This window comes from Nelumbo lutea, chromosome 3 (genome assembly GCF_056320005.1).
Source record: "Nelumbo lutea isolate HS-2025 chromosome 3, American lotus-T2T, whole genome shotgun sequence".
NCBI classification, from domain to species: Eukaryota; Viridiplantae; Streptophyta; class Magnoliopsida; order Proteales; family Nelumbonaceae; genus Nelumbo; species Nelumbo lutea.
The window spans coordinates 49612937-49746495 of record NC_142686.1 but is presented as its reverse complement, the minus strand read 5'-3'; the positions used below and the strand labels follow the sequence as shown (position 1 = coordinate 49746495).

Here is a 133559-nt window from a genome sequence, read left to right as displayed (position 1 = left end):
TGGAAGGGGAGAAAGGTATTCACATTTCCATGGTGTTTGGTATTGATATTGTATGTATGTGGCATTGATGTTGTAAATACAGCACCATTTTCTTTGTTTTCTTAGAAAACAAAGGTTTTCAGCACTTTTACATGGCAGCAAGGTTTTCTCTGTTTGAAAACCTTGCTGCCATGTAGGACATTTCCTGAGTCAACAACAACACCTTCTATTTAGTATTAGTGCTTCATATCCATTTTCAGCACTGGTACCCATTATCCAGTGCTTCTATTATGTATATATTATCTTACATCCAACAGTGGAAAAAATGCCCATTTCATCCTACGGTCCCAATTGTTGAATAAACTATTAAAAAAAGAAATTGAGAAAACCATGAGGAAAATGACAAAAAATCTAAAAATTACATGGAAGAAAACAGAAAAATTCATAAATTAATATAGAAAAATTCTAAACAAATGGAAAAATATAGAACAAAGTATGAAAATAAAAAAAAAAAAAAATTGAATGAAATTGCATGGAAAAACCAGAATAAAAAAGAAAAAAAACTGATAAAAAGCCATAGAATAGAAGAGAAGTATTTTGTGATATCAAGCATTGTGATGCACCATATCAATTCAAATATAACACAAGTTGGCAACGATGTCACTGTCACATCATGTTACTATTGGCAGCAACAAGCTCCAAATGGTAAAACATTGAATTCGGCGGTTCCCCAGACCACGCCTTCTCGATTTCCAAGGAGTGGTTTGGGACAACGTTTTTATGGAAAAAACGGTTCCAAACATGAGACCATTTTTTGGAGCATTGATTTTTCCATCGTGGCGCTGATGTGTCATCATTTTTTGGAGCAATGACATCAATGCCAAACATCACCATTGTTTTTTGAAGCATCAATGCCGGGTCAGCTCCATATAGGCATTTAACATAAAATTGCAAAAATGATGTTTAGTTTAGCTTTTTAGTTGATAAATATGTCTCTCAAATTATGTGAGAGACATTTATTAAAAAATGCCAAAAATGTTATGTTCTTTTTTCTTTTCAAGGTCTTTTTTATTATTTGGCTTATATGGTGTCAAGGCAAAAAAAAGTTTAAAGTAGATTTTGTCCCAATTCTTGAGACAAATCATACAAAACATTTATTAGATAAGCACCATCAATACAAAGCATCCTCTTAATTGGTGGTGGAATGTGACCATGGTTGTATTTTTTTATTCATTTTTCAAGGATGAAGACCAAAGAACAACAACCTTTGGCTTTCTAAGGTGAGCACCACCCAAACAGCCTATAAGGTATGTTTAGTGAATGTTTGGAGAGCACAAATAAATTGTCAAACAGTCATTTAAAGGTATGTCCTCTCAAGTCTCTTTGAATAGCTTATTTTGAGTTTTTCAAATAGTTGTATCCGTTTACCCAAGTCTTTAGTTCAACCATCCCAAACATGTCAATGATTTGTGGGATTCTATTGTGATGAGGGGTAACTTGGTCCTTCAATGATATCATCACACGTGGCATTGCAGAATAGGAGAGTGACATCTTGGCAGCAAATAAGCAGACCCTAGGAGCACTTCGAACACTTCACAATCGCCTTGACAACCTCGACACCACTCTAGCAGGCCAAACTATGAACAACCAAGCAAGACCTTAGGTTGGCATAAGAGGCGACTTGCTTCCATTGATCTAACCCAACTCCGGTTAGCAACCTGCCTAACGTGCTGGGCGACCTCCCCCTTAAGCGGGCTATCGCCTCCAACTTCCCTAGGATCAAGATGCCACATCGGAAAAGCCGATTTTCACCCCATTCACTTCGGGTGCAATTGGATAAACATTACCCTCTTACGTGGAGTCCACCTCTAGGCGTGAAACCACCTTTGAACCAGACGGACTAGAGATCTTGAATGCGCTTCATGGGGCTCACGGTAATTCGCCTATATAAAGGCCTCACCTTCAACCTCACAAGGTATGCATGATTTAGCTCTCACTTTCTTGCACTCAAACACTTAGTTCGCTGACTTAAACATTGGAGTGCCCACATTGAGTAAAGTAACCCAGATACTCTAATCATCACTTTCTTACAGCTCAACTAGGCAACCTACTCAGTCCAGCGTCCGAAATGTCTACTGGCAAGGAGCACCAGATCGCACATCTTCATATTGCATCCTCCCCCTAGCATTTGGAATAAATTCAAAACATAAACTTGTCCTTGTTTTTCCTCACCTTCCCTATATTTTATTTCAAACCAAACAACTAAAATGAATTGTCATTCCAATAGTTGGTGTGTCTGTGTATCATGGATAGGTCGTTAGCCACTAGAGAAGGGTATGTGCTCTCCTGCAACCATGTATGAATATCATATTGAACACACATATGACTTGGTAGGCCCATGACTTGATTTTTAACCAATAGGGATATTGTTATTGTTATGGTACTCAACAATCAAAATTTGTGATGCTAGTCTGACACTTTTAACACTACCTCCACCCCATACCCCATCCACAAGACACTAAAACCTTATGGGGACATGTTCCGAATGTATGCTCTAATGTCTTGTGGTAGCATTGACTTGAATCATAGATCTAGAGTCATTTTAAATTTTTAATACAATTTAAAGTCTTATCTATATCTTTGCACTGGATGTTTTCTACCTCAGTTTGTCTAAGCATACAACAGACATAAAGAGGGCATATATGTCCTTTACTCTCACTTCAGAAAATTGCCCACTTATAACCGTATAAGGAAAGGTCTATTGTTTGGAGTAGGGGTGAGACCAAAGAAATTGATATTGAGAGTCTCGGTTTACAGGAGAAGAAGATTCTATTAGAGAGGTTGTTGAGAGTTGTAGAGGAGGACAATGAGAAGCTTTTGTTGAAGCTCAAAAACCGGATTGATAGGTATTAGAGACTTCTTATTTTTTCTTCATTTCTTTTCCCTTTTTTTGTTGAACTGAACTTTTTTCCCTTGAATATACTTACCTAGTTACTTTCTCTGCATTTGGGTTGTGCTCAGAGTTGGACTTGATATTCCCAAAATCGAAGTCTGATTTGAGCATTTAAATGTTGACACAAAAACTTATGTGGGAAGCGAAGCTTTGCCAACAATTGTCAATTTCTCTATTAACGTGCTTGAGGTGAGTTAAGTGTATTCAATATTTTGGTCACCATGTATTCATGTATAGTTTATTTTTCTAGTTACTTGAAATGTGGAAGTTTGGATATACTCCCAACAAAAAACCATCCCAACAAATTTTAACATGATTAGAGTCTGCACATTTTATGCATGATGGGTCCTAATCTTGTGGTGAGATGTGAAGACAAATCATGTTAGAACATGTTGAGATGGTTTTTTGTTGCAAGGAGATCTCCAATTCACCATGTGGACAATAATGACCCATTAAAGCATTTTGGGACTATCAAATTGCATTTCACTATTAGGCAAGCACAATGTAGTCATCTCTATATATAACCTAAAAGCAAAAGGTTGTACGTGCATTTGTCAAATGGAATATTTTTTACATAACCTAAATGAAATGTTGTAATCTTATAATATTTTCCTTTTTATGCCTTTAACCTTTATCTTTACAAATTTAATTAATTACAATGATACATAAAACAAAAAAAAAAATTATAACTTATCCTTTCTCCTTTTCCTCTTTCATATTTGATACTAAATATGTAATTATTTACAATGATGACACTAAACTTCTAGAGGGTCAGCTTGGTCGGGTCGTGCTTCCCTCCCCTGGGATACTTTAGGGGGACAGCATGGCCCGAGCTTGTGCAGGCCTGTGTTGTGTTGCAGGTCAGGCTAGTTTGCGTGTCAAGTCTTGGGCCAGAGGCTAGGCCACGAACTAAGTGAATCCTTATTTTTAAAAATTTTTGAAAAAAAATGAAAATTTTAACATATAACCTAAATGCAAAAAGCTATAAGGCCATTTGTCAAATGGAATCTTTTTTTATATAACCTAAATGAAATCTTATAATCTTATAATCTTTTCCTTTTCATGCTTTTAACCTTTATCTTGACAAATTTAATTAATTATAGTGATGACATTGAATAATAATAATAAAAAAAAAAAACAATCATAACTTGTCCTTTCTCCTTTTCCTCTTTCATATTTGATACTAAAATGTAATTATTGACAATGATACCACTACTAACTATTTACAATGATGCCACTAAACTTCTACCTTTTTTATATTTGTTAAAAATTGTTTTTATCTCTCATTTTATTTACAATCAGGCTATGTTGGGCCATGTTGTGCAAGATGTGCTAAGCCGGGCAGTGCTTTCCTCTCTTGGGATACTTTAAGGGGTTAGCTCGACACAGCCCTCAGCCTGAGCTCACGCATGCCTATGTTGTGTTGAGGGCCAAGCTGGTTCACGTGTCAAGTCTTAGGCCAGGCCAGGCCATGAATTGAGCGAATCCATGTTATTAAAAAATTTGAAAAAAAATAATGAAAATTTCAACAAAAATTAAAATAAATAGACAAAAATTTTAAAAAGTTCTTAAAATTTTATTTTATATGAATTTTGATGTATAGAATTGAAAATAAATTATATATATTAATATATTATATAATTATTATCAGGTCACAAATCAAGTTAAGCCATGTTTTTTTTTATTTAAAAAATAATAATGAAAATTTTAACATAAATTAAAAAAATAGACAAAAAATATCTTAAAATTTTATTTTAGCTCGAGCTTTCTTGGCCTCATGTCATGACATGGGCTGGGTTGGTCCACGGGCCAAGTCTTAGGCCAAGCTAGGCCACGAATCGGACTAAACCTATTCATGGGCTCGGTAGCTCGATAGTTCAGCCTAACCCATTAACAATGATATATTAATTAATTAAATAATTTGAGATAGCCATTACCAATCTTGTGTTGATAATACATAAAGTTTTATTTATTTATTTACTTATTTTACTAAATTATTTAATTAGTTAATAATTTAATAATCTAACAAATTATTATTGGTAGCAAAGTAAGACATTGAATGTGTATATATTTATATATATTTACTCTCTCACTTGATTGTCTATTTATCTCATTTATTTTACTAAATTTATTTATTTATTTATTAAATTAAATTAATTATTATTTAAGTATTTATAATTATTCCACTATAAAAACAAAAATGCAATGACAAAAGTCATCTCTCCCTCTTTCACTCTATTGTCCGATGGTCATGATTATTTATTTATTATTTTATTTTATAAAACTAAATATACTATTAAAAAAAATTACCTTTCACAATTTTTTCCTATATAATAATTTACCTTTGACAAGCCATTTACCATCATGTTTTCCCCTACAACGCAAGGCCCCTCCGCTAGTTTAAGTAAAATTAAGAATAAATCTTGGGACTGTTTGGAACCATGGTAATTGTTACATTCTTGTTTAAAAATTATGCAAGTGTCACATAGGCATTTAACTTCATAATACCAAAATCATATTTGATAAGGTCAAATTTAACTTCTAGGCCCTACTTATTTACTGGTAAGCTACTTTCTCAGGTATTTACCCAAATTTAACTTCAAGTAAGTGTATTTACCTGCATTCTTTTTTGTTGTATTTATCAAATTTCTTTTTTTTTTTTTTTGTCATCATATTCACTCATAGACTTTTGTTTTTAAAATCTTGTTTAATAGACATTTTTGTCTCATCAAATTTTCTCCTAAGGCTGTATTTGGTTGCAGTGCATATTTATTTATACTAATACATATGCAAAAAATGCAAATTCTTGTTTAATTGTGTTTTGGATTTTATTTTTATTCTGCTTTATGTCTTACTTTATTTCATTTATACTGCAATCAAACAAAATAAATTAAAATTTGAAATAGATTAGAATTTACACTAAAATCATTTGCATTGTCATGATTTTGCATCAATGCAAATTTTTTTGCATTGCAACTAAACACAGCCTAACGTAAAAGTAATTTACCCACTAAGATAAATAATAAGACTTTATGGGATAAATTAAGGCTTAATTTAGAAAGAATACAAATACAAATATGTATAGTGTAAATACATACAACATCCAAGGTTTTACACTATATATTTATATTTATACCCCTTCCAAACTGAACCTAAAAGAAAAACACGGGGAGAATTGAGTTTTCATGGATCCCATATTTATTGATAAAATAACAAGCCTATAAATTTATATTCATAGTGAGGGAAACATGTTTTTGACATATAATAATTAATCAAAGTTTTTTATATTCTAAATAATAATAAATAATTATGCATTGTATTATGTGCCACAATACGTTAATTTTCAAATTCCAAAATACCTACCACGTTTGGTAGAGATGATTAAAGTAGAACCAAAGGTGCAATGCTTTGGGAAGAGGGATGATCCTTCAATCACAATATTTGATGCTCCTTAGACCACCATTTGACGTGGTATATTGAAAGTCGAAAAATCTGACAACTTTTGTATAACATCAACCTAGGCTTGCAAAAGTCAACCGTGTTTTAGTTTCATTTCATTTTTTATCCGTTTAAGGGTGATTCGGATCAGCGGCATCAGCCTACAATTCAGGAGAATATGTATCTACCAATGTAATCCGATGAAGCAAAATATAAATAAATAAAACTCCAATTTGATCCAAATCATTGATCTGGAATATCAGTTCAAATATTCTTCCACTTAAGTTTTAGGAGTCGTTTGGAAAGTTTTTTTTTTTTTAAGGAAGATTTTCTGATAGTTTTTTTTAAGGAAGATCTTCTAACGGTCAAAAGATGTATTAAACTTTTGTATAAAAATCTAAGTAGCCCGCAGTTACTTTGGGTATTGTGTCTTTTCATGCATTTTTTTTTCTTTTTTTTTTTGTACAAAACTAAAGTAAGAAAGATATGAAAAATTCCACTTAGAGCTTCACGATATTAATTCAAAATGGGTTTTTTGCATCTTTTTGGCGCATCAACTTTTTAGCGATTAAATCTTTTATGAACCAAACAGAAAAAGACTATGGTACAGTCTGCCCGACTTGTAAACAACGGAAAGACCACACAGAAAGACGCGCCAATTGGGGCCTTAATTAACATAATTCAATTTTTAGCTCAAATATACTGCGATAATTTGTGCCATTGAATTTTTTCAAAAAAATAAAAAATTACAAGGGACTTGTTCAAAAAACAAATATTAATTAGCATTCACAATTTTGTAACCATTTTTTATGATGCTATATTTATAGATTAAATAAATCATGGATAATTTTATAAGAGAAAAATGGTGCTTTTTCAATAGAATTTGATAAGTGAGATTTTAATATTTTGAGGCTATTATGTGACACTTAATTATAATTTTTCATTGGTTTTGTGGGCTCTTTCACCTAAAAAAAAAGAAAGGTTCTATGGGTCACCTTGCGTAATACATCCCCCAATTATAGTGAAAGCGAAATTCAATCTCAAGTCTCCATTACAACCAATCAAAGCCTTACCAACTAATTAAGCCAATTGGTGCCAACCAAACATATCCAACTCACCTCTTAATATTGAATATGTGTGAATGATTTATGTGTCTGCCATCCTTCCAAACATGGCATAAATTGATGAATGGTGGAGCTGGAATCTCCTAGAAGCAAAAGTCATGCTCACACCTTTAGATCATGACATCCAGTTACACATCAAGAATATCTCCCATACTTATACATTATAAATTCCTGAGATAATATTCTAGATATACGACTAGATGCCAAACTCTTAATCTGGGGGTGTGTATGGAGGTGTACTTGATTTTTGCTTTCAAGATATCCTGTCTCAAAGTGGTAGGTGGTTGCTTGAATATTACACTTTACCTAAACTCAATATGAAAAAGGTTGACCCAATCTACACATTTTTTGACCATATTAACCATAATGATTAATTTAAACTAAATACTCTTGACTTCCTATACTCATTTCAAATAGTTATAATTGGTTGGCACTTATAAATACATTAGGCTCAATTTGGAAGGAGAACAAATGCAAATATATACAGTGCAAATACATACAAAATATAAGGTTTTGCACTCTACATATTTGCGTTTGTACTTCCAAACTGAACCTTAAGGCTGAATTAGGAAGGAGTACAAACATAAATATGTAGAGTGTAGAACCTTAAATTTTGTATTATTTTATATGTATTTGTACTGTACATATTTGCATTTGTATTATTTCCAAATAAGCCTAATGAATTTAGATTTACTCCTCACAACATGTTATAATTGTACATTAAAAATATCTCATGATTTCATTAATGATAATATACAATACAAGTACCAAAGATATTTTTGATGTACAACAACAAATGGTGTAAAGTTGGTGTGATGCATGCCTCTTTAAAAAACAAATCTAGACTAAGGGCTTGTTTGTAAGTCTAGCATATGAAAGTGCAATAATTACATTAAGAGATATATTGGTATTGGTGAATTTTTTTTTTGACCCCATATATTAGAATTTTTGTTTGCTTTTTAGGGATATCATTAGAAAAACTTTAAGAGATAAGAGGAAACAAACAACCATTTTTTTCTTAAAGTTAAAAAATTCTCTTAAAAAATAAGAACTAAGAAGAAAGGAACAAACTCTAATTCTCGATATTATTAATCAGGATTTTATTCTCACAAAATTATTCCTTATATCCACCTCTCAACGCTTCAGCCGTGCATTGATAAATACAGATGTTCCACCCGATATCAGATATTACAAAACTGCAATAATCAAAGTTGGAGATCCAACAGAATTTTTTAATACCCAAATATTATTAGTTGTATTGGATTGCACATGGACTTATTCTACTGTTAATGGTAGTATTACATATGATGATGATGGTGATGATGTATCATGTATCATCAAACTCTTGGATGGGGCAAAGATTAGAGAATATTCCTTTTCCTGCTCGTTACGGCTGTCAACCGTCAAACCTCGTATTCACTCTGTCTTCTCGTGGCGGTGCGGGTTCGGAACTTTGGATCACGTTCTCTTGACTTTCGGACTTCGAGTTGTCTATATTTACAAAACTGTCCTTTTCAATTCTTCTTAATTTAAAGATTGCAATCCAACAGTCAATATCCGCTGATTTTGTCTATATCTACAAAACTGCCCATTCAATTCTTCTTCATGCAAACATTCCAATCTGACGGTGGAAATTCGCTGGTTTTGTCTATATCAACAAAACTCCTTGTTAAAAAAAGCTCGTTGCTTAGATGAAACGACACCCAAGTTGTAGCTTGGACGAATTCACTTACCAATCATTCATTATCTACTTTATATTAACTTGTTTGGATGCCATACGTGAAATTAATCTATTTTTCCAGTAGGTCAAACCATCCCTCCCCCAAAATAGAAAAGCAATAAAGAAATAAATAATTAGACCCTACATTACTATTCTGTTTGTTTGCCACAATTCTATTTGCATCAGTAGAAATGCATAGAACTGAAAATGAGAAAAATACAAATTCTGGTCTATTTTTATTATGGATTTTACTTTAGTTAACTTCAGGTTTTATTTTACTTTATCTACAATACAAACAAACAAAATAAGGCAAAATCTGGAGCAAAAATTGAATCAGGATCTGCACTCCCACACTTTTACATTAGTGTAAATGAGATTGTACTGCAACCGAAAGAGGCCCACATCTTACATTTGGATTACAAACAACCTCCTTTGTCATTAAGAAGCCACCAATTTTTCATATCATGCCTTAAATAATTTTAATTCAATTTATATTTATATTTTATTTTACTTTTAATTTTAAATTTAAATTTTCACACAGGAAATCAATTTAAATTAATTTTAATTTTAATTTTTGACATAAAATTTTTAATTTTAAAAGTTTTCAACAAATCCTTCTTAGGTGAGATGGTTATGTTTTTTTTTTTTTTCCTCAAACCATAATTTGAAGGTTCAAATCATAAGAAGATTTGAGAGAATCAGTGAAATATGACTGGAGAGAAAAAGAAAGGCACTATTTATCCTCTTGTTAAACTACAATATCACAGAAGTATATTACTTCTTATCAATGTATCCACTCTATTTATCCACTGTTTGGTTGGTAGGAGAAATTTAAGAAAGTGAAGGAAACTAAATGAAAAGAGCTAGAGTTGTCTTAGGCTAATCAAATGCTTATTTTAGAAATTCCTTGGGAAATTTTCAGAATTGTCTTATTCTCTTTTTCTTTAATCGAAGAGAAACAGAGGAAATGGGGGAACCGGGTGCAATAATCCAAGGGCTAGAGTTGGTTTTTGGACCCAGTTATACCCCTAACCATCATCAATCACATCCCTCTCTGGCAGTTGCTATCCTAAATCTTTTCTTGTGGGGAATTCTCATTTTGAAATAATACGATAAACTTGCCTGAATTTGGAAAAACTCAATAAAAGGCAAAGTGAATGGATTGACGATCTAAAGTTTAAGTTTTATTCCAATTATATGTCATTTCTTACTACTTCAACCCATGTCCCTTTTTGTCTATCCCTACCCCTTTAATCTTTACCAAAACATTAAGGAACTTCTTAGCCCCTTTAATGAAAAATAAATTATTTCTTCTTACAAGTGTTGTTGATGGTCATTTATGCATGTGATTAGATCATTTTTATCTACTTTCTCTCATTATCATCCATGGAAGCTACGAGTTCAGATTCCCTCCTGACATTGACCTCATAGGCACATCGCACTGTATACCGGAAACATCTACTTATGTGTTATTATTCATGGGAGATGTTCCCATTGCCTGATGGGATGTGCTTGTAAGGTCGGTGTGAAGTACACTCTATGAGGTCAGTGTGATAGGATCATAAACACATCATCCATTAGATGTAAACCCTACCTACGAGAATACAGATATTTGTTATGCACCAGTGCAAGTAAAATAAAATGATAAAGACATAAGAATTGGTGATATATGATATTATATGATACTATGATTTAAGATTTATTACCTACACAGAAACCAAGGCAAGTATCCACATTATATATAATTATAGACTAGACTATAGATATATAGATAATAGCCCTTACCCATTAAATATCCTATTTGCCAAGTATTTGCGTTGTGATTTAGGGTGTGTGTGAATTGTGAAATAGCATGGCTTCATCAAAGCAACAGTGGTCTGTGGTGTTGATTCCACCACACCAAGCTTAAAAGCACCACGGTATCAAACACCTCCTTAGTCGATTTACTTGTAATATAAATCTGAACTGGATGCAAAATATTTGTTTGTTTGCATCCATGAATTGTATATCTGATGCAAAATTTACACCCATTGGCATTTTAAATCTGGCATCTGAAATACCAATACAAATGTTTGTGCCACCTTCCTCCCTCCTTTCTCTTATGGTACATTTGGTTGCTGGGATTGAGATGGGAATTTTCCCATTAGATTCTCATTTTCATGTTTTTTTTTTTTGCTGAGATGGGATGGGAAACCTGGGATGCTGGTTCTCAAAACCAAAGATGCAGGGTCGCGCTGAAATGATACAATCCTGGTGAGAAGAGAAAATTGTGATAAATGTCGAGACTTTTGACTGAAGCTCCGCAGCTGTACTCTCACTGTCTCCCTGTGTCTACAGCGACCAAGTCTCTGACAGCATTTCCGACGATATCCAGGCAAGATAAGACTAGATCTATGACCATAAAGGGGATTATCTTCTTCACGTTTTTGACATCATCAATCTCCTCATGCCGTCAGAAGACATGGTTGGTCTGGATTCTAACCCCCTTTAAGGTTTGTTAAAACTTAAAATAGATCCCAATTTTTTTTTTTTTTTTGTTTTTGGTTTTTTATTATTTTTATATGTTTTCTCGTTGGAGTGAAGATCGGAGGCAGTGAGAACAACTCCAGATCTTGCTTCACCCTTGTATCCTATAATATGAATTATCATGTCATTCATGGATCGATCATGTCATTTTGCTTTCCTATTTTACTCCTATACATCTGCCTCTGGCTTTATGAGGTGGGCCCACAAGAATAGGCTATGAGTTGTGTTTCTTGATAAATTCAGAGGACCCAAATCAGCTGTCAGTAAACTAAATTATTTGAAAGGTGGTTCGTTTCAGCCTCTTTGAATAGATCTCTAGAATAAATAGAAGTGATTCAGAAAGCACTACATCTAAGCCATTGGATTAAATCTAGGGTTTAAAAAAACTTTGTAACTTGTAAGTACTGAGGGCTAGTTAACGTATCAAAAAATGCCAAGCGTATTTTGGGATCATTTCAAAAAAATTAATTTGTTGAACTGAAAGCACCACTTATTAACATTGATTGGTATTTCTCAGTTCTTTTGTTGGTTGGTTTGTTTTCATCGAGTCTAATTTGGAAAAGAGTATAAATACAAATAAAACATGTAAAGTTTAAATATAAGGTTTAGAAATACCGTATGCAAAGTTTTGCACTCTACATATTTGTGTAATGTTTTAAAATTTGATTTGGAGGTCGAATTGTTTTTGTGTCCGGGTCGCAGGTCACTTGTTCAATTGATTGGGTCGAATATATATAACACAATATATATGTATATATGCGTGTGTGCAAATATGTATATTTTAGCAATAAATAATGTATAAATATATTTTAGAATGTTATATGTATTGTTTTATATTTAATTTATATTTTTTAATTCATTTTTTTATTTATAAAATATTAAAATTTATAATTTGAGGCTAAAAAATTTCTTTTTTCCCGCAAAAATAGCGGGGTGGCACCTTGGGACACATAGATCTCGAAAAGTTATCCAAAATAAAAAAAACACCCCAATCATAGGAGTGCAAAGTTTTGACCTCCGAAAATTTGTATGCATTAAGTATGCAACCCACGACCCGGTCACCAGGTCAAACGGTTCTTGACCAAGTCAACAGTTTTTAACTGTTTGACGGGTCTCGACTGAACCAGACCTGAAATCCTGGTTAGGTGACGATTCGACCGATTCAATGGGCTGAGTCAACCATGGGATGAAAACATTGATTTGTTGTATTTATACTGTTTGAAAAGAGTAAAAATACTGTAGAGTGCAAAGCCTTATATTTTATATTATTTTGTATATATTTATACTGTACATATTTGTATTTGTACTCTTTTCAGACTAAGCCATATGTTAAAATATGAATAAAGGGTTTAGAAATAGGGTATGCAAAATTTTTCATTCATGTGTTTTGTTTGGTCTTGCATTCGTCTTATGCGATTGGTGTGTTCACTGTTGTTGTGGTACTTCTTTCTTTGTTTAATGAATGGCTTTTATTATATTCTTTAAAAGAAGAAAACATTGAGGGTAGTTGAATTGGTCGGTTCAGTTTGCATTTTTTTATAATAAATATAATATTAGAGGTGTGGGATCAAATTCAAATATATGGATTTGCCATTCCGTGGTATAACTAGTGGTCCTCACTTGCACCGTCCTCCATCCATCCGACTACCCCTGATTCGCTTATAGTGCGAGATCTTGATAGTGACATATAAACAGTTGACATACTGCCTTCTCACTCTGCATCGTTTACATGAATGGATGTACCTAAATACTTAGGTAACGATGAAGTCGTGCTTTTTTGTTTGGTAATAAGACTTGGCCAGTTGAACCAGAATATGAGTGAAATGGGTAGAACAGTGCTTCCCTAGTCACCACTCAGCACCAGGCCTTCTACCAATAAGATATGAGTTTCAGATTGCTTCGGAACAAATACTTCTTTCTATACGCTTGTTTGTGACACTCCAAAAAAAAAAAAAAGAAAGATTAATTAGTCCATTGATATGATGGATTATATATATATATATATATCCAATTGCTTCAATTACTTTGGTGCTCCAGATAAGTATTTTAAAGCAATCCGGTTCTGGATCTGGTTCTCCTATACACACCTACCCACATAGCTCATTACTTCCTTCTCCCTCTCTGATAAATTCATAATGATACTTCATCATGCTTGGCCAACCACTCTTTCCTCCATGTTTATCCCTTTGGATATTTTTTCATAAAATTATTCTAAAAAATCTCTCTCTACCAAAATTTAATCTAATCTAGCCAAGTGACACCATTATCCCCCACTTTCTCTTAAATTATCTATTATTCTTATTTATCTCCTAAATTATCTCTAATTTAGTAAGTTTCTCTCCTAAATTATTTTTAATTCCTATTTATCCTCTCTCCCACTTTTCATTTATATCTATCAAAAGAAGGTTTGAATTAAAAAATTTAAGGATTATTTAAATATTATAATAAAATTATATAATAACTTTAAAATATTTATTAAAAACATAAAAAATATCATAGATTTAATAATATTCATATTATTAATAATTTTATAGTTTTATGAAATTCATAACGAAATTGTGTACTAATAATGTAAATTATAATTTTACAAATTATTCAATTTAAATATTATTCAAATAATAAAATAAAATAAATATTATTTAAAATTTTCAATAACTAAATATTATAAACAAAAAACATTATATAGACAACTATTTAATATTATCTAATAGCTTTAAAATAAAGAAAAATTTTAAATAGTTAAAATAACGAAATTATGTAATAAACTTACAAATTTATACATGTGATCAGATCATCTTTGTTACTTTCTCTCATTATCATTCATGGGAGCTAGGAGTCCAGATTCCCTCCTAACATTGACCTCATAGGCACATCCCACCATATATCGGGAACATCTACTTACTTATTATTATTCATGGGAGATATTCCCATTGCCTGATGGGATGTGCTTGTGAGGTCAGTGTGATAGGATCATAAACACATCATCCATTAGATGTAAACCCTACCTACGAGAATACAGATATTTGTTATGCACTAGTGCAAGTAAAATAAAATGGTAAAGACACAAGAATTGGTGATATATGATATTATATGATACTATGATTTAAGTTTTATTACCTGCACAAAAACCAAGGCAATTATCTCCATTATATACAATTATAGACTAGACTATAGATATATACATAATAGCCCTTACCCATTAAATATCCTATTTGCCCAGTATTTGCATTGTGATTTAGGGTGTGTGAATTGTGAAATAGCATGGCTTCATCCAAGCAACAGTGGTCTGTGGCGTTGATTCCACCACACCAAGCTTAAAAGCACCACGGTATCAAACACCTCCTTAGTCGATTTACTTGCAATATAAAACTGAATTGAATGCAAAATATTTGTTTGTTTGCATCCATGAATTGTATATCTGATGCAAAATTTACACCCATTGGCAGTGTAAATCGGGCATCTCAAATACTAATACAATGTTTGTGCCACCTTCCTCCCTCCTTCCTCTTATAGTACATTTAGTTGCTGCAATTGAAATGAGAAAATGGGAATATTCCCATTAGATTCCCATTTTCACGTGTTTGTTCGCTGGGATGAGATGGAAAACCGTGGGATGTTGGTTCTCAAAACCAAAGATTCTGGGTCGCGCTGAAATGATGCGACCTCGGTGAGAAGAGAAAGTTGTGAGAAAAAAAATGTTGGGACTTTTGACTGAAGTTTCGCAGCTGTCCTCTCACAGTCTCCCTCTGTCTACAACGACCAAGTCTCCCACAGCATTTCCGACGATATCCAGCCAAGATAAGATTAGATCCACGACCATAGAATAAAGGCGTTTATCTTCTTCACGTTTTGGCATCATCGATCTCCTCATGCCGTTGGAACACATGGTCGTTCTGGGTTCAAACCCCCTTCAAGATTTGTTAAAACAGATCCGGATTATTCTTTTTGCTTTTTTTTTTTTATTATTTTTATATATTTTCTCGTTGGAGTGAAAATCAGAGGCAGTGAGAACAATTCCAGATCTTGCTTCGCCCTTGTATCCTATAATATGGATCATCGTGTCATCATGGATCGATCATGTCATTCTGCTTTCCTATTTTACTCCTATACATCTGGCTTTCTGAGGTGGGCCCACATGAATAGGCTATGAATTGTGTTTCTTGATAAATTCAGAGGACCCAAATCAGCTGTCAGTAAACTAAAATTATTTGAAAGGTTGTTCGTTTCAGCCTCTTTGAATAGATCTTTAGAATAAATAGAAGTGATTCAGAAAGCACTACATCTAAGCCATTGGATTAAATCTAGGGTTTCCAAGCAAATAAATGTGCTTGAGATTCCAACACTTTTCTTCCAAAAAAAACTTTGTAACTTGTAAGTACTGAGGGCGAGTTAACGTATCAAAAATGCCAAGTATCTTTTTGGATCATTTCAAAAAAAGTAACTTGTTGAACTGAAATCACCACTTATTAACATTGATTGGTATTTCTTAGTTCTTTTGTTGGTTGGTTTGTTTTCATCGAGTCTTTTGGACTCGGTTTGGAAAGAGTATAAATACAAATTTAAATATAAGATTTAGAAATACCGTATGCAAAGTTTTGCATTCTACATATTTGTATAATGTTTTAAAAATTGACCTAGAGACCGAACTATTTTTGCCTCCGGGTCGTAGGTCACTGGTTCAATTGACCAGGTCAAATATATAGAAAACAATATATATGTATATATATGTGTATAAATATATATTTTAGCAATAAATATGTTTTAGATATGTTATATGCATTATTTTATATTTAATTTTTATTAATTTTTATTTTTTTTATTTATAAAAATATTAAAAAAATATAATTTGAGGCTAAAAAGGGTTTTTTTTTTTGCGAAAATAGCGGGGTGGCACCTTGGGATGCATAGATCTCGAAAAATTACCCAAAATAAAAAAAACCCAATCAGACATCGAAATGCAAATCTATGACCTCCAAAAGTTTGTATGCATTGAATCTGCAACCCACAACCCGGTCACTGGGTCGAACGAATCAATAGTCGAACTGGCTGGGTCAAACGGTTCTTGACCAAAGTCAACAGTTTTTAACCGTCTGATAGGTCTTGACTGAACCAGCTCAGCTTGCAAGCATCTTGGGTTGAGCTTTATTAGGCTTGAGCTTGACTCGATTAATAAGCAGGCCTATAAGTTGGGCTTGGACTTGGCTTGAAGCTCGGTTGAAACCAAGCCAAGTTGAGCTTTTAACCACCCCTAGGTATGAAGCAATGCCAAATTCAATGTTTTCTGAGAAAATGACATGTTGCTGCCAGCGGTGCAATGATATGGCATCATCTTGGACGTTGGATAAATATCGATTGATGTTGAAAGCATTGTTGCCAGAACTTGTATTAAACAAAACTAGTGTTGTTTTCTTAGAAAATGCCTATGTGGCAGCACTAGTTCCAAACAAAAAATAAGCACCATTTTCTAAAAAATGGGCCTTACAATTGCACATGCCCAACACCGTTTTTTTGAGAGATCAGTGAGATGTTCCCATTACCGATGCCAAACACCTACCCAATCAAAACGAAACTCTGGTAAATTCAAGAATCTCTGATTGGATTTGAATTTACTTTGAATTTTCTTTCTTGTATTGAATATAAAAAAAGTTTAATTTCCTCTGGAAAAAATTAAAAGTAATTATAACCAAAGTCAAAATTCAACTCCAAAATATTATCTCGCCATTAACTCCAAGCTTACATGCAAAAGAAAAAAAAAATACAAAGAGATTCTCATCAAGTAATAACTTATACAAACCGTAAATCAAAAGGACAATAATAACTAACAGGTGTAGGAGATCCCAGTTCTACTCGATAGGGTGCTTGGAACCATGATATTGCATTCTATTGGGAATCCAGATTTACTCCTCACAGTACTTGCAGCAATGCATTTTGATGTGGCAGCTATATTTTGTGTTCAAAAACAAAACCAATCATACTGTCGAATGTTGAACAATCTTTGAGCGGTTTTGGTAGGGGTGAGCATGGGCTAGTTTGGTTTGGTTCCAAGGCAAGCCTATGCCAGGTAGCTCAACATCCAGGAGCTTGCCCCGAAAAAGCAAAAATACTCGGACACTCTGTAGAGGCCAAGATGTTCACATGCCCTCGTCTTCACCGACGAGGACTTGGAGAGGGTTACTGTCCCCCACAACGATGCCCTCGAGGTCGCAATCATTATCTCCAATTTTATGGTGACAAAGATTTTAGTTGATAGCGCCTCGTCAGCCGACATCATTTTCTATGACACCTAAGAGAGAATGAAGCTCACACTAGAGAGGCTCCAGCCAGCAGACGCTTCTCTCGTCAGCTTCTCCAGAAGTGTTCCAGGCCGGAAGAAAAGATTACCCTGCCAATCACGGTAGTGACAACGCCACCTCAGGTAACTTGGATGCATGAGTTCCTAGTGGTGAAGGTTGCCTCTTCCTACAAGCAATAATGGGAAGACCAACCCTTCATGCACTAGAGGCAGCCATGTCCTCTTATCACTTGGCCCTTAAGTTTTCCACTGAGCACGGCGTCAGAGTCGTTCATGGGAACCAACTGATCACCCGCCAATGCTACATGGCAGCGCTAAAAGGAAAAAATAAGGAGGCCTTATCACTGGAGGGCCTCGACCCCTGGGAAGAACCAGCAAGTCGAGGACCTCGTGTCGGCTCACCTGGATGACTCAGCCCCAGAGAGGACAGTCCACGTCGGGTCCAACCTCCCCCTTGAATGCCTATCTGAACTAGTAACTTTCCTCAGAACTAACACTGACGTCTTTGCTTGGTCTGCCGCTGACATGCCCGGAATTGGCCCTTTGGTCATTACTCATAGGCTGAGCATGGACCCGAGCTCTGAGCCAGTTCGGCAAAAGAAGAGAAATTTTGCACCGGAATGATGGAAGGCTATAGGAGAGGAAGTTGATAAGCTACTTGACATCGGCTTCATCCATGAGGTACATTACCCTAACTAGCTGTCTAATGGGGTTTTGGTAAGGAAAGCTAATGGGAAATGGTGGATCTGTATTGACTTCACAAACCTTAACCGAGCCTGCTCGAATGATAGTTTTCCTTTGTCGAGGATAGACCTCATCGTCATTGCCACTGCAGGGTATGGACTACTCGGCTTCATGGATGCCTTCTCCGAGTAGAATCAGATCCAGATGAACCCCGATGAAGAAGAGAAGACATCTTTCATCACTGAGCATGACACATATTGCTACAAAGTGATGTCGTTCGGCCTTAAGAATGCTGGGGCCACTTACCAGCGCCTTGTCAACAAGATTTTCAAGAATCCGATGGTAGGAACGTCGAAGCCTACTTGGATGACATGGTGGTGAAGAACCTGATGGCCGAAGCATACACCTCGGACTTGGCCGAGACCTTTGATACTCTGCGTGCGTTCAACATGAAGCTCAATTCGAGCAAGTGTGCCTTCGGGGTTACCTCAGGGAAGTTCTTAGGCTTTGTTGTCACTCAAAGGGGCATCGAAGCCAACCCAAGCAAGGTACAGGCCATACTAGACATGGCACCCCCTCGGTTCGTGAAGGAGAATCAGAAGTTCACCAGCAGAATAGCCGCCCTCAACCACTTCATGTCGAAGTTGGTAGACTGTTGCCTTCCCTTCTTCCACGCCATCAAGAAGATGAAAGATTTCCAATAGACGGAGGAGTGCCAGTGTAGCCTTCGACGAGCTTAAACTTTACCTCACCTCACTCCCGCTCCTCGCTCGACCGGTGTCAGGAGAAACCCTGTATTTGTACCTATCAGCTGGAGACAAGACCGTCAGCTCGGTCCTGGTGAAAGATGACGGAGTTCAGAGACCTTCATCTCGCGCTTCCGAGTAAAAGAGTGACAACGCGAACAACAAGATGACGCCACTACATGGCATCCCTCAGCTGACAATTCCGAAGGCATTACAACCACTACTCCCAATGACCGAAGCCGAAGCATCACTTCGATGACCACCCTTATTACGGGTAGAAGCTGAGGCCTCACCTCGGTATCGAAAGTGGGGGCAAGTGATGTGGGCTAGCTTGGCCCAGCCCACATAGGGCTAGATGGCCCAACCCACTAACGCTTGCTAACGTTAGCCATAGTAGGCGAGAGCCCTGCTGCCTTTGTACGGAGCCAATCACATAACTATTTGGCGTACCGCCAGGGCCTATAGCTTGACCTCGTATGGCTCTCATCTGAAGCGTTCATCTTTACCTACCACTAGCACGCTCGAGTATAAATAAGAGGTAATTGCCCCTGAAAAGGGCTGGAACAGAGTAACTCTAACATTTACTTCCTTCACTTACATTGTGTGCCTAGATTTAATTTTAGGAGATCAGGTGCATCCGAGGACTCTCTCTAGGATCACTCTCACACTCTCCCTAGCTTCACACCTCGTACTAACTTGAGCGTCGGAGCCTCCGCCTCAGGTATCCACCCCGAGGCCTATAACACTCCCTGTCTTGTAGTATCTCAGGCCACCAGGGACGTCGCCTCAACCAGCAGTCTTTGGCTACCACAGTCATCGGAAGTAGCACTCCGCCTCAGTTTGCTGCCCTTTCTTTAGTCAATATCTTCCGAAGCCTCGGGGTCCTTGGATAACGCTTGAAACTTGAATAGTAAATTTACCTTGTTGCTCTCAGCCAAACTGCACGACAACAACAACAACTAGTAGTAGTAGTAGTAATAGTAATAATAATAATAATAATAATAATAATAATAATAATAATAATAATAATAATAATAATAATAATAATAATAATAATAATAATAACAATAACAATAACAATAACAATAACAATAATAATAATAATAACAATAATAATAATAATAATAATAATAATAATAATAATAATAATAATAATAATAATAACAATAATAATAACAATAATAATAATAATAATAATAATAATAATAATAATAATAATAATAACAATAATAATAACAATAATAATAACAATATTATTATTATTGTTTTATTATTACTATTATTATTATTATTACTATTACTGCTACTACTACTATTATTATTATTATTATTATTATTTTATTATTATATGTAGCTATTCGAGCTTGGCTTGCGAGGTTCTCGGGTTGAGCTTTATTAGGCTCGAACTCGGCTAGAAGCTCGGTTGAAACCAAGCCGAGTCGGGCTTTTAGCCACCCCTAGGTATGGAGCAATGCCAAATTCAATGTTTTCTAAGAAAATGACATATTGTTCTCAGTGGTGCAATGATGTGGCTTCATCTTGGACGTTGAATAATATAGATCAATGTTGAAAACATTGCTGCCAGAACTGATACCAAATAAAACTATTGTTGTTTTCTCAGAAAATTCCTATGTGGCAGCACTGGTTCCAAACAAAAAGCACCGTTTTTATGAGAGAACGGTGAGATGTTCCCAACACCGATGCCAAACACCTACCCAATCTAAATACAAATCTGGTAGGATTCAAGAATCTCGGATTGGATTTGAATTTACTTCGAATTTGCTTTCTTGTCTTGAATATAAAAAAGTTTAATTTCCTCTGGAAAAAAATTAAAAGTAATTATAACCAAAGTCAAAATTCAACTCTAGAATATTATCTCACCATTGACTCCAAGCTTACATGCAAAAGAAAAAAAAATACAAAGATAAATTTATAAATTTTCAAAATTTTATTTTCAATAAATACACAATTCAAGAAGTTTTCTTTTAAAAAAACATCTGTATACGTATAAAACACATCATATTATTATAGGGCATAGGATCATCTAGAAAATGATGATATACACTAGCTAATAAAAGAGATTCTCATCAAGTGATAACTTATACAAACTATCAATCGAAAGGACAATAATAACTAATAGGTGTAGGAGATCCCAGTTCTACTCAATAGGGTGCTTGGAACCATGATATTGCATTCTGTTTGGGAATCCAGATTTACTCCTCACAGTACTTGCTGCAATGCATTTTGATGTGGGAGCTGTTTTTTGTGTTCCAAAATAAAACCAATCATGCTGTCCAATGTTGAACAATCTTTGAGTGGTTTTAGTAGGGGTGAGAAAGGGCTAGTTTGGTTTGGTTCCAAGGCAAGCCTAGAAATACCTCGTAAGATTGGTTTTGGTCTTATCATTTCCAAGGTCTATCATGAAATCTATTTTTTCTTAACCCCCCTATTCTTTAAAAACATTGTTTCATAGCTATATCTGTTGTTGAATTTAATATAGTACTATATGTTATGTTTTTAACATTAAAAATTGTAAATTTGAGGTAATTATATAATCACAAATTGTATCATTGATAGTGTTATTATCAATTATATTATTGATTAGAAATCGCAGTTGTAAAATGTTGAAGCTTAATTTTCAATAATAATAACAATAATAATAATAAAGTTAAAAGCTTATGTTAACTTTATTGATTAAATTGAGTAATTTAATCTGTAGATTATATAGTTCAAAATTTATTGTCATAATTTATACTTTGTAAAAATTACATTTTATATTACTTATTATACACATTCAAATATTAAATTGAAGAAAATTATCAATTTACTTAAGTGGCTTAGATTGTGTTTGATTTGAAAGAAAAGGTAGGGATATGAAGGTAAAGATAGGGTTCAAGTGAGACCATACTCTTTGTAAACATGAGTGCTTGGATTCAAATCTTTACATACTCAAAGTATTTTTGAGATTTATTTTAAGGCAAATTTGATTCCACCAAGGGCAATCAAGGCAAATTAATGTCGATTTTTTTACACTGTTCAAGTAGGGTAAGCTTGCAAACCTTTGAATTGGGTTGGCTTGGGGTCAGTTCCTAGAATTTGGAATTAGACCATACTCGATAACAGGTTGGATAGGGCTAGTTCGAGGCTAATTCCATTCAGTTCGATTGGAATTACACCTCTTATCTAAACCCGATCAATTGTCATATCCTGAATTGGATTTACAGTAGCCGTAGTGATGAAGGCATGATGAATGGCGAATTTATGGAGATGTGCGATGTTAAGAGAGCACTATAGATAACAGAGGCAAGGGCAAGGTTCCAAAATTTGCAACGTATCGTTCCAACACAAGCATGATACGTGGAACATGTATAAATTAAATACGGGCATGAAATACAACCAAATACACTAACTACGCTTTAGGTCCTTTCTCTTTCATTATTTTTGTTAATCTATATTTAAGGTTGAATTCTCATCAATTTCATTAATTACTCCTATATTTAAGTCTAATTTCTATATCTCATCAATTAGTTAATTACTTCTATAATTTATAATTTAAGACATCATTTTAAATATGAATTTGAATTTTAGCAACTAATTCATGATCCTTTCTTATTAATTTCGTTTTATTAGTGTAAATATTACAAAGTTTAGCAATAACAAGATTTGAACCTTACTCATTAGGTTTTAACAACCATAAGTTCAACACTAGGCCAAACCCATTTGTTTGCTATGCTTATATGCATTTTGATTTTTAAGTAAATTTTCTCTTTTTTAAGGGGTGCGTTGTCAATAAATGCTAGAATTAATTATTAAAAATTATATATTAATAAAGTTTAAAATAAATTATATTGATTATTTGAAAATTAATGTATATACATACACATTTTAGTTATTCCATCATTTTTCTAATGTTACTAGTTGTGTGCCGATATCTCAAATTTTATATAAACCATTAAATCATGATTTTTTACATTTAAATAACTTATTTACAATCGTATAAAATTTATAATTATTGTTATTAATATATTTGTTTAGGATTTATTTGAGTTTCTTAACATATTTTTGCATATCTTAATTTTTCATTCATATATCTAAAGTATGTCCTAATACATCTCTTAAAATTATGTTTCCATTGGCCCATGGCCAATTGTGAGGTAAATGTGTTTAGGCTGTCAATGGTCGGGTCCAACCCGATAGACCCAAATCGATTGGGTTGGTTCTGGTTCTGGGAATTGGAATCGACGGATTGGTTCCAAGTCCTAATATAGGGTCCCAATTACTATTGGTTCAAAACTGATTCCAGCTAGTCCTGAACCCATTTAGACAAGACCCAATATATATAATGTATAATATATTAAATAAGATATATACATATAATAAACATAAATATTTATTACAATCGGGTCTGTCGGATCATACCTGATTGTCCCAAGAACCGATCGATTTGGTTATGAGTCCAAAAATTACAAACAACATCGGGTCCGGGTCGGAGTTCTAACGTTTCATGTTGGATCGGTTCCGGTTCCAGCTTGTTCCGATCCAGACCCGACCCGTTGACAGCCCTGTGTCACATTCTTCCCGAATCCGAAAGAAAGCAAAGGACATAAGTCGACCTTATTTATGTAAGAATGTGATCGAGCACATCTTAACACTTTCTAGTCTTCAGTGTTTAGACATGTGCATTGTGTGAGCTGGGACAGGGAGCATTGATGGGAACTGGCCAGAAGACACTGTACCCAGTACAGTTCTCACAGGTTAAAAGGAACAGAGTTTTAAACTTCTCATTCTGACCGTTTATTTACTTACATGCTACAGGGGCGTTACCTCCCGCGCGCCCACTAGCCATGTAACGACCTCACACAGAGCTTCCGTTCATGGTGATTTCTAGGTTTCTTTCTCCAAACTGAAGCCCTAATTTACACTTCTTTATCGCCAGAACTGAACTATATTGTTAGAACCAATGTTTGCCATATGGTATCGGATTCTCCATTGATTGTGTGAATCCTGCCTTTCGACAAAAAAAGACCCGGGGAAAGCTTGGTAGCTTTTGCCGGTTCTGGGACTTTCGTGCGAAATTCAACTAGGGTTTCTGTTCCTGGGATGTAATTTGGGATGGTTAGTGATGGCTCGAGACGGATACATCGTCCCTGCGGATCCTCAAGCGTCTCTGAAGAAGAAAACAGCCGTCTCGAGGAGCTGGATTTTGTTGGATTGTACCGGTGAAGGGACGATCTTGGATGTCGACAAGTATGCTATCATGCACCGAGTTCAGATTCATGCTAGAGATCTCCGGATCCTCGATCCTCTATTGTCATATCCTTCGACGATATTGGGTCGAGAAAAGGCAATTGTTCTCAATTTAGAGGTTGAACTTCACTTTTCTTGGGTTCTTTCTTTGGTGTCTTTTATACTGTTCAGTCACTTACTCTTTTGCTAATTTAGTTTTACTCTTTGGCTGTTTTGTCTTGGCATTTTGTATTCAGCATATTAAAGCTATAATCACTGCAGAAGAGGTGAGCTTTTCATACTTCTTTGTTCTTTCTCTTCTCCAGCATTGTGTTTAGTTGCTAATTCATGTTTTTTTGTAATATCAGTATTTTGGTGGTCTGAATTCTTAGAAGTAAAACTTAACTTAGCAACTTCAGCGGCTTACTTCAGCTGTCACTTATTCATTTAGCGGTCATGATTGATAAACTTCCTGTTTGAAAAATCTCTATAAGCTCTAAGTAACTTCAATGCTGACTGTCAAGCTTGTTTGGATAAAGTGTAAAGTAAAAGAGAAAAGCAATCTTCTCAATAGGATTTCACTATTTGTTTTGTCTCTTGCGATAGGTATTGCTTAGAGATCCTCATGATGATAATGTTATTCCTATTGTTGAAGAACTTAAAAGGCGATTACCCCCTGTAAATGCCTGCAATATCCAAGGAGATGGGAGAGAAAACCGGAGTGGGCACAATGATGTTGAAGTGAGTGAAGAAGACGGTATGTTATAGTAAATGATGCCTCTTTCTGTTTCCAATAAGGTTTTAGTTCTCTTTTGCAACTTAATGTTTGTAATCGTTTGAAGTTAAAAGAATTGATTCAGAACGACCCAAATTCGGAATGCCTATTGATTAATTATTTGTTAGACGAGGCCTCATTTTCTTGTCAGGATGTTGCCTTCCCTTTTTGATCTAAATTTTTGAACAATTCTTTGCAGTTTCCCTCTCCTTCTCTTTTAGTGTTAAATTCTATTATTGTTTGATTTCTTAACGGTGTAGAATCATGCATTGTAGAGTCTCCATTTGAGTTTCGAGCCCTAGAAGTAGCACTTGAAGCTATTTGTAGTTTCCTTGGTGCACGCACAACAGAACTGGAGACTGATGCTTACCCAGCTTTAGATGAATTGACCTCCAAGGTAAGTGACTTGTTAATTTCTGATGCTTACCCAAATCTCCTCTGGTAATCTGGTAGCTTGTAAGCTTATAATGTCCATAGTTTCCTGTTAATAAAGGTGGTTGGCTGATGCTATGGATTTTTTTAGATGATATGATGCCATAGAGGCTTTTGCATGTACTGGTTTATAAATTCAGTTTGGAGGATTTCCAACCCATATCATGGAATTCCTGTTAGAGGCTTAGCGCCAGATACTAGTAGGTTTCCATTTGTCTTGCTTGACAAAGAAATTGTTCCCTTGGCCTCTTTATGTAAAGCTGTTTTTGGGTTGGGGGGCAGAATTGAAAATACCGGACAGAATCTATTATTTTGTGGATTCAAAGATTGACTAGCCCCCTTGTCATTTTAGAATGTACCAAATAGATGGAAGATGAAGAAACACACTATGCTGTTGATCTCGTAAATGTTTTTTCTTCTTGTTATCTTAGGGGGCTTCTTCTCGGCTATCTTCTACATAAAATGGAAGCTGAAATGATGACAACCATGATAATCTATAGGTCTGCAGATCATGATGGTCTATAAGTCTGCAGGCCAAATTTCTGAGGGCCCTCCTGTTCTCTTTCTCTCTTTCTTGCTTAGAAAAAGATTCTACACTTGGATTTGGTACTTTGGTTTTTCTCCTGCAGTTTTAAACTTGTATTTCAGCATTACTAGCTTACGTTTTGTTAGGAATTGGTACTTAGAGTTAGAACATGGTGACAATTGTGTCTATCTTCATTCTTTTTAGCTTAGGAGCACTATTGCAATTGCTTGTATTTGTTAGATGTGGTATCTCACATTGAGGTTTAGTTTCTTCATTTCAAACTGTATTATGTTTTCCTCTATCACTTGTAGGGCTGTTCAGAAGATGTTGTAAACCGACCAAAGCAGACTGACTCAACCCAAGATGGTCGGTTTCTAAAATGGTTCGGTCTGTCTCGGTTTAAAAAATGACATTCAGTTGCGGTTATGCTTTTTGTAACCCAATGTGAAACTGAAACTGACCCGAGCATACATACACATATTTGCCTTTTGTAATTCATATATCTTATATATTTTTCATCTCTTTTACTTTTGATTGACAACCACTACTTTCTAATCATCTCCATCTATAATCTAACTAACAAAAACTAAATATAGGGACTGACAAAAAATGTAAAAAGTTGAATCTTCATAGGAGTGAAAACCAAAGAGACAGCTATAGGTACAGGTTGGACCTATATAGGGACTGGCTAACACTCAACTAGCCAACTGCAACTGGTCAGAAATGTAGGGAGCATATAGGTACAGGTTGGACCCATCGACCTTTTTAGGCTACGAGCATTAATTTCGGTTCGGTTTAACTAAAACCATTGTTAAACAAAATGAAATTTAAAATCGGTTTTCTCTCTTTATTGGTCGGTTTTGGTTCGCCTCAAATTCAACCTGACTTTTTCGGTTCAGTTGACAAAATCAAGTGCAACCAAACCAAACCGACCTGTGAACAGCCCTAATCACTTGTTATGTTTTGCTAGCCATACTTCTCTTTACTGTTTAAGTTGTTTGATATACAATATCGTAACATGCAGATTAGTAGCCGTAATTTGGATCGTGTTCGTAAACTGAAGAGTGCAATGACAAGGTTGACAGCTCGAGTTCAAAAGGTACAGCTTTTACTCTTTGTGGTATATACTGTAAATTAGATGGCATCAACCTCTTTTTTTATACAAATGCTTTCCATGCTGTTCACAATGTTGTGTGCTTTTTTCTGTTGGGGGTGGGGCTTGGGGAACATAATGGTACTATAACATGTATTTAGCATACTTTTTGTACTATTTTTGTCATACATTCTTTTCCCCTAATTATACACCTTGCCCTTTCTCAAAAAAAAAAAAAAAAAAAAAAGAGAAAGAGAAGTTGTTGACTTTTAAGAGCACAGTGATGTAGCTTATTGGCAATTGGCTTTTAAGAGAAGTTGTTGACTAGATGGCCAAGAATGAAGTACATCTATTTCATTCCTGACGTGCAGCTGGATAGCATGGCTAGCAATGTGTTGTGACCAGCAGATCCGGACTCGGCTATAAGAACAGCTATGTTATATTGGAACAATGTATAATTAAGAAGCAACTCATTCATGCTGGAGATGAGGATATTATGGATGAGTGAAAAGGTTTAGAATGGGTATAATAACAATAAAAGAAGACTAGAATGGATATAATTTTAAATGGTGCATCAGTGGAAATCTACAAGACGTTTAATGAGTGATAAAGTGAGGATAGTAAGATGATTTGGGAATGTGCATAGAAATCCACCTACTGCAATAATGAGTGAATTGATGCCAATTGATGGTTCTAGCAGACCTAGGGGAAGGCTGAAAATGATATGGATTGCAGTGGTAACAAAATATGAGGATTCATAATTTGACAGGGGATATGACCCTTGATAGAGTGGAACAATGAAACAGGATTTGTGTAGCCAACTCCATGTAGTTGGAGTATTGCTTTTTAAGTTCAGTTGAAACAGACATTGATCTACTGAATTATGGTCATGCATGTGTGTGCATATAGTAAAAACAAGTATGAATACTTTTTAGTACATTTTTTTTCAAATTTCATATCTCTATTTTTATCTTTATTTCTGCTTCTCCATCTGACTCTTGTCCATCAATCTAAACTGTGAAACACCTTTACCTTTGAACACTATCCTTTTGTGAAAGTATAAGGTAAATTCAATTTAGCTAGAGTGCTAGACTATGGAACACCTTTAACTAAAGGATAAAATAGCACCTTTAAGTATATTCAGTAATAACTAAATATGATTAAATAAATTTACATTTAAAAGTATTATTTACTATTTTATTTTGAGTATGACAGATATTATGTTTAAATCAAAGTTTCTTACAATTTATTTTGATATGGATGATTGCCCAGTGGCCATTCACCATGTAAACCCTAATGCCTCCAGTAAGGGGTTATTGGCTATGTGCTTCAATCTAGGTGATGCTTTACCATGCTGTCACAAACATAACACATGATACCCACACGTGAAAACTCATATCAACCTTAGTCCTAACCGAAGCAACAGGGGCCTGGTCTCATACAAGCACGGTTGAATAATCGCTATACATCCTTTTTGAGTTGATCAGTTATCCTAACACTGATTTGAGACTTAAAATCATGAATGAGCTATTGGGTTCCTTTACAATAAGCCCAAGTGGTTGCAGCAGCAACTCCTGGTGTAGCAGACCTTGAGTTTGACTCTAGACAAGTGAATGACTTCAACTATGATATCTGCTCCAAGTAATAGTGCCTTCCAAAGAGGTAATGTAACAGAACATACTGTTGACAATAGCGTCAAGGTTTTTATTTTATTTTTTGATAGCAAGGAAAAATAAGATTTTGTTAAAATAAATAAATAGAGATTACATCCTGATCTCAGCTAAGACTTAACTTAGTCAGAAGATAAAGCAGCACAAATTTACAGAACAAAACTAATTTACAATATTACAGTGATACTACATCACCTAGATCAAGTGATGACCATAAATATGAACCAAAGAAGCTCTAGACATTTCTCTAAAATTAGGATGCACAAGTAACCGGTCCATAATCAACAAAACAATATCAACCACAAATCCTCTAGTGTCTCTACTTTTGTCTTAAAAAAATCTTCCATTTCTTTCTATTAACAGGAAAAAATATAAGAAATATGGAAGAAGAAGAGGAGAGAGAGAGAGAAGAGGGAAGGGAGAAGAGAAGAGAAGAGAAGAAGTTGGGAGAGTGAATCATTTTTTTTGGTCCCGGGATTCTTTATTATATATAGGGGGCACTTAAAAAAGGAGAAAAAGACTCTTATGCCCTTGTGGCACTTACATAACATAAAACAGTATGAAATATTAGTTATTCTAACACTCCCCCTCAAGTTGGGACATAAATGTCAATCATGCCCAACTTGTCACACAAATCATTGTGCTGCAAGTGATGAAGACCCTTGGTGAAAATATTTAGAAGTTGTTTTTCTGAGCTAACATAAGGAGTGCATACTTCTCAACTCACAAGTTTTCCCAATAAAATGCTTGTCCACTTCAATATGTTTTGTTTTATCAAGGAGGACTGGGTTGGCAGCAATGTTGATAGCAACTTTGTTGTCACAATAGAGTGACATAGGGTTGTTAACTGTAAATCCCAATTCACCTGATAGGTTCTTTATCCACATGATTTCAGCAATTCCATGAGACATAGCTCCATATTCTGCTTCAGCATTGGACCTAGCCACCACACTTTGTTTTTTACTTCTCTTGGTGACTAAGTTTCGTCCCACAAAAGTATAATATCCACTTGTAGGCTTTCTATCATCAACTACCTTTGCCCAGTTAACATTTGTATACACTTCAACTTTCAAATGCCCATGTTTCTAGAATAACAAACCAGCCTTTGGGAACTTCTTGAGGTATCTGAGGATCCCTTTTGCAGCTTCAAAGTGGGAAGTCTTGGGATTATGCATGAACTAAGGACACCCACAACATAAGCAATGTCAGGTCTAGTCATAGACAGATATAAGAGTCTCCCTACAAGTCTTTGGCACTTCTTCACATCCTTCATAGCCCCCCTGATTGTCACCCAATTGATGATTAGGGTCAATGGGTGAATTAATTGGCTTCACTTCCAACTTGCCTGTGTCCTCTAATAGATCTAAGATGTATTTCCTTTAAGAAATAAAGATGCCCTTTTGAGAGCGGGCAACTTCAATCCCAAGGAAATAACGAAAGGGGCCTGGATCTTTCACCTCGAATTGAGTGGCTAAGAATTTCTTTAACTTTTGTATTTTAGTCTTCTAATCTCTTGTGACCACTATGTCATCAACATACACTATTAGAGCTACAATTTTTCCTTGACCTTTCTTCACAAAGTATGATCTGACTGACATTATTTAAATCCCACCTGTTGTACAACCAAGTGAAACTTACTAAACTAGGCCCAAGGTGACTGTTTCAACCATATAATGATTTTTTTAACCTACACACCTTTTGCTCACTACCTTTGCAACAAAAACCCAGAGGTTGAGTCATGTACGCCTCCTCTAGGTCACCATTCAAGAATGCATTTTTTTATGTCCAATTGGTGAAGTTCTTAGTCAAGATTAGCTGTTGGTGAAAGGAGGATTCTGGTAGAGTTCATCTTGGCTATTGGAGCAAGGGTTTCCGCATAGTCTACTCCATACACCTATGTAAACCCTTTTGCCACCAATCTGGCTTTGTACCTTTCTATCATACCATCAACCCTATACTTCACTGTGAACACCCACTTACATCCCAGTGGTTCTTTCCCTTTAGGAAGATCAACCAACTCCCAAGTGCCAATCAGGTATGGATAAGGCTTCTGCCACATTCTTAGGGATAGAAATGCTATTAATGAAGGAAAGAAAAGCATGATATGAAGGTGAAATATGATCATAAGACACAAAGTGAGAAATAGGATGATTAGTAGTACAAGATCTAACACACTTTCTCTTAGCAATAAGAACATCAAGATCAATAACAGGAGGATCAATATCAAGAGGATCGAGTATATCAATAGGAACAAGTGTACTTGGCTGATGAAGATTTGCCTTTGGAGAGCCTGATGATGTTGGCAGCATAGTTTCAGATTCCATGGCTCTTGAACTCTGCTAGCTCTTTTGGTGATGAAGAAAGACATGGAATGGAGGAGGATCAGGAAGAGGAGGTAATTGAACCTGAGCGTGTTTCTCCTCAACCCTACTCTCAAAGAAGGACACATCAGTGAAGACATAGTACTTGCGTAAAGCAACATCATAGCATCGGTAGCCCTTTTGAGACAAAGGGTAACCTAGAAAAATACAAGGGGTAGCACAAGGATAAAGCTTACCATGAATAGGGGACAAGTCATGAGCAAAGCAACGACATCCAAAGACACATTGGAATAGAGGACAAAGGGGCCTAAGGAAACAACGGTTGATGTTGGGCCTTAGACTCTAGCAACTAAGACAATATATGATGGTTGATGATATATGCAACATACATAACAACATCCATGTAAAAGCGTTTTGGGACATGCATATGGAGTAATAATCCATGAGCAACTTCAAGAAGATGCTTTTTCCTCTCAACAACACCATTTTGTTGAGGTGCCTTAGTATAGGAGCTTCGATGAAGGGATCCACACGAAGCAAAGAACTCTATGAGATTACCATGAAAATACTCCTTTGCATTGTCTGACTAGAAAATATGAATCTCAGTTTTGGAATTAAGTAAAAATCATGCATTGAAAATCCTTCACAATCTTCGACACTTCATCTCTAAATTGCATAGGATAAATCCAAGTATATCTAGAGTAGTCATAATCAAAGATTCAAAGTAGTGAAATACTTATAGTCAGTTTCTGAAGGTAGAGTAATAGGGCCCCAAACATTAGAATAAAACAATGTGAAAAGGAAATTCAGATTTTTTATGAAATAACTCTAGAATTATAGGCTTTAATGGCTCAAAGGAAAGATGACCAAGATGACTATGCCTAGGCGTGGCTCTCGCTAGGCAAACTCAAAGACTTTGCAGCCACAAAACCGGCTTTGTTCTCCAACACGTAGAGACCATCCACCATGCTTCCTCTACCGATCGTCCTTCCTGAGGTCAAATCCTAGAACACACGAGAAAGTGTAATTTTCCTGGATAGAGAGAACGAGAGAAAAGAGAAGAGAGAGGAGAGGAGAAGAGAAGGGATGTAAAATAAAATAAACAGCTGTCACAACAGAAAGAAAGAAGGTTACTGAGCAATTCAAAGAGTGAGTTACTGATGGAAAGTAAATTGATAGGCAATTTTGGAACATGCAACACATTAAAGAGGGTAAGGCCAAAAGGAGGGGAGATGGTTCATTGACAGGCTATTGTGGAGAATGGACCATCAGCCAGTCTCACCTTATCTCTCATAGAGAGGAGGTTATATGCCTGAAACAAATTTGACTTACCAGTCATGTGATTTGAAGCTCCAGGGTCAATTATTCAGGGGAATTCAGATGTATGAGATGACACATGGAAGACAATGGCAGAGTTACCTGATATAGATGCAAAGGAGGTAGAAGGGATAAGGCCAAAATTCACCTAATGAAGTGTCCTACCATATAACTCTAAATGGTCATGAAAACAGTTAATAATCTCTTCCTTGGGATCAGAACCAGAGGGATGTTCCTAAGGTACCATGGGACCTGTCTCTTGAGAGGCCACATTTGCTGGAGTTATATTTCTTCTGATTCTGCTGAGCTAGCTTCTTACTTTGATAAGTTGTTGGTTTCTTAATTAATTCCTAAGCCCACTTAGGCTTCCCATGGAGATCCCAATACGTGTCTCTAGTGTGCCTAGACTTTTGACAATGAGTGCACCAAAGTTTGTCTTTGTCATCCACCCTCTTCTGGACGCCACCCTTCTTAAAATGAACTCCTCCATTTCCACTTGTACCTCCTCTGACTGTCAATGCAACTGGCTTCCCCTCTGCACAATTCATCACACTTCTACTCTTTTCAAACTGAACTAAACTGATCCATAGGAGAGAGGAGGAGGAGGGAGGAAGGAGCGAGGAGGACGAGGGAAGAAGGAAGCTTGAATGACAAGACAAGGGAGAATTTGGAGAAGAAGAGGAAGCCGAAGAGATGAAGAGAAGAGGAAGAAGGTGATGAGCTAGAAATTGCCATAAAGAAAAGGCTACAGGTGGATGATGGGGATAAGATGGCAGATCGAGAAAGGGGACAGATGGAGGTCGATGGGCCCGGATCAAAAGAAGGAAGTATTTTAATAGAGGGGGGAAAAAGGAAGGGAGAGGAGAATAGGCTCCAACCGGTAGCAAAGAGTACACAACAAAAAGAGGAACCACTTAAACAGGTTAACAGTAAATTTTAAGTTAAGGTCAAGACTCCAAAAGTCAGGTTCAAAGAGGGGCGTTTTTGGGAAAAGCCACTTTCTCTCGCAGAAGGAGAGCTCTAGTCGGTTGAAAACCAATAGTTCTATTGCTAGAACACACAAAGAGGAAGAGAAGGAAAAATGGATTTGGATAGTGAACATGTATAAAAACGGAAGGAAAATAAGAACCCAGGAAAGTGAGGAAGGCAATAAGACATTGGCAAGTTTGGTGGTGGAAGATAAAACTCAGAAACAATGAACAGAGGACAAATCGACAAGGGCAGAAAGAAGCAAAAGTGGTGTTGAAGCTTAGAAAGTTGTAGGAGACCATTTCTCTCAGTCGAGTAGTTGGGAGTTTGAACTGCGCTCATAAACTAATAGCAACAAGAAAGAGGCCATCCTAGGTGGTTATGGAGAGGAGTCAAGGTCACCAAGGAGGCCTCTCAGGCTAGAGGAGGAGCAGAATCCTGCCAAACCAACTCCAACATTTAAGGAGAACACAACAGAGGAAGCGGAACCCGAAAAGATCGAAAGAAGCAAGAGAGGATTAGTGAAGAGAATTGGTTCTAATATCCTACAGCCTGCCCCCATATCTAAAGAGGTAAGTCAAGTTGTTTTGCTGAACACCCCCTCTTCGGAAGGACTGAACAGGAGGAAGGAGAGAGGATAGAAGAGGGAGTAGGGGAAAAACAAAAGAAAAAAGAAAGTAGCGGGAGGGGGAAGAAGGAGGAGAGCTGCAAAACAGGGCATATAAAAGAAAAAAGGAGGCAATCAAGCCTTCTTCAGAGACTAGAAGAGGAAAAGGAAAGGGAGGGGAACAAAGTTGGAGAAACAGGGGACAAGGTTAGAGAGGAAGAAAGAGCACAAAAATTTCAAAATGACCAAAACATCTCAGAGCTAGTACAGAATGGAGAAGTGAATATCAATAAATTGGTGGAAAGGGAGGGGAACAAAGTTGGAGAAACAGGGAACAAGGTTAGAGTGGAAGAAAGAGCACAAAAATTTCAAAATGACCAAAACATCTCAGAGCTAGTACAAAATGGAGAAGTGAATATCAATAAATTGGTGGAAAGGGAGGGGAACAAAGTTGGAGAAACATGGGACAAGGTTAGAGAGGAAGAAAGAGCACAAAAATTTCAAAATGACCAAAACATCTCAGAGCTAGTACAAAATGGAGAAGTGCATATCAATAAATTGGTGGAAAGGGATGTCGAGATAGGGAAATCCCTTGGCTTAGTGTTATGGGGAGGAGAAGGTTTTGCAAAGATGGAATTTGAGAAATTTGAAAAAAAGAAGAGAGAAGAGAAAGAGGAGGAAGAAGATTCTAGAAAAAAAAAACAAGGGGTGGGACGAGGAAGGGGGAGAAGAAGAGGGTCTAGACAAGAACGAGTGAAGGGAGTTGGGGGGTAGACAGGGGGAAGGGGAGAGGGATGACGATTCGTAGTTGGAATGAGGAGTCTGAAGGAAGGAAGAAGAAGGGGGATAGTGAGAAATCTGCTTATATCTCAAACCAGAAGTGGTGTTATTACAAGAAACAAAACTAAAACAAAACTGGGAAATTTACGACTTAAAAATGAAGAATGAAACCTTGGGAGAGGAGGGAGGAGAGAGGTGGAACTGAAAGCTTCAGGACTTTCAGGAGGAACTGTATTATTTGGAATTCAGGGGTGTTCAAAAGGTTGGGAAAGAAGTGGAACATTCTCAGTATCGGTTTGTTTGTAAGATGTAAACGAGTAGTGGAAGTGGGGTTTATTAGACTGGGTGCTTAGACTTCCAGTCTTAACCAAGTATCCAAAGATGATTTGTTGGAAAGATTCTGGAGTACCCTTGATTTACAGCCTTGTAATGAAGACTCTTCTTCAGTTTGATTTCTAGTGTGTATCTGGTGTGTCAACTTGACAACCATTGGTGTTGAGGTATACTTCCCTTTTTTCAATTTAATGAAATTTCTTTTTGATTCTTAAAAAAAAAAAAGAACTTAGGCATAAACCTCTTGGATTAAAGTTAAGTCCTCACTTCCCAAGATTTGTAACCTGATAGACTCATACATAGGATTTAGTCCCAAAAGAAAAGCAAATGCTCGTTGTTGGGAGACAAGGGACTTGTAGGCATTTGCATCTTCATCACATTTCCAATTCACACTTTGATAATTGTTGAAAGATGTATTGTATGTACTGTACACATGTTTAGTGCCCGCAGGGGTATTTTTGTAAATTTGTAGACCTCTTGTGTTGTATGGCCGGTATAGTATAAATACAAATGCTTCACTCGCATGATGAAACCGAAAATCAGCAAGTGCCTCGTTGTGGACTGTAGCAGCTCTGTAAGGCCGTGTGCCTTTGGTTTTGTGTACTTCTAAACCTAGAATCACGAATAGTGAAGATTCAGCTACATCTAGAATCTCCACAATGATTAATGGAATGAGTGGGAGTAGTGACCTATCCTTCCCTATGGCTGTTGTTCCTCTTGATGGGTTAAATTACCTAGAGTGGTCAAGAGGGATCAAGTTATACATAACTGCAGGGGGAAAAATAGGCTACATAAATGGAAGAATCAAAGAACCACCTTCTAGAAATGCAGAACATAGATGGGATCAGGAGAATAGTATGGTTATGTCATGGCTTTTGATCTCCATGCAACCGCAAATAAGGAAGAACTTCATGTGGGCTGAAACTGCAAATGAGATTTGGGAATAGGCAAAATCCACATATTCTGAACTTCGACACTATGCCAAGATTTATGAACTGCAAGCAGCCTCATCTACTTGTCAACAGGGGGAGAGAAGTTTATCAGTTTATTACTCTGACTTGACCACTGTTCGAAAGGAGTTGGACCATTACCAGAATATTGATTGGAAGTGTGATGAAGATGCAAAATTGTATAATAAATTTGTCTCACAGCAAAGAGTGTTTGCTTTTTTACATGGTCTCAATCCTATCTATGAATCCATCAGAGTACAAATTCTAAGTTCTAAGGATCTTCCTTCAATTCAGGAGGTCTATGTTCTTGTCCAGTTTGAAGAGAGCAGGAGAAACTTGATGAACAGCACCGGAGGGGATGCAATTGTTTTGGTGGCAAAGGGGGGGTACCTCTACTAGTAGTTACAAAGTCTATGAGTCAGTTCAGAAAGAGTAAAATATATTTGTGGCATTGTCGTCTGGGTCATTTGTCCTTTGAGTCCTTGAAAGTTGTTTTCCCAGAACTGTGTAAGTCAGTGTCTGTATCTAATTTTTCTTGTCAAACGCGTCAATTAAGCAAGCATTGTAGAACTCAATTTCCTCAAAGAAATAGTAAATCAGAGTTTCCTTTTCACATTGTGCATTCTGATGTGTGGAGCCTGTTACTTTACCTTCTGAGAGTGGCTACAAGTACTTCATTACCTTCATTGACGATTATTCCAGATACACTTGGGTATATCCAATGTGAACCCGTAAGGAAGTACAAAAAATTATCCAAGATTTTCAGCGGATGGTCTTCACCCAATTTCAGACCGAGATTCAAATATTTCAGTCAGACAATGCAAAAGAGTTTTTTCATAGTGACCTCACGGAATTCTTTGCTTCACATGGCTCACTTCATCGGAGCTCTTGTGCCCGCACGCCACAACAAAATGGTGTGGCTGAACAGAAGAACCGACTCCTCGAAGTGGCACGGGGTCTACTACTCCACATGAATGTTCCCAAACGATTTTGGCTTGAGGCTGTCCTTTGTTCTACATACCTCATTAACCGAATGCCCTCTCGTTGGTTAGAGTACAAAGCCCCACATCAGCTTCTCTTTCCTAAGGCCCCTCTTCTTTCTATCCCTCGTGTTTTTGGTTGTCGATGCTTTGTCCAAAACCTATTTCCCAACCGAGGGAAATTGGACTATCGTGCTATCCCGTGCATATTTCTTGGCTACTCATTCTCTCAGAAAGGGTATAGTTGCTTTTATCCTGTTTCTCGGAGATTCTGTGTCTCCATGGATGTTACCTTCTTTTAAGATGAGCCCTTCTTTCCTGTTTCTTCTCAGGGGGAGTGTAGACATGAGGAGAAACTGGTTCAACTTCCTCCTCTTCTTAATCCTTCTCCTTCTGATCCTCCATCTTTCCGTGTTTTTTCTTGTCGTCGTAAAGGCCAACCAAGTTCAAGAGCTGTGGAGAATCCAGAAGCTGTACCTCAAGTGCCATCAAATTCCTCGAGGGAAGATCATACTCACTCAGGTAACTTGACTCCCAGTGATGGTTCTGACCTCCCTATTGCTAATGATCTTGACCTTCCTATTGCCCACAGGAAAGGTGTTAGGTTGTGCACCACTAAACACCCCATTTCCCACTTTGTTTCCTATGAGAACATCTCACCTTCATTTCGTGCCTTCCTTACCTCCATTGACAATATCCCTATTCCCAAGAATGTGGCAGAAGCTCTCTCAGTACCAGAATAGACAAATGCCATGAAGGAAGAGATTGATGCTCTTCACAAGAATGGCACGTGAGAACTTGTTGATCTCCCTAAGGGAAAGGATCCAGTTGGATGTAAATGGGTGTTCACTGTTAAGCATGGGTCTGATGGAACCGTGGAGAGGTATAAAGCTCGTTTAGTGGCAAAGGGTTTTACTCAAGTATATGGAGTTGATTATGCAGAAACTTTTGCCCCTGTTGCCAAAATGAACTCTATTAGAGTACTTTTCTCTCTTGCTGCCAATCTGATTTGGGATCTACATCAGCTCGACATCAAGAATGCCTTCTTGAATGGTGACCTTGAAGAGGAAGTTTATATGGTTCAACCCCCCGGTTTTCAGGCTCAAGGAAATGAATAGAAAATGTGCAAGTTAAAGAAGTCTTTATATGGGCTGAAGCAATCACCAAGAGCTTGGTTTTGCAGATTTCATATTGCAGTTAAGCAGAGGGGATACAAGCAATGTCAGTCAGATTACACACTGTTTGTAAAAAGGGGAGAAAGTAAAATGGCTGCCCTAATAGTATATGTGGATGACATAATTGTTACTGGTGACTGGAAGGATGAAATTCAAAGTTTGAAGGGCTTCCTTGCCACTCAGTTCGAAGTGAAAGATCTAGGACCTGCCAAATACTTCCTTGGAATTGAGGTTGCCCGATCAAAAAAGGGTATCTGAATTTCCCAAAGGAAATATGTCCTAGACTTGCTTAAGGACACTAGAAAGATTGGGGTTAAGCCAGTTGACTCTCCCATTGACCCCAACCATAAGTTAAGTGACAGCCAAGGTGAACCTCATAAGGATGTGAAGCAATTTCAGAGGCTTGTAGGGAGATTCTTGTACCTCTCTATGACTCGTCCAGACATAGGATATGCTGTTGGTGTCCTCAGTCAGTTCATGCATGCACCGAGGTCCACTCATCTTGAAGCAGCATAGAGAATACTGCGGTATCTTAAGAAGTTCCTGGGTGCTGGCTTATTATTCCAAAAACATGGACATTTGAGAGTTGAAATTTACACAGATGCGGATTGGGCTGGATCTCAAAGTGATAGAAGGTCTACTAGTGGTTACTGCACCTTTGTAGGAGGGAACCTTGTTACTTGGAGGAGTAAGAAGCAAACCGTGGTAGCTAGATCTAGTGCTGAAGTTGAGTACTGTGCAATGGCACACGGAGTAGCCGAAGGTATGTGGATAAAGAATCTATTGGGAGAGTTGGGTTTTCTAGTGGACAAACCCGTGACTCTACTCTGTGACAACAAGGCAGCTATAAGGTTGTGGATAAAGAATCTAGTGAAGTTGAAAAGCACTTTATCAGAGAGAAAATCATCACAGGCGAAGTATGCACTCCATACATCAGCTTTGAAGACACCAAGATCTCTGTGACAAGTTGGGCATGATTGATATCTATGCCCCAACTTGAGGGGGAGTGTTGACAGATGTATTGTATGTACTGTACATAGGTTTAGTGCCCGCAGGGGTATTTTTGTAATTTTGTAGACCTCTTGTGTTGTACGGCCAGCATAGTATAAATACAAATGCTTCACTCGCATGAAGCAGTTCTTTTGAGGCCTTAAGTCTCAAGCCTCTTCTCTTCTCCTTCTTCTTCTTCTTCCTTCCTTTCTTCTTCTGCTCAACAATAATGATCTAGATCCTTCTACATTGATGTCAAATCTGAGTATACACTGAGAGACTTCTCTCCACCTACTTACAGCTAGGTGGTATATCTTTGCATAGTGCTTCTGCTCTGAATAGGTAGATTTTGCCTGTTCCCATATTTCACAAGCTGTTTCAGCCCACTTAAATGACTTTCTTACTTGTAGCAGCATGGAAACCAAGAGCCACGACATCACCATACTGTTCCTTGCTCCCACCTGTCATGTTCTGTACTTCCAATCTTTGGTTCCTTCACTTTACCATTAATATACCCTATTTTCCCCCTAGCAGTAATGTAGAGCTTAATTCCCCTAGACCATTCAAGGTAATTTAGTCCATCAAAAAGAATTACAGCCATAGGGAAACTTATATCCAGCCCCCACTCATTCCGTTTTGACCTCTAGAAACCCCAGAAGTTGCAAAATTTTCAGAGGACATGATTCAGCTCACTATTCAACTTTAACACACACCCTAGGATCCCTCTTGACACCAAAAAACAGTCCTAGGAACACATTAGGACTGTAGCCCACATGCACACACTACAGTCTGGAAACAATTTGAACACAGACCAGCTCCAATTTTCCCAAAAAAAATTTTTCCAGGTTGATTTCAGTGCTGAATTAACTTAACAGTCATAGTTCACCACTCTTCCAGACCATTTAAACACATCAACTTCCAGGAGAGACCACAAACATTGTTGTCATACCAAAAGAGAGCAAAAGCAGGTAATTTGTGACCTACAGAAGTTCCATTCTCAGGTAGAAGGATCACACGATCCACAGAAAAAGGTTTGAAACTCACAATCCTTTGTTTACAGCATTCAGCTACCTTAATTCATAGGTATTTTTCTGGTACACGACCAAGAGAAAGGGAGGAAAAGTAAAAAGACTTCTGTATCAGTCATAGGTTTATTTTGTTGATCTCAGCTGGAGAAGACAGCAAGGTGAAGGAGAAAACCTTGTTCGATCTGCTCTCAAGCTCAGTAGAACTGCTCTGATACCACATTAACAGGAAAAAAATAGAAGAAATATGGAAGAATAAGAGAAGAGAGAGAGGAGAGAAGGGAGAAGAGAAGTTGGGAGAGTAAATCAGTTCTGGTAGCACCAGAATTCTTTATTATACATAGGGCGACACTTAAAAAAGGAGAAAAAGACTCGTGCCCTTGCGGCACTTACAGAACATAAAAAGTATAAAATATGCTATTCTAACACTTTCTTTCTAAATTCCCCAACAGATCACAAAAGGAATTGAGGACCAAAAAACTTTTAATTTTTGTTTCCAATGCAATTTGTCTATTTCAAGAATACCTCACTTGGAATGTCTGGCTCATGTCTCCACACAAAAAAAGTTACCTATCATAAAATCTCCACACAAAAACAGTTACCTATCATAAAATCTCCACACTAAAACAGTTACCTATCATTGGTTGAAAAGATGCAGCACTGGTTTACCAGACAATAGCCCCAGCCTAATAGCCTATCAAATGGTCGAAAGTAAGGATACTATCAAGAGAAAGATGTCAAGCAAACACTTCAACTCTAGGAGGAATTGGATTTTCGTAGATGCCTCTAACCTCAAAAGGATCAAATTGATTTTTGATTAGAACCTCATAAAATGATTTGATTATAAACTTTCCATTTGAGCAGTCTTTCCACCATCTAGCATTCAGATGATAAGGTGATACTTCAAGTCTTCAACCTTTTCTAGTGTTCTAAACAGATGTACACACTCCTCTATCTTGCTTTCAACAATGGATGCCTAGAAGTTGGACTCTATCACTTCTCCACCCCTCACTTCAAACATTCTTTCATTCTTTGACAGAACGTTTTCTTTAGTACAACCTTGGAAAAAAACCACATAACTTCCCCACTCCGTATCATACTTCCCAAAGCCTCACCCCTCTCCCACTTTATATTCTCTGTAATCTACAAATACCTGATGAAACTTCACAAAGGCCTTCTACCATAGGATGCTGAAACAACGTTTCTTGTATCCTATTCAAAGGAAACCACCCCTTGCTTGCTTAATATTATCATCTTTCATAATGCCTCTCTTTCTGACCCAAACCTCCATGTTCACTTCTCCATTAATGCATTATTCGTCACTCTGACCCTTCCAATGGCCAACTCCTTTTTTGACAGCATACCCTATCCCATTTTAGCAAACGAAAAAATTCTCTCCCCTCCATCCTGTAAAAAATATCCTTAGATCTCTTATCTGACACAGCTGCAGAAACCTTGAAAGTGGACAAATAATAAATAGGTAGACTAGTCAAGGCACTCTTAATAAGGATAATTCTACCTCCCAACAGGAGATATCTCCTTTCATCTGTTCTTGAGCTTGCCAATTATCGGTTGCTATGTAGACTTAGCTGATGCTGCACAATTTTCCAAAAAGGAAAATAAAAGAAAAGTTCTCAACCTTACACTCCACTTTTGCTGCACAATTTTCCAAAAATGTAAGATCAAAATCTCCTACTCCTATCATAACACCATAGTTGTCAATACGATGCCTAGGCGGGCGCTTAGGCGACAAGGCGCCCTTTGAGGCTTGCCTCACCTAATCTCCAAGCAGTTTTGTACTATATATTATAAAATACATTTTTATTATTTATTTTTTGACATATAATTATAAAATAGGCACTATTAAACTAAAATATTCATTTTGTGTGTTTATATACTAATTTATTTTTATTATTTTCTTATTTGTTAGGGTTTAATCAATACAAACATTGCTAAATGCTGTATTGAACCCTCAAAGACTTTAAAACCTGAATCAATAAGTAAGGAAGAACTTAAAATTTTGTCTAATCAACACATTTTCTACTATATTTTTCTTTTCTTCTTTTCCTATAATGAAAATAAGGGTTCATCCCCTATATTTTTTGAGTTTTATATTCCTTCTTCTTTTTCTTCTCATTAATATGTTGATTTTCTATACTTTATCATGAACTCTATACTTTTCTTATGAAAATTATGAATTGTTATTAAGGAAATATGGTTATGGTACCTAGGGAACCATCCTAGGATCCATGTTTTCTATATAAAAAAAAAAAAAGAAAAATCCATTGCCTAGGCGACTAGGCGACAAGGTGCCCCCCTGTTGCCTAGCCTTGCAAGCTAACCTTCAATCCAAATATTAATTCAAATCCTTTTAAGATTGCTCTTAAATTCAGCACTTTCTCAATTGAAGCCTTAAAATAATTCAAGATTTATTAGCATATTGAAGATGTACAATGAGCAGATCTTCCCTACTAGCTTTAAATCCTTAGGTGAGAGCATCATCCTCACCCCTTGAAATCAACCTACAAATACACCAACCACTAAAACAAATAAAAGGGGTTATAGAGGGTCACCATCTATGAAACAGTTTTAAGGGCAGCAATGTTGTATGGAGCTAAGTGTTGGGAAGTCAAGAAACAACATGTCCAAAAAGTGAGTGTGGAAGAAATGTGTATGATGAGATGGATAAGTGGAAAAACTAGAAGGGATAGGGTTGGAAATGAAGCCATTTGAAGGAATCTAGGAATGGCTCCAATTGATAGAAGGCCATCTACAATACCTGTAAGAAGTGATCTGTTGCAAGTTGTGGGGCCTATAAGTGCTATTGGCAGACTATAATGGACACCGGTTAAGTTAGTGAGAAATGATTTATGTGTTCATAATTTAACAATGAATATGGCATTGAACGGAACAGAATGGTGAAACAGGATTTATAATTTCATATAGCCAATCCCATATAGTTGGGACAAGGCTTAGATGATGATGGTGATGGAGGGTAACCCTAACACAAGCCTCTTGAGGCATTAAAAAACATGGTACTTGGTAGGGTTTCTTTTAATCAGCACCGAAAAAGAGACTGTTGAGATGCATGAAATTTTGGACTCCACTTTTCATTGAAATCCATTGCCTTCAAAATCTCCTCAAAGAATCCCAATTCAACGTGGTCGTATATCTTCTCAATATCAATCTTGCAAAATATCCCTTGGCATCCTTCTATTATTCTTGAGTTGATACATTTACTTGGGAGTTGGACCTCATTTGGGAGTGCTTTTTGGCTTAAACGGGCTTTTGAAAAGCTAGTTTCTGAAATGGGGTTTTTGAAAAAGAACTTTTTTAGTTTTTGGATGGTCACCATCTTTTTTCTTCAAAATAGCTTCTTGCAAGCATGAAAAGCTAAATGGAGATTTTTTCTTGCCTTTTCAAACAAGCTTTTTTTTTATGCAAAAATCTCGTTTTGAGCTTTTTCATGAAATGTTTTTTTATTGGCTTTTGGAAAGAAGCTCATTGGAGAAGTACTCCCAAACATGTCCTTCGTACTCCATCTAGGATTTGATGTTTTTTGGAAATAAGAGCAGCAATAATTCCATCCGTTTTTTTTTTTTTTTTGTTCATAAATAACAAATACTCATTGATTCTGAATCCAAAACCTTGCAAAAACAGCAAGGATAAGACACAAACAGAAAATAGCTGACCAAACAAAATAATCAAGGAAATAGTCATTTACAATTCAGTTCCCAAACCCAAAAAATCCCACTCTAAGCTTTCTTTTAAAGCCCCATCCTTGGGAAGTTGATCAGCCCCATCCAAAACTGATTCCCATGAGAGTATTTCTCTAACACAGTATCTCAGACAACACAACTTGATGGTCCTTTTCCCCAATGATGTTTAATTTGCAAGTTGCAGCCAATTTCAAACCCTGAAGAACTGACAAAAGTTCTGCCCTCTGTGAATTATCATACCTCACCAAACCGGAGGACTTGAGATTGATTCTTCCCTCATCATCTCTCACTATCCCTCCAATGCCCAAGCTGCATAATTTTAGTTTTCCGACTTCAGAAGGCTTCCATACTTCCCTTTTAATCTGTCTTCTTCTGCTATCTCACCAAAAACTGCAATCTTCTCATCAATCATTTATATAAACCCTTTGAACTCTTTTGAGCTTTCCACCAAGTGTGCTATTATCTTTATAGATTCTATTAACTGCTGTTTCTCTGTGTATATCTCTTCAAAAACTTCTAGCATTTCTTTCACCCCATACACTTCAGAGTATAGCATCTCACATGCATTTCCACAGCACCTGCCTTCTTCTTGACTGTTTGCTGAAAAGGAAACAAGAAAACAGGTCTAGTATGGATGCAAGGGGTCCCTAAACTATCCCAAATTGAGATAGGAAGTGGTTCTAAATATGAGAGGAAAAAGAACAGGCAAGCAGCAAATGATGTCTACTTTCATCATTCTTAAAACAAAGAACAGACATATTCGGGGAAGGATACCATTTTTCCTTTATCTTTGAAGCCTATTGCATGTATTTTTTTTTTGATCAATAACACCAGCTTCATTAAATTAAAAGAAAAGAGGGAATATGGATACAAAAGGGGAGATAAAATATCTTAGCTTCCCAAAAACAGAAAACAAAGGGAATGCAAAGAGAAATGATTAAAAACTAGCCCAAAAAACAGACTCCCTATTCACTCCTTGCTTGGCCAACCCATCCGCAAATGAGTTGGCACTCCTCTTCACCCAGCTGTACTGAATCTCTATGTCCCTACCCAGCCATAAGAACTGTTTTTTTTCATTGTTAAAGTTCCACAAACCACTGTCCTCTGTCTTCAACCAACTAACCACCACCTTCGAATCACCTTCCAGGATCAAACGGCTGATATTTAATTCCTCTGCTCTTCGAATTCCTTCAAGCACTGCAAGGATCTCAGCCCTAAGAGAGATAGGGCCAGAGAATAAAGCAATAACAATCCCTTCCTCATTCCTGAAGACTCCTCCAATCCCAGAGGGCCCTGGATTCCTTACACTGCTGCCATCAAAATTCAGCTTTATAAAGCCCGAGGGGGGAGGGGACTAAAACGGACAAAATGTCCTCTTGCAATCTCTTTCCAGTTTCTTAGCAAGTCATCCACAGGAAAATCTGAAAACAACTCCAAAGATTTTAGCCAGTGGACAGCCCTTAAAAGGATTCGATCTAACAATTCTTCCAATGTTCTTTCCTTGTCGGAAAAAATGCGTGAGTTTATTTCTTCCCACAATGACAAGCATACCGCTGCCCTAATACACCTCCACATAGTCTTCCCTCGCTTCCTAGGCCAACTGAAAAAAGAAGGAGAAAACAAACCCTGGACAGTCTCCGGAGGATACCAAGAACACCCAAAATGGGAGAAAACCCACTCCCAAACAGTTTTAGCAGCCTTACAAGAGACCATGAGGAGGTAGCTAGATTCCCCATCAGCTTTACAAAGAGCACATCTATTAGGAATTAGAGAAAGTCTATTGCATGTATTGATTATTTGATTGGCATCTTCCTGGAAAAACACCTTTACTTTATGGCAAGTTGGACCAAGCTAGATGGTTTTCCAAGGGTAAAGTGAAGGTTGGGGATGACTTAGGGATAAAGATTTGAAGAAGGATGAGAGTGAGAAAGGGCCAGTAGGGTTAATCACCCACACTATCATCACCACCATGAGTAGATAAGAAGACTTGGTTTAGAGAATTAAGCAACAGGACTGCTTCATCACCTTCAGGTTCTCTTAATCCCCTTCTTAGACCTTTGGCTTATTTTGTGTTGGAACAAGAAAGAAAATAAGAAGAGACCAGATCTATATAGAGAGAAGAGAAGAAGAGAAAGAAGAAGAGGGCTTTTAGAAGGTCAAATTATGGAGTCTGTTGATGGCACCATTAGTTTTCTATTTGGTAATCATATTGATAGGTAAATGTATAAATTTGCCCCTAGTAGACAGCAGCTATAGAAGAAATAAAAGAAAGGCCCAACAGGCTCACTAACATAGTCAGCCCAATAATAATTAAGAAAATAGCCAAATATCTCAACACTCCCCCTTAAGCTGAAAAAATATGTTAATCATGCCCAGATTGTTTATTTAAGGCTACAACTTGGAATTAGTAACACTCTTGGCAAAGACATCTTTAAGTTGTTCTGTTGAAGCAATAGAATGAAGACAAACTTCTCTAGAAACAACCCTTTCTTGTATGAAATATTTGTCAACCTCAATATGTTTTGTCCTATCAATGCTAAATTGGATTATGTGTAATATTAAAAGCGGCCTGATTATCACATACAACATTCTAGGTCTATCATGAACAACTCCTAGCTCTCCTAGTAAGAACCTAATCCACAAATCTCAAAACATCCATGGGCCATTTCCCTGTACCTTGTCTCTGCATCGGAACAAACAACAACACTCTGTTTCTTGCTTCTCTAAGTAACTAAATTACCCTTAACAAGAGTACAATGGCCAAGGTAGATCTGTTGTCATCGATAGAACTTGTCTAATTTGCATCAATGTATGCTTCTATGCTCATGTGTCCACCATGGCTGGCAAACAAAATCCTTTTCCCTGGTTTACCCTTTAAGTAGCATAAAATGCTCTTAGCAGCTGCCAGATAAGTATCTTTGGATGCATGCATAAACTGGCTAATAACACTCATAGTGTATAAGATATTAGGTCAAGTAATAACAAATATAATAGTTGCCTACCCATTGTTGGAACATTCCCCTGTCTAGAAGTAGAGTGCTATTAGAAGATGATAATTTATGTGCAGGATTGATGGGAGTATATATTGGTTTTGTTCTTAGTTTTCCTGTCTCCATTAGGAGGTCGAATCAATGTTTTAAAACACGGAGTTGCATCAGGAGTATCTATTGGTTTTGTCTTTTTGTATGAGATGTGTGAGAGACACATGAGGCATATGCCTCTAGCATGCCTCATGAAAAAGGCATATGAGGCATATGCCTTAGAGGTATCAGTGCCTTTGGCATACGGCTCAAGACATTTTGGGGGCACCTCGCCTGGAGGTGCGCCTCCATGCGTACGCCTCCCATGCCTTTTAAAACATTGGGCCCAATACACACTTAAACACTTTAGGAGATCAAGATACCTTCCTTGGAATGTGCCACCTAAATCCCCCCCTCCCCAAAAAAAGAAAACTTAACACAAGTGCTTCATCTCAAGCTCCATGTTAAAGAAGTGCTTAAGTTTCTCCATCTTAAGAGGATCATTACCTATCACCACGATGCCATCAACTTATATAGTAAGTGTAGTAAGAGAAGAACCATTCTTCTTGATAAACAATGTATGATTAGATTGGGCTTGTATAAATCCAATCTTAGTCAATGCTCTTCTAAATAAATTAAACTGAGCCCTAGGCGACTGCTTTAGGCCATATACTGACTTCTTTAGTCTGCATAGCTTACCCTTTTTCAGTAGAACCATAAAAAACATGGGGAAGAACCATGAGAGGAGTTGTAGAAGGAAGAAGGAGGTAGTGTAGTGGTAGATGCATCAAATAACTCTCTTCTCTCCCTTTGAGCAAATCTAGCCTAGTAAAACCCTAAAGAGTTGTTCTTTGCTTAGAATAGTAAATCTAGCCTAGCAAAACCCTAATTTGATTTTCGTTTGCATCCATTCACTCAATGGAGCAAACTGGAGGAGAGACCAAGTATTCCATAAATTCTAGGTTTCGACATGGGGGGGGCAATGAAGAATCTTTTTGGGGTTGTGACTACTGTGAAGTTAGATGGGACCAATTATTTAGCCTGGTCTCAATCTACTAAGATACATGTGTGTAGTAGAGGAAAACATGGTTACATTATTGGGAGCAAGAAGAAACCAGAGGAGGATGATCCTACCTATGAAAGGTGGATGTAGGAAAACTACACAGTAGTGGGTTGGTTAGTGAATTCTATGCAACAACACATTAGTTAGCATTACCTGTGGATGGAAACTTCCAAAGAAGTGTGGGATAGTGTTACAGAGACCTATTCCCAAAAGCTTAATGTTGCTCGGGCCTACAAATCGAAGCATGATGTAAATAATCTAAGACAAGAGGAGAAGCCCTTAGTTGTCTTCTTCTCTATGCGGAAATCTTTTTAGCAAGAGATTGATCTGATGGAACTCTTGTTTGGGGTTGCATAAAGGACGCAGAAACATATAGGAAGTTGGTGGAGAGAAATCGAGCCTTTGAGTTCCTCACTAGACTTAACTCGGAGTATGATATTGTGAGGTAGAATGTTTTAGCAAAGGATGAGGTGACTTTGTCTCAGGCATATGCAATGGTGAGCAGTGAGGAGAGCAGAAGACAGGTTTAATCTATCGAGCCGCAGGTTGATCGCTATGCCAATGCTGGGATGAAGCTGAAGGTTAACACTGGGAAGAAAGATGTTATCTGTGAATATTGCAAGAAGCCTAAACACACTAAAGACACCTGTTGGAAGCTGCATCCAGAGCTCATTCATACCAAACTCAAGAAAGAAAATGATGGAAAAAGGTTTGAAACTGGAAAAAGGCGTAAATGCAAATGTAGCCACCTCCTCACAAGGCGAACCAGGACAAGGTGGAGAGAAGTCAGTGGGAGAACAGCTTGCAGCTGCCAGGGCTGAGTATGAGAAGTATAGCCAAATAATTAGTCATTTGGAGTCCACTGCTACTGCTCCTTTAGAGACTGTTGCTTTGCATATGTTCACTCAGGTATTCGTGCCACTACACATCATGCTTCTGTCTTAGGTACTCATAAAACCCCTTAGATAACTAATTCTGGTGCTTTTTACCATATGCTTAGTATTTCATAGTTATTCACCTCTTACCAACTCCTTTCTGGCCGAGATAAGATATCCCTTGCTAATGGCTCTCTTGCCCTATCATGGGAAAGGGAGACATTAAGACCTCTAATGCCCTCACCTTATCATCTGTTCTTCATGTACCTAAACTTAATACCAATTTGCTTTCAGCTAGTAATTTGACTAAATTCCCGAATTGCAGTGTGACCTTTTTTCCTTCATATTGTGTTTTTCAAGACATGAAATCTCAAAAGGTGGTTGAGAGTGGCCATGAGGCGAATGGAATCTATTTGTTACACATGCCTGAGTAGAGCTAAGTACAACTTAAGAGAACTGCATTTATTTTAGAGTCCACTAGTCATATTATGTTATGTCATTAGTCGTTTGGGTCATTGTCTTTTTCTTCATTGAGTCAGTTGTTTCCAAAGTTATTTAAAGGAATCAGTTTATCAAGTTTACATTGTGAGTCCTATGAGTTCTCAAAGCATTGTAAGAACACTTATCCTTCAAGTAATAAAAGATTGACTATTCCTTTTAATATTGTTCACGTTGATGTGTGGGGGCCTTACCATTTACCGTTTATGGGTGGCTATAGATATTTCATCCTGTTTATTGATGATTTTTCATGATATACTTGGATTTACCTTATGCACTCTCGTGCTGAAGTGCCTAAACTTGTACAACAGTTCCATGAGCACATACTCACTCGGTTTAACACCCACATCAAAATATTCCAATCGGACAATGCTAAGGAATATTTGGAGAAGGACCTTGCCTCCTATCTTGAGAAGTTTAGGGTTGTCATCAGAGTTCTTGTGCCCACACTCCACACCAAAATGGAGTAGCGGAGAGGAAAAATAGACATTGTGGAAGTTGCAAGGAGCATCCTTTTTGCTACCCATGTTCTTGTGAAGTTTTGGGGTGATACAGTTTTAACAGCTACCTACCTTATTAACCGCATGCCTTCTCGAGTCTTGGGGTTAAAATCTCCTTTTGGAGTTCTCTTTCCTGGTGTTGAGGTTTTCTCCATTCCTCTGTGGATCTTTGGCTGCACTTGCTATGTCCACATTCTTAGTTCTAAGAGACATAAGTTTGACCCCAAGGCTCAGAAGTGTATATTCCTTGGTTATGCCTCCACATAGAAAGGGTACTGTTGTTTTGATCCCATTAGTGGCACCCGGTTTGTTCACATGGATGTCACCTTTGCAGAGTTAGTTCCTTTTCATATTCGTCCTTTTGAGGGGGAGAGATCTCTTGAGTTGTTTTCTTCCTCCCTTCCTTTGCTAACTCCAATTGAGTCTTGTGTTGAGCCCTCTAGTTACCCCCATTCCCGTGTAGGGATCCTCTCCTTTGAGGTCTTCCATTCCTACTCCTCCCCCTCCTCTTGCTAGTCCTACCATTTTTACCACCTATCCTATTCTCTAGAGGTGGTACTAGTGGCAAAGGCTAAGGCAAACAGAGGTTGATCCCATGCCTCTAGTTGAGTCTCAGGTGCTTCCAATTATTGAAGACAGGACATGTCCATCACCTCCTCTACCAGCACCCTTGTTTCCAGACCTTGACCTATCCATTTCTTTGAGAAAAGGTATGAGGAAATGTACAATTCATTGTATTTCCAAACACCTTTCCTACAACTTGTTGTCCCCATCCTACTATGCCTTTCTAGCCTCCATTTCCTCTCAACCCATCCTAAATTCTATTTTAGAAGCCTTAGCCACACCAGAATGGAGGGATGCAATGAGGACTAAAATAGAGGCCCTTCATTAAAACAATACGTGGGATATTGTTGACTTGCCAGTTGGGAAGGAACCTGTTGGGTGCAAGTGGGTTTTCACTATCAAGTATTGTGCAAATAAGTCAATTGAGAGGTATAAGGCTCATCTTGTTGCTAAAATGACTTCGGTGGGAGTTCTTTTATCCTTAGCAGTGAGCTATGATTGGCCTTTGTATCAGTTTGATGTTAAGATGCATTCTTGAATGGTGATCTCACTGAAGAGGTATATATGTCCCTTCCTCCTAGTGTATATGGCAAGGAGATGCAAGGTAAGGTGTGCAGATTAAAGAAATCACTTTATGGCCTGGAACAATCTCCACATGCTTGGTTTGACAGATTTAAGGTTGCTCTTGTTCAGTTCGGCTGCACTCAGACTCAATCAGATCATACCCTCTTTGTTAAGAGAAGAAGCACCCCGGTGACATTCTTTATTGTTTATGTAGATGATATTGTGGTTATTGGCAGTGGTATAGAAGATGTTAGTGCTTTCAAGAAGTTTCTCGGTTCTGAATTTGATATCAAAGACTTAGGAGGGTTGCGGTATTTTCTTGGCATTGAGGTTGCTAGGTCCAAGGAAGGTGTCTTTATTTCTCAGCAGAAGTATGTGTTGGATCTTCTTAATGAGATTGGAAAACATGGTGCTAAACCTGCCTCTACCCCTATAACCCTATTGATGTGAATCATAAACTCTCAACTTATGATGGAGAACTTTTAGTTGATAGGGGAGCATTTAAGAGATTATTAGGGAAACTTCTTTATCTATGTATGACTCGTCCAGAAATTTCATATGTTGTAAGTGTCATCAGCTAGTTCATGCATGTTCCTAGAGACACACATATGGCTGCTGTAGAAAGGGTGCTATGCTATCTTAAGGGAACTCCTGGTAAGGGTATATTGTTTGCTAAACCTGGCCACATGAAGGTAGAAGCATATACAGATGTTGATTGGGTAGGAAATGTGGATGGCAGGAGATCCACATTAGGTTATTGTACTATGGTAGACATAAATATTGTTTCTTGGAGAAGTAAAAAGCAATCAGTGGTTGCTAGATCTTCAGCTGAGGTAGAGTATAGGGCTATGGCCCATGGGGCCTTTGAGTTGTTATGGCTTAGATCTCTCCTTGATGAGGTGGGTGTTTTATGTGACAAGCCACTGATGTTGTATTGTGATAACCAGGCTGCTATTAACATTGCTCACAACCTGGTTCAGCATGATAGAACTAAGAACATTAAGGTAGATAGACACTTTATATGGGAGAGAGTGGCTTCAAGAGAGGTGTGCCTTCCTTTCATTGCATCAGAAGAGCAGCTAGAAGAATTTCTAACTAATGGAGTTCCAAAGGCAAAGCTTCAACATTATGTAAGCAAGCTAGGCATGATTGACATCTATGCTCAACTTGAGGGGGAGTGTAGTGAGAATGGGCTTTAGTGTTTTTTATTTCCTTTAAGTAGTGTTTAAGGTTATGTTTGTTGGTTATAGGCTATTTTTGTTTTCTTTAATTCTTTCTTTAGTGTTGGCCGCCCCATTAAGGGCATCCAAGTAATTGTACTTAATTTTTGAATAAGTTAATAAAAGAGATCAAGGGGGCTAGAGAGAGAGGTAAAACTCTTCTTTTCTTTCTTCCCTTCTCTTCTTCTTCCACAACCTAGTGCTGAAGCCTCTTTCTTCTCCTTTCTCTTCCTTTCTTTTCCTACATTTTCTATATATATATATATTGCAGGCAGGCTAGAAATGATTACCCCTAGTTCTGTTCCCTCTTTCAATGTAGTCCATATTTAAGTATATATTTTGTTAAAAAAATATTTTGCTACTTCCAGGTGAGGGATGAGCTTGAACAACTTCTGGATGATGATGATGATATGGCAGACCTTTACCTTTCAAGAAAATTAGCTACGGCTTCTTCACCAGTCAGTGGCTCCGGTGCACCCAATTGGTTACCTGCTTCCCCTACTATAGGTTCGAAGATATCCAGGGCAAGCCGAGCAAGTTTTGCAACCCTTCGTGGAGATGAAAATGATGTTGAGGAGCTTGAAATGTTGCTTGAGGTCAGTCACCTAATTGCCATAGCTCATACTTTATTAAGACTGAAAGTCTAACCTGACTTGTTCTAAACTTTGCAGGCATACTTCATGCAGATTGATGGTATATTGAACAAATTGACCACGGTATACTTTACTGAATCTGTGGTGCTATTACATTTATATTTTTTAATAATGATTTGATCCATTTGAAGTTCCTTTTATACTTGTGTACTAAATACACAGTAAACTTGCTTTGCTTGAGTGGAAGGCAATGGTCAAACATTCCACACCCTTATAGTGGTCAATTTCCTCATTAACAAGCTTGTATGAATGCAGACTAAAGCATGTCTCTTGCTTGAGGGTACCCGGGGGGGTGTGGAAGAAATGCAGAATGAACCACCATTCAAAACTCTACATTTACTTTTCTTCTATATATATGTATACAACATACATATGCATTAAACTGATCTCATTTGAATTTGAAGGTTTGGCATATCCACGATTTGTATTATTCTACTACCCCTCCTTTGGTTGACAATGTAGACTAATACATGAAAACAGGTTTGAGAATATCTCTCACTCAACCAAGAAGATCAACTCGTCCCTTCAACTCTGATTATAGGCATGCACAATTATGTGAGTAGAAAACCTTATGTGCTGATTTCAGCCAAGCTTCTTGTGAAAGGAAGAGTAGAAAGTTGGGGATTTCAGCAAGAGAGGAAAGGGGAGAAAAGAGAAGAAGGTCGACTAGGATAGATTAACTTAACCCTAGCTGCCAGCCCCTCATTCTATTTATAATTAACTTAAGTATGAGATATTACAAGGATGCCCTTAGTAGGGCAGCAACTCAAACTAAGTGGCCCAAGGCCCAACAGCATCTTAATTTAAAAGAAAATAAACTAAACACAAGTCAGCCCACTCAACAATGTGAAACTGATCTGATTTGAATTTGAAGGTTTGACATATCCATGTTATATTGGTCCACCTTCCTCCTTTGGTCAACAAAGACTATATACATGGAAGTAGACTTGAGCATATTCTCACTCAAGTGAGGAGATAAACCAAACTCTTCAACTCTAATCGCTGGCATACACAATTATGTAGAATTGCCTTTGTGGCTAACTAATCTTTTAGGTTCTTTTTGTTCTAATCAAACCATGAATGCATCAAGCTTTTCCTGGTTTCATCAGCTTGCATGGAAATTACTGGTGACTATTTCTTTTGGAACTTTGATGGAATATATCAGTTAATTACAGAAAGCAAAGCATTATATAAAAAATCAGAGGCAATTATAGTGAGAAATGTAATTGAATCTGGGTAGATTCATAGATTAGTGTCTAGAAAGTTTATGATAGATTTTCTTTCTGATAAATGTTGGAAGCATCATAAAAGCAAACAAGAGAGGAAAGGGAACATAGAAGGCAGTGCAAAATGATCAATTTCTTTTATTTATTTATTTTTTGATAGAAAGGGGAACAATTAAAAAGAAGAATGACACTTGGTGAAATGGCCCCAAGCATCCCAAAAACAAATGTTCATCAGAGTTGGATCAGACAACCAAGTTGATCAATTTCCATTGTGAATACAATATTACTGTCACAGTGGATCAATATATATATATATATATATATATATATATATAGGGTTCGACTATGATATGGAAAAGATATGATATCTGAAAATTTTCTGACAAAGTCAATTGGAATCATAAGTGTAGTAGCCAATCAGGTGTTATTTATCAAAATTCATGGGTGGGTTTTGATTGGTCATTTTAGACTCCAGTCTCTTCAAAAAAAAAAAAAAAAAGAGGACTCCATTTTTTTTTTCCTTCTGTGAAAATCTACAAAAATTATGCTACTACATTTGGTTGACATTCCCAGGAAATTACCAATTATTCATAAAATTTGATGTCAGTACTTTTGTTCTCACTTCCTTCTAATTAATCCACCCTCTTGAATGGTTCTGTATAATTTTCTTATTGAATCTTTGTATTGAATTTATAGTATATCCTTGACTTGGCACCACTTTGAGCATTTCATCCGTTTAACTTGAAGAGAGTTAACCAATTGGGAATGGTATGGTGGTTAACATTAGCTTGTAGGATTGCATTGGAAGATTGTAATGAAAAAGTGGATTCCAAGCATCCACTAATCTAGTTGATAATCCCTAATGTCTGCCAGTAATATGAAAAATTGATTATCCTTGTAATAAAACTATATTCAGGAAGCAAACTTGTCTGGACCAGGCCCAAATTTATCAGGTTTGTGGTTATGAGTTTTTCCATGATGTTGTCAACTTTCAATTGGGTGGGTGGTCCTGATTCAAACCCAGCATATAACAGCTGTAATTCATGACTTTTATCAGGTCATAACAGATAGGTATTGTTGGGGTACTAACATGTGGGATCAAGATTGGAGTTACATATTATATGCTTAGGAAAATGAGGGACCAAATTCATTGACAGCATTTCTTTATTGTTTGTGGCTGGTTAAACCTGAATTATGATGCATGGCCTTTTCTTTTTTCCCAGCTGCGTGAATATATTGATGATACAGAGGATTACATTAATATTCAGGTAATTGCTTTGAATCTTAAAATTTAAAATTAGAAAGAAGAGAGTCCATTTAAGTGGCATGTGAATGAATAGTTTAAAGAAATGCCATGTATTCTTGCTTGCAGCTTGACAATCATCGGAACCAGTTGATTCAGGTAATGTGTCTGATATCCATATCAATTAATTTCTTTGCCAGTGCCTTTCATTTTTGTCTCTCCTTTGTATTAATATCCTTATTTTTATGCTGAAGGTTATTAGATCTTCTATTAGACTGATTTTATGGATGTTTTTGTTTTTTCTACCCGCTTTGCGGCTGCAGCTAGAGCTCTTCCTAAGTTCTGGAACTGTTTGTTTATCCATCTATTCTTTGGTGGCTGGAATATTTGGCATGAACATCCCATACACGTGGAATGATGACCATGGATACGTATTCAAATGGGTATGTTTGGGTACTTAGCCTGGGAAACTTAGCTATTATCATTTGAGCAAGGGCCTTATTTCAGTTTACATGGATGATCCTTCAATTGTTGCTAACAGGTGGTCATCCTTACGGGGATAGCTTGTGCCTGCCTTTTCGTATTGATAGTTTCCTATGCCCGCTATAAAGGTCTTGTAGGGTCTTGATATTCTCAGCAGAAGTAGGGTCATTTTGAAAGGAGTTAGAGAACCCCTCTGAGCATTCATAATATTTACATGAAATAAGTTATTGCTGCTGAGACTTGACAGCCAGGTTAGTGGAGCTAATAAAACTCAATAAATGTTACGGTTTCTTTCTTCCCTTCCCCATCTCCCTCCAGCCCAGGCATTATGATCTCAATAAGGAGAATTCCTTGTTCTCTTTAGATTGTCATTCAAGTCTTAACATTCTCCCTCATTGTTTAAGAAGTTTCATTGTAGGTCCAATGAAGCAGGCAGTGTTTTACTTGGAGGACCATGGTGATTTAAGTGGGACCAATAACAATGTGATCCATCCAATTTCAGGCACCAACCAACAAGGAATCATGAATGGGTGCATGGTAACCTTTTTTTAATAGTTTTACCTTGATTAGTGATTCTTCTTGTTTTAATATACCTCAGAACTGGGTTGAAACGAGTGCATAATTTCACTCTTTCACATTTGTAATCAGCATATCAGCTATTAATTATTATGCCCTAATGAAGAATTGGATATTATGAAAAGTGAAAAGCTTCCTACAACACCAATAACTTTTTCATGGGTAGGCCTCAGTCAGGAGACTTGGGGGCTGTTAGCAAGTGGCATCAGCTTAAACTCTGTTATGTTGCACTAATGAACTAACTTGTTAGACTAGTACCTCCAGGGAGCCACAACTTCGGGGGTGTTCATGGCAGTTGTTTCTGTTTTCAAAAACAAAACCAATCATGTTGTTGAAATTATCGCTCGATTTATTTGCAATCCAGATGGAATGAAATTTTTGTCATTGTGGTTTTCCTTCACATTTTGGGGCACAGGTTCACGATGTAAAATTAATCCCCTCCCCTTTGTTGAATGATAGTTCAGAATAGGTTTTCAGGAAATGAGCTAATTACCAAATTTTAAGTGTTCTTAACCAGAAAACAGATTACAGTTTGCAATTGGTTCGAGCCCGAACCTGATCGTGTTTTTATATTCCAGGTTAGAAATGAGACTTATGCAACTTCCGAGTTCTGAAAATATATATCTAGTTCTCTTTGATAACCCGATGGTAAGAACACTTCGAGGGGCTCAATCCTCCAGAGATTAGGGTTGGGAATGGGGAAGAAGGGAACAGGGAAAGGAGAGAGAGAGAGAGGGAGAGAGAGAGAGAGGTGTAATGGTTTCCTCTCCCTGGGCCGGGTATCCTGGACCCGAAGCCTCTGCAGTCTCATGGGCATGGGCTTGCTTGTGAGCCAGCTGGAGCTTCTGGGTGAGACCTATCAACTTCCCCACCTTTAAGAATGACGTTGGCCTCAAGGTCGATAGTGGGGAAGATTTATGGCCCACCTTAACTCATTGGATGTCTCATATAATGTGTGGTTCCACCAGCAGTTCACCATCTTTAGAGAATTCAGGAAGGAGTCAGCTAGTAGCAGAGACTGGGGCTCGACATGGCTTCGGGAATGAGACATGAAACACCGGGTATAGCATGGTGCCTGGTGGTAAGTCTAAGCAATAGGCTATCGCTCCAACTCTCTTCAGGATAAGAAATGGGCTAAAAAACCATGGGGAAAATTTTTGCCACACCCGCTTAGCTAGGGAGGAGTGGAGGACTGCCTGTAGGGTTGGAGTTGTAGGCATGGTTTTTAAAAACGAACCGGTGACGGAACCAGTCAGGGGTCCAGTTACCGGTTCGAATGGTCCGACTGTTCAACTCGAATGGTTGGCACGTTCTGACAAAAAAATTAAAAAAAATTGGAAAACAGGTCAACACTGTTTGAATGACTAACCAGCTGGTTCAGCGGTTTGCTGACCAAAATCAACGGTTTTGGGGGAAAGTGGAACCGGTCAAGTGATCGATTCTCGGTTTTTCCGGTCTGATCGTTCGGTTCAGTCCGGTTTTGAAAACCACAGTTTTAGGTATACCATGTCCCCATTTTGGTACTCCACTACCTTACGCTTTTTATCATATTGTAGTTTCATTTGTTGTTGGGCCTGTTTGAGAGACTTAAGTATTTCTTGTACTAAGCATCTAATCAACTTTGACTAGGGGTGTAAACGGATCAAATTAGAATCGAATCAGGCAATATCTGAATTCGAATCCGATGAGAAAATTCGATATCCAAAATTGATTTGATATCCGATGTATATTGAAAATTAATATTCAAACTCCATTAAATATTTGAATATTTGATTTAATTCGAATTCAACCAATTTATTGTTTTAGGTAATTAATAAATAAATAAATATATATATATATATATAACTATTTTATTTATATAAAGTATATAAGTATAAAAATACTTATATAATTTAATTATTATACATATATATATATATATAAATTATTTAAATATTTTATATATTATATATAAGAATTAAATAATTGGTCACATTCAGGTATTTATTGAATTGAATAAGGTCATATTCGAATTTGAATCCAATTAGCTAATCGATATGAATAGGATATCTGAATTTGACCAATTAAATATTCAAATTCGATTCAATTATGTCAAATCTCAATTTCGAAATCAGATTTTTGAATACCGTTGACACCCTAACTTGACCACCATTGTTGTTTCCTTCTCATAAGGTAAATGGATGGTGGGTTACGTCCATAAACAACTTTGAAGGGTGTGGTTCCATGACATGGTACGTAGTGTTTTTCTTGAAGAGTCAAAGTAAAATTTTCATTAAAAGAAAAAAGAAATCATGCAATTTGAGACGTGTCAAGATAACACCCCCACCACAACCTTAAACCATAATAAGGCTGAGTTTGTTTTTGGTGTAAATGCAAATTGACATAAAACTCCACCGTTGATTCACATTTACACGCGTTTGTTTCTAGTATAAAAACGGATCGGCGTAAAACTACACACTTGGTTTGCTTTTTTACGCGTTTGATTCCAATGTAAAGTTTACATAAAAAATCAATGTAAACCTTGGCTGGCTTTTCCACCGATAATTATCACAGTCCATTCAAATTTTAAACCGATTGATTGACTTTTCCATCAATTGACATTTACACCAATGAATTTTCCACCGAAATCAAACACATCCTAATATCAGCTTATCAATACTCTTATGCTTATTCTCAAATAGTCCATTGTTTCTTTCATTCCAAATAATCCAATAAACCACGAAAGGGATACAACTTCACACAATCTTTGCTTTCTTGCATCCATTAAGCCTTGGATAAGAAGAAAACAACTCTATGTAGTTCTAGCTTGAAACACACTTAATCCAAAATGAAAGGAATAAAATTTCCACATGAAATTGGCAATCTTGCAAGAGTAGAACAAATGGTAGATTGTCTCCTCACCTGAACAACAAAGACAGCAATAACTTGCCATAGAGAACCCCTACTCTTTAGATGATCCAAAGTCAAGATGCTATCCAAAGCCACTAACCAAGCAAAAGTTTCCACTCTAGGGGGAACAAGATTCCGCCACTCTCTTTCCACTTGATCAGATACCAGGTACTCCCTAACCATTGCCAAGTAGAAAGATTTCACAATGAATTTTCCATTTCTGCATAGTATATAGTATTCTGCCAATACTCAACCTATGGAAGCCATTTAAGCCATTGTGTGGGCCTTTCACTAGCAAGACATTGGAGGTAAGTTTCAAAGCATTAGTTAATAACCTCAAATTGCCCATTCATTTGATGTTGGTAACTAGTAGAATGGTGTAAGTACCTTGGAGCCTAAAGTAGTCCTCCTACAACTGACTCATAAATGTTGGATCCCAGTCTATGATGATGGTTGTTGGGGTGCCATACAACTTGGCAATATCTCTAATAAAGTTTTGGGCTACCTAAGCCACTGTATAGGGGAGTGATAGGCTCACAAAGTGGGTGTACTTGTTTAGCTGATCCACCACCACAAGGATTACAAGTTCACTTCTAGACTTGGGCAACTCGGTGATGAAGTCCATAGTGATCTCATCCCAGACTTGACCCAGTATGGGTAAGGGATGAAGCAAGCCAGCGGGAAACTTAGGCCTGATACTTCTGTAATTAACGTTCAGTGTACGATGCAACATAGTCTTGGATGACCCATTACATTCCTTTCAAAGTAGGTGGCCAACCTTTGGTAAGTGCATGCAGGCCATACTAGAATGTCCTCCCTTAAACTAGAGGAAAAGCTTCAAAAGGTCCTATTGGTAGGTTAGTAGAGCTGAAATCACCATTCTGTCCATGAAGATAAGCACAACTTCTTGAAGAATACTTAGGAATCGGGTCTGAGTTGGCTTGCAATTGTTGTCTAATACGACCTAGTTCAGGACCGAATTGGGCTTCCTCCTTGATGCACTCCATCATAAAGATATTGGGGAGAGGAAGCTATCATGGAACTGAGTTCTTCCTTGTGTGAGGGTGTCAACTACTGCATTGGAGGAACCTGACTTATATTCAATTAAAAAATTAAAGCCCATTAGTTTTGAGGCCCATTTTTTATGCTCTAAGATAAGGACACGCTAGTTCATTAGGTACTGAAGCTTTATTGATTTGTGGGAACTTTGTCCTTGTGCCCCAAGAGATAGGCTCTCCATTTTTGCACCGGAAATCCAAATCCATCAACTCCTTGTCATAGGTGGATTTGAGTTGGTACTGAGTCAAAAGTCTCTTACCATAGTAGGCAATCGAGTGGCCATTTTGCATCAACACAATGCTAATTCCTCATCTCGATGCATCACACTTGACCACATATTCATTAGAGAAATTTGACAACATGAGAGTGGGTAGTGAGGTTACTGTTTACTTCCAACGGTGTCATTCTTAAGTAAGACAATGAAAGGGGCTACTAAGGAAGCATAAATTTTCATGAATTGGCAGTATTAGCCAATTATGCCCAAGATTCCCCACAAGGCCTTGATGTTTTTGGGCCTGGTCCACTGAAACATCCTTTGTATCTCCTATGAGTCTGTCATCAATATTCTTTTAGAAGTAATGTACCTCAGGTATTAGACTTGAGTCTTTTCAAAGGCGCATTTAGATGGCTTAGCATAGAACTTATGTTGCCAAACCTTAGAGCCTTGCTCACGTGTTCAATGTGTGAGCTCCAATCTGGACTATAGGTCAAAACGTAGTCAAAGAATACAAGTATAATGTGCCTAAGGTATAGCCGAAATATATAACTCATCAAACTTTGAAATGTGGGTGGTGCATTTGGTCAGTCCAAAGGGCATGACCACAAACTCATAACAGCCATCATGGGTCCAAAAAGCGGTTTTATGGATGCCATTTGAGTGAAATTCTATCTAGTGGTTTTGGTCTAGTCTGGATCGCTTGGTTTGGTGCTAACCCAACCAAGTTGGGCTGGTTGACCCTCTTGAGTTTGTTCAATCATTATTCATGAAAGTGGGCTAATCCTATAGCATCTAATATGTAGTAGGCTGCATGGACTTAACTTCCAATAAAATATCTTCCCTTAGACCCCAAATGAAACACTTGTACCATTTGTACTAGAGGCAAACCTCCTCATCTAAATGAATAGATGAAAGTTGGATCCTTTGACGAAAAATCAAGGAGGTTGGGTCATCACCTGAAGAAGATGGGGAACTCCAGTTTGGGAGGATGAGCACCGGTGACCCCTCGACCACCAGAAGCCACTATTACTAGACTCCCCAATCTCACTCTCTTTTCCTTGCACCAAGGTAAGCTTCTTCAATTGGGATGCGATTACTGAGAGGGTCTCCTCGATCTCCTTCAGTTCTCTAGTTACATTGTGCATATCAACCTCCATACAGCCCATCATTTTATATACTAAATTAGGCATCGTTTGGTGCATCTTTCCATGCGGTTTTTTGACTGTTTATAAGTCGGGTAGCCCATGTTGCAGTCTTTTTTTGTTTGGTTTGTAACAGATCTAGCTGCCAAAAGTCGGTGTGCCAAAAAGACACAAGAACTTGAGAAGCCCATTTTGGGCTGATTTAGGGAAGCCCATTTTGGGCTTATTCTCGCACGGAAAGATGTAAAATAGCCAAACTAGCTTTGGGCTGCTCAAATCTTCATGCAAAAGCTCAATGTGTCTTTTGACTGCCAAACTAGACTGTCACAGGGCTAGTCAACGAGGCCCCATGTGGCGCTCGATGGGGTCGAGAAAGCCTACGAATGCAAGCAACAATAAAAGGCAACAAGAAGTCACACAAATTAGTCAAAAGGCTATTTGTATTGCATTGATTGATGGTAAGCACAAGTACACAGTTCAGTGTCGAGGGGTTCTCATGCTTAACCTTTACACGCTATTGACTCACTCGACTACCTACCTCCCCACAAAGAGTACATTAAGTTTTTGGGGGAGTGACATAAAGATACATCAAAATGGTGGAAAATCATACTACAAAATTGCAAGATTGCCATTGGCATTCCCCCCATACAAAATACATAGATAGCGCACCTATGACACACATGATGACACTCCAAAGGCACATTGATGGCATGGTGGAAGGTGCTTGATGGCGTGACAAAAGAGTCACTTGTGACAGTCTCCCCCACTCAATTCGATCTATGTCCTTGGAGATCAGATTTTGCTAGTCCCTTGGAGTCGTTGCTACGGAAGGAGGGTTCTTCAACTATTCCATAAACTTGTTTGTCGTCCAAGGCTTGGGTTTGTGCTTAAGTGGATGGCTGGGATGGCTTGTTATGTTGAGGAATCCTATGGCTAAGTCTTTACCTGGCTGCTTCAAGATAGGATAAATGATGACTTAACTTGATTGCGGGTAAGGTTTGGGCCAAGTCAGGGTCAAAGTGTTGACTTGGATTATTGGGGTATCTGTTCCCATGCATTTTTTCCCAAAGATGGATGCTCATAGTGCTACTACGTGGTCTGGGTGACACTCGCTCTCCCCGATGTTTGAGGTAGTAGATGTGGCTATAGTTTGAGTTGGCATTGGGTCTTCTATTGCGGTTAACACTTGATGGCGGGCACGATCGCTGCTGCTGAGGTGCTGATGATGACTTGAAGGGTTGTTGCTTCATACTGGTGTCTTCAGTTGACTGGCACTTCGTGATTAAGGCAGTGTGAGTGGGGGTCTTCTCTGCTCTAGGCTTCATGCTGGGTTTAGGCTTTGCTTCAATGTGAAAGAATTGCAGTGCTGACGCTTGTTTCATCTGGACCTTGGTGGAGGTTGTAACTGGTATCATGCAAGGGGAGCTCTCACCCAGGATGCATAATGAGTTGATGTGCGGCATGAGGGCTGCTTTCGCCTGCATTAGAAAATCCATCCCCAAGACAACTCGAAAGTCATCCAGGGGTACCACAGATAAATTAATTTTTCCTTTCCAAGGCTCAACTTCGAGATCTACCCCACGGGCCTGGCCTTCAACAACTTTTGCACCAGAGTTTACAACTTTAAGCTAGCCTATCTCCTTAGTGATTGGAAGGGCTAGCCGTTCGGCCTCAGCAATGGAAATGAAATTGTGCGTGACCCTAGTGTCAACTAGGGCCTAGGCCGGCATCCTACCGAGGGTGATGTTCACATATGGGAGCCCCTTATGAGCTTTGTTGGGCCGTCTTGGTGTGGCCTCTTTGTTCATCATTGCATTGAAAAGTTGGAGTGCATTCACTCTTGGCGCCTGCACGTGCTTCTCCTCATCACTTTGCTCATCATCATTGAGCTTGGCGACAAGGGCATTGATCTTCTTCCTTGTTGGGCAATCACAAACTAAATGCTTCTCCCCATAAATAAAGCAAGAGCATGGGGGTCCAGTGGTTCTAGGCCTGTAGTTGTGTTGGCGACCTTGATCTTCTTGTGGCTTTTTCCCATAATCCTATTTAGCTGGCTTGCTGAAGTTTGAGCTGTCATGAGGAGGGTGTGATTGATTGGCTTCTCCACTCAAGTCCAAGGCACGCGGGCTGGTTGGCTTTGGGGCTTCTTCATCTGACAAAGCTTGTCTCATTTAGTTGCTCTATCACGACCATTGTTGTGGCAAGGTCCTGCACGTTGCAGCGTTAGAGCTTTAATTCGGCCCATGGCTTTAGCCCGTCCATGAAGTTGAACAACAAATCATTGTTGGACATGCCCGTGATCTCCAGGGTAAGGGCTGAAAACTCTTTGACATAGTCGTGGAGTGAGTCCCCATGCTTGAGTGCTTTCAAATTTTTACGCGCCAAGTACTCCACATTCTCTAGGTAAAATTGCCGCTTTAGCTCTCAATTGAAATCAGCCCATGTGTTAATGATGCACGTGCCCCACTCAATGTCCTGGCATCGCTTGCGCCACCATAGCATAGCAATGTTAGTCAAATACATGATCAATGTATGAACCTGAGTTAGGTCATCATCAATGCTAACCGCAAAGAAATATTGTTCCATTTTCCACAAGAAGTTGTCAAGTTCTCGAGCATCTTGGGAGTTGGAATAAGGTGTGGGCTCCCGGATCTTTACACGAGTAGGGAATAGTATTGTGGAGGGGCTAGGAGTGCTGGCCACTAATCTCTTGAGGAGCGTCATGTCTCCTCTTAATTCATCCAGTTGTGCCTGGAGGTCGGTAGGAGCGTCCATGGTTGCTTTCATGGCCATCCACTCTCTTCTAATGTCTTCTAATTGTGCTTGAATGGCTGTAGGTGTGGGCATGACTCTCTTCCATGTCGACCATTCAACTCTCATCTCGTCAACCTGATCTTGGATGTTGGATCTGGATGAGCTCCCTTCTTATTGGGATGTTGTGGCAAGGACTTTCTTGAGGGTGCCATTCAGGACGTCTTGGACCTCATTCATGATGCCATTCAAGTGGGTTTCTATCTCCACCATGGAGCTCTCAATGGTTTCCACGTTTAGGTGGATTTCTTCTACTCGGTCACGCATCTCCTCAACGGTCACTTCGCAATGAAGGGTGCGCGTGTCGAAGGTAGCAAGCTTGTTAACCGACTTGTCGCGCTTACTTTCTTTGGATGTGCGGCCCTTCAGGGCCTTCTCTGTGACAACTTCATTGCCTAGTGCCTCAACGGTCTCCCTAGCATGGGCAAGGCCATGCTAAATCTCGTTGATGAGTTCCTTGTTGTGCTTCATTGCCCCACCACTAGTGTCGCTATGCAAGGGTCACGTGCTTTGAGGAGCAACCTGCTCTGATACCAACTATCACGAGGCCCCGTGCGGCGCTCGATGGGGTCGAGAAAGCCTACGAATGCAAGCAACAACACACAAAAAGCAACAAGAAAGCACACAAAGTCAAAAGGCTACTTGTTTTGCATTGATTGATGGTAAGCACAAGCGCACAGTTCAGTGTCGAGGGGATCTCGTGCTTAACCTTTACACGCTATTGACTCACTCGACTACCTACCTCATGTTAAAGAGTATGTTAAGCTTTTGGAGGAGTGACATAAAGATACATCAAAATGGTGGAAAATCATGACAGAAATGCAAAATTGCAATTGGCATTCCCCCCATACAAAATACATAGATAGCCCACCTATGACAGACATGATGACACTCCAAAGGCATACTGATGGCATGGTGGAAGGTGCTTGATGGTGTGACAAAAGAATCACTTGTGACAAGACGGCCCCTTAGGCTTTGTACTGTTTGCGAGCTCTGATACCAGTTAATAGAACCCGATTGTAAGAGCACTTCGAGGCACTCAATCTTCCAAATATTAGGGTTGTGAATGGAGAAGGGAAGAGAGTGATTACTATTGCACGATGTATGAAATCATTTAAACATGTTGCCTTATATAGTGGGCTGGTCATGCTTCGCACATTTTGTTATTGCTCACGTAGTCTCCAGATGTGAGGGTTTTATGGTTCCTCTCCTTGGGCCCAAAGTCTCTGTAGTCTCATGGGACTGGGCCTGCTTGTGAGCCAAACTATCACTTGCCTAGGTTGGAACTTCTGGGTAAGACCTATCACTCTGGGTCTCAATGAACTCGGAACTCTTGAAAGCAAAAAATTTGAGAGCATGGCATCCAGCCATGAATAGGGAATATCTCCCACATGTATGTATGTTATTCATGGGAGAGATGTGTGACCGGATGCGCGTGCTTTTGAAGTCTTCACAGAGTTTGAAAGTTTGGCATTTTAAATACAACCAGTAGGTCCCATATAGGACAAAATTTGAAAGAGTTGAATAAATTACTTAAATATGTTTTCGACTTGTCGGTTGTGTGATATATTTCTAAAAACTAAATTTCCTATATCACGTTTCATATAAAATACCTTTTATTGGTGTCATTTCAACTATAAAAATGTATGTGTGTACGATTGGTCATTACCATTTATTGGAGTAACAATTAGTTGAACACAATAGCTAGAAGTTAAGATATATAAAGTCTACAATCATTTAATTTCTCACTATGATCCATAGTCCATTGAACAGTTATGGCATTCATCTAATCCGAATTCCATTTATGGTTGAAACATCAAATTTGACGTGTTATGAAAAAAAGACAATTTGTATTAATCACAATGTTTTAAAAAATTGACCTGGAATTGGCATTGTTTTAGCCATCGGTTTTCAGGTTAGTGGTTAGACCATTTGGTTCGAATGGATGGTTCATTCCAAATTAAAAAAAAAATAATTAAAAAACATTGTCCAAGTCAAATATGTTAGCGGTTTGAATATTTGGGCCAGTGGGTTGTTGACCAAATCAATAAAATCAGTTGCCTAGACGGTCCCTAGACTGAATGGTTTGACTGTCAAATTGAACCACATATAACATGAATGCAAAATGCCCCCAAAATTTGGAAAAAGATATCAAATTGAACCACATACAAAGTCAACATCCAGTTTTATTTTGTTTTCTTAGACGGTTCCATATTTCTTATGATCATCAATTGTCAATTTTGAGGGCAGAAATATACTTGATACTTCGGTAGTACTTTGTGAATGTCGTTTAGATGGATGTTGGTGCCCTTGAGCCCTTCCCCTCCCTAAATATAAAGATACGAGATAAGGTGTTTGATTGGTTGTCCCTTGGACCCTTGGCCGGGCACGGGCCGTTATCATTAGTTTTGATGGTCAGACCAGTCGGTTTAGAAACCGGTTAAGGTACTGGTTCTATTTCAGCCTGAACAATTATTTTTTTTAACCTGTTGAATTGGTCAATGACCTGCTGATTTGGGTGATTGAATTATGAATCTATTTGACCCAGATAATAGTTTTGGGTTAATTTTTATGATTTTTTTTTAATTTTTTTAAGTATCACAGGTAATTCGTTCAGACCAAATGATTAAACCACTAAACCAGAAATTGGTGGTCAAAGCAGTTCTAATATATACAGTTGATAAATACTGAGAGTTGAGGCATTTTAATAAATTTCATTCTAGGAAAAATATATGGTATCGGAAAGACATGATAATGGAAAAGCTTTGATCAATCAAAACACTCGTGAATTTTGATTAATATCACCTGATTAGTCACCTCTTTTATGATCCCACTTGATTGATTCTAAACGTTTTCGTATCATATTCAAACCCTTCATCCTAAGATATTCATCTATGAAATATCAAACCGAAAAAATAAGAAAAAGAGTATTGCAGTATTGCTTGTTGATATTGAAAATGTGGTACTGTACTGTATCGAGGTGTGAGATAGAATTTTTCACCCGGTCCGTTGATATGGATTCCAGCCACTCGCATTTACTCTATTCATTAAGGCTATGTTTGGTTTGAAGGAAAATGTAGGGAAAGGAAGGAAAAAATAGGGAAACTTATACAAAGCTTGTATTGGTTTCATTGTCTTTCCCTACCTTTTCCTTCAAACCAAACATAGCCTAAAGGAATTTGATTAGTTCCATATAAGCTATAGGATTAGTTGTGAAAGCATGAAATTTGCAGCAGCAAAGAAAAAAAAAAACATCATAATAAATTTTACTACACCAAAAATTGGAACTAAAAATTTAGTGTTGGAGCTTCACAGTATTAATAATTCCAATTCCACCACTAGGCTCAATTTGGAAGTAGTATAAATTAAACAAAATTTTACACTCTACATATTTGTATTTGTACTCTTTTCCAACTGAGCTTTGGATGGAATACAAATGTAAATATGTACAGTGTAAATACTTACAAAATAATACAAATTACAAGGTGTTGCACTCTACATATTTGTATTTGTACTTCTTCCAAACCGAGCCTTAAATCCAAATCCGCCCTAAAATTAAAAGAAAAAAAAACGCATAATCCATGAAGCTAAAATGCTGTATATCTTAAGAAACAGACCTCCCAATTCCTCGAGGCTTCAATGAGATTCAATTTATTAATACCAATGCAGGGACAAGATTTAAACCCTGATCGCTCAAGTCGTAATTTTCAACTGTTGCACCAAGGCACACCTCGTCTGAATCAGAGACTGTGAACCCAAAATATAAAAATGGGGCACTACAATTAATTAAGACAACCCAGAATATCTCCAATTTTTTACTTTGGAACCAAAGAGAGTGGTGGAGAATCATTCTGTTCCAACTAAATAACATGGCCCCCCCACCCAATCAAATCAAGTTGGCATTATGAAGTACAGTCCAGAAATAATAAAATGGGGAAACAACAAATTTAACAACCATGAACAGAACTCAAAACCAATGGATGCTACATAACTAACTGCAATTTCTGGAGCCTAACATGGCTCCAATCAAATAATGAAAAAAATTTGATACCGTTTATTCATTATTTATTCTGAGAGTTTGCATTCTCTTGTCACCATGTATAAATGTACAAATGCTTCAACAGTATACAGTGTCGATTTAATCTAGCCATTGAGAAAGAGTGATGAGATTCTATTCAAAGGTTCAAACTATCCATACGAATCAAAGGGGTAAGTTTCACGAATTGAGCCTGAACATGTGATATGCACTGATATGTTATGATACGCATCGATATCGATACATTGTGATATTTTGAACCTTGATATATTCAATGGGCCATGGCAAGGATGGTATTCTCTGGGGTCTACTACAGTATTATCTTAGATTTCCTCATTATCTACAAATGCTATTTAGTTGCTTGTGCATTCTTTTCATAATAAAAGCAATTGAAGAACTTTTTGTAGGAAATTGTTCCTTCAACCTACAATCCTTATCTACCCATCCCACTAAAAAAAGCCATTAGCAACTCTCCATCTAATAAAACCATCTCCTTTTAAGTAAGGTAAGTTACAAGCAAAGAATCCAAATCCCTTCTCCCTCCCAGTATATGCTAAAGGAGGTGAGCTTCATGCTTCACTCACAGCAAGGTTCAAAATATCGATACTATCAGTGTATTGGACCATATTTTTTATTTTTTCTTTAAAACTGGTTCAAGGGGGCGGTTTAAGACTTCTCCACCCCTTAAATCGGTCAGAACCCCAATACATCTCTTGTAGAGGCATATCAGAGAACTCCCAAAATGATACATATTGACCAATAGAGACCCGTACATGTCAATACTTTGAACCTTGTTTCTCACCAATCTTCCTTTCCCACTTTTTTACCAGGATTGTAATTTGAAATTCCCTCTCAGGGTTTATTACCATAACGAAGAGAAACTGGGTGGAAATTAATGCGAAAGGACAATGACATGTTTGTTCTATAAATCGGCAACTGTCCAAACATCATTTATTTCGGTTCAATCAGTAATTTGAAATGTTAGCCCACATGTGACTCACACCGTGTGATTGGAATCATCATGGGATCTGACACTGATCACTGATAAAGGACCGTTCTTAGTGGTTATCTACCAGATAGAAGGGGCTACAGTGTTGTGATCCACATAATCAAAGTGGGTTTGATTCCAATCGAACATCTCTGGTAGTGAGATCCACATATATTCATCTACCAAAGATCAGATCTATGATAGCCAACTATGCACACTACGTGGTCTAGCTTTTCATGGTTACTCTATGCTTTGACAGTTGACTTTCCAAATTCTAACATAACCTTTTTCCATGTGAACGGAGCTAGCTAGTACGCTCCATGTCGCTAATGTGCGCGGGCGGACACATCTAATAATTAAAGAGCTCTTCGCCGTTACCGTGGGCCTCGGAAACTCTGAAAGTTTTCTCGTTTGTGCATTCTCAGCCACGATGTCATGAGTCATCCACATGAGGAACAGGCGAATCTCATCTTGAAACCGTCCGATCCGAATCTTTTATCTAATGGGCTTACGGGTTGTCGGTCAAAGATTCTAATCCGACGGTTTTAAACTGAGGATAACCCTAGCGGTTTCTTTCCAGATGGTAGCTAATAGCCATCGGAAAACGGGCTTGAGCGAGTGTGTACCACTGTACTGTGTAGTTTTCTAGTCGGCGCACCGCGGCGCACATTATCGCCGAGCCTCTCGTAATAGCTCTTGAATTCGTTAGTTTTTCATAAAAAACCTTCCTTGGTCGATTCTCTTTCGTCGAATCTGTCAGTTGCGAGCCTCGAACGGATCATCTACCACCTCTTTGTCCAAATCTCGCAGACACCCACGTCGGTTCTTCACAAATAATCCAAACTCATTCGCGAATCACCGCCGGAATTCCGTTTCTTCGTTCACTTGGACAACGGATCGAGAGGTCTCATACATCTTACGGGAGTAAGCAATCAATTTTATTTTGCATTATTTTCGTGCGTTTCTTCCACTTTCCCTCGTGATTCTCATGTTTGTCGTGCTTAATGCAGTTGTGGAGATGAGCATGAACGCAAATCTCATGGTTCGTTGTGGATTGCTACCATGCACCGTATTGGTACGTCAATAGAGCTGCGGCGAGGGGTTGCGAGGTTTGGGAGATGACGAGCCAGGTGGTGAAAGTTCGGAGAGATACGCTTGCGGCGTGCATGACATGCCCCCTCTGCAATAAGCTATTGAGGGAAGCTACGACTATATCTGAATGCCTTCATACGTGTGAGTCTCTCATCTCTGTTTCATTATCTTTTCAATCTGGTCCTCATCTGTATTTTTGGTCTCGGTTCTCCGTATTTTGCGTCTTCATGAGCTTGTCTCCTCGTACTTTTCGTTTTTATGATATGGGTTTCTCATATTTTGTGATTTCACGATCCGGATGTTTTGTATTTTGCGCTTCTATGATCTCGTTTCTTCACTCTAGAAATCTGAGGCTTAACTAGAGAAAGAATTAAATATTAGCATAAATACTTTTATTTTGATTGTCAGTAGCTTTCTTATTTTGTTCGAGGACGATTATACCGTTGAATTCAAGATACTGAATTGATGAGTTCCGTGATTTGCTAGTTTTAATGATTGTGGCGGATGTGTTCGGTTGAAGCAATGTGACTTCTGTTTTGTACCTGCTGTTGGATTTCTAAATTTGTAGATTTTAATGTATTAAGGGGATAAGACATTTGATATAAAGTTTCGCCAACTAACAATTGAGCTAATAAGTTATTCTTTTTCCTCCATTACTGTTTTTTTTTTTTTTTTCTCTCTTCTTTCAACATTATAGATCAATTATCTACGTAGGTTATGCATGGAATGATCACTTGCAAGTTACCTGCTTTTTTACGTTCAAACATTTTCCTCTAGTTAGTATAGTATTCTCGGATGAGATGGCTTTAGAACCAAACTATTGCTCTAATTGGATTATCTTACTAAAGAGGCTTGAAATCGGAAATTTGGTGGTAAATTTAGTAGTAAGCATCTGATTTTTGTTTCATATGAACGTGTTTTTCCTGAGATGCAGGTAAATAGATATCAATTTGTTCCTTGGGCTCTTGGATAGTCTTGACATGACTAAAATTCACATATACTGTAAATATTGGGAATGAGTTCCTTAATATGGTAACAACTTAGGTGTTTTTCTCCTTTTCTTTTCCTGTTCGTTCTTTCTAGAAAATTTTAATGATTTCAGAGTTTCCAAGTTCCTTTCGAGGCTCCTAGACTTGTGACTCCGGTTTCTGTTTGTAGGATGGATTGATTCTAAAGAACGAGAGGATTTATATTGACCTTTCCTAATTTTGATCCTTAAAACAGACTGAGTTCTTCTTTACTCTGACTATTTTGTTTGGGGATTTCTTATTGGAACATGTTTCATCTCTTATCAAATTAATGTCCCAAGTATCAAAACTTGTTGACCAAAGATTTGGTTTTAAGTTTGTTTACAGTTCACTCACTTTGGCTTGTCTAGTTTCTTTTACTTTGTCTTCCATTATCTAATTGAAGAATTTGGGGCACATTACATACTTTATTTACTGATATTAAAACATGAAGTACCACGTCTCATGGCAGTTATTTACTTCGTAACTTGAATAAGCTGAACATTTAGGACCATCATCTTTCAGTAACAATTTTGACCCTAACAGGCAGTCTCTGATTCTTTTGTTTTCTCACTTAAAACCAGTTTGCAGGAAGTGCATATATGAGAAGCTTACAGATGAGGAGGTAGATTGCTGCCCAATATGCAATATTGATCTGGGTTGTGTTCCAGTGGAGAAGCTCAGGTCAAACCCTTAATTTTGACATATTTCTTTGCTTTGTTTTTCTCTTCCTCCCTTCTGTGGAGTTTGCATATTGGCCTACCATTTTATGTATACTTTGAGTTTCTGTGCAATAGATGAAAGTGATCATTATGCTCAAAATGGTTGTTTAGCTGTATAAAATACAATTTCTTATGAATGTGCTTGCTCTAATTTCTCAAAACCCCCAATATGGCAAGCATTGTTTTCAACTTTAGTGTAACTTGATTTTGTTGGACCTTTTGATATGTCCAGTATCAGGCCAACTTTGTTCTTTTCTGTTTTCTTTTTCTTTTCTTTTTTTTTTTTTTATTTCGAAACAAACCTGTCATCAAGGTATGAAAATGTGTTCGTGTGTCATAAAGATTTGATAAGTTAGGAAAGATTGTAAGAGCCATAGAATCTGCACTGGTATTTCATGAAGTAGTAATGGAAGCATCAAACAATCCCCGTCATTAATTGTTAGTGTTATCTAGATATGTGGATGGTTACCAAGAGTCCAGGTTTCCACATGGCACATGCATCCATTACTTGTGTGTCTTTGTCCTCTAATAACAAAATTGGCAATAGCTTTAATAGTGGTGTTGCATGGACCCTCCAAAATGGATGATGTGTCTGTTGGATTCACGCACTCCATGAATTTCTATGGGAACATGTCTTCACACCAATTTCCTTTTCTTCCTTTATTATTTGACATGAGTAAACATCTTTAGAACTTTCCTAGGTGTGAAAGATCAGCTCCATGTATTTATGTGCTTTTCTTTGACATTTATTATATGCAGGCCAGACCACAATCTTCAAGATGTGAGGACCAAAATTTTTCCTTTTAAAAGGAGAAAAGTTAAGGCACCTGATTTGCCTTCCATTTCATTGCCAGTTAGAAGAAAGGAGAGATCACTTTCTTCCTTGGTGGTTAGCACCCCTCGGGTACCGGCACAGACTGGCATGACTGGAAGAAGAACAAAAGCTGTTGCACGAAGGGCTGCTGCATTACGAGGATCCAGTTTTTCCATTGAAGATCCTATCAAAAAGGAGGAAGAATCAGATCGTCCAGGGAGCTCAAGCTCAGCTGAGACTCTAAACAAGATTGCTCAAAATAAAAGACAGGTAAAGGAAGCAACATGGGCTCAGTTGTTCTCATAACTAAAAAATTGTTTAAGCTGCAATCTTTTTCTGTTGCATATTAGTTCTTTGTTTTCCTTATGTTTACAAACATTTTTCATGTTTAATTGTTGTGCTGGTATAGAGTTCATCCACTACGGAGCCATCTAACCACAGCATGACTGGTAAAGATACAGAGAATGGTATTGAGACATGTAGTGTAAAAGCTGATCTGTGGAAGCCCTTAAACTGCCTGGTTGAAGTTGCAAATAGAACGAAGTCTTTTAAGTTCAATTCACATGGTTCCGTTGCCAAATCAGAACCAGATTCTGTCCCTGACAGTGAGGTAGCTATGCCTAAAGCCAAGGTTAGACAGCAGGTCCACAAGTCAAAAGTGCAGGACAAAAACAGTACTACACCTGCCCCTCCAGAATCAGGAAAGCCTAGAAAGTTGCATGGGATTGTCCGAAAAAGGGGATCTGCTTCAAGGGATCTAGGCATGTCGGCACAAGCTGTGCTTGATGCTGGTGGTTTGAAACGTGACAGAAGAGTTAGCCCAATTTGGTTCTCATTAGTGGCTTCTGAAGATCAGTGAGGAACCACCTCAACTTCTGAATCTAAAGGAATTGATTTTCATAATCACATATTTTGTTTATAAACTTGTTTTCTGATAACATGAGAACTGGTTTCAGGGAAGGAGATGCTCCCTTGCCACAGATATCTGCATCTTACTTAAGGATAAAGTGAGTTTCTTTTGTTCCATTGCCTGTCCTATATAGTCAGTGTCAATTATTACTTTTCAACCTTTTCCTGTCTAAACTTTCTTTTTCTAAACCTTTTTTCTTTGAAAAAGATTAAGTATATATTAAAAACACAAAGTCAATACAAAGATCTCATCTACACCAATGATCTGTTTGAACTTTCTTTGAAAGACATTTCTTAAGAATTGCCTTTTGTTCTGGATACTTATTCATTGTACTCTGATGCGCTTGTTCTACTTTGTCATTACTTGCATAATATGATATAGTGAAAAATTTTCCCCCTTGTTAAGAAATGTCTTTTGTTCTGGATACTTATTCATTGTACTCTGATGCGCTTGTTCTACTTTGTCATTACTTGCATAATATGATATAGTGAAAAATTTTCCCCCTTGTTATGTTATTGCTTCAGGTTTTTTGTTTTTTATGATTAAATGTGACTTTCCTTTTTTTTCTCTCATGTAGCACCTGCAAAAAGTTAAGGATGATTGGCTTCTCCCATAACCTGAAGACATACTTCAGAAACTTCTATCAAAAGTTTGGAAGGTTAAGAAAACCAAGAAAGTTCTAAGAAGGGGTTGAGAGGTCCTTTGTCAAATTGTTAGAAAAGTTGGGTGTTGGAGCAAAGTCTTGGTTTAAGTTAATTGGAAGTCTCTTAGTTGACTGGCTTGGTTTCTTTATTGATTTGCTGGGTATGGTTTTGTTTTTGTTTTGGTCTTTTTGTGGTAAGTTTTGGGTGTATGGTTGGTCTTTCTTCCCTGTGTCGTTCTTTTTCTTTAAATAAATTTTATTTATTACAAAAAAAGCAACTATGCATGCACCAAAGTGGACGGGGCTCCCATTTATCAAAAAAAAAAAAAAACTGGATGGGGCTCAGGAGCTGCTAGAAGTCATGTTGCATTGCCCTTAGAAAGCCATCAAGTCTATTTACCCTTCTTTCTCAAGAAACATTGGGTATGATCCAGTTTCCAGCCATAGGCTTAAGTTTTGGGGAGTATTGTACTTCAGATTTCAGATTTTCTAGGGTCTATTCTATCTCTCTTTACACAAACAGAACAAATCTATATCTCTGAGCTGTTTCCTTTCTCTTCTATGGACATCTATTGTGATTTTGGTTTTAAAAGGATTAAGGGATCATGAGTGTGGAGAGGTAATCAATCTTCTTAACTCTCTGAAAGATGCATTCTTATTTCTAGAACTTGGTGAGTGTCCCCTTTTATAAGTAGCAATAGTTTCTACTACGAATAAAAAAAATGCAATACTTAAAGTAAGACAGAAAAACATTAAACATTACAGCCATTAACCGTCAGCAATATCCAATTCCAGTTTGAATATTAATAGGATCATTTTTTAATATAGGCAGATTCAATTCGAATCTGACCCAATTACAGCCCTAATTACAAACCCTATGGGTTTGTAATTCCAATGATCCCTATGGGTTTGAATATAGGAAAATTCCAATGATCCCCTTTTTCCCTCATGTCATTGATATATTGCTGATGTGTCAGTGAGATTTTGAATGTCATGGATAAGTTGTTTGAAACCGATGAGGTTCAGACCTGTTTAGCAAGGAGAAATCAGAAAAGAAGAAAGAAAAACAGAGATGAAGAGAAGAGAAGAGAAGAAGAGAGGAGGAAGAAAGAATGGAGAGAAAAGGGGTGCAGACTTATGTTTCTAGTCTGCCGCCCTAGGTGCTATTTATATTAGTCTTATAATAAAAGAGGTGCAATGACAAGAGTACTCCTGCCACTAGAAAGAACAAAAAAAAAAAAACATTCTAACAACAATATAATAAGAAGGAAACATCAAGAAATAATGAAGAGGTGGGACTACAAGTTGGTCAATCATTTTCTTTACACTCCCCCTCAAGTTGGGAAAAGATATTTATCATTCCCAACTTGCTTAAATCTATCTCAAGCTTGATTTTGTTGACTGCTTGGTGAAGACATCAACATGCTGCATATTAGTGGCAAGATAAGGAAGACATACTTGTTGAGAGACAACTTTCTCCCGGATGAAATGTCTGTCAACTTCAATGTGCTTGGTTCTATCATGCTGTATTGGGTTGTGAGCAATGTTAATGGCCACCTGGTTATCACAATACAACACCAAGGGTCTTTCAAATTCAATTACCAATTTTGTAAGGAGAGATTTCAGCCATAATATTTTAGCAACACCATTAGCCATAGATCTGTATTCGGCTTTAGCATTGGAGCGAGCAACACCATTTTGTTTCTTGCTCCTCCAAGAGACATGATTTCCTCCAACAAAAGCACAATACCCTGAGGTAGATCTCCTGTCATCAATACAACCTACCCAATCTGCATTAGTGTATACCTCGGCCTGGACACCTTTTCTAGTAGGCTAAAATCCTTTCAACAGCAAGGATGTGAGTAATCTTGGGGGAGTGCAAATTATCAAAAAAAAAATATAAATCTTGGGGGAGTGCATGTACTGGTTAACAACACTGACAACATAAGAAATGTCAGGGCAAGTCAGACATAGGTAGAGAAGCCTTCTTACAAGCCATTGATACATACCTTTATCTTCAAGAGGCTTACCATCTTTTGCATTTATCTTATTATGATTTTGCTCAATGGGTGTATCTGCAGGCTTGGCCCCCAATTTTCTTGTTTCTTCCAAGAGATCAAGAACATACTTCCTCTGGGAAATAAAAATGCCATGCTTGGACCTTGCCACTTCAATTCCAAGGAAATACCTCAACTCCGTCAAATGACCCGGCCTCCCCTGGCTCTTCCACCGTTCGGATCCCTTTCCTCCCTATTGCTATGCTCCCCCGGCGCAGGCCTACCATGCTTTGCGCCTGTGGCATTTTCAGATCTTTTACTTCAAATTCTTGATTAAGCAGTCGCTTAAGAGAATTAATTTCATCAATATCACTTCCTATCACAACAATGTCATCAACTAGTGATTTAAAAGGCGCGCCTAGGCGCATAGGCAAGACGCATTTTGGGGTATGTGCCTCGTCCAGGTCCTGGGCGCACCCCTTTCAAAAGGCGCGTGCTTGATGCGCCTTGCGCTTCAGTCCAGGCGTGCACCTTTTTAAAATTTTGCACTTTTTGCTTTTTTTTTAGTCTAACAGCTGGGCCGGGGGCTCCGCCCCTAGACCCTGACCATGCCCCTCAAGGCAAGCCCGAACAAATCTATATTAGGGCATGAAATTCTTATTTCTCACATAAAAATAATGAATTTTCATCTTTCATTGCCTTTTAAGAAGATATTTTGTTGCAATGAATGAATGGACAACATTAGCTACTTAAAGCAATGCAATTAAGGAAAAAAAAGAGATTGTGGGTTTTACATGCTTGGAAATGCTTTATATGTTTGCTTTTATTTTTAAATCATCATTTGAATACACTTTACATGTTATGTTTATGTATCTTAATTTTAGATAATAGGTTTTTTAAATCATTTATTTTAAAATTTAAGTTTATATTTTTTATTAACATTATGTTTAATATTTTTTTAAAAGATTTTGGCATTTTTATGAATTTTTTGTTTTTTTAGCTCTTTTTTTTTGTAATTTTGCGCCTTTCTTAAAAAGATGCGTGCCTCGCCTTGCGTCTTGCGCCTTGCGCCTCAGGCGCAAATTGGCCCTTGCGCTTTTAAAACATTGTCATCAACATACATAGCTAGGAGAGTCAAAGCAGATCATTCCTTCTTAATGAAAAGAGTGTGGTCAGACTGGGCTTGAACATAGCCAAATCTTTCCAAAGCAAGTTTGAATCTATGAAACCATGCTCTTGGAGATTGTTTTAGACCATACAAAGCTTTCTTCAACTTACAAACTTTCTTACCAATCTCTGCATCATAAAAACTAGGAGGCAACTCCATATAACCTCCTCCTGCAAGTCTCCATTTAGAAATGCATTCTTAACATCCATCTGAAACAATGGCCATGAGAAGTTAGCAACAAGAGACAACAAAACCCTAATGTTGTTCATTTTTGCAATTGGTGCAAAGATTTCTAAGTAGTCAATACCATAAGTTTGAGTGTATCCCTTAGCAACCAGTCTAGTTTTATATCTTTCAACTATACCATCGACATTATACTTTACTATGAATACCCACCTACACCCAATAGGTTTCTTCCCTCTTGGCTATCTACTAGTTTCCAAGTATCATTTTTCACAAGGGCATCTATCTTGACCTTCATTGCTTCCTTTCACTCAGGGACAACAAGGGCTTCTTGCATAGTTCTAGGAATAGGAATGGCAACAATGGGGGCTAAAAATGACTTATATGGTGATGAAAAGTGGTCATATGAAAGGAATTGGGAGATACAATGGGCAATAGATGAGGTACAATGACGCTTCCCATTGCGTAATGCAATAGGGAGGTCAAGGTCATCTTAGGGTGGCTAAGGCTAAATAGTGGAAGTGGGTATGTCACCAATAGTAGGAGTGGGTAAGGAGGAGGCAATACTTGAATTTGGTGCTGCAGAAGAGACAAGAACTAGCTTGGACTGATCATTACCGAAACCAACTTTCCTCTACCATCGTCTGTGAAACACCCTTAATTCTTTACACTTTTGACAACTCCCCTCCATTTGCAGGAATAGGCAAAGGGACATCTTGAGCAAAAGTGCTCTACTCACCACTCTCCCCTTGAGATGGAACTCTAGGGTAATAGGGGACATCTTCAAAGAAAGTGACATCCATAGATATAAACCAAATTCTTAAAACATGATCATAACAGCAATATCCGTTTTGATTTTTTGCATACCCAAGGAAGATACACTTAGTAGCCTTAGGGTCAAATTTAGAACGGTTAGGTCCAAGGGTTTGGATAAAACAGGTGCAACCAAAAGTTTTGGGAAGAGTAGAAAACTGCTCATTATTAGGATACAACAAGTTAAAAGGAGCTTTCATGTCCAAGACTCGTGAAGGAATCCTATTAATGTGATAAACAACAGTGAGAATGACATCACCCTAGAAGCGTATAGGAACATTAGAGTTCAACATGATGCTTCTTGCAACTTCAAGGATGTGCCTATTTTTCCTTTCAGCTACCCCATTCTGTTGAGGTGTATGGGGACAAGTGCTCCAATGAATAACTCCATGTTCAAGGAGATAAGAAGCTAAGGGTTTTGCAAAATATTCCTTGGCATTATCAAATTCGAGATCTTTTATTTTAATCCCGAGTTAGGATAATTTGATGAAAAACATGGGTCAAAGTGGGAACCTCATCTTAAGAGCGCATGAGGTAAACCCATGAAAACCGAGAGCAGTCATCCATGAACAATAGAAAGTATTTGTACCCTCCCATAGTAGAAATATGATAAGGCCCCCGAACATCAGTATGCACAATTTCAAAAGGAATAGTACTTCTTTTATTACTTTGTGAATAAGTTGATCTACAATGCTTTGCCAATTCACAACTCTTACACTTCAAAATGGACACCTGGATTGACTCAAACAAAGTAGGAAAGAGACTCTTTAAAGACCCAAAAGAAAGATGACCCAATCGGTTATGCCAAAGCATAATCTGACTCACAGACTATGACACAAAAGACTTCCCAACTTCTTTACTCTTCCCAGGTGGATGTTCAAGCAAGTAGATCTCATTCGTCTCACGACCAGTCCCAATCACTTTCCTCATTGCCAGATCCTAGAAAACACAATGATCAGGGAAAAAGGTCACTGAACAGTTCCGATGTTTAGTGATACTACTAACTGAAAGTAGACTAGTACATAGTTTAGGAACATGCCTGAGGATAAAGAAATAGCATTAGAGACCTTGATGTCTCCCTTGCTTGAAATAGGGACAAGAGAGCCATCAACAATAGACACTTTGTCTTTGCCAGAGGACAAGTAATAAGTGTGAAATAGGGAAGACAAACTGGTCATATGATCAGATGCTCTTGAATCAACAATCCAAAAATGGCTAGTGTTACTTCGGGTTGAGGCATGATAGGCAGTGGCCTTTGTACCTGATTGAGCAAAAGCTGGAGTGGGAGGAGTAGAATGAGACTGTCCAGAGATGCCTACTTCACTCTCCAGTTGAGATAAAGTAGCTCTAACTGCAACCAATGCATCAAGAGAACTGGATCTAGTGTTGGGTGTGGATGAAGCTCCTGTGGTTATAGCTGCATTTGCATTATTCATAAGTGTTTCTAGAATTAGCTGAGGATGAAGCTTCCAATAAGTGTTCTTAGTATGTTTGGCTTCTTAAAATAGTCACGAAACACATCCCTCTTTCCTTCCTTTTCCTTATCACCTCTAGTCTTCAGTTTTATGGCTGCTAAAGTTGATTCCATAGATGGAATTTGTAACATAACTTTTCTCCTACTTTCCTCACTATGAACTAGAGAGTAGGCTTGAGATAAAGAGGCACTATCTCTAGTGAGAAGTTGCTGTCTTACAATATCATAATCAAATTTTAGCCCAGCTAGGAATTCAAACACTCTATTTTTCTCAACTAATTTCCTGTATGTGGCAGCATCTTTCTGGCTCTCCCACAATAGTCTCAAGATGATCAATCTCATAACACAATGATTATTCACTTCATTTTTCAGTTCATAGGCTCTAGCAACGTTAAGGGGCTGAGAATATGTTTCTTTCATATTGTCCCAAATCTCCTTCGCACTCTTTGCCCAAAGATAGTTTCTACTGATATGAGGCTGCATGGAATTGCATAACCAAGTCATAACTAGATAATTTTCTTGGACCCATTTAGCATGGGAAGGATCCTCCTGAGCTGGTTTCTTTATGTCTCCCATCACATACCCCAGCTTTCCCCTTCCTCCAAATGGCCATCATGGCTGACTGGGCCCATTCCAAATAGTTCGTTTTATCAAACTTGACTGTAGTAATTTGAAATGAACTGCTGTCAGTAGCATTTCCAGCTCCTACAAGTCCTCCGTATGATTTGGATCCATTTCCAGACATTTCCATGCTGTAATGAATAATGGATAGTCACATAAAGGAATGTACTGCACTGTTCAATTTCCTTTTCAACAAAAAAGTTATTTCAAGTACTGTCCAGCAGCACCCAGAATAAAAAAAAGTTGTTCAGAGGCTTTTCTACGAACACAAGATGAGAGGCTGAAGTGAAAAACTGTCAACAACTCAGCCCAGAAACACAGTCCGCAAAGATACCCAAAACCCAGCCCAAGAGAAGTGAAATCTGACAGTCGATCCTCCTAGAGGATTCCAAAAGACTTCTTGTCAATCCAAAAAAGAATGAAAACAACCCAGAAAAAACTGGGCGCTTCTCCTAATCTTTGATTTAAGCCCTAAATCAGAAACTAACCTGTTTTCTCTGATTCTTCCTGGTCACCGGGCTTCTCTCCAAGACTTCTGAACCTTGGGCACCTCCTTCAATCACCAATGACCTCCAAGAACCAGGCGATTCAAGCTGAAACTTCCAACCCTAGAAATACTCTCATGTAGTCGGCTGGACTACACCTACATGAGAGCCCTAATCAGTCTTAGACCTGCTCTCATACCAAGTTGTCTGAAACCGATGAGATTCAGACCTGTTTAGCAAGGAGAAATTAGAAAAGAAGAAAGAAAAACAGAGACGAAGAGAAGAGAAGAGAAGAAGAGAGGAGGAAGAAAGAATGGAGAGAAGGGGTGCAGACTTATATTTCTAGTCTGCCGCCCCAGGTGCTATTTATATTAGTCTTATAATAAAAGAGGTACAATGACAGGAATACCCGTCACTAGAAACAACAGAAAAAAAATTCTAACAGCAATATAATCAGAAGGAAACATCAAGAAATAATGAAGAGGTGGGACCACAAGCTGGTCAATCATTTTCTTTACAGATAAATTAAACATTTAATGTTTAAAATTTCAGAATATTGTTGAAACTTGTCAACATTCCAATAAACTCATCATAAATTTTTGAAAAATTTTCCTAAAAGAATGTAATTTACTTACTATTATGACTAGATGACAGGTTTACTATTATGAATGCAATTTACTTACTAAGTCACTATGGTTAAAAAAAAAGTCACAATTAGAAAGGTGGATTCCTAATCTAATCAAAATATGTAATAACAAGGACAGAAATGTTTCTTTGATGGTAATGAATTAAATGTTTTTGGTAATTGATGTACCTATTTATGTCCTCGTAATCTTCTCTTGTTTGATATGCACATCTGTTTACTGTGGTTTTTTGGGTCTTAATTGTACAATTATACTTCTTTTAATACTTATAAAACAATGCTTCTTTTAACAATGCCTAAAGCTTGACAAACAAATTTTATGTTTTTAGTAATATTCCCCTAATTTCTCTAGATTTTCCCAAATGTCTTAGTGAAACATCCCTCAAATTTTCCTATTTCTATATGGTAAAACAACCATTAATGTTGAAATTGTGAACCATGCTCAAACCAAGCAATCCACAAAAGTGCTGCCCTCTTTTGTGTGCATAGGGAGGACTTGGGGAGAAACAAACTCTACAACTTCAAAAGGAATACACCAACATTGAAAATGTTGAAAAAATGACTCCATATCTTTCTAGTGAAAGGGCACTCAAAAAAGGTAGGAAAATGAGACTCACCTTCCACCATACTATTCTTATCAAAGCTCATTAGATAGCTTCTTCCTCCGCAAAGATCAAATCCTTTTTTTTTGTGTGTGTTTGGTGGGGTGGGGGGAAGCTTCATAGAAAACACAAGTGAGATGCTCCAACATGTATGGAACGTTTGGTGCATCTCTCCTCACATATGTATCTTCTTAAAGAGAGTTGAGAATGCCACCCACTATTTCTCTTACCCCTCCATATCATAATTCATAAGTATGGTTTGATGTATACAGACTTTTAATGGCCTTCTCAAATTAAGGAATGATGACTTATTTTACATAAACTATTTCTTACAATAAAATTGTTCAGTATGTTATTCATCCACATGCCACTTTTTCCCCCCTCTTATGGTACTGTATGGAATTCTCCTATAGATATTATGGATATATTTTCTTTCCCTATGCTACTTCTTATCACTATAAGAGGCAAGTTACCTTTGCTTTGTATGAGAGCTGTGGTATTATGGAGTGTTTGGTGTGAGAAGAACTTCAGAATTTTTTGAAAAACAAGGAGCAAGATGCTGATATCATCATTGACCTTATCAAGGTGATTGGCACATGGGCTGATGCTAGGAAGGAGTTACTGGTACCATCTATATTGAGACATCAGTCCTAGGTGGCTGGTTTCTTTCCTAGAAGACAATAGGTGGTTGAAGCGTGGTTGGCATCTGAAAGAAGATGAATAGGACTAAACGTTGATTGTTGTTGTTTGGGTAACCCAGGCTCATCAGGGTTCATGGTTTGTTTAGAGATTAGACTGGTGGAGTTTTGATGAGCTACTTGGGTCCTGTTGCTAAAGGTCTCTCTTTGAGAGCTGAACTTCTTGTGCTTCTTCAAGGATTAAAGTTAGCCTTTTATTTTAGATGGCCTGGTTTGTTGTTGAAGGAGATATCTGATTTGGAATTTATTTGGTTCTCAAGGATTGGCGTCCCTTGGTGATGCAATAGTAGTGGATCTTACCACTATTTGACCTTAGGCTCATGCCCACATTGCTTTGTTAATGCCCTTGTCTTGTTTGTTGTGCTTCGTAACATATTGGGCTCTCCTTATTTACAAACTCACCTTTCTTAGCCCTTGACTAACAACCCAATTCGTTTTAATCCATAAGCCTATCTGAATGCCCAGCTCATAGCTTATATTAAGCCATTCATCTAGTTTATCCCAAACATTTTTTAGCAAATGTTGCAACAAAGGTTGGGACCTAGACAACAGTCTTATTCCCTATGTTTTTTGGTGATTTTGACTACTATATGTGTTGTATAAGATCTGTTCTGCATTGGTAATTGACCCATACATAAATGTTTTGGAGTCCTTGGATGTTGCTGAATATGATGTATAACAGGTTAGGGGGAATTGGAAATTGGTCTATTTTACATGGTGTTTGGTACCATTTCCATTTCAATCAATGGCATAAGGTAGAAGCATGAATAGGAAGAGACATTTTGGCACAAAACCCAGAGCATAATATGTTATTTGGCATGTCAAACACATGGGTGCACCAGGTGCCACTTAGACAAGTGAGGCAGGAAAATCCTCATTGTTCAAGAAACGTTGTCATTTTGATATTTCCTCCAATGCTGCCTGTGTGCAAAACTCTATTCAAGCTGTGGTGTTCCCATTTCAAGTTTAATATGCTCTACAAAACATTATTTTTGAACATTAAGGTTTAATCGCCCATGTGGCGCTGATATGGTAGTGACTCGACTTGAAATGGGAATGCTTCCAAACACCTGGTTAGCATTTGAGATGGAAGTGAAAGGTAGGCTGGGGACTGAAATGAGGCTGCTTTGGATTTGGAAATCAGGCCTTAGCCTGGAGTTATGGAAGATAGGGTTAGAGGATTAGAGCTGGAATTAGGTTAAAGAGATCAAACAGGACTAGGGTCAGATCAATGGAGTGGACGGCTGGGTTGGGTTGGATTTTATCATGCATTTAAATAGGAATAATTAAGTGGATGATTAAAGTTTCATTGATTCTCTAGAACTGTTTATTCACAAAGTTTCATTGATTCTCTAGAACTGTTTATTCCCAAAGTGAAGAAATGTTATGGTAATTATTACTTACCTTTTGTAGTTGTAACCAGTCCTAAATTAGAATTTCTTAACAGGGTTTTAAGCTTTGGTTTCAATGTAAGCTTTGGTCATTGCAGAATTGGAATTAATTTGTACTTATGGAAGCTTACAGGAAAATCATATATAACTATCACACTATGAAATTACTATGAAAATATTGGATATCATATGCCAACATGTCTGTTGATTGAACACTAACAAATAAGAAAATAATAACAAAGAAACTAGTATATAAATGCACAAAATGAATAATTTAGTGTAATGATGCTATTTTATTTATTATAATCTCAGAAAATAAAAAATATGACCTTCCATGGGCGTGTTGTCACCTAGGTGCCCTCACCTTGATAACTTTGGTGATGTGTGCCTATGCACATATCTGATGGTATTGGTTATGGCTTTTTGTAATAGTTTTTCTAATGGGATCATTGAGGATGAATGAATGGTTTTTGTTTCTCTTTTGGGGTGTGGGTGAAGAGAGCTTACCTTTTCCTTTTCTTGGGCAATATCTTATTGTACTACTTGAAACCCAAACCTACACTTATTCATGATCACAAGGTAATGCGTTTCCTATCACAAATAAATACAACATTCTTCTATATTAATTTGATATTTTCAAATATTTTTTTAGCCTATTGGTTTTCTTAAGTCTTAGAGAGAACTTATCACTTTTTATTATTTTTTATACAAATCCCTTCTTTCTGTTGTATTATGCTTTTCTAGAGTATGAGTTGGATTGCATTCATGTTTCAACTGAAATCATGTTATGGATGTAATTTTTTTGTTGGAACAATCACGACTTAAATGAAATTTGATTAGAAGTTTTGGAAAGTTTGACTGAAACTTGAACTAGGTAAGTTTTGCTTTGGTTGCCATGCAAGTGGAAGTATTTTGGTGGAATTAATTCGGTATCAATGGAGGCTTAGAACCATTTTTCTCAATTAATAATCTTTTCACAATGCTAAAATAACTACCATAGCAAAGAAGAATGTAGCAAGAAAGAAAGCAAAGTTAGAACTTAGAATCTTGATTAACCCAACTTTTTCTACAAACCACTCCTAGGGTTTGGTAAACCACTGAAGCAAATGCTTGTAGCAGCAAAGCTCAGAATTCTTTCATTCTATTTTAAAGTCATAGACATATTAAGTATTTTGGTTCAGTTTGGGTGGGCATACCTAAACAAAATTGAAGGACTTAACTGCCCTTACTACTGAAGACACACACAACATAGAATGACAATTGACTTAAGACAATAAAAGAAAAAAAAAGACAAGACTCAAAATCATTAAACCCATGGCTGGAACCACATGAAAATGACAAAAATCCCCTTACTGCCTAAAGATGTACAGAATATTAGAACTCAACTCAACTTGACAAGGCTTAATACCATCTATCTTGGACTGGGTAAGAGCCTAAGATTAATAATTAATCCCGTTTTACCATTCTACTCTATCAAATGCCCATCTCTCTCTCTCTATTTATCTTGGGCTTGATTGTATTCTACTTTGCTATAATGTTGTATGAACTTGCATAGGACTACTGTTTAAACCTTTAATCTGTTTTTCCTTGGACTCTTTGCTACCTCAAAATGTTGATATTTCTCCACTAGATGTCTGCTCTCATTGTTGACTTGATGGTTAATGCATCTTAAAGTATTTTCATGATGCATATTCTTAGGAGAAATCTATAGGTGATCTTTGTATCCAATCAAACAAAAATGATAGTTGGGCAATAAGGCCATCATGGGGATCTTTGGGAGGTATAGTGACTATTTGGAAAGATGAGGCTCTGGAAGGGATTGAAGAATTGGTTGGCAATTTCATTGTTAATTAAGTTCAAACAAGTAACTAATGGATTTGAGTGGGTGTTAGCAAATATTTATGGTCCTAATGGATACAAAGAGAGGAATAAGTTATGGGAAGAGCTGGGAGATATCCTAAAGCATTTTAATTAATGAAATTCTTTCAAAGTTATAGATCAAAAAAAAAAAAAAAAGAGCGGGGAGATATCAAAGGTTTGTGGGAGGGACCATGGTGTATAGGTGGGGATTTCAGTGTAATTATGTTTACTGAGAAAACTTGAGGCAAAGAATCACTAGAAGTATGAAGAAATTCAATGAGTTCATCAACAACTATAAACTTCAAGAGTTGCCTCCATAATAACTTCACCTGGTCCAATCTTCAAGCAGGCCCAATTTGTTCAAAGCTAGATAGGTTTTTGTTCATTGTAGATTGGCCAATTTCCATTAGTGTGGAGTGTGAGTGGAGAGGTAAGGCAACACAGAGGGTCTACCTAAAAGACGGTAGATGGCTCTAAGAAGAGGAGGAAGAAGGGAGGAAGTTACAAAGAATTTTAATGGAGGTTGTAAGGGAGCTAAGAAAACAGTCCGACAGAGCTTATGCAAGGGGGCTAATAATGTATGCATGAGGAGGGCTTTGGGCCTCCTTATTTATAGATGAACTCACATAAGGAGAACGGAAACCATGTAAGAATGGAAACTTTCCTCACTGTGGGAAAGCTTTTGTTCGGTTAAATCTGAGGCAAAGAGGGCACAAGTAGGGTTTTGCCACGTGTCACTACGGGGATCCTGGAGTCCGAGTTCCCACCCTTCCTCTCAAGGTCTGCACATGAGCATGAATTTAGAAGCCTTTCATGCCTTAGACATTTTATTGGAACACTTATATGCTAGTTTGTCATCGTGGGTTGATTGAGAATAGATTGTGCTGTTGCGATTTAGCATTTAGATGGAATGTCATCGCTACGCAAAAGGGATTTTGCAATGATGTATCAAATCGCAGAACAAGCACATAATTGCGTGGTTCTTCGTGCAACACTGTTATGTTATGCACTGTAGTAGTAATTCAATACTCCACATCACAAATGTAACCGATTGTTGTAGTTTGGGGATTGTTGTGGAATTGCATTGTGGAATTTTGGATGTTCTTCAGCGCGGTTCTCCTATTGTGCAAGTGGGGAGTTCAGGCTTGTGGTGCAATGTGAGATTGCTATGGTCACTTATTTGAGTGTCCTCCAACACAATTTGCATGGTGCTCAGATCTATGTACTTACTAGGAGGATTTAGGTGGTAGAGAACCAGCCCCATTCAGATTTGAGAACATGTTGCTGGGTCACCTGGGATTTGTAGAGAAAGTTAAGGTTTGGTGGAATGAAAGTAACCCTAGGATAAATTGGGATGGAATAAAATTGCATTGGAAGTTGAAAGAATTGAAAGCAAAAATCAAAGAGTGGAACATCCAGCATTCAGGGGATTAGAAGAAAGGAAACAAGAGGTGATTAGCCAAATTTAGGTGTTGGGTGCTAAGGAATGTGAAGGGAATTTTGAGGAAAGGGACAAAGAAGTAAGTTGGCTGTTGAGAAAGAAATTGAAGGAAATTCTGCTTAAAGAAGAAATCAGATTGAGACAAAAATCTAGATATAAGTGGGTGAGGAAAGGGGATAAAAATACTAAGTTCTTTCATGCTTAGGCAAATGGGAGACGAATGAAAATTTTCATCTCTAAGCTTGTGATGGATGACGCAATTCTTACTCAATAGGGCCAACACAATGAGATTGTTGAGGCTTTTGGTGGATCACTTCAAGTCTATATTTAGAAGATTCCTAAATGACAAAATAAGGTTAGAAGGGTTAGATTGGCCTAAGTTACTTGAGGACTTTAGGGTATGGCTTAAAAGAAATTTTGAGGTGGAAGAAATAAAGGAAGCAATTTTATCAATGGATAGGTCTAAAGCTCTTGGTCTGGATGGACTTTACAATGGCTTTTTATTAGGATTGTTGGGACATACTCAAACAGGATATTCGAAAGGTCTTCAATGAATTCTTTTGGAGAGGGGTGATAAATCCAAGGTTGAATTCAACTTTCATAGCTATGGTTCTGAAAAATATTTGGTGAGTAACCTCTACAAAATTATTACTAAGATTCTATTTAGAGTTGTCCTTCCTACTATCATTTCCCATAATCAAGGAGCCCTTGTTAAGAATAGACAAATCATAGATCAAATCTTAATTGCTAATGAAAGTTTGGAGGATTTGAGAAGAGCCGGAAAGAAGGGTTTGGTTTGTAAGTTGGATCTAAAAAAGGCTTATGATATGGTTGATTGGTCTTTTTGATTGGAAGTGCTAGATTTGTTTGGTTTTAGTGAGAGATAGTGTAAGTGGATACAGGGTTGCATTAGTACTTGCCACTACTATATTTTGGTGAATGGAACTATGGTGGATCACTTTCAAGCTAATAGAGAATCAAGAAAGGGGATCCACTCTCTCCCTTTCTTTTCACTTTAGTGCCTGAAATTCTGGGGAGATTAGTGAAAAGAGCACATGCTAGAGACCTGGTGAAAGGTTGGAGAGTTTGTAGAAATCATGTTCCAATTACTCATTTACAGTTTGTTGATAATACTATACTCTTCTGTGAAGGAGGTGAGGTTAAGTGGGTTAGGAATTTGAAGTTGGTGATCCAATTATTTGAGAGAATGTAAAATTTGAAGGTTAATTTTGACGAGTTGTGTGAGAATAATATGGATGATAGGGAAGTGGAAGAAAGGGCAGGTATTTTGGGTTGCATGGTATCTCATTGGCCTTTGACCTATTTGGGGTTACCATTAAGAGATAATCTGAGAAACAACATTTTTTTTTTTTTGAACTCAGTCATTGAAAAATTTGTAAGGAAGTTAACTTCTTGGAAGAAGAATTATCTATCATTGGTGGGGGGGTTACCTTGATTAAGTTCACTTTAGCTAACTTGTCAATATATTTCCTCTTGGTATTTAAGATACTTTGTGATGCAAGTAGAAGGATGGAAAAGTTAATGGCGGATTTTCATTGGGAACTAGGGGAAGAAAAAATGGATCATAGAGTTAGTTGGGAGGTGGTTACTAGAAGAAGGATAGGGGTCTAGGTGTAGGAAACATGAAAAAAAGAAGGCCTTGTTGGGAAAATGGATTTCGAGATTGCAAATGGATAAGGACAAGCTGTGGGCCAAGGTAATTCTAAGAATTCATGGGCAAGTGGCTAATGGATGGGAGGTAAGGGTATTGGTTAGGGCCACCTTCATTATTTATCAAGTATGACTCGTGCTCTGGTAATTTGATGAAATTTTGGGAACATGTTTGGGTGGGGGACTTTTCTTTGAAAGAACATTTTCTTTATCTTTGTCAAGGTTTAAAAATGAGCCTCTTTTCAAGTTCTTGGTTCCTTTCCACTCTAGGTTCAGGGTTGAGTGGGATTTGGGTTTTAGAAGGGGTCTTAGAGATTCTGAATTGTACAGTATTTCAGCTTTGATCCAAATCTTGGATGGGGTGTTGTTAGATCCAGAAAGGGTGGATAGTAGAGCCTGGACCTTATCCTCCTCTGGTGTCTTTTCTTGTTCATCCTTCTTTAGATCTCTAGTCCATCCTTCAGTTGGCCTTGGTTAATCTTTTCCAGTTGAAGAGGTTTGGGGTAAATCGATTCCTCCAAGAATTGGAACTTTTTGTTGGGAAGTTTTCTTGGAAAGGTGCAACAATTGTGATTACTTAAAAAAAAAAGACCTTTTTGGTGTTTATCTCCGGACTAGTGTATCCTTTGTAGGGCCAATGGTGAAAGCTTCTATCACTTGTTAATCTCCTGCCCCTATGTTTTAGCTATTTGGGATTGGTGCTTCTCTTTGTTTGGTTGCAGATGGAGTGGTGGACCCCCCACCAAATGTACAAAGCTTGTTTTCTTCTTGCTCTGTTAAGGGGCGAAAGAAGAGGAGTAAAATGTTGTGGAGATGTGCAATAGCTGGTATTTGCTGGACAATTTGGGAAGAAAGGAACCAAAGAATTTTTTTCTGAAAAGGAAAGAAGCAAACAATCCATCATTGAAATCATTACTGTCAGGGTGATTCACTGGGTGAAATCCTTGGATATTCTTGAGGGTATTTCTGCTGATGTTTTGGCCAGAAACTGGAATCCACTTTGGTCCCCACCAGAAGCTGAGTTCATAAAGTTGAATTTTGATGGGAGTAGTTAAGGTAACCCGGGCCCATCTGATGTTGGAGTATTTACTGATGAGGAAGGGAATGTAATTGCATTATTTTTGGGTTTTGTTGGAGTAGGTGACTCACTCAGAGCTGCAGTAATGGCAATGATGGAAGGGGTAAAATGAGCAAAAGAATTGAATATCAGAAAGCTGATTGTTGAAGGCGACTCAAAGCTGGTCATTTGTTGGCTACAAAAAGAGGAGAATGGTTTGTGGAAATTTGTCAGTGAGAAGAAGTTTAAGTAGCTTATCAAAACATGGAGTTAAGGCTACAATGGATGAAGAAAAGTGCTAATTCTTTTGCTGATGTACCTGCAAAACAAGGGGTGGGAAGGGACAATTTATTCTGGGTTGTGTTGTAATCTGATTTTATTTTTGGGGAGGGTTAAGAGAGTTTACCCCTCCATCTTCCATATTGTATCTGTTCCTTCTTTGCATTAATAAAATTGTTTCTGTTGTTGACCAAAAAACAAAAAAAAAACATGATAGTTGATTGACCATCTTGTTGTTAACTATGGAATGGAAGTAAAGATTGGAAGGAAATATTAGAGGCCCTTGAGTTTTCCCCCCAATGAATCATAATGTATACCTTGATAGTAAAATTCAAATAATCCTAATGAATGTCTCCTAAAAATTCTTCAACTTATTGGATTTGGCAGAAGATGGATTACATGGATAAGGGGATGCATTAGCTCTGCATGGTTCTCGACATTGATTAATGGCTCTCCAAAACAATATTTTAGAGCTTAATGTGGGTTATGGAAAAATGTCCTCTATCCTCGTTTCTTTTCACCTTGGTGGCATATGTTCTTAGCCACTTCATTGAGAAGGATAAAATTCTCAACCTTCAGGATTAGGTAGATGGAAAATTCACATCACCCACATTTATAAAAAAAAAAGTCACATCACCCACTTGCAATTCGCAGATGACACTAGTATGCTCCGTGAAGCTAGCACAGAAGGATTGATACATCTGAAATGGGCCATTCAATTTGTTGAAGCAGTATTGGGCCTCTACATAAATTTTTCTAAGAGAAGCATGGTTGGAATCTACAAAGTGTACAAAAGCATCTTGTCATGCACAATGGAGAATTGGCTGTTTACTTATTTGGGTATGCCACTTGGGGGCAACTCTAGAGTTCTTGAATTTTGGATCTAGTCATAGAGAAACACAAAAAGGACTTTCCACATGGAAGAAAGGCTACATCTTGAAAGGAGGAATGACCTTGTTGAAATTGATACTCTCCAACCTCCCTATATATTTCATGTCAGTATTCTGTATCTAACCAGAGCAAGAGTCCATATGAAGCAGTTCCAACAAAATCTCTTGTTTTATGTGGGTGGTGAGAAGAGAGATCATTTGGTGAAGTGAGCATATTTTGGGCCTTCAATTGGCCAATTGTTCATGCTGAGGTTGGAGTCATCTCCCTATTAATGGACCTACAAATTTCTATACAGATGGGCCTAACCTTATTATACATTGAAGGGAACTCAGAAAAGAGAATTAGGTGCATTAAAGGGATAGGAAATGGTCCCTGGAAACTGGACATTTTTCGAACGAGAATAGAGAGAAAAACTGCAGCCTTGCAAGCTCAAGTAAGGTGGATGCAGAGGAAAATGAATTCAACAGCTGTTGGGCTTGCTAGGTCTGGGGCTAAGAGGGTCTTTTTGGTTTACTAATAGGTCCCTGCCATTGTAATTTTTGGGCAGGGCTTTCATTCTTTCTGTACACCATGTAAATCTTCTTATGTACATCTATTAGACTGTATTCATACTGTTAAAGTTAGTTGAAAGGGACAGATTTGTCTTTTCCCTGTTATTTCTTCTATTCTATGTTCAGCTTATGTTACCGAGTGTATAGTTGTAATTTTGACCTTTAATGAATGAAAGTAGATCCTGGGTCAACTGTCAAGAGTTGAGATTGACTTCTCTTGACTGTTCTTCCCTCTCTTTCTCTCTATTCTTTCTCTTTACTGTTTCTCCTCTTTTCCCCTTCTTTTCTTCCTCTTTTCTTTGCTTTTTTCTTTTGCTTTTCAGGTTGGCATGCATACAAATGCTACTATCTTATTCTTCAGAAGAAGAAGAAAATAGAGACAAAGATGAAGCATGGCCTAGAATTGAGGGTAGAAGACAACAAGAATTATTTTCTTCTCCTGATTTCTCTTTTCACCAATCTAAAGATGACCTAGTAGAAAATTAAATTTAATGGAAAAACCATAATTATAAAAAACCATTTGTCTACTAAACATCTAAGATGGGTCAATCCACTTCAACTGATGGATTTCTCTGGGATAAATTGATAAAACCATGCATATGTTAACCAAGATCCTTTTGTTCTAATGTTATAAACCACCCTTAAGATCTTAAGGGAAGTTTGCTGGTTACAGGTCCACTTGCTGGATGATCAGTTCCAAGATACCAGTGATGGGGATCGGTCCAGGCATTATAAGGCCTATTCTCGCAAGAAGAAGGCCAACAAACAGGTTCTGATTTGGCATGGGGAAGACTCTTGGGACTTGGACTGATCTGGTCAGGGGTATTTTCGTCATTTTAACTAGTCCTATGTGGGCCTGGGTTAGTAGGGCTTATCTTTCAATTTTCAGTTTATTTGTATTAGTAGATAGAAAGTTATTGTGTTTCTTGATGCACAAGACGAGTGGCATTTTTGTAATTATGATGAACAGTATTCCGGGCCACAAGTCACTCTATATAAATTGATGTTCCCGGAATACTGTTAGAACTCTTAAGATTTCTGAAGAGGAAAATGGTGAACAGCATACTCTTCCTTTTGAAGCTAATGAATGAACGAAGATTTCTTAAGAGCTCTCTTGCTGTATGGAGTGATTCCTACAAACCCTAGAGTGATTCTAGGACCTCTTGGAGTGATTCCTTGGGATTTCTCTCTTTTCTCTTTCTCTACCCCTTCTCCTCTCTTTCTCTCTCTCTCTCTCTCTCTCTCTGTCTGTCTTGTGTTAGTTTGTTCCAGCCCAACTGCATCAACCATCTTGTCCAGTTCAAGATTCTTCTGCAAGTACAATACCCAACTCACCATTCATACTGGTTCCCAACTCCCAAGTTTACACTTCAACTCCCAACTTCATGATCAGGATTGCCAGATGGCCATTAATGAAGTTGAGACCTCAGACCTGTCCCAATGCATGATGAGGAACTAGGAAAATCTAGGAAGGCAGAATGCTTACAAGAAGCTAGAAGTTAGTAAATGGGAATTGGCAAGTCCTGAAAGTATCAAGCACCTGGGTGAATAATATATATATATATATAACTTAGGGATGTCAAGGTACAGCATGGTAATTATGTATATACATGGCAATACACCTCAAACTACAAAAGCCTAAAAGATTCTTTATTCACTTCTTCCACTTTCTGGTTAAAGAATTTTCTGTTTCTTTATAAGACCTGGCAATAAACCAGTTCAACAACAATGTCTCAGTTGGTGTTACTGCTGTTTCTTCTTGTTACTTATTGCAACTTTGTCTACCCAAAAGGTCTGGAGATGAACAGTTTAACTTGTTATTGGAATGATGAATATCTTTTTCTGTCTGAAATTCTCATATTAATTTGTTATTCTTTGTTATAGGGATGGAAATTTGCCTGTTTCATTTATACAGAGGTACCTTGTGAAGAAACTCAATCTTGCTAGTGAGGCTGAGGTGAGTGAATTCATAATTGATCATCAGAAAGGAGGCCAATGAGCTCACTGTAGCTGTTTTGGCTATTTCTATACAACAAGTCACATAGAAGTAGCAGGGAAAATGGTCTATGCTTTCTTTGATTGTTGTGATGCATAGAATGAATTTTAACCTTAGGTTGCTTTGGTTTCTTGCCATAGGTGTTTGAATTTATTTCTGTTGATTCTTCTCATGGCCATAGTCCTCATCCCCACTATATAGATCCACCTAAGAATATATCATAGAAACTATACCCATCCCAAGTCCCTAAGCAGCATGGTGGATTGATGTTCACGTTACATAGAGCCACTGGACTAGGCCATTGCCTGCATTCAAGTACTTGGGACTTGCACAGGGGAACCACTCAGATGCAATACCAAGTCAAAATTTTTACCATATGTTGGCTGGAGGCATTGTTAACAAGTTTGACAACATATATTATCTTTACCCTTTTGTTTTAACGCAAATATAGCCAGTACCAATAAAAATGTAATGGATAAATATTCTCAAGGGAGTATAAATAAATTTTATTAAGGCTTATTGGAAAGAGTACAAATACAAATATGTACAGTACAAATATATACAAAATACAAGGTTTTGCACTCTACATATTTGTATTTGTAGTCCTTCCAAACTGAGCCTAAAAAGAGAAAGAAGAGATAGAAGACCTAACTGATGAGAAAAAAGGAGATACAATGCCTATCTCTGTAGGGAAAAAAATAAAAATCCATGTTCAGTGGTCGGTCAATACAATGAGATCTCCAATCCAAAGTTCAGACTGAACCAGATGGTTGGACTGTTGGATTTGGGAAATGGTGGGCTTTCTGGTTTTGAGATTTTTCAGGCACTGTCTGACCTGCTATTGACCTGGATGAACCATTGAAAACAGTGAATAGATTTGAACCAATGACCTCTCATTTACAAGCAATGCTATGTTAACATTAAGCTATGACACCATTTGTTTTTTATTTTTGTTTACAACATATATATATATATATATATATATATATATATATATGTAGTTGTTTACTCTTACTAACTTTCTACCCCCAATATACTGAATTCCTATTTTCCCCCTGTTTTGCAAGTAAGTCAACCCAACAATTTGCTGATCTATGTATCCAAGTAATTTCTATAACTGTCTCTCAGGCTATTTCCTTTATTTATCTCAACCAATGTCTGTACTGTTGTAAGCCGACAGGAAAGAGTAGTCTGTAGGTCCTGAAAGTTGGGTTCGAATGCCAAGGATGATACTCCTAGAATGTCTCAGAAAAGGTAAGATTAGGAAAGGGGAAGGTGTGTCAAGTCCCTATTCAGGATCCAAAATCTCCTATTTATAGGAGAAGATTGCCATGTAGACATGCATGGCTTGGATCCTTCTAGAACATTCTCTAGCATCGTGGGTGATGGCGGAAAAATCCCGAGCCTCTCTCAGGTGAGGTACGTCTCCTAAAAGGGACCGCTGTACAATCCTGCCCATGCCCTAGAGTGCCACCAGGTGAAGACATGTGTCTGGAGAGTACCTAGTACGGGCACATGTAGCCTTCCCTGCCTCTCATGATTCCACCATGTGGCACAATCTGGGTGCATGTGTCAATTGCGCCTGAGGTTCTCCCTATGCAAGAGAGGTAAGAACTTGTAGTTAGTGAGTCCCTTTTATGTTCGAGAAGGTCGTGCTGTGAGGCCTGTTGTCTTGTGCAAGGCTATGATCCTCTGGGAAGTAGTGTTTAGGACTCGCAATAACATACTGAGGCCAACACCAGCAAGTTCTTATAGGGGATTCACTAGGTCTGCGTCAGTCATCCAACAGGGCCTATTGCATTGCACGAGGTGACGATCTTCAGAGATGCAGTTATCTAGGATTCCCAATAGCGTGAATAGGGATCACTCTCAGTTATTAGCCCTTATTTTGGAAGCGAGATTCAGAGAACGAAGCTTCTAAAATCATTTTGAACTTGTGTGAAATTTCCCAGGTTTGCATGTAACTCCAAAGCTCCAAAGAATTTTCAAGGGGAATTAGAAAATCAGCTGCCAAAATTTTGAAGAATCTTCATGAAAGATCAGCCTCCAAAATTCTGAGAAATTATTGACAGAACTCAGCCTCCAAAAATTTGAGGAATTTTTAAGAATGATTATCCCCTAAAATTCTGAGGAATTTTCAAGAAAAGTGCAACCCCCAAGGTTCTGAGGGTTTTGGAAGGAAAATTAGCCCCCATGGGCTTTTTTAGTTTTGGTTCAAGGTTGTACTCCTATTGATGTAATTTTGGTCCTTTATTTTTGGGTGGCGCTGGGGGTTTGTGTAGGCATGAGTTTGTGAACTGCATGGGGGTTTATGATTCTGATATTGAGGCTTTGGGTCTTTGTTTGATGCTCTGATACCATGAAACAGTGAGGTTAAGAGTCAAGAGAAAATGGAGAGAAGAAAAAGATGGGAGAGAACAGAAGTCAACTAAGTAAAGAAGTCAACCAACCCAGCCAACCCATATTATTTAAAGATGTGTACAAGGACTAAAGTGCCCCTACTTAAGTACGGGACACAACTTAAAGTAGAATAAAAAGGACATAACATCTCTTTAATAAAATAGAAAAAGACTAGAATACCTTCTATTGTTGGTTAACTCATCAAAATATAATACCCATTCTGCATTTTCTACTATTACTATGATTGGCAAACTCACCAGGTATGTCTTGCTAATAGGTTTGCTACTGGCAACTACCTGGCATGTTATTGCTCTGAATTGGATACATTCTATCGAGTACTCACTTAGCTGCCTCAGCCATATGACTAGCATTCCAGAGAGTGGTGGTCTATCAACAAAGAATCTTATAGGGTCATTCTTGGATATTAAGAAGACTTTGTGACCTAAGATGTAGTGCTTGAATTTTTGTGTAGAAAAAACTACAAACAGACTTTGTTGCTCCATTAGTGAGTAGTTCTTTTCAGCCTATTTCAAAGTTCTATTGGCATAGTATATTGGACACTCATTCTACTGAGCTATGAGACATCCTATTTCATCTAGGCTAGATGTTAGGTATAGTTTGAATTCTTTAACTTCTATTAGTGAGGCCATAACTAGTACATTGGCTAAAGGTTCTTTTATTTGCTATAAGGCTTTGCTATGCTCCTTAGTTCACTGGATGACAGTGCTCTTATTAGTGAGCTTTAGTAAGGGTGTTGTTGTTAAGGTTCAAAGTATCGATACACCTTTGTTTATCGGCAGAGGTGTATCAGTACTTTAAACCATGCGCCTTTAATGTTTTTTTTTTTTTAGTTTTTTTTTTTCAAATTTCAAATTTATATATTATTCATTAGAAAAAGAGTTCCCAAAAAACACCTGTAAACAGGTGTATCGGACCCCTAAAGATATGATATAATACACCTGATATGAAGTGTATCATATTGATACTTTGAACCTTGGTTGTTGTTGCTGTTAAACCTGGGATGAATCTCCTAAGATAGGATGCCTTCCCTAAAAAGTTTTTCAGTTGGGATTCATTCTATGATTGTGGCAAGCCTAAAACTGATTTAACTTTTGTTTCATTAGAGTGATCCCTTTCTAGTTGTCTCTATGCCCTAAGAATTTTCTTTGCTTCACCCAAAAGACAGTTCTTTGGGTTCATTCTTAGATTGTAATCTTCACACCCTATGAAGACTTTTCTGAGGATTGCTACATGATCTTCTCTATTCTTGGCCTTTACCATTACATCATCTACTTAGCACTCCATCCCTTTATGGATCATATCATGGAAATGCATGTCATAATCTTTGGTCAGTTGCTCCCACATTCTTAAGGCCAAAGGGCATTACTCTATAGTAAAAATTCCCTATTGGTGTCTTGTCTTGAAGGCTGTTAGGGCATTTAAAGGGTTCATTTTTATTTGGTTATGCCTGTTGTAAGCATCCAGAAAAGAGAATAGTTATTGGCTTGCTATTGAGTTGATCAAAATATCCACGTTGGGCAATAGGAGATCATCCTTTGGACACACTTTGGTTAGAATGAATACCTAAAATTTGGAGAACTGCTAAATGCCTAGACTTTCAAGGTGAACCCTGTAGTGTGGTTGCATCCCTTTAATGCACTCTATAAGTCAACAGGGTAAGGATAGTCTGAGAGCTCTAAAAGTTGGGATTGGAATACCGTGGGTAGGGAAAAGCATTAGAGATTGAAGGACAATAAATCTAGAGAAGAAAGGGTAAGGTCTAAATCTGAGATAAGAATTGGAGTAAGATTAGGGAAGAAGTTATCCTTGAATGAGGACCTAAGTCTCATATTTATAGGGGATAGTTTCCATTCAACCTGCATAGCTCAGACCTTTTCAGAATCTTCGCTTTAGGTGAATAAGTGGGGAAAAAATTTCGTGCTTTCCTTGGGTAAGGATGCATGCCTCTGGGGGACCACAAGTAAGTTATGCCCATGTTCTTGGGGGCCATTCAGAGAGAACACATGTGTCTAAGGAGGCACTAGGTACTATCAAGCACGACCTCCCTGGCCTCCATTACAATTTGGTCACATGTCCCAATTCAAATGCCTCTATCAGTTGCACCTAGGGCATTTGAAATAAAGGATCTCGCATTAGGCGAGTCCTCCTGAGACGGATTTATCTCATGCAACCACATTGTACTCCTCCTAAGAGATTAGAATAAGTCTTCTTTACACGAGGTACCATGTTATACAAGGAATAGCTCTGCGAGACCCTTATAAGGATCTTGTTGGGCTTAGCGTGATCGCATTTGTTTTGTACTCGTGATGAGGCACTGTGATCCCACTGTTGCTTTATACTTATCCACTCTCTCACACACTCATCGACAAAATCTTTCACCTTCACATCATATACTAACTGTATAATCTGTCTGAGATGCAGGACATAGGCTGCAAGATCTTCTGCATCACCTTGGTGAACATTCCTGAGCTCTGCTATACTCATCTTCCTGCCCATCATGAACCACTTTCCCATGAACCTTTTCAATAAGTCTTCCCACAACTTGATATTGCCTTCATTTCAATTTTTCCATTCGTCCCAGTACAAGTGCCTTTGTCTACTACACTTAGAGCGTTAAAATAGAGTATCTCGCGTTGGGCAAATCCTACTGAAACAGAATTACCTTGTACAAGATCCCATGTTGTACTCCTAAGAGATTAGAACAATTCTTCTTCATATGAGGTCCCATGTTATACAAGGAATAGCTTTGTGAGTATTAGGAGCTCGCTAAGCTTAGCAAGATTGCACTTGTTAAGTACTCGTGATGAGGCACCGTGGTCCCGCTATTGCCTTATACTTATCCACTCTCTCAGATTAGCCCTGCACTTAGCAATAAGAGAAGCCATTCATTAAGCAGAAATTAGGTCAGGTATTTTGACCCTTGCTCTCAAGTCTCAACCATTAGCTCCCATTTTGGGGGCGAGATTTAACTAAGCTGCCAAACTCTTTGTGTATTTTTAATATTAATTCTAAAAGCTTTTCAAGAAATGTTGAACCCCAAAATGCTGAAGAAATTTAGAAAGATTAGCCCCCCAAAATTCTATAAAAGTTTAGAAACATTAGCCCCCAAAATTCTGAAAAGAAAAATTGAGAATGATTATCCGTAAAAATTCTGAGGAATTTTTAGAAAGATTAGCCCCCAGAATTCTGAGGAATTTTCAGAAAGATTAGCGCCCCCAAAATTCTGAAGAAATTTAGAAAGATTAGACACCAAAATTCTAAGAATTTTAGAAAGATTAGCCCCCAAGATGCTAAGGCTCAGCATTATTAAGTGCAGGATATTACCGAAACGAGATTGATGTCCCAAGATTGAAATTGTAGAAGACAGGATGATTTTTGAAGCAGGCTCAAGCATATGGGAACGGCTTTGGGAATGAGTCCCTGTATGTGAGATTGGGATTATGAGGTAGATCTTCTTAGAGGAGAAATGGGATGAGGTCGCGAGGGCGAGACTGTGTGGAAGGGGCTTAGGAGCAAGATCATTTTACAAGATCAGGGGTAGATTCACGAGAATGAGATCATTAGGAGAAAGTCTTGGGAGCGAGATTATTATTTTGTGAGATTTGCTGTAGATATGTGGGGACAACATTGTTAGGATGGGCTTTGGGAGCGTGATCATTTTTGTGTGATCAGACACTCAGTGGATGACTTTTATAGGAAGTCGCTACATCTTTCAAACCCCAAATTAGTATGTCTTGGACACCACTGACTGAGAGGTACATAAAACTGAACTTTGATGGCAGTAGTAGGTGGAACCCAGGCCCCTCAGGTGTAGGAGGCTGGTTTAGAAATGAGTTAGGTCAAGTGGTTGCACTCTTCTCAAGTCTGATTGGAATTGGAGATTCATTGAGGGCTGAAATGGCAATTGTAGAAGGGGCAATCAAAGCAAAGGAGTTAGATGTGCACAAGCTAATTATAGAAGGGAATTCTCAACTGGTGATTAAGTGGCTGCAAAACAAAGGGAATGACTTTTGGATGTATAAAAATAAGTTAAAGAAGATTAAATGGATAACTAGGGGTATGGATGTAAGAATTCAATGGATCGGTAACACCATGGCTGATGCCTTGGAAAAACAAGGGGTTGGGTGAGTTTCAAATGTTTTAAGCTCATTTGTAAAATTTTGTACTTTTTATATCATCTTTAATTAATCAAAGTTACAGTTATTGGTAAAAATTGGATATGGTAAACCAAATGGATTGCCCATCTAAAAAATGGTAAAACCAATTGGGTAGAAAGAAAAAAAAATCAAAAGAGATGGCCTGTAGTTGGCTTAGAGTTTGATTTGCCAAGAGGGTTAGTGAAAAAACTTTTTAAGAAGAAATGGTTTCTTGGAAGAGAGAAAGTGTTTTGATGGAGGTGAATTTCATTGCAACTGGCCTCTCTGTATAAGAGTTTTCCAGGGAAAGAGATTTAGCTTGAGAATTGATATAATTAAGGAACAGAAGATAGATAAATAAGATAGATGGATCTGGTTTGATCTTCTATTCCATTTGGGTTGCCATGACTTCATCCTTTTCTAGGTCTATCTTAAATTATTTTTCATAACCATGTCAAAACTCTTGCAGGAAGTTATACAGTTCATCTAAATTCTTAACAGATGGTGGTTGTGACCAAAATATCTCTTATCAAATGCAAGGGTTATTAGTATATGTCATTATTATTTTGTTTTTTGGTCAGCAAAAGGAATTTTATTAAGGAAATTTTGAAGTTACATCAAGGTATTAATATTCTCCATCCCAAACAAACAAACGATTACAATTTTGCCCAAAACATTTGATGTCGAAAAGCACCTTGTTTAGCTAGAGTATCCGCTATCCCAGTAGCAGTTCTCCTCACCCATTTAGAAGTGACAGCTCCCTTGTTATACTTTCGATCTTCCAAAAGGTGTGTGTCTACTTCCAAGGGATTTGGGTATTACATCTTGTCTGAGAAATGACCATCTGAGAGTCCCCTTCCACTTCCAATTGATGGGACCCAAGCTGCTTTGAAAAATTTACACCATGGAGTAAGGCCATCAATTCTACTGTCAATGAATCACATGCTCAAGAAGTCCTGAAAATAAAGCTACTACCTTGCTCTAAGTCACAGAAGACCCCTCCTGTGGTCTTCCATCAAAGTTAAGTTCTACAAAGTTGGTTGCCGGAGGTCTCCATTCCATGATTTTCTTTTCTTTCTTGAGCCAAAAGTGCCACTTCTTTGCCAGTTCTCAAAATGTCATTCAATGAGAATACTTGAGAGGCTTCTAAAATCTTCATCCAATGTGCAACTTTTTACTGCATCCAAAACTTCCAATTCAGATCTATAACCTCATGCCACAAGGACCCTCCATTAAGTCAGATGAAAGGATTTGGTCCCCTTCACCTAAGGTTCCTTTTTCAAAATCCTTTGCATGTCCCCTATCTCTTCTCCTTTTCCAGTTAAGTAAGTTTGTACTAAGCCTATCCCCCCGAAAGTCTATATTTTGTTGGGAAGTATTCCTTGGGAAGGTTAATACTTTGGACATGGTGCAGAAGAAAAGGCCTTATTTGTGCTTGTCCCCAAATTGGTGTTCTCTTCGCAATCCAATGGTTAGGATTGCTTTCACTTGTTTTTATCTTGCCTTGTTGCTACAACTATCTGGTTGTGGATTTTTGCCCTTTTCGGTTGCAGGTGGTTTACTGCCAGCAGGTCTCTCAGCTGTTTAAACCCTCAGTCCTCGGTAGGCAATCCAAAAGAGGAAGACTGATGTGGAGGTGCATTAGGGTGGTTTTCTTATGGACTACTATTTGGGAGGAGAGGAACACTAGAATCTTCCACAATAAAGAGAGAAGTCTTTCTGAATTGAAGGACTGCAAAATAATAAGGGCAATAAACTGGTTAAGAACAACAAACTTGGCCCAACTCTTTTCCTTTGATGACTTCTGGAGGAATTGGTCAACAGTGGCTAGTACTTCATCCTCAAAACAGAGTTATGTTTTAGATTGGATCCCTCCTGCTGAGGATTTTGTTAAACTAAACTTTGATGGAAGCAGCCAAGGTAACCCTTGGCCCCTATGGCATAGGAAGAGTCTTGAGAGATAAGGACAGAAATGTTTTAGCTTTATTCCCAGGCTTAGTTGGCTTAGGAGACTCTTACCAAAGCTGAACTACTAGCTGCTGTATAGGGGATTCAGCAAGCCAGTCAACTTGGTATAGGAAGGCTGATAATTGAAGGTGATTCCCAGATTGTTGTGGGATGGTTACTGGATCCGGATTCGACTGTCTGGGGATTCAGAGACCTCCTTAAGAAGGTCGTTTGGTTAACAAGGAATATGACAGTGAAGATCCAATGGGTAAGAAGGTTAGATAATAAGATGGCTGATACTCTTGCAAAACATTAACAGAGATTCTCTGTTCCGGGAAGTTTTGTAATTGTTTAATCTCTCTCCTTTGGTGAGTTTTGTATTTTTCATGTAATTGTGATTTTCTTAAGAGTGAGGTTGCACCTCAAGCCTCTCTCTGGGCTTATTTGTAACAGTTCTACCCTTTGATTATTGAATTAATTTTCAATTATCAAAAAAAAAAAATCCAATTCAGATCTGCTCCTCATTGAAAAATCCTTCCATTCCTTTCTTCCTATATGGTTCAAATCCACCCTTACTGTTCTCCACAAAATCCTTCCTCTTTGGCTGTCTAAAGATGTTCGGTCTAAGAGGCCCACCGCATCTTGAGGGGGAAACCACCTTGCACCCAAAGAGAGAACAAAGATGCTCCCAATACAAAAGCACAAAAGGGCGGGAAATAAAGATATGGGAAATAGATTCACCAGTTTCTTTGCATAGGATGCACATATGAGGAGGAAAGGCATTTTTGTTTGGCCTTCTTTTCTGCAGTAAGTCACAGGTGTTTATCTTTCCAAGGAAAATCTCCCAACATATTAGTATGTGTTCTTTTCTCATCTGATATGAAAACTAACTTGAGATTTGAATATAAAAACAGGCTGTTTCAAGGAAGGGTTAATCTATACTCTACATTTTTTTGTTCTTTACTTTACAATAAATCCTTGGGTATGCAGTAAAATGCTGAAACCTCCTTTTAGACTATTCATTCACACGGAAACATGAGTTTGACTTTGCATATAGGTTGATATGTTTCATGTGAACAAGAGATTGTTTTGTTTATCTTTGTCTTACCAAATACCCACTGATTCTTTGGTTGAATGTCTTGTAGATTGAGATCATGTGCCGGGGCCAACCAGTAGACCCGACATTGCAACTGCATGACTTAGTAGATCTGTGGCGATGGACAACATCTGCATCACGAAGAGAAACTGCATCTGTGGGTACATCAGCCAAAGATTTTGTGATGGTTTTGGCCTATGCTCGAAAGTCTCAGCCCCCTTGATACCCTTTGTTGCCTCGCTAATTCTTCGCCCCCACATTCAATAAGGCTCTCTGGATCTTGAGACTTGACTCAATCCAGGTTATTGGATCAAAGATGCTTCTTAGAATGGGTTCTACGGTTTATTTATATGTTTGTTACCAACATGTCATGCGTAAGTGTGTCAGATGTGATATATGTCTCCAACCTGTTCATGTACTCTTACGCTTTCTATTCTTTCTTCATGTTAGGTGTCTAACAAAATTAATCATTGTTATCTTTGTTACCACAAAAGTAATCTACAGGTAATGGATTATTATGCATATGCGACCAAGTTCTGAGTTCTCCCTTCATAGCTGTCATGCTCTAAATGCAGTTTTGTTGGCACCTTCTATTGACGTTTATGTCGCTTCACTCTCTTGTGGTGGTTTGAGTGGGGGAGGAGCAAAGTTAAGCTGATTGATTATTCCATAGAAAAACGTCTCTGCTGAGAAGTCCCAAGGTTGGCAACCAGGCAGGGCTGTCGATGGGTCGGGTAGATCCGACAGATAGGTCTGCAATTCGTGTCTTGACATTGGGTCAGGATTGGTTTTTGATCTTTTGGTTGTTTTGAGCAAGGTTCAAAATATCGATACGTCCAGTACGCCGGTAGGAGTGTATCGGGCGTTCTGATACTTGTTTTTTTTACTTTTTTATTTTTTCAAAACTGGTTCAGTGGAGCCAGTCTAGGACCCCTCCATCCCCTGAACCGGTCAGACCCCCGATACATCCACTGTAGGGGTGTATCGGAAGGGTCTCGGAAAGATACGTATCGGCCGATATGTAACGATACTTTGAACCTTGGACTTTTGAGACAATTAGGACCGTACTTTGACCTCATACCTGATCCATGGACAGCGCTATAATCAGATATTCAGATATGAAAAATCCTTATAATTTCTTCCAATATATATATATATATATATATATATGTTAGGAAAATATAAATAAATCTTAGAAATGATTTTTTTTTTGTTATTCTATGTTGATCCCAGCCATATGGGTGTCTTGAGAGGGGTATATATATAATTATTGTTAATTTTATAAATATATAAATTTTAATAATTGATTGTTTTTCCAAAATTATTTGATTGACATGCATGAAGAAGAGAAAATGTCCAAAATGATGTGTGTTTGGCCATCCATCGACCTAGATGACCTTACCATTGACATGGCAATTGTTCAATAGGCTGTGCATCGAGCAAATGTGGCACTCTTAAACCAAGGTTCAAAGTATCAGTATGTATTGGCCCGTATTGTATTGGGAGCACCTCGATACGCCCCTATAGAGGGTGTATCAGGGTTCTGACCGGTTCAGGGGGTGGAGGAGACTTAAACCGGTCCCCCTGAACTGGTTTTGAAAAAAAAAAAGTAAAAAAACAATATCGATACTGCCCGATATGCCCGTACCGGCGTATCGATATTTAGAACCTTGTCTTGAACGACCATGGTACCAAACACCCTTCAAGTCTTAGGTTTGGCACATTCCACAAATCCCTTTCATGTTACTTCAATTTGATGAATCAAAAACAGAAATAACAGAAAAGTTTCTTTATATTCTTTCTCCAAACTTGGCCTCTAAAATCATATTCTCTAATATCCCAACGGACAAATGATTAATTAAATAAAATAAAATATGAAAAAAGAAAAAGAAAAAAGAATATATACTTTGACATTGTAAAAGGTACAAAAAACAAAGGAAAAATAAATATGTTTGGTGAAGTTCTCCGAGCAGTGATAGCAATTAATAGAAAGCTTGTTATTTTTGGGATAAGTAGATACTCCCCCTCAAAAATCTGAAATTACGGCCACCTCCTAGTCTATTAGTAGCTCTACCCTAGGGGTGTTTTTACCTTCAATCCACCCCTAAGTGGAGCTACTACTAGACTAGGAGTGGACTGAATCCTACCTGTAGATTGATGTCAAATTCACGGGCAGTAGACTAAGAGGGGGCTGCAAATTCAATTTGTGAGGGGGATTGCAGTCCAAAAATCCCTAAAAGGTATTTGGTGCCATCCACCATTAATAACCCCAACATATCAACGAACCTTATAAAGCCTGTATGATGCTTGAAAAGCGCTTTGAGAACTAATTGGGCATAAGTTGCCATTGAGGATTTTGCGAAAATAACATTCTACGTTTCCTATTTATAACCGAAAATTCAGAAGTGCCCATATCAGTAATGCTCCCTTTTTAAGTGGATTTGATTATCTAAAAAAAAAAAAGTGGATTTGATTAAGATGGTGTTTGGATTTAATTTGATAAAAATGATTTCCCACCTCTTTTCACAAAAAAAAAAAAAAATGAAAGAAATCTACAAAGAAAACACTGTTATAGAACCTTGGTAGAATATACAACTTTTTGATACCAATATCTTGTCTCTTGTGATACAAACCATGGTTTAATTTTTAAGGTTACACTTCTCAGTTTCACTTTTGCTACAACACTGGAAAATCATGCCATTAGATGTAGAAGTCACTTCATCTAATTTAATGTAGGGCCATGATAACGAATCAAAGGCTTTGTTTTAGCGCACACTGTCGTTGCAAATTTTAATTCCCATCCATTCTTGTAACCATTCGATTCCGATTTGAAGAATTTTGATTCTAATTCTGATTCGGACTACGACCCAAATAGACCCTCAGAAGAATAGAAATATTCTTCAAAAGATTCTTAAAATAAACATTAAAAAAAAACATTATCAAATGGTTTCCATTTTTGGCTGTAGCATGACAAAAATAAATAAATAAATAACTTAATAAACAAACTCAATCCATCAATGGAAAATCCCTCAATTGTATATTATGAATTGATTAATACAAATTATACGTTTTGTTCAACCCAAATTTTGCTTAAGAAATCAAACCTATTTCCTTGGTCATTGATTGATACCCTCTACTTTTATTCTGCGTCATAGTTTTTTACAATTTTAGGTTGCCCTCACTCTCACAGTCTCGCTTGCTGACTACTGCTGCTATTGCATTCTCCCGTTGAAGTTGAATCCAGGATGCAACAGGCAAACCCATAAAACTCTGGTTTCTGGTCTTCTTTTCTTCCTATTTTGTCTTATTTTCCTTTTTTACATGTTCTTCGTGGGTCTGAAATTACTGGTATAATTTGAAGGGCGGAGGATCGGACACTGAAGTGACATGGGAGGATCAACAGAATATAAACAGATTCGGAAGATTAAACAACAGGTTTCACGAGCTTGAGGAAGAGATCAAGATTGCTAAGGTACACCTAACCTAAGAGGGTAATCTCAACTGAGATTTCACCGTCAGCCAAACCCATACATGGTTTGACCTTGTTAAGAGCTTTTCTCTTTTTTTTCTTTTTACTGTATTTTGATATAGAGGGAAATGAAAGTAAACTGGACGAATTTTCTAACTGTTCTTCATTTTTCTAGCCAGACAAGAGACGGCTATCAGTTCCTGAGTTGAGAGCTAATGAACAAGTGAATTTGGTGTCTGGGTTCGGCACCTTGACTATCCGAAAGGAAAGTTTAGGAAATTTGAGTCCCCAATAGGTACATTAAGTTTTAATCGAGTGGGTTTAGTTGGCTGCATCAACTAGGTGTTCTGTGTGTCCATGTGTTGTTGGTCCCAGATTTTCTTTGTACTGATTCCAGATCCTCAAAGTCTTTAGGTCATTCAAATAATTAGATTCAATGGTCATCATGGGCTTGACATTCTTAGGAGGTGTCTGACTGTCTGTTAGACTTGACAAATGAGTTAATTTTAGTTTTCCATGGTTTTTGAACCCATACGATCAACATCAATTTCATTCCTGAAAGGTTAAGAGAAACAAAAATGAGATAATCTGTTATTGGGGTATCAGATGAGTTTGCTTAATCCAGAGTTTTGAGACTTCAGATAGAATGTGGTTGTCCTTACCTAAATATTTTTTGTATAACTGTCTAGCTTGTGCCACAAAGGGATAGGCTTAATTTTAATTGGTTTATCAATATCTTATGTAATTCACTGTAGTTTCAAATGTAGTAAAAAGAAAAAAAAAGGTAGAAACAGTGTTGGGTGGGAAAGGATCTTTAATCGTCATTACTAACAAAGTGATGCATATACACATGTTTGTATGTCTGCGGCCCAAGAAAAAAAAGACTTGTATCTTAGTATTTTTTTCTTAAGTAGAACTTTCAAAATTCGTTATAGATCATTTTTCTAATAAATTTACTCGTTATTGATAAAAAAAGAACTTTCAAAAATCAGTGGGTTGTATTGCTCGGAAAAAGAATTGCACCATTTGGAAGAACATAGATCTGACATGGAAGGTATTAGAAATTTAGAATGTGCCTTCCTTCCTCCTTCACCTTGCTTTTCTTTCTTGTCTGTTCTTGTTTTTCAATTATGCAGTCATGTGGTTTTCTGCCACACATAAGTCCAGCATTGGCAATCTGGACCTTCCAATACCATATTATGACTTATGAATGAAAGTCAGTAGTTATATACCCTTAAGACTTCTTTTATGCTATTTGGCAGAGAGTTGACATGGGCAAGCACATGAAACCATTTCTGGGTTCCACTCAGAAGCACCTTCTTTTTTTTAATTTTTATTTTTTTGCTGCAGTGTGATGCTTGATGATCTTTCCCCATTTTCACGATAACTTCATTGAAGGCTTCCTATTGAGTTTGTTGCAACTCCATGCTTTATTGAGGAAGAGAAGTATGACTCTATCATTTTTTGGGCATATTCTCCCAACTTTCCATTATTCTAGCTTTTCCAATACTTATAAGAGAGTTCTGCTCATGCTAACACTGTTCTGTGTCATCCATAGTTTCTCAAACTCAGAAATTTTCTTCGTTGCTATTTGTACGACTATGCCTTAGGGTTTATTTAATTAAAGTCATTATTCATCAAATCACTGAAATCTAACTGAATACAATTTTGTGTTGGTAGATGAATAGATAACTGCTACTCAAAAAGAAAAGAAGGATAAACAGATAACCAGATTACTTCTTTTACAGAAGCAGTATTAAGATCAATCACAATAATAATGATGTTGTTGTTGTCATTATTATTAAATGATCATTTGTATTGTTCCCATTTTCTTCAGATGCTTCTCAAATAACTTTGTTGTCAATGCTCTACTGCAGGAAACAAATGAGAATCTGGAGGATGCAAGCAATGAATTGATCCTCACTGATGATGATGTGATGAAATTCCAAATAGGAGAGGTCTTTGTTCATATGCCAAATGAAGAAGTAGAGAGCAGGATAGAGCAGATGAAAGAGGTGACTAGTAAGAACTTAGGGAAGCTGGAAGAAGAGAAGGATTCAGTGCTTGCGGAGATGGCTGAGCTAAAGAAAATTTTGTATGGAAAGTTCAAGGATTCTATCAATTTGGAGGAGGATTAACTGGATATGAATTGCCATTCTTTCTAATTTCTTCCTCGTGATATTATTCTCGACCAGAGATTAATTCTCCTACACTGAAATTATTTGTCTTCCCTCTAAGGATTTCCTTGGATATTATATTTGCTTTACAATGAGTGTGATAATAGGGGTGTCAATGGACTGGTTTTGGGTTTGATCCGGTCCAAATCAAAATCAATTTGAACAGATTGGACGGACCAATAAGACATATTGAATTGGACCAGTCTAGACTTGTGGTCCAAAGTATTTATTGGATTGGATTGGACCTAGTACATCCGTAATAGATTTATATTAGATAGGGTCGGATTGAACTAATATCCGGTCCATTGATAGAAGATAAGAATACGGGTGCCAATGGACCAGGTTTGGGTCGGAATCAATCTAAATTAAAACCAATTTAAACAGATTGGATGGTCCAGACATTGAATTTGATTGGCCCAAAATGATCCAGAGTATTCATCAAATTGGATTGGACTTGATCCATCTGTAATGGATTCATATTGGACCGGACCGGATTTGGTCCAATCCAGCCCAATTGACACTCCTCTGACAGAAATTTTCAGGCCCCCGCATTAATTTTGCATCCAAGCTCGACCTAAATTTAACATACCTACCTACATACATAATGTGTAATATACGTGTAAATATATAATATATAATTTGTTGTGGTTATGTATTGAATTAGGGTATAGATTTTAAATTATGTAAATGTAATGAATATAATTTCGGCATCTTAAATATCATTCTAGTATACATAATACATGGCATGGCATGATAAGATAGGATGCCTTACAACGTTCTATATTATGCTTGACATGGTTTATCTATTAGGATTTCACATATTGAAAGATCTAAACCTATCTTGCGGTCTTGCCGTCTTGCTGAAAGTTTAGGGAGACAAAAGAATGGGAAAACAATCCCTTCATAACTCCACAGTGGGTAAGTTCCAATTTTAGGCTGTGTTTTTGGGCTTATAAATGTATTAGTATATATATATATATATATATATAACATTTTAGATCAAGGTTCAAAATATCGAGATCGAGAGAGAGAGAGATTCTTAAAAAAGGTCACTTGATAATCCCCAAAGAAACTCTCAAATCAAAAAAAAAAAGAAAAAAAAAAACATTGAATCCATATACAAATATTTCTATCAATAATTTTGATACTTCAAACCTTGCTTTAGATTATATTTTAGGGTAAATTGCTAACACCTCCCCTGAAGTTTTTCGCTATTACTGAAACATCCCATGAAGTTTGGCAATTGCAATCACCTCTCCTGAACTTTCTGACATAGTTGTAAGTAGACCCCCTTTGATAGAATCTTCTAAAAAAAGGCATAAAATGTCTAAAATACCTATGCAGTTACTTTTAACAAAAATGTTCATTTTCCAAAATTCTCTTCGTATGGATCACTACCCTAAACCCTTCCAATATCTTTTCTGAAATTGGTTTATTTTTCAAATTTGCCCTTCATATCAATCACTTAAAAGGTAAAACTACAACTTTAAATTCTCTTTGTTTTTGTTGTTCATAAAGTTTGTATTGTTTTTCTCCCATAGAAACCAGCCTCAATAGTAACTATATGGGTGTTTTGGATATTTCCATGCCTTTGTTTAGAAGATTCTATTAAAGAGGGTCAACTTGCAATTGTATTAGAAAGTTCAGGGGAGGTGATTGTAATTACTAAATTTCAGGAAGTTTTCAACAATTTACCCTATATTTGAAGAAGAAACTCTAATCATATGCTCAAATCAGTTTGTCTCATTTTCATTTTCCACATCCCAAAACTCAGAAACAGAAGCTTATGAAAACATAGCCTTTAGTTTTTTATCGCAAATTTCTTTCAGGATTTGGGTTGGGTGAGGGATGAAAGGTTTATGTCCTATAATTTGTTTTACAATCATAAAGAGGCATTTTGTATGTGGATTTTTTGGGTGTTGAATATGATAGCATTGGATTTAATTTATGAGCTTAGAAGCAAGGTTTAAAGTATCGTAAGTGAAAATGTATTGAAAAGACAATTTTAAGAGATATATCAAGACAAGTCTTAGATATGCATATGTATCAAAGAAAAACCAATATATGCATGAATACGCATGAAAACACTATAGATACTTTAATAAATCATAAAAATACATTAATAACATTAAATATAAAGCCTTATAAATATATAACTATAAAGAAAAATATCATAATCAGCATATGATAATTTAACTATCATGTTCAGCATTTCACATTTGATTCATATTTCTTGTTTCTAAGAGGCTACAATGAAAGAATTTAATTATCTAGCTCCCTAAATTAGAAATCACTCAAAAGAATGAAAGTGATAACTCTTTTAATAGTCAAATGGTTATTTTTTTATTTTTATTTTAAAAAATAACTAAAATTCAAAAATTAAAATTTTGACATAAAGTTGTATGGCTTTATCATATATCAATTTCTGCATCTTAATTAAAAAGAAATCATAAAATTGTATCATCATATCATAAAAAACATATCAATTTATTTTTCTTATGTAATTTTATCTAGTTTGCAATTTTCATTAAAAACCATATGCTTAAATATCCTATCCAACCATAAAACATACACCAGCATAACTTCTAAGTGAATATAATTAATAATTAGTTCTTATTGAAATAACTACTATCTATTTTTAATCCAAAAATTATAGAAATAAAAAATAAATATTGAAGAAGAAATGGTATTTGTTATATATATATATATATATAACACACACACACACACACAAATTTCTTCGAAAAAATCCATAAATCTACTCATAACACCAAAACAATCTATGATTTTCAACACGAGAAATAAAGATCAACATATATTTAACCATTCTCAAGCATTAAACAAAAAACACAAGAAATCACAATATATTATAAGAAATTTTGAAAACAAAAACTATTTTCACAATATTTTCTTAACATTGAAAAATCTTCACAAATCTTGATGATTTACACTTTTGTATGTGTGTGTGTGTTTTTTTTTTTTTTTTTTTTTTTAGCAGACCTCAATTTGAGAATGGGGTTTGTTGTTTTAAAGACTTTCGGGGGTGAAAAGAAGGTTTCTTTTGCGGTTAGAAGCCTTTTTTCCCCTTTTTTTAGTTATTGCCTTTCAATAATTAATAGTGTATCCACCGTTATTCCATTGATATGGTAGTATATCGGTGAATATGCCACCAATACGATAGTGTATCAAACGATATGCCACTGATACGCTTATGATACTCATCGGTACGATATGATATGCCTCATATCAGGCATATCATGTTGACATTTTAAACCTTGCTTAGAGGTATATGTTATTTTGGATTTCCCTTTGTCATTTTCTTTTACTTTGTTGTGAGGTCATTTGTTGGAGCCTTAAGGCTCCGTTTGGTTTGTGGGAAGATTTGGGTGGGATGGGATGGAAAAACTCACTGTTCACCTTCCTCCTTCATTCGAGATGAACAGAGCCCTTCATCTCCCACCTCTCCCACTTTCTTTCTTCTCTCTTCTTCTTCTTCTTCTTTATCTTCTTCTTCTTCTTCTTCTTCTTCTTCTTCTTCTTCTTCTTCTTCTTCTCGTTTCAACCTCAGTTTTTTCTCGATGCGCACCGCCCCAGTACTCGAAGAGCAAAGAACCTTTGTCCTATTTGCAGTGAGAACCTCTCTGTTTACCCATTTCTAAATCTTCATCGGCGCTAAGTGCAGAGAACCCCCGTCCTATTTGCAGTGATCGGGAATTCACCAAGAAGTAATTGGGTATCTCGAACATGAGTTCCGCCGCCTTGACATGGCCGTCGAGTTGCCGGATTTCGCTCCTTGGTAGGATCACCTTTGCACCTCTTGACTGTCTTCCTGTTGGGTTGGACCTTCGTCATGGTCGTGTTGAAGAGTTGAAGGCAGAAACTTTGCTGTTAATGCGCATGCTACCTTTGGCATGGACATTTTCTTGAGTTTTCCCACCGGAGTCACACTGTTTTGGTGCGACCCCTAATCCACCATTTTGGGATCTGACATCCCACCTTTTTCTCATCCCATCCCCCTTTTTCCCTTATTCCCTTTTTCTCATCCCCACCCCACAAACCAAACAAAGCCTAAAGTGTCAATTCTTAACTTTTATTTATATGTTTTTATGCTCCCCTAGTAAACTAAATATCATATAATTTTGTATTGAAATTATTAAACTAGTGTTATTTCGGAAAACTTTTTGAAATCGAACCAATACAACCAGTTTTTGCAATGTTGGGAATCGAAACCAATTGGTTAACTAATTGATCGGTTCGGTTTTTCACCAGTTCAGTTTGCCGGTTTCTCAATTTTTATATTTTCAATATATATTATAAAAACATATAAATAAATATATATATATATTATAAATAAATAATTAAATATATATATATATATATATATATAATATAGATAACATAAATATGTATATTAAAAATATATAATATATAAATATATATTCTGATCGGTTTGGTTAATCAGATATTTCAATTCGATTTTCTGAATTCAGTTTTTCAATATTTCACTTTTTGTTGAGCACCCCTAGTTGCATTTCAAACCGGGATCGGATATGCTCGTAACAAAAAATTGTTCCGACACATTACAACATGATGTGTAATGTGGTGTGTCCTAGTGTTATAGTGGGTCTGGTCTTATGGTGAGATGTGCGGTCACATATCATGTTGCTAGCGTGTTCAGATAATGTTCATTGTGAAGAGACCCCAAAGTCCCAACTCTTCCGAACGCCACATAAATGATAAATCATAAATCTAAACAAATACAGTGGCAGCAGTGTGACATTAATTCCACAGCTCAATCTTACTCATGTTTAACATATGAACCAAATTGTAATTTACACATGAACCCTCCATTACAAATGAACATGCATATAGCATTCAAAATTAATAATATATTGCACATGTGCATGGTGAACCTATTACTTGTCATACATAATTAACTTCATCATTTATACGGTTATACATGAAAGCCCAAACTTTAATGTGCAAGACATTTATTTTTCACATTTTTGTGTTATATTTTATATACAAAAAGTAATTTTAGTACAAACTATATTGAAGCTTGCTTTTCAATTCAAAACAATCATATCGACCCAAGAGTAGTCTGATATTAGAAAGGGACTGATGTATTTTGGCATTCAATTTCAGACTGTTCACTTGCCTCACACCCCTCAGTTGCCCTGAAACTGACACATACCGACCATATGGTATCTGATACAATTTTTCCTTCGAGTAAAGATGAATTATATTCTATTAAGCAGAGCAAACAGAAATAGGCTCCGTGGTCCTCCTCAACTCCTCGTACAAAAACTATCAGAGAATAGCCCCCCGGGGGGAGGAGGGTTCAGTCCATTCACCTTTACAACAATTCTGACCGGCTAGAAAATGTGAAGAGTGTTTTCTCAGACCTGTGGACAACATCAAACCACTCACAGGGCTGGTTTACCTCCACATCTCCACTTAAACATTAACCTTTTTACAACATCAATCTTTTAGAAAAATAAAGTTAAAAGGTTTTCTGTATTGCACGCAGTATACAATGATTCTGTGTAAGAGAAAAAAACAGAGAATGAGATAACAAACCATCACTCAACAATCTCTTCATCACCCTCGCACAGCCAAGGCCTGCAAATGCTCTATAAAAACTTGCAAACTCACATCATCCGTAAATATGATATCCGAACCATCTGTATATACTGAATTCTGAGTAACTGAAGGATTCAACTTAGCAAGCAGAAATCTTGCCTGACTACTGTGCTGGTCACATTTAATAAGCTTGGGAACAGGAATTCGTTCAGCCACCAACTGTTTTGCATCAATTTCTGGTGCTTCCAATAGATTTCTCAGGTTCTCATGGTTTGGGTCCTTGTCAAAACCTTGCTTCCTCCATTGTGCAATCTTAGACCCATTGTGAATAACCACATAGAAATAAGAATCGAAAAGCAGAATCACATCTGACAAGATAGAGCTAACATCCAGGAGGACAGGAACTGGAGGCCCATCAAAAGAGTACTGGAAAAGAGTAGGCTGGATCATAATCAGAGATCCAACCACCCCTTCCCGGTTAAGCATCAATCTGAAGAAGGCAGTCTCATCAGGGCTGCTATTAAAGACGTCAATAAATTGTGACCTCCTTAAGTAATACATAAACTGAGGGTAGAGGGAGAAGTTGGATGACAAACGAAATGAAGATGGGTCTTCTAACACATAATCACCAAACTTGGAACAAAATTTAATCAGCCTCTTATCCAGCCATCTTATGACATCTCGAGCATGAGATTGCTCAGCCCTATGGATAGCGAGTCTGGCAATAATTGTGGCAGCAGTGTCTTGATCAAACCCAGAACCAATCTCTGGTGAGCGCTTTCCAACCCATCTTCTTGCTGCAGTTGTCACCCTTTGTCGGTTTCCCATATTCCCATGCCGGTAACGTGTTATAAACTGTATGAAGAATGCAGACCCTGCCTGGATTTTCTGCTCATCACCTACCTCAAAGAAAAAAGCAATGCATGTCTTGTTTGTAAGTGTACCTAGCTTCCACAAGTTGGTACCACCCTCTCCAATCTCATTCTGACTGACTGAACTGTTCTTTTTCTGGAGAGATACACAAGGACCAAGGGCGCCACAGATCATTACCTCTTTCGTGGTGATTATCTCAATTGTTGCATCAAAGTACATTTTGAGATTGCCATCAGCATCACGACTAAAAATGTGACGTAGGCATTTCCTGAACTGATCTGTTTCAAATGACTCCCCCAGCATCATGAAGCCGCCTGAGCTTTCAACTGGAAATTTTAATTCTGCAGCCCCAACCTGATCAAGAGAACAAGCAAACAAATCCAGAACAATACATGCATTGCATAACCTCTGTGCAACTTGCTTATAGAAGTTGCAAGACTTACTGTAGTAAAAAGCATGACCATTTATAAGATCCCGATGGGTACGAATTGCATGACTGAATTCAGTGTCTACAACAATCCCAGGGCCCAGAGTAGCAGGTCCAGATGTGAAGACCATGATCCGGGAACCTGTGTTGCATAAGCATCCTTCCAGAAGTCCAACTGACGTTGATATAGCGGCTCCAGTGGCCCTTTTAGGACGATGACCAGGCATAGCCTGCTTGGTGGAGTGGATCTCTTCAATTGCTGTAGTTATATTGAACTCACATTCTGAAACTGGAAGCAGAAAACCCTGCTTTTGGATAGTGGATGCCTTTCCAAGTTGCTGGTGATTACAGCAAGAAATTCCCAATAAATCCTGAATCTGAAGGTGAACAAATAATATAGATCAGGTAAATGCCATTCCAGGAAAATCAAATGTGAGGTGATACAATGCACTTGTAAAATTTCCAATCAGTCCCCAAGCATAGTATACTTAGAAGAAACCAATAAGCATGCCGCCAGTTACACAACCCAGAAACAATCCCTAGCATACAGTTACTCCCAAGTCCGAGCACCACCAATTGATTACTTGATTTAAAGAAGTCAAGAACCACTATTATAAATAAATACATTGTAAGGTGCATCTACTTCCTTAACCTTCCCTGAAAATTTCTTCCATTGATGCATCTATTTCTGCTGAAATGAACAGAAAAATAGAGAAAGCATTTTGAGGGAGAAATAAGAACAAGGCTATATGCATGTCTCAAATGCAGTATTCTTGTGTTCAAACATATGTATTGGTGAAACCAACCCTTTTCTCTCACTCCATACAAAAGATGCAACAATGTTACTGTCTCACAAACAAAAGAAAATTTGAGAAGAGTAAAACATTGAATGAATGCCATTATTCCAGCCACCTAAGCCATATGCTCAACATGGCCAACACAACAGAGATCCTGCATGAGAGATGGGTAAAATGTATATTCTTGACTTTACTCTTTATGATCAACCAAATCACATGTGTGCCTATCAGAGGTACTGATAAGATACATACTTTTCGATACTCCTGATCCCAAAGGCCCAACCAGCCACCATAAAAAGTTGTTCCCAAAGCACACTAGAAGGAATAGTTAAGCATAAGAGGATGCTATAGATTATTGATAAAAAAACAATGCTATAGACGCAAGTAGACGAATATTAAAAGTAAACTATCAAGCACATCATGCATCTTACAGCTACTGTGCTTCCTGTGGTCCAATTTCTTGAGAAACTACTCCACTCCAGTCTGATAAGACAGTAAGTTTTTTTTTTTTTTTTTTTTTTGAGAAGTGGTATTGTAATAACTTCATTAAAAGGGAAACAAAATACCCTGTACAACTAGATGCTGTAACAGGATAACATACAATGAACTGAGCCACTATCCCTTCAGTATTAACAAACAGATTTACAAAATCAAAGTAGGAACTGTGGTTTGAACTGATTCATCAAAAAAAAAAAAAAAACTATGGTTTGAACTGTTTAAGTTGATCTGAGCTGAAGACCAGGAGAATAATTTGTGCACAACTTTATGCCATACATCATTACATCCTCCACCTGGCTACTTTTGTTGTGAAAAATTCCAAGTTCCTTTCCTGCCATATCAAACACCACACAATTCCTGGAATCATTTGCCAAACAGCCTTCCCTATTTTGCTCAAACCTTGAACGTATCACCCCTTACAGAAACTTTCAACCGAGTTCAGACAACATACCTTAAGGGAAAACAAGTTGTGAACATTCACCCACATCTTATAAGAAAACTCACAGTATAATAGCAGGTGGTTGACGGATTCATCCACCCTGTTATATAGGACACACACTGGTGAGTCAATTGCTACACCTCTTCATTAGATTGTCTTTAGTCTGAATCTTCTTGAGGAAATCCAGCCAGATGAAGAATGCAATTTTTGAAGGAATGAATTTGCACCAGATTATTTTCATAGGGAAATCTTGATCTTCCTTAGTCAACCTGTTATAAAATGAACTCACCAAAAACTGTTTGCTCTTCCCATCTTGCCACACTCTTTTATCCTCACTAATATAGTCAATACGGGTACTATAAAGCCTCTGCAGCAGCCGAGCATAATGGTCAATCTCCCGATCGCTTAAAGCTCTTCTGAGAAGGATATTCCACACACAGTTGCCATTGGGGATCTGCATATACTCCACCACTTTTGCTTCCTCGTCCACTGCTAATGTGAACTACTCAGGGAATTCATCTTTCAGAATGCCTCCTTCACACCAGCAGTCCTTCCAAAACTTGACTTTGGTTCCTTTCCCCACCTCAAAGTTGACTTCCTTATTGAAAGAACTGTAACTTCTCTCAATCCCTTTCCAAACTGAACATCCATAGGGCTGACTTGCTTCACCTGGATCCTAACCCCCACTTCTTAGATTATATTTTGCTTTTATGTCTCTTCTCCACAAACTGTTTTCTTGTTTGCCAAATCTCCAAAACCACTTACCAGTGCCATCACCAAAGCAATTTTTTTTTTAATAAATAAATTAAGATTTCATTAATAGAAAGTGTAATTCAGTTACAATCTTCCCATGAAGAGGTGCAAGCTGTGTCCTCTCCCAACATAACAACAAGAAGAAAACACAAAATAGAAAACAAATTCGAACTACAGTTGAGCCCAATATAATCGTTCCCTGTTTGCCCCTTGCTTTGCAAGACAATCAGCCAAAGCATTTGCTGATCTCCCCACCCAATGTATTCTCACAGTCAAGCTCCTTGTCAACCAATTGAATTTTTTAATTTCATTCTTAAAGCTCCATACTATAGAGTCTTGGTTCTGTAGCCAACTCACTATCATCAAAGCAAAAATTCTACAGATTTTCTATATCCTAACCACCCAAACCCTGATTTTCTTTCCCTTTGTTTTCATTTTGTAAAGTTCAAAGATATGAACCCAGGCCATCCAACGATGTGAAACATCATCTATCATGAAGAGGTCTGCCAATGATCACCTTCAGTGATCAAAGATTCCATATTTTCCCAAGAAAGTGAGCAATGTATTTTCCAGAGGGAGGAAGGCTCTAAAAATCTAAGTAAGATAGTCTTCCAACCCTGCCTTCTGGCAGTGAAGATTCTTACCAAATTGTAAACCACTGGGATCCAAGACCCTGAAATAAGCACATCCATTGTGAATCTGGAAATCCGGTCCTTAATCTGACCCTTTTGCTGTCTTTTCACAAGTCTCATCTTCTATTACATCCTCTTCTTTAAAACGAACTCCACAATATATGAGATGATGACAATTACACTCAATGTTTGATGGGCCATGATTTAGAGACTGAAGGGGGTAAACCATAGCAAAAGGCATGATTAACTTTCTTCCAGACAGTGAAATAGAAGAGCCAAATCTCATACCTGAGATGTCCAGTGAAATAGAAGAGCCAAATCCCACACCTTTAATGGATATTAAAGGTGAGAAAGGACTAGAGAAATGCTGGTAACGACCATGAGCATTTGTCTCTTAAGAGACATCTAGTAAAAGTGGTTTCTGATGTAACCGTTTTCCAGGCAGATTATCTCCAGAAGTGGTTTCTTTCTTTTTTATTTTGGTAAAATCCAAAAGTGGTTTCAATTAGAAATAATAATTGTTCAAGCAATTCCAGGGCATTGTCCTTGAATCCCATAAAAAGTGATTACATGTGTACGCTAGATTGTGGAGTAAAACTTCAAACTACTGTTGCCAAACGATTAAAAACAATCTTGGATGCAATGGCATTTATGCATTATATAGGATTGGTGGAGACCAAAAGAAGAACATATAGAAAAAAAAAAAAAAAGAAAAAGAAACGAGGTACAGGAATCCACTACTTCCACGGCAGTACTACTACAGCTTCACTAGGCAGAGATGTATACCTGATCCGATGATAATTCCCGTTCTCCATGAAACAATACAACCTTTGAACAGTCCACAAACCCGAGGTCGTAGACACTGACCATGGAGTCGAAAGTGACCAGCCCAACCAATGCGTTCTCTGGCAATTGCGCCACAACGAGCAACAGCTCATTTTTAAGTGCTCGTAACTCCTCCTCAGGTGAGCAAGTGTCAACAACAAACACAAATGCAGGTCCATTCCCCCGCGAATCCGTACATGAGAGTGAAGAAGAAGAGAAGGATGAACCCATAGAAGAAGACGACGACATCAAAGATGATACTGACGAAGAAGATAGCCTGTTGCCACCCCAAATAGCGTTCGAATTGATATTTGAACCAAGGCCCAAGCCCTTCCGGCCATGATGGTATTCAACTGTGCTGTAAGTCGGGAAAAGCTCGGCGGGGAGATTGTTCTCTCCAATCCCAGCATAAGAGCGAGGAAATGGGTTCTTCTGATAACAAAAAGGACAAACCCAGAGCCGTGATTGGTAATCGACGCGTGCGTAAGGGTTCAAAACAGCGCCACAGCGGCTGCAGACAAGAGGGTCGTAAGGGAGTAAAGGAACCTCGGTGAACTCCATCAATGGAGTACACATGACGCTCAAAGGAATTACCAAGGAAGAAGCTTCGGATTTCGAAGCCGACCATGAATTCCAAGACCATCGAAGGCCTTCGATGGCCTCTAGTTCGACGAAATCCATTAAAACGGGAGTCGACTAAGCTATCGGGAAGAATTCCAAAAAACTTCAAGGAATCATAGTTGGTTCTGCAGAAAAGTGAGGAAACCCTAACCCCAATAGGAGAGGAAGAAACTAGAGAGGAGGAAATGAAAGAGGTCTAGTACTAGGACTTGTAGTGGAGAAAAATCGAGCATTCTAAAAGGAAAGAAATTGAGAGAAACAATAAACAATAGAAAACAACAAGAGAAGAACAACGATACCTCAGAGTCCGAGACTGGTAAGGAAGTAGACGAGGGATTGCTTGAAGCCGAACCGTCTCTCTCCCTCTCATGGAAGGAAAGAGTAAAACAGAAAGATCGATTTTCAGTTGATTTGATCGGAATCTCATGGCGACCGGTCGATCGGCATGGAGTTGATTTTTAAATTAATTATTAGGGGAATAATGAAATTCCACCGTGTAGATCTCCCCGGTTTTCATCATAAACCGGCCGGGACTCGGGAAACTCAGCACTGAACAGGGTCCCACTCACCCACCTAAACTCACGAGTCACGAGTTTCATCTCATCTGATCTCACCCGAGTAGTAAGCTTTTCCTTTTGAGCTTTGGGATGTGGAAACTCAGCACTGAACAGGGTCGACACTCACCCACACCTAAAAGGGTCGACACTCACCCACACCTAAAATTGGTGGGGTTTCATGGTTTTGGGCTTGAAAAGCGAAAACCCTGAGGGTTATCCAAATATAACCATCTCTGTATCTCTGGGAATTGGAAACTCATCCATGGAGAGACTGTAATAGCAGCATCAACTCTACATAGTCGCATTGAACTTTTCTGTTTTTTATGTGTGTTAACAAATAGATCAGCTTATATTTGGAGCAGGAATTGATTATATACTTTACTTCCTTTAGTGTCATGACTCAATTTCTCTGTTTTTTTCACCCACGAAATAGGTAATTTGGTTCTGTTTTTTTCCTCTAGTTTCACTATTTATTTGCATGATAAAATTTGTAATATGTAATGACAACTTTACTCCTTGATGTAAATTAAGCGGTTGGAAAAAGAAGGAAAACAAAGAAACATGGGAAAAACACTATATTTAACTCCTCCCGTATGAATTTGTCTTACACTGTCGGTCCCAATCCAAGATAAAGGAGGGTTGTGTCAAGTTGGCCAACACTAAAACATTTGCCAGCTTTAATGATCATGAATCCTGATGTTTTCTTTCAATGATCGTACTACCACAATTATCAAAATTAGTAACTAGTGATATTATCTAAAACTCATCATGACTTATTTTTATGTTTTTTTTTTTAATTTATATCACCTTCCAATAACATTTTCTTAGATCACCATTAGTTATATCAATAGAAATTTTTCATGAAAGTATTTTAGTATTTTACATGACCAAATTATCCCTGAATGATCAATGAACCTTATTAAATATTTTATAACAAAATTACCCATGATTGCTACAGGCCTAGGCTCAGGTCGGGCACATAATTCTGCCATGAGAAATATTCAACAAACTTGACCGGCCATCCAGCAGTAATTTTGTTATGTAAAATACTTAAATACTTTTGTGGACAATTTCTATTAATAATTACTAATGGTGATTTAATGAGAATCTTAATAGAAAGTGAATTATGAATAATAAAATTCACTAACAAGGGGTTTTATGAATGTTTTGAAAAGTCGGAATGAGTTTAAAAAATGCAAAACAAAAAAGTCATAATAAATTTTAGATAATATCCCTTAATTAACGATAGACATGACATTAAAAAGAACAAAAATGATGAAATAAGATTTCTGAGGATGAAATAACACTCCTGTAGTTGACCCCGTTGGGAACGAAGCAAAGGCGCCCTTTCTCTAACTGAGATCTTGACAGGTCCCCCCTTATCACCTCTGCAATACAAGAAAAGCCTTTGTACTTGAAAATTCCCACGTCAGACCTCCTTCAAGCTTGGTTATTTCCAGCATGTACAACTTAATTCTTGTAAGCTAGAGAGGATCTATTTTCGCCCCAAATAACTAAACGATAGATTCAATGCAAATTTCTGACTTTATACATTCAAAATATCAAAAACCCCCACTTTATACATAAATTGGCATCAATTCCAAACTGGAACTCACCCCAACTGTACTTCGGGCCTAAAATTTCTGACTCTAGGCTGAACCATCATTCTCCCTTGAATTTTCTAAATCAATGTTTTCAATGCATAGTTGAAAACTATTTATCAAGTCCTTTTAGGTTTTAGCCCCCAAACTATACTTGAAAAATGTGTTGGCCCGGTAAACAACTCAGTGACCTAATTGTTGAACCTCTAAATTGTTTAATCTAGTCAATAAGGTCAAAGGTTAGGCATCAATTTTTAAGGATAAGCCCAATGCAGATTTCTAAATTCTACTGCATAGCTATAAACATTTAAAATATCAAAAATATCAAATACCCCCATTTTATACACCAATGACTGCTTGCAAATAATTCCGAACCCCACTGTACTTTGGGCCTAAAAATTCTGACCCTGGATTGTACTTATGATTTTTTGATATCTTGAACTACTCTCATCATTAATGACAATGATAGCATTCATTTATTACATTTGCTATATATATATATATATAATTTTTTGTAATTTTTATAATATATATGTTTTTTTTGTATTTTATATAGTATCAAATATTTGATGTTATATGTTGATCTATTTGACTCAATTGAACAGCTAACCTGCCAAGAAAAGTTGTTTCACTCTTCATCTCTTCCCCATCCTCTATTCCTTCCCCAAAACCTAATCTACTAGTTTTCTTCAGTACCAACTCAACTAAAGCAACCAGAACACTTTGAATGCAGATATTGATATTCTTGTCCGGCCCTCCTTGTGATTATGGTTGTGAACCTCCGCTACTCTACAAAGTCTATCAAATTCATGTAATAGATTGAGGAGTTTTAACATGATAATATAATAATTATTTGTTAGAAACAACAGCAGTCAAAACAAGGGAAAATCATATTCAAATAATCCATTTAAGTTATACTAGCATACATGTCTGATGCATGAGATTTGTTAAGTTAAATATAAACAATAAAAACGTGTAAGAGTATACAATTGTTTTATATAATAATTAATAATCATTTATATTTATATCATACTTTTAATAATTTTTTACAATACAAAAATAATAATAATTAATTTTAGATAGGATTGTTTATCAAACTTAAGAATGACAATTTTCCCCATTTCCCCGATCCCCATGGGGATCTACCCCAAATGGGGCGGGGATGGGAATGATTTTCCCCATGCGGGGACGGAGATGGGAAAATTTTCATCCCCGTTGGCGGGGATGGTGTAGGGACGGGGAGAGCACTCCTTGCCCCATGTGGGCCCCAATCCCGCCCCATGGGATCCCCGCTAACATATATGTACATATACACATACGTTTACATATGTATATATGTACACATATATCTATATGTTAATATTTTTAAGAATATGGTTGAATATGTTTGAATCTTTTCTAATAGGATTGTAAATTTTAACTATTTTATTTTTATTTTTTAAATAAAATAAAAAACAAAAATATAATAGTTTACATTATAAAGAATCACAGGGAGTAGGGATCCCCGTAGAAATGAGGTTGGGGATAACTTTATCCCAGTTAGCGAGGATAGGGACGAGGACATGGATGGGGATTTTTGGGGGACATGGATGAGGAGAAGCTCCTCATCCCCACCCCACCCCGTTGCCATTCCAAGTCAAACTAATGAAACTAACCAACCCGATTTCTAGTATTTCTACTCGGCTTTGGTTCAACAACTTCCCAATCTAACTGGGTTCGATCAGTTTCACTTTGGCCATTTGTAAACTACCTAAAATCAAACAAGTTGACCATAGATATATTAATATTTTATATTTTAAATATATTTTTTTAATACAAGAAAGTGGAAAATTTCTAACATTTCTTAGGCTAAAACAGTTTATATCATAAATTTAACTTTTAAATTCATTTTTTTAATAATGCCATTGTGATTTTTTAAAATTTAAACTTAATTTTTAAATTTAACATTTTAACTTTAAATCTTTTGAACCGATTGATAAAACCAAAAAATGACCCAAATCGATATAACCCGAGTGACCAAACCCCCAACCTAACCAAGTCAATTTGGTTGGCCAAATAACGTACAATTGAACTGAACCAACCCATGAATAATAGTTTAATCTCCAATAATTATCAAAAAATTATAGCAAACATACACAATAAATTAAATTTAAAAAGCTAAATAATAGAAGTTTAAACTCCAATAATTATTAAAAAAAATTTATTAAATAACAAAAAAACAGATTTATACATAATTGTTGAAAATATATTTATCACAAAAATCAATAAATAATTACTGAAATACAATAAATATTAATTTTAGTATACATAAATATATAATTGATGAGGGTGGATTTGGCCCTCCAATGACATCATGACACATAGCATCCCAAAACAACTAGACGATAACCAAACGCCACCTAGGCGGTGACTTGCCAAAGTAATGGAGTTCCAGATCGCAATCTGATTTTGACCCTGACCTGGTGACCTGCCTCTACCGCCGATCTGGCTACCTCGACCATAACTTAGGCCGGTTAGGAGCACCTCATCCAGGGCCGACCTATAGCACCTCATCACTAGTCGAACTGGCCTCGATGCGAGGAGAAACCTCCCTCGAGGGCTTGTTGACCTAATTGAGGTCCAAGTGGCGACCTGCAAGACGTGCTCATTGACTAAATTTGCATACATGCCCCATCACCCCCGGGTTTCTCAGAAGTTGACCCCCATACCAAGTGTTCCGGAGGAAACCGAGCAAGGCGCGAAAACCAGTCTACGTGTACGGTGACCTCCGTGGATTTCGGAACGGTTGGGCACAACCTCCTAGAAATCTTGGGTGCAATGCGTGAAGCCCACGCCGAGAATGCCTATATAAGTTTAAATCGAACTCACCATTCCCAGTGCCCCAAATAAACACACCACTACCTCATGTGAATGCCCCTCTCCCCACGATAGAACCATCAATGGTTCCTGTTGGGATTGAAGCACGATAGTTCTATGAGACAAAGCATGAATTTCCAAATGTGAGCATGGGACAAAGCCCGGACGTAGACAGAAGCAAAACAACCTCAACTCATCCTCAACGGAAGTCAGCCCGGACGAAGCCTCATCGGCCCCGTTTCACGAGGTCACCTCTACAAGTCGAACCCTTCATGCTCCTATGGGAGTCGATAGCCAACTGACTGCACGAATGCCCTTGCAAGTCAAGCCTTCCAAGGCTCCCATGCGAGCTGGCGACCTCTGATCAACAGAGCTGCTCCCGCAGCTCGAGCTCCCAGTGGCTTCTTGTAGGAGTGGACAACCGGTGTCACTACGAGGCTGATGCAATGCAACCGTGGTCCCAAACTGCTAGCTCACACTAACAACAACATATGTATTACAACCCTCACAGGGGGCAAAACATGTACGCCATGGTCTTGCAAGCACTCACCGGGAAGCTAATCCCACGGGATGACATAGAAGTAGCCATATGAGAAGCTACTACGAAATGACCAACCGCTTAGGCGAATAGGTCAGGCCGCACATTGGCTAAATAATATTATGGAGAGTAGACTATGAGTCACTTCCAAAGCCCAAGGGCCACGACACCGAGCAAATAGTGACCTCGGCGCTAAACATGAATAAGACCTAGTCACTTTCTAAGCACATGAGCAACAGGGACAACTGTACGCCTTACAAGTGCACAAGCATGCCAGGCACGTACCCTACAATGCTTGTTCACCTGATCTTACATTAATTCGGGTTATCCTTTTACTATGCTTCGAAAAAGTTTTATTGATTCACTACACTGTACACGAAGTGGAAAATTTGTATTTCATTTCTTACAAGGTTGATTTGTATATTCAAAGAGAGAGAGAGAGAGAGAGAAAGAGAGGAGGAAATGAGGGGAAGACCAGATCGCTCTCAGCACCGTGGCAGATATGTAGAGTTATCAATCTCTTCACATCCAACCTCCACTTCGGTTTAAGGCTCCGCATTGATCTCGTTGGCTACTCTTTTGAGAACCGGCTCGAGGTATATTGTGTCGAAGTCTACCTAAGGGGAGCGATTTGAAAAAATGGTCACAAAGTCGGAACTCCCTCTTGAGGGCGGCATGATGTATTTCGCTCTTGAGGTACTTGGCCGGATAACACAACACATTGATGGTTGCATCCCTAGTAAGGTATATGCCCTCGGGTATCTACTCCACCTCTCCTCGTGTGGATAAGTTCGCTCCAGTGTCCCGTTAACCAAGATGGTGAGGGCCTACGTAAGGCTGCATTCAACACTTAGACTATACTGACCTAAGGAGCAAATTGGGTTGATGTCTACAACTTCGAGCTCATCAAATTAGTCATTCCAGGCCAAAGGAACAATCTACTCCCTTCATCGAGCTTCCCTCAGCTTGGGAGTGGGAGGCAATTGATGAGGGCGGATTTGTCCCTCTAATGACATCATGGCACATGGCATCCCGAAACAACTGGATGACACCCAGGTGCCACCTAGGTGGCAACTTACCAAAGTAATGGAGTTCTAGATCACATTCCGACTTCGACCCCAACCTGGCAACCTCCCTCGAGGGCTTGCTAACCTGATTGAGGTCCAGGTGGCGACCTGCGAGACATGCTCGTTGACTAATTTTGCATACATGCCCCATCACCCCTGGGTCTCTCGGAAGTCGACCCCTGTACCGAGTGTTCCGGAGGACACCAAGCAAGGCACGAAGACTAGTCTACGTGTACGGTGACCTCTGTGGATTTGGGAACGGTTGGGTAGGACCTCCCAGAAAGCTCGGGTGCAATGCATGAAGCCCACACCAAGAATACCTATATAAAGGCCTTACCTTCAACCTCAGAAAAATGATGCACAATGTACCTCTCTAGCTCTCTCATTGAATCTCTGATTCACTGACTTAAGCATCAAAGTGTTTACCCCCCGGGTAAAGAAACCCGGGACACTCTAACATTGCCTCCTTGCAGGGCTCTTTGGAAGGATATGCAGCTCACTGGCCTAGTAAGCTCGACACCAAAATGGCCCAGTCAGATCGGCCTAGTCAGCTCGGCATCCGAGTCATTTCCCAGCGAGGAAATTCTCCAACTCGACATCTTAATCGCCTCTTAGCAAGGAAGCCACCAACTCAACATCTGTGCTACCACCCAACTAGGAGCTCCAAATCGTGCATCATCAATAGTTTTTAAAATTATTATTAATAAATAATAATTTTTTAAAGTTATTTTCTAGAATTATTAATTGGTATAAATGAAATTATTTATTTATGGAAATAATATAATTATTTAAATTTTAAAATATTAATTACTTGTTGAATTTAATAATCCATAAAATTATAGTGCTATTAATACATAATTTTGTTTTTTTAACTATTTAAAATCTAATTATATTAAATATTTCGTTATTTAACTAAATACGTAAAATCTTAATCTATTTATTATAATTGAAAGTTATTTAGTAACTATTTAAAATATTTAATTTTAATATTTTTTATTTAGGATATTTAGTATTGAAATATTTAAATAAAAATAATATTTCATTTTTAATGTTAGATTTTTATTATTTGAATAACATTTAGATTGAATAATCCAAAAAAAAACATAATTTATATTGTTTGTACATAATTTCATGATGAACTTTGTAAAAATATATAATTATTAATAATATAAAAATTATTAAGTCGATTATAATTATTTTTGTCTTTTTAATAAATATCTTAAAGTTATTATATAATTTTGTTAGAATTTTTTAATTCAAACATTCTTTAGATAGATATAGATAAAAAGTGGGAGAGAAGATAAATAAAAATTAGAGATAATTTAGGGGAGAAACTCTACTAAACAAGAGATAACTTAGGAGAAAGTTGGAGATAATGGGGGAGGTTGTTTAGGAGAAATTTTAGGATATTAGATTATTTAGGTTATTGGAACGTGTGGGAGAGAGATAGAGAGATTTTAGAAAGATTTTTTGGGGGGAAAGTAGAGTTTCAAATTAGTAGTTTTGAAAATGACATGGATTAAAAAAATCAAAAAAATAAAAAAAGGAGAAATTTGCTAGACTTTGTTTTAATATGTATATATAGATTGTTGAAATATGCCAGTATGTCACGATCTGGCATAGGGTAAGCCTTACCTATGCTTGGTGGGTTGTGTTGAGTGGCATTATCATAAACACTACTAGTACGATTTTTCAGAAAAGTGATGTATCCTTCTATTAAACCTCCAAAAGCTTAACATCTTCTTTAAGGAGGAGTTATCAACCTTCTTGGGTGTCTACCCTTAGCACTCCCAAGACCAACACCTCTTGTGGGGTGGCCTTGGTTAATAGCTAGTATGGCTACTAGGGTTCCTCATGGATACACAATTGCTCATGGGGACAATGTATGGACCAGCACTGTACAACACACATGCAGGGGAGGCTTTGCACATGAGCTTAGCCTAAGAAAGCCCCTACACCTCGCCAACCCCGTGTCTAAGCTAATCGAACTACCCCGTTACCCCAAAGCTATCTGTAGGAACCCCATCTGAACTTCTGATTGGAGCTCAATTAATAAAGCTCCTTTTTCCTTCTTTTTTGATCATACAAGACCATCGGTTTATAAAAGGCCTTAGATCTAGGACCCAACTTGAACCTGAACCAAGTTGGTCCGGTCCAAGCCAAAATGGAAAACCAAGGCTTGATTGATGATTTATGGCTGTTGACAGCTAGCCACTTATATCCACTTAGTCCTTAAAGCTCTATAAGATTCAAAGGAGAAAAATGAGATAGGGAGTAGAAGAGTTATGCCGGCCTAAGATCTTTTTAAGAAAAACAAACATTTTTTTTTTTAATTTTGAGAGTCGGAGGGGCATTAGAAAGTGATCCTAATGGTTTTAACTTTGGTGAGGTGGGCTTGGGTGATGGGGGTGGGGGATAAAGACCCCCCACCAATATATCCATGCCTGAATGAAGGGATCTGAATTCTCCCTCATCCCTAAACTAACACCATTCTCTCTCCTCACTAACATCACCTTCCTTCACCACCTTTCTCTCTCCTCTAAGAACCACCATCTTCCTCAGACCTTCGGAGGTTAACAAGGGCTCTAGAGTCGTTCTTGCCTACAGAGAGAACCTTTAATTATATTGCAAGGTGCCAACTAGCAGGTTGGTAAAGTCTCTTGCTGGTTGTAGTAGAGACTTGGGATCAAATCCCATCTATACCTAGGCTGAGGGGTTTATGGGTTTGGGGGATAGGGGATAGTCTACCCCCCTCCCCTCATTGTGTAGCCCCTTGGAGCAAAAAATAAAAATAAAAAAGAACCTTTAATTGCAAGGTAAAACCGTGATCTAGAAAAGTATGTCATTCATCAGTCTCTTAATTACATATTCTTCTATTAATGCTTTTTGACTTTCATTGCCATTTAGGGATGGGAAGGGGATGGAGATGATTTTTCCTTTGTGGGGATAGGGATGGAGAAATTTTCATTCCCGTTAGCGGGGACAGGGCGGGGACGAGGAGAGCACTCCCCGCCCTGCGGGGATCTCGATCCTCGCCCTGTGGGATCCCCACTAATATATATGTATGCATATGTTATATATGTATATATGTACACATACATCTATATATTGATATTTTAAAAATATGGTTGAATATGTATGAATCTTTTCTAATAGGATTGTAAATTTTAATTATCTTATTTTTATTTTTTAAAATAAAATAGAAAGCAAAAACAAAATACTTAACATTATAAAAAATCACGGGGAATGGGGATCCCTGTGGGGACAGGGATGGGGATAACCTTATCCCCGTTAGCGGGAACGGGGATGGGGATAACCTTATCCCCGTTAGCAGGGACGGGGATGGGGAGAGACTCGCCCCATTGCCATTCCTTTTGCCTTCTAGAGAAGATTTTCAATATGGGCCTTTCTAATTCTTATTTTTCCTTTTTTTTTTTTTTACTTCATTAAACTACACAACACGGGGTAGCCTGTGTAGAATTTGATACTTACCCTTTTTTTTTTTCCTTATTTTCCCCTACCCATAACCCCCAACCTTCGCAAGAGCAGAATTTGATCCCAAGTCTCAGCTACAAAGCCACATAGTCACCATCAGCCTGTATAATTCACTTGACTTAACATATTAGGAATGGAGATGAAAGGGATTGGTTCATTTCTTGAAAGGAGATTTTGGGACATTAGGATCCTTTGTAAAAATATATAAATAATGGCTGCAGAGTTGGGATTAAAAAGTAAAAATAATGTTGCTTGTTCTTCCATAACTCATAGAAAATAGACTTTCACAAGCTTATAAACAGGGAAGTTGAAGAACATCATAACGTTTTCACTGCAACATCAACAAAAAGCATTGCGTATTTTAATCATTTGGTTTAAGAACATCATGACCAAATCAAACCTTGCAGAAAAATAAACTCGCATGAGATGAACTCAACAGTGAAAGAAAAGGGTATAAACATTTTTCATTTTTTGTCAGTTGTACATGATTGTCCTTGGAGCACACACAGGGAAAATCACTTGTAAATGTGATTTTTATGTGGAACAAGGAATTAAACCTATTGTAATTGATAATTTTCTTGTGAAATTTCAATCAAGCAACTTTGCCGTTTGTCTATTTAAAAATTACAGAAAGAAATAAAGAAAGAAAGAAAAGAAAAAATAACAAGAAAAAGGAAAAGGAAAGTTGTTTTCAAGTGTGGGTATTATGAGTCCATTTGGGAGGACTTTTGTGATGATTGATCTGCGTTGACGAGCCACTTTTAAGAAGCTCCTTATGATGATTGCTTCACTGGAAAGTTGATTTTTCGACTTGTATTTCAACTTTCTCTATCTTTATCAAACAGGCTCATGCAATTAGGGTTATCAATGGACTGGTTTTGGGTAGGATCCCACCCAAATCAAAATTAATTTGAACGAATTGGATGGAACAATAAAACATATTGAATTTGGATGGACAGACTAATATGATATATTGGATTGGACCTGATCTGTCCATAATAATTTTATATTGGATTGAGCCAATATCTGGTCCATCGATAGAAGATAAGAACATAGGTGTCAATGGATCAGGTTTGAATTGAAACTAACCTAAATTAACAGGAATTTGAACAGATTGAACAGTCTCTGGACCGGTCCAAAATGGCCCAAAATATTCATTGGACTGCATGGGACCATGTCCATTTGTAATGGATTCACATTAGACTGAATCAGATTGGACCAAATCCAGTCTAATTGACACCCCTACATGCGACACCAGAAGACACATCATGGAAGCCCTCCTGATTGGGTTTCCCGTGTTGGTTTTTGGCTTTCTAAAGTCCCCACCCTAATGCTACTGGTGAAAAATCACAGCCAAAGCTTGGTTTTTTCATTGAATCTTCTTTTAGCAGCTTCTCCAAAGTAACTCAACCAAAGCTTCAGCCCTCCCAAACATGGATATAATTTGCATGGTGTTTGAAATCGTGGGCACTTTTTGGGACCAATTTTCAAGAAAAAATTCCTATGCTTCCAAGACCTGTTTTTCAAAAAAAAAAAAAAAAAAAAACACTTCTGCCACGTAGGCAATGAACACTATGTTGTTTGGTAAGGTGATTTTCATCACCGTTTTTGATGTATGTGCCGACAGATAAGCACCACATAGGATACACATTAGTCAACCGTTGGGGAAAATGGTTCATCAATGCATCGGTGGGGTCCCGATTTTTTAGGCATACCTGACTTTTTAATAATCGGTTGAACCAAACAATGAGATACATGAAAATTT

At 37.6% G+C, this 133559-nt stretch overlaps 4 protein-coding genes across 8 annotated transcripts; 3 read left to right on the top strand and 1 right to left on the bottom strand.

Annotated features, from left to right (window-relative positions):
• Positions 1-24109: 24109 nt before the first annotated feature.
• On the top strand, positions 24110-56959 carry LOC148864867 (magnesium transporter MRS2-I-like). Of its 3 annotated transcripts, none has more exons than XM_088979086.1 (12): positions 24110-24827; positions 24946-24975; positions 25295-25445; positions 25739-25860; positions 27446-27520; positions 53023-53250; positions 53326-53370; positions 55757-55801; positions 55906-55935; positions 56100-56219; positions 56318-56510; positions 56678-56959. In XM_088979086.1, the coding sequence occupies exons 1-11, from the start codon at positions 24585-24587 to the stop codon at positions 56402-56404; spliced, it is 1176 nt and encodes a 391-aa protein (XP_088835212.1). In that variant the 5' UTR covers positions 24110-24584; the 3' UTR covers positions 56405-56510; positions 56678-56959. The 3 variants fall into 3 exon arrangements, with proteins under 3 accessions (XP_088835212.1, XP_088835213.1, XP_088835214.1); XM_088979087.1 differs by having other exon boundaries at positions 56667-56959; XM_088979088.1 differs by having other exon boundaries at positions 56664-56959.
• Positions 56960-70337: 13378 nt separating this feature from the next.
• Positions 70338-105108, top strand: LOC148864866 (E3 ubiquitin protein ligase DRIP2-like). 3 transcript variants are annotated; one of them, XR_016110321.1, is made up of 9 exons: positions 70338-70901; positions 70988-71210; positions 72661-72760; positions 73558-73882; positions 74022-74467; positions 74569-74619; positions 93664-93850; positions 94875-94947; positions 104636-105108. XR_016110321.1 is itself a non-coding variant. In XM_088979670.1 (8 exons), exons 2-8 carry the CDS (start codon positions 71096-71098, stop codon positions 104807-104809), a joined length of 1284 nt encoding a protein of 427 aa, XP_088835796.1. In that variant the 5' UTR covers positions 70338-70901; positions 70988-71095; the 3' UTR covers positions 104810-105108. The 3 variants fall into 3 exon arrangements, 2 of the variants coding, with proteins under 2 accessions (XP_088835796.1, XP_088835797.1); XM_088979670.1 differs by lacking the exon at positions 93664-93850; XM_088979671.1 differs by lacking the exons at positions 93664-93850; positions 94875-94947.
• Positions 105109-107264: 2156 nt separating this feature from the next.
• LOC148864865 (putative prefoldin subunit 4) lies at positions 107265-110310 on the top strand. The gene is made up of 3 exons (XM_088981569.1): positions 107265-107840; positions 107948-108058; positions 109933-110310. The coding sequence occupies exons 1-3, from the start codon at positions 107832-107834 to the stop codon at positions 110191-110193; spliced, it is 381 nt and encodes a 126-aa protein (XP_088837695.1). The 5' UTR covers positions 107265-107831; the 3' UTR covers positions 110194-110310.
• Positions 110311-115449: 5139 nt separating this feature from the next.
• On the bottom strand, positions 115450-122370 carry LOC148864864 (Sec23/Sec24 protein transport family protein). Its single transcript, XM_088974172.1, has 2 exons — positions 121021-122370; positions 115450-117492 (listed from the first exon to the last, which is right to left on the bottom strand). The coding sequence occupies exons 1-2, from the start codon at positions 121738-121740 to the stop codon at positions 115834-115836; spliced, it is 2379 nt and encodes a 792-aa protein (XP_088830298.1). The 5' UTR covers positions 121741-122370; the 3' UTR covers positions 115450-115833.
• Positions 122371-133559: the final 11189 nt, after the last annotated feature.

Excerpts from the sequence above, each read along its gene's own strand:
- LOC148864864 (XM_088974172.1), bottom strand. The coding sequence starts at position 121,740 with ATGGATTTCGTCGAACTAGAGGCCATCGAAGGCCTTCGATGGTCTTGG. Across the intron at positions 117,493-121,020 it reads GGGAATTATCATCGGATCAG|ATTCAGGATTTATTGGGAAT; the intron begins GTATACATCTCT and ends GTTCACCTTCAG.
- LOC148864866 (XM_088979670.1), top strand. The coding sequence starts at position 71,096 with ATGACGAGCCAGGTGGTGAAAGTTCGGAGAGATACGCTTGCGGCGTGC. Across the intron at positions 71,211-72,660 it reads ATCTGAATGCCTTCATACGT|TTTGCAGGAAGTGCATATAT; the intron begins GTGAGTCTCTCA and ends ACTTAAAACCAG. Across the intron at positions 74,468-74,568 it reads TTAGTGGCTTCTGAAGATCA|GGAAGGAGATGCTCCCTTGC; the intron begins GTGAGGAACCAC and ends AACTGGTTTCAG.
- LOC148864867 (XM_088979086.1), top strand. The coding sequence starts at position 24,585 with ATGGCTCGAGACGGATACATCGTCCCTGCGGATCCTCAAGCGTCTCTG. Across the intron at positions 25,861-27,445 it reads TAGATGAATTGACCTCCAAG|ATTAGTAGCCGTAATTTGGA; the intron begins GTAAGTGACTTG and ends CGTAACATGCAG. Across the intron at positions 56,220-56,317 it reads ATGGATACGTATTCAAATGG|GTGGTCATCCTTACGGGGAT; the intron begins GTATGTTTGGGT and ends TGTTGCTAACAG.
- LOC148864865 (XM_088981569.1), top strand. Across the intron at positions 108,059-109,932 it reads AAGAGATCAAGATTGCTAAG|GAAACAAATGAGAATCTGGA; the intron begins GTACACCTAACC and ends GCTCTACTGCAG.